The sequence below is a fragment of the Gadus macrocephalus genome, chromosome 17 (assembly GCF_031168955.1).
Source record: "Gadus macrocephalus chromosome 17, ASM3116895v1".
NCBI lineage: Eukaryota > Metazoa > Chordata > Actinopteri > Gadiformes > Gadidae > Gadus > Gadus macrocephalus.
In genome coordinates, this window is record NC_082398.1 from 13,881,002 (window position 1) to 14,025,180 (window position 144,179).

At 45.4% G+C, this 144,179-nt stretch overlaps 5 protein-coding genes across 9 annotated transcripts; 1 reads left to right on the plus strand and 4 right to left on the minus strand.

Moving 5' to 3' along the window:
- Positions 1–11,154: 11,154 nt before the first annotated feature.
- On the plus strand, positions 11,155–49,622 carry LOC132445609 (transmembrane protein 50B-like). Its single transcript, XM_060035700.1, has 7 exons — positions 11,155–11,310; positions 11,989–12,203; positions 32,966–33,078; positions 36,195–36,262; positions 36,380–36,472; positions 47,316–47,373; positions 47,775–49,622. Exons 2-7 carry the CDS (start codon positions 12,111–12,113, stop codon positions 47,818–47,820), a joined length of 471 nt encoding a protein of 156 aa, XP_059891683.1. The 5' UTR covers positions 11,155–11,310; positions 11,989–12,110; the 3' UTR covers positions 47,821–49,622.
- Position 49,623: 1 nt separating this feature from the next.
- Positions 49,624–58,764, minus strand: LOC132445608 (uncharacterized). Its single transcript, XM_060035699.1, has 7 exons — positions 58,533–58,764; positions 57,523–57,640; positions 56,958–57,121; positions 53,861–54,006; positions 52,172–52,313; positions 51,916–52,061; positions 49,624–50,083 (listed from the first exon to the last, which is right to left on the minus strand). Exons 1-7 carry the CDS (start codon positions 58,618–58,620, stop codon positions 49,988–49,990), a joined length of 900 nt encoding a protein of 299 aa, XP_059891682.1. The 5' UTR covers positions 58,621–58,764; the 3' UTR covers positions 49,624–49,987.
- A 1,852-nt stretch (positions 58,765–60,616) lies between these two features.
- LOC132445626 (interferon alpha/beta receptor 1a-like) lies at positions 60,617–71,700 on the minus strand. Of its 5 annotated transcripts, none has more exons than XM_060035717.1 (10): positions 71,556–71,700; positions 69,277–69,382; positions 68,964–69,127; positions 68,481–68,659; positions 68,245–68,386; positions 62,838–62,968; positions 61,467–61,716; positions 61,357–61,395; positions 61,172–61,296; positions 60,617–61,111 (listed from the first exon to the last, which is right to left on the minus strand). In XM_060035717.1, exons 2-7 carry the CDS (start codon positions 69,354–69,356, stop codon positions 61,561–61,563), a joined length of 852 nt encoding a protein of 283 aa, XP_059891700.1. In that variant the 5' UTR covers positions 69,357–69,382; positions 71,556–71,700; the 3' UTR covers positions 60,617–61,111; positions 61,172–61,296; positions 61,357–61,395; positions 61,467–61,560. The 5 variants fall into 5 exon arrangements, with proteins under 5 accessions (XP_059891700.1, XP_059891699.1, XP_059891697.1 ...); XM_060035716.1 differs by lacking the exon at positions 71,556–71,700 and adding an exon at positions 71,369–71,529; XM_060035714.1 differs by lacking the exon at positions 71,556–71,700 and adding an exon at positions 71,369–71,528 and having other exon boundaries at positions 60,617–61,072; positions 69,277–69,385.
- A 3,849-nt stretch (positions 71,701–75,549) lies between these two features.
- LOC132445624 (interferon alpha/beta receptor 1b-like) lies at positions 75,550–98,512 on the minus strand. The gene is made up of 8 exons (XM_060035711.1): positions 98,275–98,512; positions 92,774–92,900; positions 85,736–85,920; positions 84,743–84,900; positions 79,762–79,915; positions 78,667–78,824; positions 77,949–78,124; positions 75,550–76,980 (listed from the first exon to the last, which is right to left on the minus strand). Exons 1-8 carry the CDS (start codon positions 98,327–98,329, stop codon positions 76,728–76,730), a joined length of 1,266 nt encoding a protein of 421 aa, XP_059891694.1. The 5' UTR covers positions 98,330–98,512; the 3' UTR covers positions 75,550–76,727.
- A 233-nt stretch (positions 98,513–98,745) lies between these two features.
- LOC132445625 (interleukin-10 receptor subunit beta-like) lies at positions 98,746–106,715 on the minus strand. Its single transcript, XM_060035712.1, has 7 exons — positions 106,555–106,715; positions 105,877–105,994; positions 102,484–102,662; positions 101,877–102,031; positions 101,136–101,283; positions 100,290–100,432; positions 98,746–99,489 (listed from the first exon to the last, which is right to left on the minus strand). The coding sequence occupies exons 1-7, from the start codon at positions 106,598–106,600 to the stop codon at positions 99,301–99,303; spliced, it is 978 nt and encodes a 325-aa protein (XP_059891695.1). The 5' UTR covers positions 106,601–106,715; the 3' UTR covers positions 98,746–99,300.
- Positions 106,716–144,179: the final 37,464 nt, after the last annotated feature.

The following is a 144,179-nucleotide window of genomic DNA, read 5'->3' on the forward strand; positions in this document are numbered from 1 at the left end:
AGCGGATCGGCGCATGTGGGAGGTGTCTCGAGGTCCACGACGTTTACGCAGAGTGCAAGACCACCTTCCTGTGCACCCTTACACAATGAGGGGTGTAAGGGTGCTCCAGGCCTGGGCCATCACTTCTACCTCTGTCCCAAAGCTGGAAGCCAAGGCGATGGGCCACGGTGGCCAAAGCCCAGTCCAGCACAAGGTGGAGGGAAAAAGGGCACAGAGGCCCAAGAAGAGTTCCTGAAGAGCCTGGCCCCCGACCTTGCTCAGCGATGTCGGAACGCGTTCTGCAACTCTGTCGCCAAGACGTCCAGTTCTGCAGTGCCAGGGAGGAGTCTGCTGGCAGAAAATGGCCTTGAGGAGTTCCCTGTCATCATGATGATCCTGGAAGTCACCGCAAACGCTGGCCAAAGGATTGGGACGTTAATAGACTTGGCGTCCGACACAAATTACATAACTCATGAAGCTGCTGGTGAGCTGAATTTGAGGAGTGAGGTTGTGACGCTCATAGTCCATGGAGTCGGTGGGATGCAGGTGACAGTGGAGACCAAGCGTTACCTCCTGAAGATCCGGGTCTCAACTTCAAAAGGAACCCTCAGATCCCACCAGCTCGTGTGCTACGGGCTGGACAGCATCGCAAAGGTCAGTCGTCATGTGCCACCCAAGACTCTGCAGAAACTATTCCCCGACGTCCCTCTCCATGAACTGGTCCGTCCCACCAAGATCGGGCTGCTCATCAGCCACAAAGAAGGGCAACTCGTCCCGCAAAAGGTGCGCTCCATCGGTGACCTTGTCCTGTGGGATGGCCCCCTCGGGAAAACAGTGGGCGGCTCTCATCCAGACCTCTTGGAGGAAGTCAAGATCACTGCCCACGGGTCCAGAACCCACTTTGCTCGCTCCATGCGCACAGCAGCTGTAGGGTACAGAGAGATCACCCATGGCCCAGTGCAGCCACCTCAACTTGCCCAGGCCACTACATCTTCTGCCAGTCGAGACTTCATGAACTGGTGGAAGTGGGACAGCATCGGGGCCGCGTGCGAGCCCAGGTGCGGCGGCTGCAGGTGTGGAAATTGCCAGCCTGGAGGGAAGGAGATGTCAATCTCAGAGGAGCGAGAACTGGAGCAAATAAAAAGTGGACTGACATACACCACCGGAGATCGCCACAGCGAGAAACCACACTGGCATGCCAAATACCCCTGGGTGGAAGACCCAGCAACACTGCCGAACAACAGGAGAGCTGTCGAAGCAACATTCCTGAGGACAGAAAAACAGTTGGCAAAGGAGCCAAAATGGAAGGCGGCCTACAAAGCTCAAGTCCATGAGATGGTCGACCGGAGAGCTGCAGTCAAACTGTCCAAAGAAGATTCGGCAAGCTGGACTGGGCCTGTGTGGTACATCAGCCACTTGATTGCTCCAAATCCGCACTCTGTGACTACACCAGTCCGTCTCGTCTGGAATAGCAGTCAGAAATTCAAGGGCCAGAGCCTGAATGACCTACTCCTCAAAGGTCCAGACGTCCTTAATGACATTCGTGCTGTCCTCATCCGATTCCGGCAAGGCGTCTTCGCCGCACTTGGTGACATAAAAAAAATGTACAATTCTGTATGGCTTGAGGACCAAGAAGGGCACCTCCACCGCTTCCTGTGGAGAGACTCTGAGGAGGATGACATTCAGGAATATGCCATCACGAGAGTCAACATTGGCGACAAACCAGCAGGCTGTATCGCACAAGTTGCCATGCGGGAAACTGCAAATTTGCCCATGTTCCACCATCTCGCAGAAGAGCGTCGAGTGCTGGAGCAAGACGCGTATGTCGATGACATCTTGGTCTCGAATGACAACCTGAACAAGCTCAAGCAAATCACGGCAAACGTTGAGCACATCCTGGAAGCTGGTGGATTCTATATGAAGCCATGGGTCTACTCAGGCCAAAGTGGGAGGTCAGAACCAGGTGACCCCCAGAAGAAAGAACCCTCAGTGATGGTCCAAAGTGGGAGGTCAGAACCAGGTGACCCCCAGAAGAAAGAACCCTCAGTGATGGTCCTCCCAAACCAACTCTCAGAGGAGAACAACAAAGCCCTGGGTCTTGGGTACGATCCAGAGCACGACAAGCTGCACCTAATGGTGGCTGTGAACTTCTCCAAAAAGAAGAAGAAAATGCGGCTGGGAGTAAACCTGTCAAAAGAGGAAGTCAGGGCCCAGGCACCAAATCCACTTACCCGGCGAGAGCTCCTCAGTCAAGTCTCTGGGCTGTACGATCCCCTCGGCCTTGCAACACCGGTCAAGCAGAAGGGAGCCATCCTGGTAAGAAGAGCATTCCAGGAGGCAAGAGTTAAGTACAGTCCAGCTGAGGATACATGGGACGCACCTTTGTCCGAGGGCCTTCGGGAAGACGCCATCTGCCTCCTTGAAGACTACGCTGAGCTCAGACGGCTGAAGTTCACCAGAACCTTGACACCACCTGACTCTTGTGCCAAACCCTGCGGTATCACCTTCTCCGATGGCAGCGAGCGTTCCTATGGTGCTGTACTGTACCTACGGTGGGAAATGCAACACACTGTTACCCTACGACTGGTCGAAGCCAAAGCCAGGTTGACTCCTCTAGACCACAAGGGCGACGCTGTCAAGGCTGAAGTCTGCGGTGCCGTCTACGCTGGCCGTCTAAAGAAGTACTTCCAGAAGCACTGTAGTATCCGTGTGGAAAAGTGGTACCACCTGATCGACAGCCGGACAGTCCTGGGGGCCATCCAACGTGAGAGCTACGGCTACCAAACGTTTTTTGCCAATAGAATTGGAGAAATCCAAGGCAGCACAAACGTCCAAGACTGGTGGTGGATTCCTGGGCCTCTCAACATCGCAGACATTATCTCAAGAGGGGCATGCCCGGAGGAGCTGGACGAAGACACTGAATGGCAGCTTGGTCCCAAGTTTCTGAGCCTCCCCGAGCGTGAGTGGCCCGTGAAATCTGCAAAAGATGTTGCTGTGGAAGCCAGAGAGAACATCATGCGCATCCAGAAGAAGGCATTCGTTGCTGCACTGACCCGATCTGGAGCAAAGAAGGAACCCAAGACGGAACCAAGCTCAAACCCCACTAATCTGCACAGGCCTCCTGCTGGATCCGCTGTCACAAATCTGGTGAAAATCCAGCGGTTCAGCAGCCTAACCAGACTGGTAAAGTCTCTTGCACTGGTCTGGAGGGCCGCAAAGAAATTTCTCGGTCTCAAAGCCCGGGGGTAACCAAAGTGGGAGGCAGTCCAAATGACCGGTACAGTCACTGTGGCCGAGAGAGAAGACTCCTTCCGAGACATCTGCCTCGCGGCACAAGAAGGAGCTACCTTCCCTGACGCCACAACAAACCGGCTGGTCGCGTACAGGGACGAAGCCAGCGGGCTGTTGCTGTGCGGTGGCAGGGTCCAGCACTTTAAAGAAGATGGCCGTGCTGTTCCACTGATCCCCTTCAACACCTGGTTGGGGACTCTGCTGGCACGCCAAAGTCACCAAGAAGGCCATGAAGGAGTTGCTGGCACTCTACTCAGAATGCGGCAAAAGGCTTGGGTTGTGCAAGGCAGGAGACTGGCTCAACAAGTCATCAATAAGTGCATCCACTGCAAAAAGGCCAGAGCTCAAGTCTGCCAACAAGTGATGGGTGACCTACCCGTAGAAAGGGCAAGACCTGCTGCGCCGTTCCAATTCATGTCAGTCGACCTGTTCGGACCTTACCTGGTCAGAGATGACATCAAAAGAAGAGTCTCCATGAAAGTCTGGGGAGTCGTCTTCTGCTGCATGGCAAGCCGGGCTCTGCATATCGACCTTGTCAACAGCCTTTCAACGGAAAGCTTCCTCATGGCCTACCAAAGGTTCACCGCCATCAGAGGGCACCCCACCAAGGTCTGGTCAGACCCTGGAACCAACAAAGTCTCTGCTGGAAGACCTTTACAGTTTCCTGGGTAGCCAAGACATGCCAAACCTGGAAGAGTATGCTGTGAAGAATGGGACAAGCTGGACATGGAAAGTGCTCCCTGCCGATTCACCGCATCGAAATGGAGCTGCAGAAGCTGCCGTAAAGATCACAAAGAGAGCCCTTCAAAGTCTGTGCACCCAGGCAAACCTCACCTTCAGCGAGTTCCTCACAGCCCTCCAGATGGCAGCAAACCTGGCAAATGAGAGGCCTATTGATGCAAGAGTGCAGAGTCGGGAGGACCGCGTTCAATACGTGACGCCAAACTCTCTCCTCCTTGGTCGAGCATCGCAGACTGGTGACCTCAAGTCCTTTGACTTCCAGAACTACCCCTACAAGCGGCTCCGAGAGATCCAAACCCAGGTCAACGAGTTCTGGAAAGCTTGGTCCCAGCTCGCAGGCCCCAATCTGTTCGTCCGGTCCAAGTGGCACACCGCAGAAAGAAATGTTTCTGTTGGTGACATTGTTTGGCTCTGCGATCAGAATGCCTTGTGGGGGCAATTTAGACTTGGTCGAGTCGTCACCGTATCCTCTGACCCAAAGGGCATCGTTAGAGATGCTGAAGTTCTTGTCACCACAGGGAGCTGTGTCTCAGTTCACCCTCAGCAACCAGCAGTCCACACCTCTGGTGACCGGAAGGAGAAACGCAACTGTGTGGTACTGCGCAGAGATGTTAGGCGGCTCATAGTTTTATTGCCTGTTGAGGAGCAGTGCCCCTAATGGTGATGTAGTTTGTTTTTTGTGTGCGACCTTCCTGTCTAGGCACAGGAAGCTTGAGTGGGAGGTGTCGCGTCAGACTAGGTCTGCAGCGGTTTGTTTGGATTCACAGGGAAAATGCAGGTGTGTGCGTCTGTAGGTGCAGGTGTGTGTATGTGTGTGTGTGTGGGTGTCGCGTCAGACTAGGTCTGCAGCGGTTTGATTAAATTCACAGGAAAAATGCACGGGAGGAAAATTAAAAACAGAAATTAAAAAAAATAGAAAAAGTAGGTGGTGTGTTAGCCGCGGTAAATGGGAAGAGAAGCGCGAGTCAACTAATGAGCGTCAGCTGTCCGCTGTTCGACTGATTTGGTTGTGCTGCATTCAGCTCACAGGTGCTTATTTATCTGGTTGGCGTTTGGTTGCCCAGACACACTGGTGAGAGTAACACGGAAATTAATCTGTGCTGGCTCTCAGTTTGAGAAAGTGCTGTGCGGAAACGTAACGCTGAAAATTGGAGAGGCTGCCGGTTTTTTACCTAAGGACTAAGGGCTAACCATTGCAACCCTATGGACTTGTGCTCTATATTCTAAATAAAAAGAAAAAAAGAGGAAAGACCAAAAACGGGAATAACTGTTGTCTGTCCAGTCCTTGTGTGAAACCCAGTGCCTTCAGAACTCCTTCAGTGTCACATCCTTTTCGAGTTGGGGAAAAACACAGTGCTTAAAACCAACCAAACAAAACTGAAAACTCACCAAAAACCAAAAGAAAACCGTACAACTTGACACGCATTGATGATATATTTGCGTCCCTGGCAGGTGGAGAGCGTTTCTCAAAGATAGACCTTGCTCAGGCATACTTACAGATGGAAATGGAGGAGTCTTCACGAAAGTATCTGACGATAAATACCACAAAAGGCCTTTACCAATACAACAGATTGGTCTTTGGTATATCTAGTGCCCCAGCGATATGGCAACGCGCCATGGACCAAGTACTCCAAGGGATATCGGGAACCCAATGCTATCTGGATGACATTATTGTCACTGGAGTTGATGATGAGACACACTTGACAAACCTACAAAGAGTTCTGTCGAGATTGGAGGAGTATGGATTGAGGGCCAACAAGGACAAATGTGAGTTCTTCAAAGACTCAATTGAGTATTGTGGTCACATCATTGACAGACATGGACTCCACAAATCTCAGGACAAAATCGATGCTGTTCTGAGAGCACCAAAGCCGGAGAATGTGAGCCAGATGCGCTCATTCTTGGGCCTCATCAATTACTACCACAAATTTCTGCCAAACCTCTCCACTGTGTTGCACCCTCTACACGGTTTGCTACAATTGGGCAAGAAATGGAAGTGGTCCAAAGACTGTGAACGAGCGTTTAAGACTGCTAAACTGCTCATCACATCGGAGGAGGTCTTGACACACTTTGACCCCAGTCTCCCTCTGCGCCTTGCCTGCGATGCTTCCCCGTATGGTATCGGCGCTGTGCTCTCACACAGAATGCCTGATGGGACGGAGCGGCCCATCGCTTTTGCGTCAAGATCTCTAAACGCTGCAGAATGCAACTATGCCCAAATTGACAGAGAAGGCTTGAGTTTAGTATGGGGGGTGAAGAAGTTTAACCAATATCTATACGGAAAGCATTTCACATTGATCACGGACCATCAACCCCTTGTGTCGATATTTAACCCTCGAAAGTGTGTTACAGCAATGGCAGCGGCACGCTTGCAACGATGGGCTCTGTTTCTAGGTGCTCACACCTACACCATTGAATTTAAAGGGACAAGACAGCACGGAAACGCGGATGGACTCTCACGCCTCCCACACGAGCCACACCCGGTGGGGAACATGACTGATCCAGCTGACGCGTTTCACTTGACCCAACTGGAGTCACTTCCGGTCACAAGAGCTCAGATACAAAAGGAAACCAACAGAGATCCCTCAGTATCCAAGGTATATGAGTTGACGTTGAATGGATGGCCAACTCATGGCTACCCCCTGCTACCTGAGTACTCCACCCGTCGTGACCAGCTATCAGTGTGTCAAGGCTGTGTCATGTGGGGCTCACGTGTCATTGTACCACCCAAGCTGCGTTCAAGAGTGCTGGAGTCACTGCACGAAGGGCATCTCGGTGTAGTAAAGATGAAAAGCCTTGCTAGAAGCTACGTCTGGTGGCCTGGCATAGACAGCCAAATTGAAAACCTCGCTAAGACCTGCAGTGGGTGCCAGCAGATACAGCGCCAGCCCCATACAGCACCCCTCCACTCATGGGAGTGGCCCACTACTCCATGGCAACGTATTCACATTGACTATGCAGGACCCTTTATGGATCGGATGTTCCTCATTGTGGTGGATGCCCACTCAAAGTGGCCCGAAGTATTCACAGTGAAACAGGCCACATCTGTTCAAACTGTGGACATGCTGCGAACACTCTTCTCACGCACAGGTTTGCCTCAACAACTGGTGAGTGACAATGCAAGCATATTCACTGGGGAGGAGTTCCAGAAGTTCATCAGGAAGAATGGTGTCAAGCACATTACCTCAGCTCCTCACCATCCTGCAACAAATGGATTAGCGGAGCGTTTTGTACAGTCTTTCAAACAGTCGATGAAAGCAAGTGGGAAGGAGGGAACGTTGTTACCACAAAAAGTGGCAAACTTCCTGCTGGCTTATCGAAACACAGCACACGCTACAACGGGACAGACACCAGCGATGCTGTTCATGGGCAGGAACCTGAGATCGCGTTTGGATTTGCTAAAGCCAGACATTCGCAAACATGTACTGGAAAAGCAGTGTACAAGTGGACAAACACGAAAATAACTGAGAACCTTCAGTGTGGGACACCAAGTGCTTGCCAGAGACTATAGAGGTAAAAACCAGAAATGGCAGCTGGGGGAGATTCTGTCACAGACCGGACCACTGACGTACACCGTGCGTGTAGGGCCTGACATGGTCTGGCGCAGGCATGTTGACCAGCTACTGGAGGCAACGGCTCGCAGTACCACGGCTAAGGATTCAATAACACGTGAAGACTCGGAGGAGGCTGCTCCAACAGCACCAGAGGACTTTGATGATGACGTTGAATCCACAGGAGCTGCTGAACGCCAACCAAGTTCGACTGGTTCTCCACCCAGGCGTTACCCTGAGAGAAATCGCAGAGCACCTCAGAGACTTGATTTGTAGTCATGACTGACTACCACCCCTTTGTTGTTGTTGTAATCAAGTGATGTTTGTTTGAAGATTGATTAAGTGTTTTATTTCTGTTATAACTATAGTTATCTAAGACAGTACTTACCTTCTGATGTTACAGGTTACGTCAAAGCTGGAAGGGAGGAATTGTTATGTATGTGGTATACCCACATAATGAAGGAACTACTTTTGTTGTATGCGTTGCCTGTTCTATGTGTGCGCATTGATCTTTGTTCCCAGTTATGTAGATCCAGTAAAGACTACGTTGACTACAACTCCTGGTCTAGACATCCTTATTACGTTATAATTATGAAGTAATATATAACAAAGAGCAATATATTTCACTCAACAGGAACAGATAGTCATAATGAACTCCTATGAGGAGCTCAATAATCATATAACAGCTTGGGGAAACACAGTTGCACATAATAAGGCCTAGGGAGGCGTGCTGGCAAAAAATAGCCAATCGTATAAATTTGTGAGTGAAAAGATTCAGCATATTGTCTAAAAAATAACTTTGCAAACGCAGAATTGTTCGCCATCAATCCCAATAGAGTGATGATGATTTCAAAATGCAAAAGCAATGTCCAACCTGCTTTATTCTATAATTTAAGGAATTCACTTTCAATACACCCGGTAAGAAATCCACAGCCTATGTTGTCAACTGCTGAGATGTAGCGGAGTTGGCGTAGGGGATTAGTATAAGACCTGAATGCCAGCAACCGGGGTTCAAATCTCGCCTGCCTTCATCATGACTTTGACCCCCATCTAGATGTGGTGCCAGCACGGCCTTGAGACCATGGGTTGGAGTTCGAAATAAGCGCAAAAATATATTTCCAAAATCTTTAGTGGAAAAGTGTTCCATATGACATAAGAATTGTGACTTTTTAAGATACACATAAATGCACATCACTTGGGAGACGAACCCCGCACGCAGAAATTCAAAACTGTCGCGCTACCTCCACTCTACCACTCTCTAATGGAGGCAGATGTTTTATTTTACCTTAAAGTCTATAAACTCATCCTTTGACAGTTTGAGTGGGCAAAAATCTAGGAAACACCACAAACACATTTAACAATATATTGAGCTTAGCTACAACCTTGCGAATGGCACGGCACACCGTATTTTTGCTAAGACTTTCTGCAACACCAACTGCATGCAAATATGTTGCAAAGAATCACAGTGAACAGACACACAGTGCAACAGTACGTTCACGGCTTCTTTGTGTAGTATTACCTACATAATGTCCAACAAGGATGATCAAAGGAGGATAGGATCTGTCCCGAAAGACCCTCTGTCTGAGAGACCCCTGTACGATACGGGCTCCGAGGTCCACGGTCAGGAACCCCCACAAATGGTGATGCCAGGGTCAAAGGAGGGGCTAGGAAGCTGCACTGAGCTTTAAGTAGCCAATCTAACCCGAAAGTCTTAGCTGATAACCTCCTCCCGACCAGGTTGGGTTACCATGGTGATACACCAACGCTAAAAGAGAGAGATTCGTGTCACAGCTAACGCAAGCTTTGAGCGCAACATACCTCGCTTACCCACTAATCAACGTTTGTTGTATACCCACAGGGTGCTTCAGATTATAGACCGCTGAAGAATAAGTCCCGCATCCGAGGCTCATGATTCCATCGGTCAAATGTCTATGGGAAATAACATGAGTTTTTTGGGTTAGGTAATGATCGTACATAACAAACTTTGTAGATGGCGAAGAAGTAAAAGCTGCTCACGTTTTGAACTGCACACTTTTTCCATCTAGATTCTACCTGGGTTTTGGATTGTCGGTGCCGTTAAAGTAGTAGGCCTAAACTATTATTAACCGGGAGCTAGTTCTGATCTGCGCAGACTTCATACGTCAGGGAGGGGTATGGAAGCATATATGTAGTAAAATTCAAATGGCAATGCAATTTGCAATTTGCAATTCAATAAGTAATTACGTTATGCAATTGACAATGCATTATGCAATTTCATAATGTAATTTGTAAATACGTTATTCAAAGTGTATTTTAATATGCAAAGTGACAATGCAATCCTCAATTACATTTGCAAAAGTTATAACAATAAAAATACAATAACATTTTGTCAAATTCTTTTGAGTTCCTTTATTCAAATTGAAAAGCTATAGCTTCCCCGTGATTGCAATCCACTTCGCCACGCTCCGTGTGTTGCGATATTCTTTTTATATTATACACAAAGCTTATTTTCTCAAAACACCTACCCTTTGATTTTATAAATATTTTTTTAACGTTAATTTTTTTTTATAAAATCAAAACGTGGGTTTTTGGAAAAAATAAGCTTTGTGTTATGTGTGGGGCAGTTAGTTGATTACACCAGATGTGTTTTGATATCGGTAGGTCAAAAGGTCAAGCCGCGTAATAGATTTATAGCCTTTTTTAACATTAACATAATAGTATAAAATCAAAGGGTAGGTGTTTTGAGAAAATAAGCTTTGTGTTATGTGTGGGGCAGTTAGTTGATTACACCAGATGTGTTTTGATATGGGTAGGTCAAAAGGTCAAGCCGCAAAATAGATGTATAGCCTTTTTTAACATTACATTTTTTTTTATAAAATCAAATGGTGCTTTGTTTTACATAGGTAGGCCTTGTATTAACACATCTAAGTTGGTTTGACACAAATTCGTCCATCGAAGCCAGTGCTAAATAGATTTTTCGAATGTGTCGAATATCCAACGTCCAATATAAAACTAACCTTACCACGCTTCAAGAGCGGAGGGCAACACAACATTAGGTTTGGATTAACTGGATGTAAAGGCGTCTTATTTTTTAGAAACGCGACCAATGCATGGTCATAACTACATGGAAAGTAGGGTCACAAGTTGATCTGGCTGCCTTTCGTGTTTTCAAGAAGTATTTTCGAATTCTAGTATACTACGGCGGTTATTTCCCCAGTGGGTCAACGGCACAATGGAATGGAATTGCGGATTGTTATATTTTTTTCCCCCAATGGTATGAATTCGAATCCCGTAATGTATCATATTTTAAACATTCATTTTCCATTTATTTCGGCTTAGAACGGTTCTACGTGACAAGTTTCTTCCAATTACACTCCAAAAACGAATGAGATTGTAATGTTTTTGACATTTTATTGAATAACAAATCAAAGAGGCATTCGCAAGGACAGCTACGTGTCTGGTCCCGATTTCGAACATCTGGCGACAACATCCACGACAACAAGCGAAGCATTCGGCTGAGGGTCACCAGTTAAACCGGTCACGACTTGAACTGAAACACCGGCCCCTATCCAACACCCAAGGACCTGTCACCCAGTGTGAACCACCCTCATAGGAGGTTGTGGTTGTGTTGGGATTGGTCCTCACAGAGATCGGGGTGTTGTGATTGGTCCTCACGCCCCATCGTCATCACAACAAGTCAAAGCGAAACTCACACCGAGCTCCGAATGGATCCTAAAAGCTGTCCTTGATTACCTGCTTACAACTCAAGGTGTGTGCTGTGTTTTGACCTAATAACCGAATATGATACACCTATAATATTACACGTGATGTACGCTGACTGAACAATTCCAGCGGGGATAACGTGAGGGCGAGGCGCATACCTCAAGCCAAGGTTGTAAACACACGAGCTGACAGCTAGCTGCTAGCTGACATACTTCAGGCTGTTCAGACTGTACAACGCATGGCTGACATCTACACTGTTTGCTTTGTTTAAATAAGGAAAATAAGAATAATTTAGGACTAACACACGGGGCAACATCACTATAAAGGGTAAATACTGATCAAGGACGCAATAATTTTTTTCTGACAAATTTGTAATACAAATTAAATGGTTTTAGAATAGATAATACAGAGCAGTACCTTTTACATAGAGAGCATTATGACGGCATTATTAATTCAGATATACACTTGAAATCCACATAAAAACACGTTATTAGCCAACCCACACTATCTCTGCTAATCTCAAATCCAGTGTTTAGTCCTGTAGTGTCAAGGTCAAGGTGTGTTAGGTATGAGGATATAACCTTAGGTATTATTGGAGCAAGGACGCTTTAGAAGAGTCAGAGTGGCAATCGAGGGAGATATGACCTCTGTCAGGCCTTAACCTTTTTGGATTCTGCCATCAACCAATGGTTTTAGAGCACTTTACTTGTTTTGTGTTTTATAGGAACACAAGGAGAGAAGCATTCTCCGTGTGATAAGCCAGGCTACGAACCAGCCCGGAACTAGACCTGGGACAGCACGTCGGAGGAGAGAGAAGAGGAGAGGAGAGAGGAGTGAACAAGGAGGATGGCGGGGTTCCTCGACAACTTGCGCTGGCCGGAGTGCATCGACTGGGGGGAGAGGCGCAACACCGTGGCCTCCGTGGTCGCAGGAGTTCTGGTAAGTGAGTGTGTGTGTGTGTGTTTATGTGGTTAAACTTTCTACCGGAGGGGTATACTATGAAGCGCGCTGAACATAACCAGGCTTTCTTGGGAAAACCTGGATCGACAAATATGCAACTCGTGATCAGAGTTAAATGGTACCACGAAGCCATGGACATATTAAAGGATGGACCACAGACTGGAAAATGGCCGCCCATTCATTCCTATACAAACTGCTCAGTGGCGCAGGGTAACATACAGGAGCGATTTGCTTCCGTGTTATGTGGCCAAGACACGTGACCTAGTCCGTGACGTACCGGATGCAGAGATCTTCTTCTTCTTCTAGTTTAGTGGAGGATCATAGTTTTTCCCCATATACCGCCACCTACTGGACTACTACACAGGAGTTTGTGACAAGGACGTTGGCAAATGATACTTTAAATCATAATCATAATAAATTCAAAGAAAAAACCAAACTAACGAAACAAAATAAACAAAATAAAACAAACTAATAAAATAAATGAATAAATACAAATAAAAAATATATATACTTAAGGTTAAATTCTTCTAATTAGGTTAGTATCTTTTAGCTAATTTATCAGCAATTTCATTGCCATATATTCCATGGTGGGCTGGAATCCAACAGAACTGAATAACTAAACCAAGGCTTATAATATTTAAAAGAAGATGCTTTACCTCTATCACCAAATCTTCACGTATTGAATTATCTGTTATAAAACTTAGTATCTACAACCCATCTAAGAGCGGTTATTATTGTGGCCATCTCGATTGAGTATACTGATAAAGTCACCCACTCTATATCCATATCCTTTTTCAAATTCTGGAATATATATGCCAACACCACATTGTCACCAACTTAGTATCTACAACCCATCTAAGAGCGGTTATTATTGTGGCCATCTCGATTGAGTATACTGATAAAGTCACCCACTCTATATCCATATCCTTTTTCAAATTCTGGAATATATATGCCAATACCACATTGACACCATTCTATTATAACTGATAACCAAGGTACACACTGTAATACTATAATCAAGAGGACATACAGGCAGTTCAAATAAAAAGAGATAGAACTTTATTGATCTGGAAACTTCATAAATATGTAAGATTGCTCCATATAATACCATAGTAACATAGTAAACGTATGTAGGCCTAAAAAATTCAGTTAAATGTTATTGCTTAAGAAACAGATTCCTTCCAACTAACTATTTACGAAAAATGCAATCAATAATTTATATAAAAGTAAATGTTTACCAGTGATGTTGCTAGGTACGCGTCCTGCGTCCCTGACGCATTAAAATCTGAAAGGACGCACTAAACTCACTATCCATGCGTCCCGGGGACGCATCTCATTTTCCCCATGAAAAACGATACATTGTGAACATTAAACAACTCGTGTTTAATCACAGTAACTGGCCAAAGAAACCTTCTTGTGAGCAGACCGGACAAGCGCTGTTTCAACCCTCTGCGCATCTACTCGGCGCAGACGTGATCCCCTGTACAAAGTATCGCGACATGCTAATTTAGCCGCTACCAAAACAACTAGCTCGTCACCGCTGATTTCATTTCAACAATTAAAAAAAAAAGTAATTTATTTTGGTGCTATTTATGATGCTACAAAAATCCTGTTTGATTTTAATGTAATATGTCATGCCACTGTGACAGTTCTGCAATCAACTTTTCAGATTTTGAATTTTATTTGTTTAATTTCAGATACATTTTGAACATACATTAATATATCCGTTTATTATAACCATATCATACCACCATCAAGGAGTTTAACAATATTAATTTAATTTAAGAAATAGAATAATAATAAAAAATAAACACATTTTTTAAACTGGGGAGTCGGGACCCATTGAATTTCTCAGGGACCCACCCAACTCGCCACCTGTGGGTCCCGGGGACTCACTACATTGAAAACCTATCAACATCACTGGTTTACATATCGACCAGCAACGAAGTTGGAGTAGCCTACCCAAATAATGAATTGTAATACACCAACATTGTCAACTGTCATACATAGCTAACCATAACCCTGTCATAGCTAAACAAGCAAATGAAAATGAAATACCTACCAACGCAACTGAAATGTTAATATTAGACAATTAACAATATTATGAAAATTACGTAGGTCTCCCATAATCATTCAGGTAATCAATACGTCCGTGCCTGTTACAGCTATTTCAATGATATGTGTGTTATATATCCGTGTTCAACGCCATTCATGTTAAGTAAAAGGACAAATCTCAGACTTTGGAAGTTAATGGAGTTAATGGAAGTTAATTCTGAATTTAATTTAATTCGGAAGTTAATGGAGCCGTCCTCATCCTCATCGTCCTCATCGTCATCCGCTTATCCGGGGTCGGGTCGCGGGGGGAGCAGCTCAAGCAGGGGGCCCCAGACTTCCCTTTCCCGGGCCACATTGACCAGCTCTGACGGGGGGATCCCGAGGCGTTCCCAGGCCAGTGTTGAGATATAATCTCTCCACCTTGTCCTGGGTCTTCCCCGAGGTCTCCTCCCCACTGGACGTGCCTGAAACACCTCCCAAGGAAGGCGCCCAGTGGGCATCCTTACCAGATGCCCGAACCACCTCAGCTGACTCCTTTCTAAGTAAAGGAGCAGCGGCTCTAATCCGAGTTCCTCACGGATGGCTGAGCTTCTCACCCTATCCCTAAGGGAGACGCCAGCCACCCTTCTGAGAAAACTCATCTCGGCCGCTTGTACCCGCAATCTCGTCCTTTCGGTCATCACCCAGCCCTCATGACCATAGGTGAGGATAGTAACGAAGATCGACCGGTAGATCGAGAGCTTTGCCTTGCGGCTCAGCTCTCTTTTCGTTACAACGGTGCGGTAAAGCGAACGCAATACCGCCCCCGCTGCTCCGATTCTCCGGCCAATTTCACGCTCCATAGTACCCTCACTCGCGAACAAGACCCCGAGGTACTTGAACTCCTTCACTTGGGCTAAGGACTCATTTCCTACCCGGAGTAAGCAATCCACCGGTTTCCTGCTAAGAGTCATGGCCTCAGATTTAGCGGTGCTGATCCTCATCCCAGCCGATTCACACTCGGCCGCCAGCCGATCCAGTGAGTGCTGAAGGTCACAGGCCGATGATCCAATGAGGACCACATCATCTGCAAAAAGCAGTGACGAGATCCTCAGACCACCGAACTGCAACCCCTCCCCACCACGACTACGCCTCGATATCCTGTCCATGTATATCACAAACAGGATTGGTGACAAGGCGCAGCCCTGGCGGAGACCAGCACCCACTGCGAACGAAACTGACTGGCTGCCGAGAACACGAACACAGCTCTCGCTTTGGGAGTACAAAGATTGGATGGCCCTGAGGATAGACCCCCTTACCCCATACTCCCGCAGCACCTCCCACAGTTTCTCCCGGGGGACCCGGTCATACGCCTTCTCCAGATCCACAAAACACATGTAGACCGGATGGGCATACTCCCAGGCCCCCTCCAGGATCCTTGCGAGAGTGAAGAGCTGGTCCGTAGTTCCACGTCCGGGGCGAAAACCGCATTGTTCCTCTTCAATCTGAGGTTCGACGATCGGCCGAACCCTCCTTTCCAACACCTTGGAGTAGACTTTACCAGGGAGGCTGAGAAGTGTGATACCCCGGTAATTGGCACACACTCTCTGGTCCCCCTTTTTGAACAGGGGAACCACCACCCCGGTTTGCCACTCCTTTGGCACTGTACCCGACTCCCACACGATGTTGAATAGGCGTGTCAACCATGACAGCCCCTCAACACCCAGAGCCTTTAGCATTTCTGGCTGGATCTCATCAATCCCTGGGGCTTTGCCACTGCGGAGATGTTTGACTACCTCAGTGACCTCCACCAGGGAAATTGACGACGAAACACCATCAACCTCGAGCTCTCCCTCCAACATAGAGGGCGTGTTATTCGGATTCAGGAGTTCCTCAAAGTGTTCCTTCCAACGTCCGACGACCTCCTCAGTTGAGGTCAACAGAGTCCCATCCTTACTGTACACAGCTTGGATGGTTCCCCGTTTCCCCCTCCTGAGGTGCCGGATAGTCTTCCAGAAACACTTTGGTGCCGACCGAAAGTCCTTCTCCATGGCCTCTCCGAACTTCTCCCACACCCGCTGCTTAGCCTCCGACACGGCAGCCGCTGCAGCCCTTCGAGCCTGTCGGTACCCTGCAACCGAGTCAGGAGTCCTCCAGGATATCATATCCCGGAAGGCCTCCTTCTTCAGTCGGACGGCTTCCCTGACCACCGTAGTCCACCACGGTGTCCGAGGGTTACCGCCCCTTGAGGAGCCTAAGACCCTGAGGCCACAGCTAGCCACCGCAGCTTCAGCAATGGAGGCTTTGAACACCGCCCACTCCGGCTCAATGCCCCCAACCTCCACAGGAATGCCAGAAAAGCTCCGCCGGAGGTGTGAGTTGAAGATACCTAGGACGGGGGCCTCCTCCAGACGTTCCCAGTTCACCCGCACTACTCGTTTGGGCTTACCAGGTCTGTCCGGAAATTTCCTCCAACTCACAACCAGATGGTGGTCGGTTGACAGTTCCGCCCCTCTCTTTACCCGAGTGTCCAAAACATGCGGCCTCAGATCAGATGACACGATCACGAAATCGATCATCGATCTTCGGCCTAGGGTACTCTGGTACCAGGTACACTTATGAGCACCCTTATGTTCGAACATGGTGTTTGTTATGGATAATCCATGACTAGCACAGAAGTCCAATAACAAACGACCGCTCGGGTTTAGATCAGGGAGGCCGTTCCTCCCCACCACGCCTCTCCAGGTGTCTCCATCGTTGCCCACGTGGGCGTTGAAGTCTCCCAGCAGAACTACGGAGTCCCCTACTGGAGCCCCATACAGGACTCCATTCAGGGTCTCCAAGAAGGCCGAGTACTCTGAGCTGCTGTTTGGTGCATACGCACAAACAACAGTCAGAGTTTTCCCCCCTACAACCCTTAGGCGCAGGGAGGCGACCCTCTCGTCTACCGGGGTAAACTCCAACACCGCGGCGCTCAGCCGGGGATTTATGAGTATCCCCACACCCGCCCGGCGCCTCACGCCCTTGGCAACTCCGGAGAAGAATAGAGTCCAACCCTTATCCAGGAGTACGGTACCAGAGCTGAGACTGTGCGTGGAGGTAAGCCCCACCAGATCTAACTGATAGCGCTCCACCTCCCTCACAAGCTCCGGTTCCTTTCCCCACAGCGAGGTGACGTTCCACGTCCCCGGAGCCAGCTTCTGCCGCCCGGGTCTGGTCCGTCGAGACCCCTGACCTTCGCTGCCACCCATGTGGCTGCGCACCCGACCCCAACGGGTCTTCCCACAGGTGGTGGGCCCATGGGATGAAGAGAGGGGGGGTGCCACGTAGTTTGTTCGGGCTGTGCCCGACCGGGCTCCGTGGCAAACCCGGCCACCAGGCGCTCGCCATCGAGCCCTCCGTCTGGGCCTGGCTCCAGACGGGGGCCCCGGGCTTCCTCCGGGCCGGGTCACATCTCCTCTTTTTTCGTTATTCATTGGAGTTTTATGAACCATTCTTAGTCTGGCCCCTCACCTGAGACCACTCTGCCATGAGAGACCCTACCAGGAGCACAAGGCTCCAGACAACACAGCTCTCAGGTTCACAGGGACACGCAAACCTCTCCACCACGCTAAGGTGACGGTTCCAGGAGAGGATGGAGCCGTGCACTTCAAAATAGGACCATAGCAAGGAGCCGTTTGTTTCAGTACGGCTCCTTTCAGCTGCCCACCCAACATAAACTGCTAATAAAACGCTTGAGGAGGCGTTTTGAAAAGAAAAAACTTAATTTTTTTTAGAACAGGGTAGAAATATAATTATGAGCCTTTGATTGATATCCAGACATTTTTTTCGGAGACACAATCCTGTTCCCCACTTGTATTGGAGTGGACGGCGATATCTACTTCTGGGCCACATGAAACGACGGACCCCCGTCCACTCCCAGCTTAAACAGCTGCAATACCAGGCTTGGCCTCTGAGCACTGGTGGATTGCGGAAGTATGCGCCTATCCTGGGGGCCTGCACGAAGCTCACTTACGAGTCAATTTGTCAAGCCAGGATTTCCGCTTTAGTTTCAATAGACGTTCCCATAAAAGGGGGGTTTATCGCGTCATTTTGGTCACCTTTACAAAAGATTAAGGCCTGTCCACACGGGCAAAAATGATATTTTCCCCTCCGTTTTCCTTTGATGCGTTTCAGGAATATCTTACTACTAGCCTGCAGCTCCCACACACACACAGCACGCGTGAACGCACACATGCACGCACGCACACACACACCGCATACAGACACACACGCACGCGCGCTGATGCGCACACACACACACACACATGCGCGTTGAAAGACAACGGCAGGATCGCTGAACGTTTCAAGACAAAGTCAGCACACCACACACATGCACACACGCACGCACGTACACACGCACACACACACACACACACATGCGCGTTGAAAGACAACGGCAGGATCGATCCCGCATCCCGCAATGTCTTGTGATATTGATGTCCCCCCCTCCCCTCTTCTGTCTGTTTTAACGGCGTCGCCGTCGACAAACTCTCCCGGATAAGACATTCTGTCTGTAGACTGTAGAAATTGCGATACAATAAGTGAAGAGACAATTTCTCACCTCGAAAAGCAACGGCAGGTCGTTCATTTTGTCATATAAAAACGTTAAATTCAAACATCGCGCCTACAGGCATATCAACCAAAAGTGATGATGATCTTAAAGAGACAGCGTCCCTATAACACAGAACGAAAACATGTCAATAACACACTAAGGTGAATTATGTCTATAGAGTTCACCACAAGACTACACTTTGTTGCTTAAATGTAATATTACACTTCTCCTTGAGCCTCCCGAAATGTCTTTACTTTGTTGCTCAAACTTAATATTACGCTTCTCCTTTGAGCCTCCCGAAATGTCTTTACTTTGTTGCTCAAACGTAATATTACCCTCCACCTTGAGCCTCCCGAAATGTCTTTACTTTGTTGCTCAAACTTAATATTACGCCTCTCCTTGAGCCTCCCGAAATGTCTTTACTTTGTTGCTCAAACTTAATATTACCCTCCTCCTTGAGCCTCCCGAAATGTCTTTACTTTGTTGCTCAAACTTAATATTACCCTCCTCCTTGAGCCTCCCGAAATGTTTTGCGATATTGATATCCCCCCTCTCCCCTGCCGACTGTTTTAGTTGTTCTTTATTTTTCTTATGTTTTATGTGTATGCTTTGTGTGACTGTAGGCTGCTGCTGCCTGTCTTGTATAAAGGCATTAATGTAGCAAAAGCCTTTAGCATGGGTAAATAAGTCACAAATGTGTAACAGTCAATTTGAAGTAATCAATATTTATTTTGCATGTGTACACTAAAGTCACAAATTGTGCTGCTATCTCTCTCTCTCTCTCTCTCTCTCTCTCTCTCTCTCTCTCTCTCTCTCTCTCTCTCTCTCTCTCTCTCTCTCTCTCTCTCTCTCTCTCTCTCTATTAATACTGTACTTGACTTGGGAAGCCCTGCACAAGAATTCCTATGTGTTTGGACTGTCTGGTTTATGCACAAATGGCGAATAAAAACCTTTGAACCTTATGAACCTTTTTTAAAGTCACAAATGTGTAACAGCAAATTTGAAGTCGTAAATATTTTTTCTACCATTGTATACACAACATAAGGGGATGCGAGTTCACAAGTCCTTTGTTACAGCTGCACAGATCCTATCCTGTGTGTCATGCCCTTGACACTTTTGCTACAATCATTCCAGGCAGTTGGTGCAAAACACATTCACACACCCGTGTTTCATAATCTGAAAACATGCACAAAAATGTTGCATTCGTAAACCCAAATGTGAACTAATGCATCAAAATTTGCACATCTGTGAAATATTTCCTCACAAATTAAATGATATAGATCGCTATGTTCAATGAGCGTTTTAATGAGCAAGCACAAGTCCATCGATACAATTGCTTGAATCTGCTGCTATGAGTCTCAGCTGTTGTTTTTCTTGCGGATACTTTTGCAACACGTCTATGCGGTACGTGATGTGTTGCAAAAGTGATTTGTATCCGTATGAAGCAGAGCGTCCGTGGGCGGGACAAAATTGCAGCATTAACCATTGAAAGTCGCCGGCAGGGGGTGCATTTTTCAAACTACACTTGGACCATCCAAGCAGACCATTAAAATACATTGAAGGACATGTTAATGCAATAAATTGGGGGGAATTCAGTTGAACTAAGTAATTTAATTTTACATAATTTAAGATACCCAACTCCGTCGTGTAGGATGCCCTCTTGTCTACTTTCAAGACTCCAGAAAGTGATATGTTTGCCCATATATGCACATCACTTGGAAGACGAACCCTGTAGAACCCCCCAGAATTCAAGACTGACGCTACCTCCACTCTACCACTCTCTCACCGAGACACACTGCGCAACAGTAAGGATTGTCTACATAAGGTCCAACCCTCTTAACATTAACTCTTGTCCCTCTTATTTTTATGGACAAAACTGAGTGGTAGGAGCGCCACCATGGAAAACAAGCCACAGAATATTGAATAAATATTAATATTTTGATTATTACAGCCATCTAGATTCTCCCACAGGATGTCAGAGGACAAAGGGCTCCCATAGAAGGGACCCCTTCTCATGTCCTGGGAGAGTCCTTGATTGTAATTTGATTCAACATGTTTGAAACGACATAGGTAGCTTGGATGAATTGTTTGGATTCAAACCATTCATCGGTGCTATTTAAACGTGTCTTAAACGAGGTGCACACGTCTGCTCCTGGTTTCCCCTCCTTTGTATGGCATGCCCCTCGTAGGGTGCATCATGTCTGAGGTTCAATTTCAGCATATTTCTAAGCTGTTTGTATAGACTCTGCGTTGTGTATTTTCGTCATAGTATTAATTCTTGAAGTGGAAATCAATGCAGCTTGACAGGTTGGATCAGAGGGTCAAGTAGTTGGTTTATTCCAGGATGTAATACAGCGAGATGCAGACTTAGATTGGATAGTCTTTATTGTTGGGTGGTGAGGAGCAGTCTCCAGACGTGCTCCTTGGCTGTCCATCCCTCTTCTCACCAAACCAAAGTTTCAGGGCGAGGTTTATACTGAAGAAAGCGTAAATAACAAAGGAACAAATGCAGTGTTTCCCTTGATAAGGTATATGGGCCTGGCCATGACCAAGACGGCCTTGGACTGGCCTTTTGGTTGATCCTTGTAGGGACAAAAACGAATGGAGGCTTGTTGGAAATAACACCTGGTACCAGTTGGAGAGGCACTGGCCTGTCCCCACACTAATAAGTGTGAACACAGTGAGACATCAGAAAACACCTTTATTCTTCACTGATTTGTTTTGGATGAGAATACTTTATTGATATCTGAGTGGAAATTGAAGAGTGACACAGAGAAGAAGAAGAGCAAGGAGGGATTTAAGGGAAAAAACACATTTACAAATTGTGGGTGAACATACACAGAGAAACGGTCCCCTGACGTAGCAGCAGACGGAACAATTCTCTCTGATTCCACCAAAGGTTCAGCAATTAGCTCATTTTATCATTTCCTGATCAACACTCGAACACAATCACCGTAATAGGCAGAACCACCGACAGAAAGATATATATTTGACCAACGTTAATATATTTGACCCACATATCCTGTGCCTTTGTGTATACATACAAATGGTCAAATATATATCTTTCTGTCGGTGGTTCTGCCTATTACGGTGATTGTGTTCGAGTGTTGATCAGGAAATGATAAAAGGAGCTAATTGCTGAACCTTTGGTGTAATCAGAGAGAATTGTTCCGTCTGCTGCTACGTCAGGGGACCGTTTCTCTTTATTGTAGAATGGTACTTAGGCCATTTAAATGATATGGTTGAATGTCTTTGTCAACGTCTCAGTCTCAGTCTTAAAACATTATTTATTTTTGGATTAAATATACATAATCAGATGTTTTATGAAAGACTAGTCTAAAAATAAAAGTCCTAGAAATCTACAAACGGAGCCCATTTCAATCCAACATGTGTCCAACATTTATATACTCACATCTGTATTATCTTTTAAGTAAAATCCTCTAGATATATCTGTAGATATATCTGTAAATATATCTAGATATATGCTGATTGCTAAATCAGCGTTTTTAAAGCCTCTCTTTGAGGCCCCGTCCACACAGAAACGATTTTTGTGTAAAAATGCAGAAGTCTTGTACGTTTGGGCCGACCGTCCGGCGTTTTCGGTGCCTGCAAACAGGCTTTTCTGATACCAGGTCCCAGGGTGAAACAGAGAAATACTGCCCCCTGCATTTTCGTGTTAGGATTCGCCCCCCCACCAGGTGGCAACGTTAGATTACCTTCTAATTTGTTTTGTTTGATTTGATTTGTATTATTTTTGAACAGCCCCTTGGTCAATTAAATTACTAACTGTACAATCTACAAGGTTTAACAACTGCTTTCTTCTCCTTGACTTTATGTTTGTATACAGCGCGCAGGCTTGATGCGCATGCTACGCCTCGTCTTCTTTTTTTTTTTGGTGGAAAACCAGCGCCAAATATAGGCCTTGAATATGTACTACAGCGTTTCTACAGCTAGATGTGTTTTTGCAATGTGTCCATCTTTACGGAGAGATTCCTGAAACCACGGCAAGAAAATCGGAGGGGAAAAGATTGTTTTTGCTCGTGTGGCCGGGGCCTGCCTTCCCTAGGTGGTGTGCTTGCCCAGCGTAGAGGAGTGTAAAATGACACACTAGTCTGGCCTACCTTTACTCGTGGTGCTCTTGTTTTGGCAGAGCTTACCCAGTGCAATCAGCTGCTAAAATATCATTAGCATGTATAAGAAGGCAAACAACAAAAAGAGGGGTCAAACCAGGGTTAATGTTGGTGAATTTAAAGGTGGGGCAAAGTCAAGAACGATTTGCCTGTCTCTAGGGTGTTTGCATTGGCTGCTGTTTGTGATTGAGTGAGAGCTTGCCACTGCAGCAAGTGGGAGCGCCCACGTTAACATTTAAAGCAGTTGCAATGTTGTTGTATTTCAAATTCGGCCAAGTAAATGATAGCAACAGATGGAGGCACAAGTATTACATGTTGTCACTTAAATATTATAAGGTAATTCCAAAATCTATTTTGAGAGGTACATTACTGCAGTCGGCTAGCCATAGCAAACGTTATCCAAATCGCAGCAACCTAATTGTTAGGTGGGTTAGTTATCATTTTTCTAGCTTTGAATCTAAATAATCATTAGAAAAAAATGGTCTTTAGAGATGTGATGCCACTGAATGCCATTCTTTAGAGTTATTTTATCGATCCCCATACTGGTTTCTATTTGCCATTGAGCCGCGGTTCACTCAATCCTGGCTACAAAGACACGGGTACATCGTGGGCAAGTCGAATAAAAACAAGATACTCAAATGAAGTCCAACCACTTCCAACTGCTGGTAGGCGGCCCCGCACCTGACCTCAGATACTGTGGACAAGTGTGAACTGAAGCACATTACATATAATGGCCTAGTTATATAACTAGAAGGATTAGTTTGTTCAGCAAATGGGCTGATTCTCCTGGTATAAAGTTTGCTGGTCTCTATGAAGGCCAATCCGAAGAGCCTATGGTATGACGTCGTACGTTGCCTGTCCTCTCATCTCTTCCTTGTAATACTTTATCAATAAAAAATGCTATAGGTTTGAAAGACGGCACCCCTGAACGGTCTTTGGAAACGGCGGATGCTGCTTCAAGTGATCCTGACCGGAGCACGCTTAGATCAATTATTCGATTTTGGGGGAAAGGACAAGTTGTTTAACTACGTATATAACTATATATATAATATAAGTAAATTATATTATCAGCAATCTCAGACGGAAAATAAAATGTTAAAGTGAATCAGTATCGATTCGTCGACTTTACTAATCGCAAGCAGCATCCCTAGTGTCTGTGTGTGTGCGTATGTGTGTGTGTATGTGTGTGTGGCTTGATCGATTAGTTGCTTAAAGAGGAACTGAACTGAAATTTGAAGTTTAGTTGATATAACAGATGTATTGTCTGCCTTCTCATTGGTAGAATAACTAAAAAGGGCTAAACTTACTAAAAGGGTTTAAATTGTAAGGGGAAAGGGGTGAAAGTGTTACAGGGCGCCGCCATGTTGGATTTCAACAATCAGCTACGTCACTGGCATGGTAACCTACTCCTACTCTGTGGCTCTAGCAGCCATAGCAGGTAATGAGTCAGGCTCTGAGGCTTGCTGAAATGGCTACGGAAAAGCAAACAACCAGGTCTACAGGAGGATCATCTTATTGCATTCCCCCTGGCTGCATTAATGAATTATATGGGGCCAAGGCAGCTGGGGTAATCATACATTTCCACAGGCTACCTTTGAATAGGAAACCAGCCCTTAATACATGCCTGGCAGCCTTAAAACTGACTAACCCTCCGATGTCAATCAGCCCCTTTCATGTCAATCTCCACAAGCTTGCACTCCGACCATAAAGTATATAAACTATTACTCCGACGATATCACAGATCTATGTTTCCAAGCTGCTAATTAAACCACGGCGGGTCTGTAAACAGAAGTTCCACAAATGTCCCTTTCTACTCATCCTGTTGTTTGCCGACTAGCCGATTGCTGATGCAGAGGGAGTTAAACTCGAAGAAGTAGTTTCATAGTAGGATGTATCTGTGCAATATCCATCTGTGCAATATCCACCAACATCCACCAGAAAGTAAACCTCTATCATCTACCTAAAGTAAACGTGACACTTGTGAATCCGCCTCTCATACGCGGGTGTATCTCCCAAAGTGCATCTAACCCGTCTTTCAGGTCCAGTCCACCCGGAGCCGATTTTTTTGTGAAACCATGTCTTTAATAGCCATGTTATTAGGCAGATCATAATAAACTGTGTTCTTTAATAGGTCCAAGGTCCCAGAGTGGTTTCAAATAAAACCGGGCCCATGCGGTTTCGTGTTAGGTTTCGTGTGGACGCCTGAAGCAACGTCCAGTAGTGTTGAAAGTTACAGGTTTTTTTTTGTATTATTTTTGTAGCTTTAAAAACAGCCCCTTGGTCAATTTAATTACTAACTACATTAAAAAGTATTTCTACTCAATCGAAAAGGTTTAACAACTACTATCTCCTCCTCGACTTGAATGTTTTTATAAAGTGCACAGGTTGGATGCGCGCATTATGTGGAGAACCAGCGCCTTGAATATGTAGGTACAGCGTTTGTACAGCTCGTTGCGTCTCCGTCTTTACGGAGATATTCCTGAAACGCATCAAAGGATATCGGAGGGGGAATGATCGTTTTCGCCTTGTTACTTGGTTGCTATTTATGGGGCGCTCCAGTGTCTCCGCTCGGACATCCCTTAGAGATAGCCTGGCCACTTCCAAAACCTCTCTCTCGCCGCACAGCATCCGAATTGCCCTATGCATGGTTATGCAACCTAATCCCACCGTTAGATGGTCAAGGTTGACCGGGACCTCTCGGCAGCAGACCGATTCAATGGCAGGGTCCATGCTCCGGCAGCACCCACACGCACACCAGTCACCCCCACACGATCCGAAGGTGGAGCTGGAGCCTGAAAATGATCCCTCTCTACCGTGTGGCAGTCGGACACTACAGGCATGTCCCTCACAGGCTCAAACGAGGGTGTAGAAGACGTTCGCGTGTCTGCAGCAACGACCTAGTCCTACCATGCCAGTGACGTCATCGGTGCTCTAATAAAATAAATAAAAGACGCATTTTCTTTTGTTGCTAAAAAAAGCTATGTATTGATTTTTTCAATATTTTTTTTATAACTAACACGTTATCGATGTTGATCATTTCAGTTCAGTTCATCTTTAATATTGACAAAACTGGGCCAGTGTGACATAGATACTAAAAAGGAGTCGAAACTGATTTACTACCTCTGTGCTAAAATATCAACTAGTTCTCAACTGCAGAACGAGCGTCAAACTGTTGCCACTTCCATTTCCCATTCAAGGCAGAGGTGACGATGGCAGCAGCAGTATCATCTCAGCTGCCATCAAGTTTCCAATCTATTTTCTATTGTCCATTTCCCAAACTTGCAACATCACAACCCTCAGCCCTCTGCCGACCATTGGCTATCGATCCTCGTTGGCTGCTCCCGCTGAGTCCCGCTGTCTTCACAATCACCGCCGCTAAAGCCAAGCTCTAAGGTAGTGGCTGAAAGGCAGGTTTTTAGCAGAGATCGCCTCACAGACAGTCCAATGCCATTTAACAGTCGATTTGGAAGTGCAGTGCCTGAATGTCTGTATGTGATCATCCAGAAAGAAATCCCTCTTTACAGCTAACTAGAGAATGGACATGGAGACTAAGAGAATGCATTCTCTCCTGCTGCCTTCAAGCGAGCCCAGTTAAAGACGCTGATGTTGTGTGTGTCCAGTTGAAACCAGTTCATCTCTCATGGAACTGGATAGGGGAGGGTTTTCTATAGGCTGTCAGGTGGAGGGATTGTCAGTAGATCCCAGGCCTTTATCATAAGACTTTTTGATATGAAGAAGAAATGGGTTTTTCAGCTGCTACCAGGCTTAATTTATTCTCACAAAGAACTACCTGGATGTTCTCAACCACTGATTTTGTAAATAGTTGTATTTAATTTCCAATTATATTTTTATCTCCTAGAAGAATGAGCTCGGTCCAGACCTCGGTAACCTCATAGATGGCTACGGGCATGCTTGTCTTGCTAATTGCCATTGTATCTGCGCCATGAAGAGGGATTTGCATTCCAGTGCTTAAACATGAAGTTCCTAATGAGTGCCCGATGTAAAGCCCATATGGTCATTTACATTAGAGGTTTGAGTCAAATAACCTCGTTAAGAAATAAACGTTGGCAGCACTTCATGAGTGAATTTAAAACAAGGCAGAACGTTTTCCTGAATGTGCTCTCGTCCATGGAACGATGATCCAGAGCCTCTGCGTCTAAATTAATTGCTTTTATAAATGTTAGATGCCTTGTTCTCTAAACCTGTCAAAAGTTGAGGGTTCTCCAAAAGCTTGAATCTGCATTATCTCCAATTCCTCACTTTGAACATTGTATTTTCTAAACAATTTAGTCACGGATTCACGCCAGCATTGGCCGGCAATTGTCAGCATTTGGGTTGTAGGTAGAGATTCATATTAAGATGCTTATTCTACAGAGATGCTTATTTGTGCTATTGGGTTAGGGTTAGGGTTGAAACATATAACCGCATTTTGCCACTCCTGGAGCTTATCAAAAATGCGGCCTTATTTTCGATAACCGTTCATCTTGATAAAGTTGATTGCAATATTGTAAATGCACAACGCAAACGTAAAAGACTGTAAATGTAACATTCATGATAAACTTGCACGTATAAAATGTTAGACCTCTTCTGTATTCTCGGTGGCTTAAAGAATATAAAGTTCAAGTTAAACAAAGTATATAAATGGTGTTGCATAAATATGCTTAGGCTAGTATGGAGGTAGATTTGTGTCTTTATTATGCAATCAAAAATAATAGGTTTGAGAGCAAAACTTTCCACAATGCAATCAAAAAATAGGTTTCAAAAATCCATAAGTTTTGTTTGCGAATCCAAAAGTTTTGTTTGCGAATCAAAAAGCTTTGTTTGCGAATCCTAAAGTTTTGCTTGCGAATCCAAAAGCTTTGCTTGCTGTTGAGCTGAATCTCGTGGGCGGGACCTACGCCGAAAGATGTAAGACACGTCTCTATTGGCCAGTCTCGATCGGAGTGACAGCTTGGCAACATCCACAGTTAGTAACGAGAGAGGGAGTTCTATTTCATGTAGGCTACGCCGTCTAGGCTTCGCCTTATGGGCTTGTCCCGTGCGCGCGCTTGTGCGCCCTGAAAATTCCGTAGGCCTCCCTGTCAGCCGACAAGGAGACCATGGCAGAGGAGAGCAGGGCGATGTTGTTGACCGCCGCCGCGGATTGAGAGGCACAAACGAACACCCTGTCCGTCAGGCCGACAATCTGCTTCTGGAGGCGGTCGGGGGGCAGCGGCTTTTCGGATGTTGCCAAGCTGTCACTCCGATCGAGACTGGCCAATAGAGACGTGTCTTACATCTTTCGGCGTAGGTCCCGCCCACGAGATTCAGCTCAACAGCATGCAAAGCTTTTGGATTCGCAAGCAAAACTTTAGGATTCGCAAACAAAGCTTTTTGATTCGCAAACAAAACTTTTGGATTCGCAAACAAAACTTTTGGATTTGGAAACAAAACTTTTGGGTTTGCAAACAAAACCATTAATATTTTTTTTATCACATTAATTTATCTTGCAATAAAACATTTTTTGATTGCAGTGTCGATAGTTTTGCTCTCAAATCAATTTTTTGATTGCAGTGTGGAAAGTTTTGCTCTCAAACCTATTTTTTGATTGCAGTGTGGAAAGTTATGTGTGATTTTTTAATAATCTATTGATTATTCAATTGATTTGTATATAATATCTGAATGAGATTATACATCATGAAGAAGGTTGATTATTCAATTATTGAATGTACTGCATTAAAGACATGTTCCCTCCCTCTTTTGTACCTGCCGATATCCCTCCAATGGTGGGGTTACCGGGATATTTTGATGGCTTATAGCGTCATAATCCTTTGGTTTGATTTGGAATATGAAGAGATGCCTTGCAGATACAGTCTTCTCATTATAATGAGCATTATATATCAGACATGCAAACGGCGTGCTTTTTGGCGCGAGTCGCTTTTTTATCATACATTTTGGGGACCTGTGTGGTTCGTGCAGATCCGAAGAGTTTTTCTTTTGGGGGGGGTCGATCGGTGCGTCGATCGGTGCTCGCGTACAGGTGTCAATATTCCGTAATCTGATTGACTGAGACCCCCCGTGCCTTCGAGGTAAAGAAAAGTGATTCCGGAAATGATTTTGTTAGGGGTCCAATCACAGCGTTTGCCGTCGCGTCAAAATATTGGATGCGCATGCGCACGGTAGAGCTTGGATCGGGCTCAGAAAATCAAGCCCGACCCCGAGCCCGTGCACGTTCTGTCCGAGCCCGGCCCGACCCGACAATTATTTTAACACATATGTAACTTTGTAAACATTTGTTACTAGGCTTACTCAGCTAAATATATATGTAAGGGATAATGTATAGAACGCCGGTCATTATTGGGAAAATAAGACCCGACAGGGCGAACAGTACACCGGCGCGCAGCGAAGGCGTCTTGCTTACGCCCCGTGCCCACTACCTCCGTCAGTTGACCGTTGCCCATTGACTTTGAATGGGGACGGACGCGCAATGCATTGTGGATCCGTCCGTTCAGTTGGAGCGTTCGCCACCGTCAGAAAGTTGAAATTTTTTTAACTTTTTCGGCAGCGACGGTTCCGTCATCCAATCAGATCGCGTATGCAAATTTAAGCACTGTGACGCGACTCGGGCTCTGACGATACTGGAAAGCGGGAAAGCGGGTCATCTTGCCTCGCAACAAGCAGGAAGAAGCGGGAAGAACCCGGCGAAGCGATTTGATTGGCTGACGGATGCCTCTGCAAAGACTACTCCCCCATCCGTCAGCCACGCCTTCCCACGTCCGTTGACTGACGGTGCAGTGGGCACGAGGCGTTACTGTCCGTCCACACCAGAAGCGAATTGAGCGACCAAATCGCCGGAAGTCATTCACTTTCTATGGGCAAGAGCGACCAAAGCGACCAAAGCGACCAACGCTACCAGTGGCCAAAGTTGAGCGACCAGAGCGTCAAAAAGAAGTTGAAAACTTTTTAACTTTATGCAAATGACTATTATTCGCTTCAGCGGCCAAACACTGACAGCCAATCGGAATGTAGACGCTCTTCGCTTGCGTGGATCCCAGGGAACATCGGCAGGCACTTTGGTTCCTACCTACCTTTATTCACTCACTGAACAAAATGTCGGCTGAAGTATTAATCGCGGCTGTAACTGGGCACCCGGTGTTGTACGAACCCACCCTTTTTCAGTTCAGAGATCGAAACGCCATAGTGGTTTGGATATCAAGTGATGATAAGCGGGAGTATTTATAGGCTACATCTAGAACGTTCGTATTTAAGCGGGACTCATTTTAATTTGCTCTACATGCCACCAATCTAACCAACCAATCGCGTGTAGCATGCTTTAAACAAAACCAAAAAAGTTTTTGAAATCGTCACATAAACAAACTAATCGACAAGACGAGGAATAAATGACAAGGGATATATCTCTTGTCTTTTATCCCTTGTTACGGTGAAACACTTCACCATCACATAATTAAAGGGACAACAACAGAATTGAGTTTTAAAGCAAAATGCAATTTATTTAGCAAAGCAAACAAACAAACAAGGAGTAACGTGTCTAGGGTATATGTTTAAGTGCGAGATATGGTTGTGGATGAGTGGATGCAGTGAATGCGTCTGTATGTTTAGAAATGAGACTATAACTAATAAGAGTGAGGATGAGGGGAAAGAGTTAAAGACAAAGAACAAAGCAACGTGCCCAAGTGAAAGTATACCTAGTACCTGCAACAACCGAAAAGAGTGCCTAATGAGAGAGAGACCCAACCTGCTTAAATACCCCGCCCATTAACCCAGGTGTGATCAATACTGTGACTATGATCACCTTCCCCAAGTAGGAGCCTTAAGGGGTGCAGGGGGTCGTCACACCCTCTATTCCCCACTATTCACAGAGCCTGAGGTGAATAATTGTTAATTAAATAGTCTAGATAGATAGCCTAGTCAAGTCTTTATTAATACCAAACGACACAAATCGTCGGGAATCCATTTAGGTGGTTCGGCCCACACAGGACAGTAGCCTACAAGACCACACAGAACAAGTCTGACTGGACATACACACAATACATCACATTAAAACTAGACACGCGTTGATAGATAGATAGACAGAAAGACCTAGATAGATAGATATGTTCCATTATTTGCCTTTCGGAGCCAACCAGTCCTGTGCACGTATGCAAATTAGCCATGTGCGCTAATGTCTATTTGTTTTGAATGCGACGAATGAGTGCAGATCATGATTTGCAGATCCAGATCAGTGAAACATATTTCAACTACTACAGCACGCAGGGTTTTTTGTTCTCGGTTGTAATTAGCCTACATTTTAGGATTTTTTTTTATATTGGGGGGAATCACTGTCCTACTTGCTGTCGAAGCACTTTATCGAACAAGCAAAACCGTCTCGGCAATATGGCCGAGGTGTATGGGAGAGTTCACTATTTGATATGGCTGTCTGTAGGGCCTACTAAACGCATACGGCTCCTTTTAAATGCGTCTGCATAATTGAATTGTACGTCATGAGCGACTTGAGCGACCAAAGCGAACAGAAAAATTCGCAGCGAAACTTTGTGAGCGACCAAAGCGTCTTTGACGCTTTGGTCGCTCCTGGTGTGGACGTACAGTTAGTCCTGAAGGGGCTTATTTTCGAAAATGACCGGCGACGTTCTATACATGATCCCGCTTATAACACGGCTACTTGCCAAAACTAAAAAATAACTTCACATGATGCGCCTTTTTACAATTTATTCGTTACCAGCATTCATTCATAATTTTTTCACAATGTCTTGTTTTTAAAAGATTTATGATGACTTTATTCTCTGTAAGGTGACCTTGGGTGCCTTGAAAGGCGCCTCTAAATTAAATGTATTATTATTATTATTCGTAGTGTTGATCAGCAGAGCAATAATAAATTGTCCGCAAAGACGGTGACGTCACTTAGCAACGGAAGACACTGGGGTTAACAAGTCACCGGACTAGCTTCCAAAGTGAACGGAGCGTTCCACGGCATTGAGAAGACCTGTGTAATAAAGGCCTATAATATTTCTGATTATGGCATATAGGCAAAAATTAGAAGGCACGATTACAACTTTCCACTGTCTGACTTTTTCAATTTTTTTTAGAAAAAAGGATGTGCTAAATGCACACTCTGCATTAAAGAAATTAATTATGCCAGCAGGGGTGTAGATGCCCTGTATGCACACTGTAAGGCAGACATTCATCGGAGGAAAGTGACAACAACAATAAGTACACAAAGTGTTGCACAGCTTCTCCGAAACCCTCTTCCAGAAACCCCCTAAGCAGCAGATAAGATCAGGGACAGTGCCAGGCCTACACTGCCAGTACCTGTACCTGTGATCACATATCCAATGCAGAGGTGTGTGTTTGTGAAAATAAATTAACTTAGTTTAAAAAGTCACTTTAACTGAGTAACTAATATATTTTTTATCTTTCTAGGCATATAGCATATAGCATAGGCCTTCTCATGATAATAGGATATCATGCCGTCATATTTTTTCAGACTTCGGGTAGCTCTCTCTTTTTTTGTCATCCATGTGTTTGCATCCCTGATATATTTAATTTTCAACGTTGGTCAAGCCATTATCTTATGGATTACTTACACTATTTATAGGAGTGTAAATATAAACCCTGTCTGTGTCCATGTCTCTCTTTCTCTGCAAAAGCTGCCTCAACTGACATCGTCAGTTGGAAGTCCCTATCCCGTCAATATGAACCCTGTCTGTCTGTCTCTATATCCCTCTCTCTCCTGCTCTCTATACAACTATCTCGCTCTTTCTCAGCGAAAGGTGTCCCCCTCTTAAAAGGAGCATGTGATCGTCAATTGGAAGTCACTATTTCAAGTTTCAATATAAACCCTGTCTGTCCGTCTGTCTCCACGTCCATACCTCTCTTTCTCAGCGCAACCTGTCTCACTCTTAGGAGCAACATGATCGTCAGTTGGTCACCATCCCGAGTGTCGATATAAACCCTGTTTCTGTCTGTTTCTGTCTCTCTGTTCCCAGTTCTTTACCGGTTGGTGGGTGATGATTGACGCGGCGACCATCTACACAACACAGGAGCAGATGAACCACGCCTTCCACACGTGTGGCGTCTTCTCCACCATCGCTTTCTTCATGTGAGCCCGCTAGACTTCCCGTCATCCATCCAAGCTTGGCTTCAGTCTTCATAATGTAACAAAAGCTTTCTGATTCAACGTCTTCGTCGCATCCAAAATGTCCCTCTTGTTGTCCAAGGGTGCTTTCTTTCAAACATTTGCACATTTGCAATGTTAGCAAGGCAGTAAATGGAGTGTGTTCCCCCATGCAGTTTTCCTTGTCTTCATCCTCCCGTCACTAATCCTGTCTTTGTTGCTGTCTTTCTCTCTCTGACGTCCATGTTCTTGTTGGTTGGAAGACAAGCTGTGCAAATTTGGCAGCAATTAGCGCTGGACTATATTCAGTTCTGTAATAGCCTGCACATTACATTTGGATCATAAAGAAAGGTTATTCACATATAGGTACAAAATTAAAACCTTTAAAATGAAGTCTACTAAATTACATTATTTACATTACATTTTACACTATTCCCAGAAGACTCCATTTCTCCATCATTGGTTCACTTGAGGTGCAGTGTGTAGATCTAGCAGGGAGGTGCAGAGTTCAACCAACTGAATCACCCTCCCCCCACCCCTGCCTTTCCATTGACTTCAGAGAAGCTACGGTGGCCTCTACTGGCCTGGCAAGGTAACAGCTCCAAAGAAAGAAATGACCCTAAAGAAATAGCTCTCTAATCACTCTAAACAGACGGCTTCTCCGGCTGAACCCGGTCTCTAGGGTTCATTATGGGTGCCTACCTGGTTAGCACAGAAGGTGTCTAAGCCACAGAGAGTATGGAAATAGATGCACACTGGTATCACTACAGTATGCTGATAATCATAAGGCATCTTTACACTGCCAACCCGGTACGGTCACGGCTTGGCGCAACCTGCCTTTCACTCACGGAGCCGGCTTACTTGGTTTGTTGGAGTAGACTGAAGACTCACCTGTTCAGAGTTCACCTGGATTCTGAACAAGAGACCCAAGACTCACTTGTTCAGAGTTCACCTGTACTCCGCATAGCCTCCCCCCAACTCCCCCACACCCCTCTGATGCACTAATTGCATATGTGTATGTCCTGGCACTTAATGTATGCACTTATTACTGTATCCTCACTCTAGACTCTGGAGAAAATGCCATATTGATCTTATTAGACCTCTGTGCCGACTTTGACACTGTCGACCACAACACCCTAGGTATTCTCTCCCACTACGTCAAACCCCACACCAGAAACCTGGGTGTCATCTTTGACTCGAATTTCTGCTTTGACAAGCAAATTGCTGCTGGAGTCAAGAGCAGTTTTTACCAGCTCAGAGTCATTGCTAAGATGAAACCCCATCTATCATTTCACAAAAATGGAAAAAGTAATACACGCCTTCTTCACATCACAGCTGGATTACTGCAACTCCCTTTACCTAGGACTCCTTCAATCACTACTCTCTCGCCTTCAGTTGGTCCAGAACTCCGCAGCAAGGCTGCTGGCTGGATCCAGAAGGCGGGATCATCTAACCCCCATCCTAGCATCCCTCCACTGGTTGCCCATCCAGCACAGAATTCATTTTAAAACCCTACTTATTAGGGATGGGCACGAGTAGTATATTCCAAACTCGAGTGATCGAAGGAATTCCTCGAGGATCAATCGAGTACTCGTTAAATCGAATAAATTTGTAGAATGCAACGCATCTGCAGCAGGAATAGGCCTGATGATGAACGGCAATATTACCAACCAAACATGTAATGCTTATTCTCCATCAAAACAGTCAGAGTTATCTGAGTATTCATTATTTATTTTTGCAAACGTTCAAACACATTTTCCTTACAAAAATAAATATGCGTCTCACAATTTAAATCACGTCGAACCAAGGCCTGTAACAGTTTAAAAAAAACAAAAACGAAACAAGTAGCCTAACCATTGCAAATAATTTAAAGCTGCAAATAAAATGGCAGCAAATGGACTATGGAAATACTCAGCGTTGTGATCTTCTCTACACGCCCGGGATTACAGCTGCGTCTTGCGGCGGTGAAAATAGCCGACAGTGACACACTTGGTTGCTGCGGGTCTGCTTTCCCGAACTCACCGTTGTGTTTCAGGAGCATATGTTGCTGCATAGTACTTTCTGGTAGCTCGATTTCGCTTGGCATATTTTACATTTCACCTTATGATCTCCTATTTCTTTAAAGTATTTCAATTCTTCGCTGCGCTTTGCTTTAACCGCCATCTCTTAACTTTTTGAATTCTGGCGTGCCTGCACACGGCACGCGCCATGGAAATGGATGCATTTAATTTTCTTTGTGCCCACGTCATGCGTTAGTGGCGCCGACAGAAAATTGATACATTTGCTTCAGAAAACTTTGTTTGTGTGTGTATATGCAAACTCGAGTTTGCCTGTCCACCAACCGAGTTCATTTGTAACGAGGAGTACTCGAGTAATCGATTCCTCACGCCCATCCCTACTACTTATGGTATAGGGCCTGGCCCCGCCCTATATCACAGAGCTCATCCACCGCCACTCAGCTCCCAGGTCCCCATCATGTAGCATGGGTCTCCTGCACGTTCCGAGCACTAGATAGAAACAGAGGGGCGACAGGGCTCTTGCTGTGGCTGCCCCCCCGCCTTTGGAACACACTGCCGCCTTCAATTAGAGACGCTCCTTCTGTTACCATTTTTAAATCTAGGCTCAAAACACACCTCTTTTCCCTGGCCTTTCCTCCCCTTTTGTGATGTTCTTTATTTTAATATTTTTCATGTACTGTCTATGCATGTGGCATGTGTTATTTTATATGCCTTTTTGCACCATGTACGGCACTTAGGCCAGTGAAAACGGTTTGTAAATGTTCCTATGATTTTTACTTACTTATTGTATATGTGTACGTCCTGGACCTTAATGTACGCACTGATTGTATGTTGTACGTCCTGGCACTTAAAAAAAGTACTTAGCATTGCGTGGCGTCTTATCCTAGATATCTTTGTTGTGTACAGAGAATGGGTTAACCTTGCGATTGTAAGTGCTTGGCAACAGTTTTTATGAATATCTTTGCTGAACTTTCTCTTTCTTCTGACAAATGTAGTAATTGTAAGTGGCTTTGGATGAAAGCTAAATGCCCTGAATGGAAATGTGAATGTAAGTCAACCTAAGTGGCATGTGTGAATCCACAGGATCAATGCTGTGTCTAATGGCCAGGTGAGGGGCGACACCTACGGAGAGGGCTGCTTCGGGAGGACGGGTATGTCAATGTCTCCATGCGTCGGGGAGCGTGTGCGTTCAGGGATGATTGATCTGGGAGGCGTGTGAAGAGAGGCGTGCTGATGGCGGGGTAATGAGCCTGCTCCTGTCCCCGCAGGCGTCCGTCTCTGGCTCTTCATGGGCTTCATGGTGATGTTCGGCTCCCTCATCGGCGCCATTTGGATCCTGTTCGGCGCGTACGTGACACAGGGTGAGTCTCTCTCTTCTTTCTTTCTTTCTTTCTTTCTTTCTTTCTTTCTTTCTTTCTTTCTTTCTTTCTTTCTTTCTTTTTTTCTTTGTTTTTCTTTCTGTCTTTTTTTCTTTCTTTCTTTCTTTCTTTCTTTCTTTCTTTCTTTCTTTCTTTCTTTCTTTCTTTCTTTCTTTCTTTCTTTCTTTCTTTCTTTCTTTCCCCCCCCCCCTCCCCAACCTGTCTGCTCTCTGAAGACATCCCATTTACTGAGTCCACTGGTTCGTGGATGAACTCTTGTTCAAAACAAGTTGTACTTATTTCTGTGCTACTCAGTGCCAGGCCAAGGCTTGTGTATGCAGTCATGGGGCCCTATCTTGCACCCAGCCCAATTTACTTTCTACACTGACGCATGCCGGTGGTTGCACCCGGCGTAAAGCTGGTTTTCCCCCGCAGCAAACTCGCACCACTACACTTGCGCCCTGAGAGCCGTGTTGGCGAAAAGCAGAGGCGTGTCCCGGCGCAAATGATACATAGTGCTATCTTACAGAACGATAAAGCAATCGCGCCACTGACCGGCACAGACCTTGCCTAAGTGCCCTAGCGGATAGCGCAGTTGGTGTTGCTATTTTGACGTTCCTAGGAAGGTTGGAACTGTAACATAAGCTTACACACACGTAGGCTATACACAGCACAAACATGCAAACAATTAGCCTAATTGAAATATTATGATGTCAAAGATTGTTCATATGTGTGAAACTGCATAGAAATAGCATGTGGATTGTGGATTTTTCTTTTTTCCATAGGGGCTGCATATCACACACACACACACACGCGTTTGTGAAAGCATTGCAAACCCACTGTATGTATGGAAATATGTCCATGATTGGTTAATTAACATCCACTGTTCATCTCCTTGGAGGGTAGAGAGGAGAGGTTTTTCTTTACATTTGAATGTTGGGTGGAGAGGATTATGGACACTATTAAAAACCAATTTGCTATTTTGAGGTCTGTGGTGCAGTTATGTAATTTAACTCTTATTAGGATATTTATATCCATCTCTGCGTGCATTTTTATATATAGTTAATATCCCTCTCTGCATGCATATTTAATATCCCACATGCTTTTATCAAGAGCAGTGAATTTGAAGATGCAAGTCTTCAGGGAGCTGGTTTGTGTAGTTGTCTTACAGAGCTGGTTAGTGTATGGTTAGTGTAGTTGTCTTACAGAGCTGGTTAGTGTAGATTAATTTGTTTAGGGAGCTGGTTAGTGTAGATGTCTTTGGGGAGCTGGTTACAGAGCTGTCTTACAGAGCTGGTTAGTTTAGATGGTAAGTGTAGTTGTCTTACAGAGCTGGTTAGTGTAGTTGTCTTACAGAGCTGGTTAGTGTAGATTCATTTGTTTAGGGAGCTGGTTAGTGTAGATGTCTTTGGGGAGCTGGTTACTGTATTTCTTTAGATAGCTGGTTAGTGTAAATTTATTTCTTTAGGGAGCTAGTTAGTGTAGATGTCTTTAGATAGCTGGTTACTGTAGATGTATTTCTTTAGATAGCTGGTTAGTGTAGATTTATTTGTTTAGGGAGCTGGTTAGTGTAGATGTCTTTAGATGGCTGGTTAGTGTAGATCAGGGGTCGGCAACCCTAGGCACGCGTGCACTGCCACCACTGGCATGGGGCAGCATAATCATGGGTACACTTAAAAAATATATATATATTTTTTTTATTTACATTTTATTATTATTCGTAAAAAAAAATAACACACAATGCGGCAGCATAATCATTGCTACCGATTTCTTTTGCACTTTATTCAGTTTTGGGCATTTCCTCCCAGTGCAAATATGTTTCAATTAGTTACAGAATGTAGTGTTCTGAAACGGGATCAATTAATAGTTTGATGTTGATGTTGTGAGTAATAGAGAAGAAAGTATTTAAAATATTGTTGCAAGTGGCCTGTATGCATCGCCTTCACATGGTTTTGAAAAGCTGTACATGTCTTAAAGATATTGATTTGGATGGTTCCAGCTAGGGTTGACGTGGTATACGGTATTACCGGTGTTACCGGTGTTGAGGCCAACACCGTTTACTCTGTGTTGCACACCGGCAACACCAAGTTTATTTTTTTTTTTTTTCAGTAATAAAAAACAAATTCAGTAAAAATGAATAATATAATTATAATTAGGAAAATTAAAATGTGTAGAATAGGCCACATTTCTGCTTTGTGCGGGAGAATTGTCGCGCCGAGAATTGACGTGCTTCCTTACAAGACCGGTAACCATAGCAACGCCGGTAAACAAACCCCGCAAAGCCCAATCCCTACGTGAGCTCCCCACGCTACGGCCATCCGGAGGCTCACAGAGCTTTTGGCCGTGATATTATGATATATGTAAGTAGGGCTGCAACAACGAATCGATAATATCGATAAAAATCGATTACTAAATGCGTTGGCAACGAATTTGGTCGTCGATTCGTTGTGTCGCGCGATTAATAAGTTACTCATAGGCGCAGCACTGTTTACAGCCAGCCGCCGACAGGTTGGTTCATGGTTCATGCACGCCCACAGCGAGCTTTAGTGTGAGCGACCACAGATTGTATTTTGGTCATATCTTAAAACTGGACTGTAGGCCTACATAAAAGTGTTGTACCTTCACTGTCTTTGGGTTAAAAAAACTCCTTCAACTCAGTATCCGTCTAGTCCAACCGAAAACTCTGTCAGCTGCTGCTGCTGCAGACGTTGTGCAGACGGGCTCGGAGTCGGCACCGCGTGCATCAACAGTCATTCAAAGCAGCGGTAGTAATCACACAACCGGACGGTGTAGAAAGTCCCGTCAGTTAAAAATAGTAATCCAGTTTTTAAATCCATGTTAAAATCGGCAGGATATAGAGCTAGTTAGCTTTAAAAAAAAAAAAAAAATAACCAATGGTCACAAACTGTGTAAAATGTGATGTGTTCAGGTCGGCTCAGTAATATGATTGATGCGTTCAAATGCAACAGAAAAAAAAAAAACGGTTAACCATCGACTTCCCTTGTATACATAAAAAAGTATATCATACATTGTATGTTTTTTTTTGTGTTATCCCAGTTATGTTTTTTTATTTTTTTATTATTTAATATTACTTTTAATAGTTCCGGGACGTTGGAGCAATAACCTGGTGTTTTTACACTTCAGTCTGCACTGTGAATTTGAAGTAATGTTCAGTTTTTGAATAAAGATGCGGCAATTCCAAATGTTTCTTTTTTTTATCCGATTCATCGATTAATCGAAAAAATAATCGACAGATTAATCGATTATCAAAATAATCGTTAGTTACAGCCCTATATGTAAGGGATAATGCCCGACGAGGTGTCCATTATCAGGAATTAATGGACGACGTGGAGGCGTGAACGGTTTCCTCCGCGAAGTCCATTAATTCCTGATAATGGACACCTCGAAGGGCATTATCCCGCTTATACCACGGTCACTTACCAACGGTGATCAAATTAAGACCATTAATTTATAATAATAATAATAAAAAATGAAATTCATATAGCGCTTAATATGGTACTCTAAGATGCTTATATGTTCATGCGTTTTCAATCCGAATATAAAGTTTTCCACAAAACATAAATTTGTTTCCCTGGTTACGCCTGAGGGTCCGACTAATACCCGGAACCACCATTACACGCCCGTTGGTAGGGATGGGAATTGATAAGAATTTCACGATTCCGATTCCGATTCTGCTTATCGATCCGATTCCTTATCGATTCTCTTATCGATTCTCATTGGGTGAGAAAATAAGTATAAATGTGTTTGTTTGTATTAAATCTCTTTAATATCTGATCAGAAGTGCTTCTAGTATCAGGAAATTGTACATTTTCAAATCAATTGGTCTAGACGAAAAAATATATGTTTGGCTTTTTAAAGGCACCCAGTGCAACTTTATGTAAACATTCAATTTCTAGTCTTTTTTACACGTAGTAAGTTTCAATAACTCCATACCATTACATATCGACATTCAAGGAGCAAAGATGAGACGTCGTTGTGTGGTGAGAACTGATAGAAAATCGTAAACAACAACAATCGCCGGTGGGGAGAAGCCATTTTTCCATTGACTGGAAGCCTGCTTTATTTATTGTAGGTTACAAAAAATAAAGAAAATGGCGGCATTGTTGTTGTTATCGATTTTGTATCAGTTCTCACCACACAACGACGTCTCATCTTTGCTGCTTAAATGTCGGTATGTAATGGTATGGAGTTATTGAAACTTACTACGTGTAAAAAAGACTAGAAATTGAATGTTTATTTTTAAGCCTCGAAAGTTGCACTGGGTGCCTTTAAGCCCAAATGCCATCATTATGTGCCATACAACTAAAAACACAGACTGAAAACAGGCAAGTAAGAGCTTGTGCTTTTGGAATGCTAACAGTGCTCATTTGCATTCAACTTGTAACAAAATTCAACTGACATAAACAAAATGAAGCATTGATTAGACAGAGATTTATTAGATGGGCCTACCTAATAAACCGTTGGAACACACACGACCGGAAACCATAGCAACGCCGGTAAACAAACCCCGTGAAGCCCAATCCCTATGAGAGCTCCCCACGCTACGGCCATCCGGAGGCGACAGAGCTGTGGGCCGTGATATTATATATACAATTATAATATATTATATACTATTATATATAGAGCTCCGGGAGTCGCAAACTGCAACAATCACTTTCTCCTTTGTTTGACGGCTGATTGGCTGTTACGTTACACATATCACTCAGTTATCACGCTGTTGAACGCTGATTGGCTGTCATCACGACAAAAACTTGTCGCCGGTTTTCTCCCGTGAAAAATTCGCCCTTATACGCGTCTCTACGTTCACTTTGTATGGGATCTTGTCGCTCCGTCGCGTTTGGTGTGAACGCACAATGCGATTCTTCCTCGGCGGCGCCATGTTTGCTGCGTTCTGAACCAAATCAAAGCAGCGTGTGTGTGACGTCGCAACGCATTTGCCGCGACCGGAACCGATAAGCGGAATCGTTAAGCAGGCTTGCTAATGATTCCAAGGAATCGGTTGACTCGGAACCGGTTCTGAACAAGAACCGGTTCTCGATTCCCATCCCTACCCGTTGGTTTCTCATGCAACGGAAACGTTGTTCACTCCTCCAGTAATTAGGACGGACCATAGCTACGACTTTAGAACGGGAGGTAGCGGGAGGTATTTTAGTCCGCTCAGCTTTGTTTTGTTTCCCGTTGCTATGGTTACTAATTTTAGAGACGATACGCCAGCTAGCGCATTAATTGAGAACGGTAAACAGACAATTTGACGGAACTACTTGTCCAGGTGTCCGTATATCAGGAGTTAATGCACACCAATCAGAATCGAGTATTCCCGCAGACCGTGGTATAAAAAAATATATTATATATAGAACGTTTTAAGACGCCGAGAATTGGCGCGCTGCCAGCCGCTGTCACCGAGTGTGAGAGGAGAGTTGACGGAGAAGATGGCGGTTGACCTAGTTTCAAAGTTAATACCGTTTATACCGGTGTTGACAGGAGCGTATTACTCGGTGTGAAAATGTCCACACCGCGGCAACCCTAGTTCCAGCATTCTCATATATTCTCGTTTTTTACATTTCTCACAGTGCAAATATGTTTTTGAATGAGTTTCTGAAAATGGTGTTTTAAGATGGGACATATGTAATTATAATTTGTAATCCCTTGTTGCAAATATAACAACCAAACAAATACTTAAAATGTTGATGCATGATTGTGGACTATATGGAAAACAGTACAATTCCAGGTCATCTGTAAATGTTTTTGGTCGCTGTGTAGGGGTGTAACGGTACACAACAGTCACGGTTCGGTACGTACCTCGGTTTTGAAGTCACGGTACGGTACAGGACGGTTCGGTTCATAGTTATGGTGAACAAACGGATTGCTTGACAGAACGAACATAAGTTTAATTAGTAACGAATTAAACACAACAGTTTTAGCTGTCAGTATGAAACATACAAATAAAATGATGCAATTCTCCAATAACCTTAACATAAAATTAATGAAAAATCCAGTTTTAAAGGCACCCAGTGCAACTTTATGTAAACATTCAATGAAAAATAAACATTAAATTTCTAGTCTTTTTTACACGTAGTAAGTTTCAATAACTCCATACCATTACATATCGACATTCAAGGAGCAAAGATGAGACGTCGTTGTGTGGTGAGAACTGATAGAAAATCGTAAACAACAACAATCGCCGGTGGGGAGAAGCCATTTTTCCATTGACTGGAAGCCTGCTTTATTTATTGTAGGTTACAAAAAATAAAGAAAATGGCGGCATTGTTGTTGTTATCGATTTTGTATCAGTTCTCACCACACAACGACGTCTCATCTTTGCTGCTTAAATGTCGGTATGTAATGGTATGGAGTTATTGAAACTTACTACGTGTAAAAAAGACTAGAAATTGAATGTTTATTTTTAAGCCTCGAAAGTTGCACTGGGTGCCTTTAATGCTCAGTCTAGGCTCTTTAAGCTGGTATGTAAACAAAGAGTTTGTAACATATTCCTGCAGCTCTCTAAAGCTCTGAAGTTCTCATAAATATAATCAATCATTAAATAAAAGTGCAACTGCAGCCTTAACTTAAATTACAGCTTATGTATTTTATAATCTATTGGTGTTTTCATTGCCTCTCGTAGGTCAGAGGCAATGAAAACACCAATAGACCTGGTGATGGCATTTGCCCGTTCTGAATTCCCAGACAGGTGTAGAGGTTGATTAAATAGTGTAGGGAGCTGGGTTTGAACGATTTGAACAACTTTTTTTCATTTTGCAGCGGTGACAGTAACACCTGGATGGTGCCGTCACGTTAAAATTGTACCGGGGGTGAAAATTTGTGCAAGTTCGATGTGTTTCCATTTGCATAGACGATCGCTGTTGAACAATGTCTGCACACAGCTTTCGACTTGTCCACTCCTCTTTCCCCATTGTGATAATTAACCTGGAATCCAAAGTTCTCCCACACTTGGGATTTAAATGACAGGGGGGCATCTTCAAGCTCCGGTTTTCTGTTGTCGCTCGCCATGCAGTTCGCTCTCAGTTCGCTAGTAGACATCAATCCACACACAGTCGCGATCGCGCTCTGCTACTGCTACTACGAGTTCGCGCACGTGCGAGCCGAGCCTAATAAGGCTAAACGGTCCGGGGGGAACTCCGACTTCAAGTTTTAAGTTCCGCACCGCAAAACAAGCCTTTACATTCGCCATATTAACGCTATGTACGCCACATTTACGGACCGCGGTACACCTCTGTAACCGCACCGAAGTGCCTGTACCGTGACGGTTCGGTTCAAATACGTGTACCGTTACACCCCTATCGCTGTGTCATAATTCTGCTTAATTTTTTATATATTGTTGCTTAAGGCAAACTAATTAACGAGAAAATGTCAAACTGGCACTGCACGTTGAAAAGGTGGCTGAACCCTGGTGTAGATGCATGTCATTATGGAGCTCTGGGTTTTGGCCCGTTGGCCTTGCGGTCTCTTTGTCTCTCGTTCTCTGGACCTCAGTGTCTCTCGGTCTCTGTCCCTCTGTCTCAGCTTCTCAGTCTCTTTGTCTCTCGTTCTCTGGACCTCTGTGTCTCTCGGCCTGTTTGTCCCTCTGTCTCAGCTTCTCTGTCTCTTTGTCCCTCGTTCTCTGGACCTCGGTGTCTCTTGGTCTCAGTACCTCTGGGCCTCTCGGTATCTCTGATCTCTTGTCTCTCTTGCCTCTCGGTCTTTCTGATCACTTGGCTCTCTTGCCTCTCGGTCTCTCTGATCTCTTGTTTCTCTTGCCTCTTGGACTCTCTTATCTCTCTTGCCTCTAGGTCTCTCTGATCTCCTGTCTCCTCTTGCCTTTCGGCCTCTCTTATCTCTTGGCTCTCTTGCCTCTCGGTCTCTCTGATCTCTTGTCTCTCTTGCCTCTTGGTCTCTATGATCTCTTGTATCTCTTGCCTCTCGCTCTCTCTGATCTCTTGTCTCTCTTGCCTCTCGGTCTCTGATATCTTGTCTCTCTTTCCTCTCGCTCCCTCTGATCTCCACTTCCTCTCAGTCCCTCTGATTTATTGTCGCTCTTGCCTCTCGGTCTCTCTGATCTCTTGTCTCTCTTGCCTCTCTGTCTTTTTGATCTCTTGCCTCTCGGTCTCTTGTCTCTCTTGCCTCTCTATCTCTCTGATCTCTTGTCTTTCTTAACTCTCACTCTCTCTGATCCCTTGTTTCGCTGGCCTCTCGGTCTCTGATCTCTTGCCTCTCGGTCTCTCTGATCTCTGTCTCTTGTCTCTCAGTCTCTCTTATCACTTGTCTCTCTTGCCTCTCAGTCTCTCTGATCTCTTGTATCTCTTGCCTCTCGGTCTCTCTGATCTCATATGTCTTGCTTCTTGGTCTCTCTGATCTCTTGCCTCTCAGTCTCTTTGATCGTTTGTCTCTCTTTACTCTCGCTCTCTCTGATCTCTTCTCTCTTGCCTCTCGGTCTCTCTTATCTCTAGCCTCTCGGCCTCTCTGATCTCTTGTCTCTCAGTCTTTTTGATCTCTGTCTCTCTTGTCTCTAAGTCTCTCTTATCGCCTGTCTCTCTTTCCCCTCAGTTTCTCTGATCTCTTGTATCTCTTGCCTCTCGGATCTCTTGTCTCTCTTGCCTCTCGGTCTCTCTGATCTCTTGTCTCTCTTGCCTCTCGGTCTCTCTGATCTCTTGTCTTTCTTTCTCTCTGATCTTTTGTCTCTTTACTCTCGCTCTCTCTGATCTCTTGTCTCTCTTGCCTCTCGGTCTCTTATCTCTGGCCTCTCGCTCTCTCTAATCTCTGTCTCTCAGTCTCTCTTATCACTTGTCTCTCTTGCCTCTCAGTCTCTCTGATCTCTTGCCTCTTGGTCTCTCTGATCTCTTATATCTCTTGCCTCTCTGTCTCTCTGATCTCTTGTCTCTCTTGCCTCAGTCTCTCTGATCTCTTGTATCTCTTTACTCTCGCTCTCTCTGATCTCTTGCCTCTCAGTCTCTCTTATCTCTGGCCTCTCTATCTCTCTACTCTCTGTCTCTCTTGTCCCTCAGTCTCTCTTATCACTTGTCTCTATTGCCTCAGTCTCTCTGATCTCTTGCCTCTCAGTCTCTCTGATCTCTTATATCTCTTGCCTCTCTGTCTCTCTGATCTCTTGTCTCTTGTCTCTCTGATCTCTTGTCTCTCTTGCCTCTCAGCCCATTAGCCTCTGCCTCTCGGTCCCTCTCTGTTATTGAGTATATCATACTCAATAACAGAGAGGTATTCATATCAAATGAATACCTTCCTTGCTTTGTTGCTAGTTAATGAAATAAGCTTTGTATACATGAATGAATTGTATTCTCCTTGAGGTCGCTCCGTTCCTCCCTCAATGTGAAAGGTGTAATGTGAGTTTCCCTTTGCTTTCTTAAATAATACTGAAAAATTAAGAATATGAGAATGACTTTTGGTCTTTATTTCTTTGCATCGTTGGATGATTGTGCTCCTACAATTAAACTATAAAAGCTATGAACAGTGGTTGTTCCTTGAAGATGCTTGGTAAAGGCTGCCAGTGTGTCCTAAATGCTCAATGAAATAATTTGCCTTCAAGAATTGCCTGAAAGGAAAAATGGCATCACTATATCCCATTAAAACATTGGATTTCAAGTCCTAAAGATTCTTGTTCAAACAACCTCAATAGAGTTGTTTTCCTTAGTGATTTTTGTGATCAACTACCGTATTGGTCCGAATATAAGACGACCCTGATTATAAGACGACCCCCCGTTTTTCAACACAAACATTTAGAAAAAAAGATTTGCAGACCAGATTTGCAGAACAAAGAACAGTGATTTAAACACTTGTTATATTAATGACAATAATAATAATGCCAGTAAAGGCCACGGCACTTTCAAGGCAAAATATGTACAGTATGATTCAAAATTAATATCAAGCAATAATCAAGCAACATTGGGAACATTTTTAAATATCATAGAAAAATACAGGCCACATATTTAACTTAACTAAAATTCGCCAAACTTCTCCTCCGATCTCTCTCTATCGCTCACACACGTCCTCTGCCCCGCTGAGTTTGCTCTCGCTGTCATCGCTCCCCAGCTGCTCCGCTTCCACCGGCTCCGCCCAAAGCGCGTTTTCTCTGACGTATTCAAAAACTCTCCGGTCAACCTCACTGAAACGGCCACTTTGAGGACCACGGTAGGATTTGCGCTGACTGTTGACGTCTTTGAGACGTTATTTTGGTGCTCGCCATCTTCTTACGTTACTCTCCGTGACCCCAAACTTCTTGGCAGCTTAGCAGTTGTTACTTGACTCTGCCTTATTGACGACCATTATTTTAAAATTGGCATCATAGCTCCTCCGATGTTGTTGATTGACCTGACCCACTTTTGAGCCACTTGTCTCTAATGGTCAGCCTGTCTTTAAACACCGGTAACGGTCTGGTTGTTAAGGACGCTGGACTACTTCTTCCCGGAACCAATTTCTGGCGCAACCTGCGGCCGCGAATGTGTATTGACATTTAAAGGGAGAGGCGAAGAAGAGAAACTGCGCTCTGAATACTAGACCCCGAATATAAGACGACCCAACTTTTTCAGACCTATTTCGAGGGAAAAAAAGGCTGTCTTATATTCGGACCAATACGGTACTTGATAGCATCCCCTTCTTTAAACGATTGCTGTGATTGTTTTTGATTCATCCTTCAACCAAATGAACCAGGTTGTAAATTGTTTTAGCATTATATATTTTAACATTTTATTTTTATTTTGGAAAAATGCTGTATTTGCTCTCTTTGTTTGCTTAATCTTGTCATGTTATAAAGTTCTGTCTTGGTTCTTCATCAATGCAAGGATAGAAGTGATATTTATCTTGTGCTTTTATTTTATAGGGAAGGAAGTTGCTCCGGGCCTGGCTGTGTTCTTCCAGAATACTTTCATCTTCTTCAGGTCAGGAATCAGAGCGCTCTGATCGACAGCCTCCTGGCTTTCATTTAGTTAATATCAGAGAACTATATGTAACATCTCATCTATCATGTAATATTATATTATACAATGATGTAATGTACTGTCATATATTAAAGGATAAGTTCACCAATTTTGGTCCAAGGGCCAGACCCAGGGGTTTTTAAAGTGCGAGGGAGTGAGCCCCCCCTCAGAGAACCAATAAACGGCTGTGACCCTGGTCACAGCCCTGGTCTAAACCACCTGTGGATATAATGGTGTCCTCCCTCTGGGACCAATAGGTAGTAGAGGACTGTGGTGAAGCCACTATGTGTGTACGACTAACTGTGAGTGTCTTTCATCATCTCTCTGTTGACTCTCACTCCTGTATCTCTCTCCCTCTGCAGCACTCTCATCTTCAAGTTTGGCCGGACTGAAGATCTGTGGGGTTAGGGTCCTTGCCCCCCATCCCCCCCCCAATCTTCATCTACTTTTTTTTTTTTGCTTTAATTTCAAATGTTTCTTCACGTTTCTAATCACGCTGTACGGGCCAGTTTTGAACCCTGAGCTGGACAGTGTTTATTACAGATGCCACATCCTGATGTGCCTTCAGGGTCCAGCAACATCAAGGCTACAATAAGGAACATGATTCAGCTTAGTAAATGCATTTATCTGAACAATTAACTCATTTTCGCTATGACATGGACACTAAAGGCTTAGTTATGGTTCCACGTCTACTTTTTTTTCCGCGCAAGGGGGTTTACGGACCCATTACGTCCTTGCGGACCCTCCTTGCGTCCGATGTGTGCATCCCAAAATGTTTAACCTTGCGTCGAGGCGACGCAGCAGCGAGGGCTGCGATTGGTCCGCTCACTAAAACACGATGCAGAACCAAAACAGGTTCAGGACCGCGTCGAATCATCTGTGTGGTCATTGCGTTGCGTCGACGTGGAACCATTACTAAGCCTTTAGGCTAACGTCGCTATATGTTATATACTGAGCTGTATGCTGCTTACATAGAGGAGCGGTGTGGTCCATCTGGGTTTGGGTCTTTTTGTAATTTCCTAAATCTGTATTCAGTCCACAAGCTTATCACATTTAGGTGTTATTTATTCAGGGGATCAATATGTATTTATCTACTTTCTGTCAAACGCACAGCTAGGATCATCGAAACTGTTGTTTTAATCTTGGACCAAGCGTGTTGATTCTTTGGTGCAAGAGGTTCCTTAAATGGCCTGGGGTTGTTAATGGTGAACTTGTCTATTCAGAATGCTGTAATTAGATGTAGTGTTCAGTAGATTGTTAAATGCTAAAGCCATCAGGGACGGTGCCATCATTGTAGACACAATGCGTATCACAAATGCTCCTCTGATTGGCCAGAGGATGACAGTTGCCATATAGACGTGGAGTAGACGTCCTGTCTGAGGCTGATCTCAGTGGTCAGTGCAGGACGAGTGTCGATCCCAACCTACGCTTCAGAGCGTCTCCCCTCGCTACTCGCTCAGCCGTTCGAACACTTTTTTTGTTCCAGCATCTGCTGCAAACTTTATGTCGTCTTTCACTGTCCCGCAATTCACTTCCAATCACGCTTGTTTTCATGACGACTGCATCACCTGTCCAACCCCTCCTCTCTGGGGAAATCAGGCCTCTGTCCTCAACACTGGGCCGGTGGTCATGGAGGCGTCTGTCGGGGAGCTGGAGATGAACACGGACTGACCTGGAGCTCCCGGCCCTGACTGTTCGCTCCCTGGGGTCCATCCCACTGCTTGGGATGGGAATTACTAATATCTATTATAAGTGCTGAAGAATATGTATGGATAAAAGGGAAAATAAGCAACAGAGGTTCATGTATTAGTCCCCACCAGACTAGGAACCAGGTGGTGGTGGCGGAGAGGGCCAGGACTTAACAATCCATCCATGTGACCTTCTAACCCTGGACCTCTGTATCAAGGCTGTGGTGTGGAACAATTAGCAATCAAAGTTTCTTCCATTTATTTGCAATCCTGATACATTCACCATGACCACAGACATGTCAACATTAAGGGATGGCCACGGGCCAGTTTGACCAGTTGACCTAGGCAGTGTTTTGATTGGCTGCTTCACATTTGATACCGGCGAGATAACAGCTGCTGTTCGGAGTGCTGAGGGTGTGATGCCGATCCGAAGGGAAGACCCTGAACTCATTTTGTATCCAAACCAAATTACTTCTGAATACTTTTAAACCATTGTGAATAAAAGTACATATGCTCTAGTCAGTTATTTTACTATCAAGTTTTATTTAATAAATTATGTAAATGGATGTCATACCGGTGCCCCAGTTTAATCAAATCGAAATCAAGTTTGGTTGTGTGCATAATCTAGTGGTCAATAATAGGTTACATGAAGTCAAGTAAATGAACACTGCTGGTGCTGGTACAGCCGTCACTAGTGGCCGCCACACAATTATGTCATGAATTAAATGATGACTGTTCTGAAGTTTTTGTAGAACATTAAAAAAAGTAAATAAAAAAACATCATAGTTGGTAATGGTTCATCCTAAAAAAATGACTGCAAGAGCTCCGTTCTCATTAGTGTTGACGGACTCTGGGAGTCCGCTGTGAAGGGATGGCTTGGGGAAGGCTCAGGCGGAGGGGTGGATGAGGGAGATGCGGTCGCACTGCTCTTTGATGGGTTGGTAGGTGAGAGCCGGATCCACGGGACAAAGCTCTCTGATGCACTAATGAAAGAGTTAAACACATCAACACACCGTGGAAGCACGGTGACCCCCAAACCACCCGAGACCCCTCCTCTGACCAAAGAGCCCCCTGATTCAGATGGAATTCGAACCGAGTTTGAGGAAAGAGGTTGTTATCTCTGGTTACGACCCACGCTAACTCTATGAAACGTTTTTAGTAATGTTGTATATGAAATCCGCCACACACACCGTAATGTTACACAAGAATCGTCCGAAATGCCAAACCATCTCTCGGACGCCACAGTCGTCTGCTGCCCGGAGAGAGCTCCTCACACACACACACACACACACACACACGCACACACACACACACCCCCCCCCCAGACAGAGCTCCACGCGTCCAGTCCCCCCCAGACAGCTCCACGCGTCCACAGCCCCCCCAGACAGCTCCACGCGTCCACACACCCCCCAGACAGAGCTTCACACGTCCACACTCCCCCCCCCCCCCCAGACAGAGCTCTACACACACACCGCCCGGACAGAGCTCTACACACACACCGCCCGGACAGAGCTCTACACACACACACCGCCCGGACAGAGCTCACACCGTTCCGCCGGTGCCTCTTGGTCGTGACGTCAGACGACTGGTAGAAGGCTGTCTGACGTCACGTGAAGAGGCCCGCGCTCAGCAGCGTGGAACGGCTACGGGGTGTTTAGGGAGAAGGACAAAAACCAAATTGGAGACCTTACAGTATTTCAGTAACTGATAAAATGGCAGTTCCTTTTGCTATGTTGAATATATAACACAAATGACAACGATTAAAGCAAAACAAAAGTTAACTGGATCGATAAAGACAATATGCAACATAGTTTTGAGTGAAATGTGCGCTAGAACACATTCTGCCCTGTAGACGTTGACTTTCACGTTGGCTACAGGAATAAGGCTCATTTTTCCCACTGCATCAGTGGGCAGGGTTTGAAGAGATATATATATATTTTTTTATCTTGAAATAGGGAATCTTGCATGTTTTAAATAGTTTCTCATTATGCTATAATTATAACGGTAATACCTGGACACCATGTGAGTGTCACAACAGTAAAGTCACAGGGCAAAACGGAAATAGCAGAATAGGCTAAACTTGAATGATGTGATTTGTGTCTGTGTGATGGTTTGGTTTGTGTATGATGGTTTGGTTTGTGTGTGATGGTTTGGTTTGTGTCTGTGATGGTTTGGTTTGTGTCTGTGTGATGGTTTGGTTTGTGTGTGATAGTTTGGTTTGTGTGTGTGTGATGGTTTGGTTTGCGTCTGTGTGATAGTTTGGTTTGTGTGTGATAGTTTGGTTTGTGTGTGATAGTTTGGTTTGTGTCTGTGTGATAGTTGGGTTTGTGTCTGTGTGATAGTTTGGTTTGTGTCTGTGTGATGGTTTGGTTTGTGTCTGTGATGGTTTGGTTTGTCTGTGATAGTTTGGTTTGTGTCTTTGTGATGGTTTGGTTTGTGTCTTTGTGATGGTTTGGATTGTGTCTGTGTGATGGTTTGGTTTTTGTCTGCGTGTGATGGTTTGGTTTTTGTCTGCGTGTGATGGTTTGGTTTGTGTCTGTGTGATGGTTTGGTTTGTGTCTGTGTGATGGTTTGGTTTGTTTCTGTGTGTGATAGTTTGGTTTGTATCTGTGTGATGGTTTGGTTTGTGTCTGTGTGATGGTTTGGTTTGTGTCTGTGTGTGATGGTTTGGTTTGTGGCCGTGTGTGATGGTTTGGTTTGTGGCCGCGTGTGATGGTTTGGTTTGTGGCCGCGTGTGATGGTTTGGTTTGTGTGTGATGGTTTGGTTTGTGGCTGCGTGTGATAGTGTGTATCTGTGGATAACTACTGCTCTCACATTTGGTTCCACATAGGGCGGTCGCATCCACTCCTTGATCCTCCGGCTCTGGAAGAGAAGGAAGTAGATCACTGACAGAACCACCAGCACTGCCGTGACGGAGATCACCAGAACCAGGGTGACCAACAGCTGCCTGGCCCGCTCACCTGGGACACACACACACACACACACACAATAAGGTTTACTGTATTCACGCAATCAGCATTTACATTAATCGCTCATCATTTTGGCACAAAGCTCCAGGAGCAAAGCCTACCCGATTGGGGAATGTCTTGACACTTGACACAGCTGGGGAGCCCTATGCGGACCCCGTGGAAGACGAGGCCCACTCTGACACAGTACCGCCCCCCCTCCTCCAGCTCCTTGATCACCAGCGACGACGGAGATTGGCCGTACTCCTGGAGGGGAAGGTATGCAAAGGACACACTTGACAAGAACTCAAACCTCAACCTGCCAAAGGAGGGGGAAGTTCAACATTGATCACAATGCAAAGATACTGCAACACTCTGCTAGTGACAACACCCCCACCTCCCACGTCTTTTGTGTCTATTCAAATGGATATTAAGTAGCCTATGACAAACTGGCCAACCGTTGTATGGCCTGGTAGGATGTGTCAGCCTAAAAGGACCTGATAGAAGAGCCTGTTGCTCCTAGCTTCTAGAGCAGGAGTCAGCCACCTTTTCAACATGCAGTGCCAGTTTGACATCTTCTCGTTAATGAGTGTGCCGCAACAATATATTAATATTAAGCTGAATTATGACACAGCAACCTAAAACAATTCCAGAAGACCTGGGATTGTATTATTTCCATATAGTCCACAATCATGCATCGAGATTTTAAATGTTTTTTTGGTTGTTATATTTGCAACATGGGCTTACAAATTATAATTACATACGTCCCATCTTAAAACACCTTTTTCAGAAACTCATTCAAAAACATATTTGCACTGTGAGAAATGTAAAAAACGAGAATGTTGGAAACATCCACAGCTTTGCAAAACCATGTGAAGGCGATGCATACAGGCCACTTGCAACAATATTTTTTTAATATTTTCTTCTCTGTTACTCACAACAGGTTTAAAAAGTGCAAAATTTTTGCAAAGTGCAAAAAAGTCTGTAGTAGTCATTATGCTGCCGCATTGTGCGGTGACATTTTTTAATAATAATAACGAAAAATATATATATATATATTTTTTTTTAAGTGTGCCAATGATTATGCTGCCCCGTGCCAGTGGTGGCACGCGTGCCTAGCATTGCCGACCCCTGTTCTAGAGACAAAAGACGGCAGGTAAATGGTTCACCCTTTGGAAGATCCCATCTGGAACTATCTTCTGTTTGTGTTGGGGAGTGAACCTCCATGGCAGGTTGAACACATCCAGCCTGGCTTCTGCCATCACCGCATCCGTTAAAGCACCACCAACACGTGACCCCTGGCTGGGTGACGGCACCAGCGGAGTGTCGGGTGTTGAGCTACAAACACTCACCACAGCAGGCGCTCTACCCCTGACCCCTCCCTGTCCCCCCCTCTCTGATGGTGACCCCTGACCCCTCCAGGTCCCCCCCTCTCTGATGGTGACCCCTGACCCCTCCCTGTCCCCCAATCTCTGATGGTGACCCCTGACCCCTCCCTGTCCCCCCCTCTCTGATGGTGGCCCCTGACCCCTCCTCACCTCCAGGTCCCCCCCTCTCTGATGGTGACCCCAGACCCCTCCCTGTCCCCCCCTCTCTGATGGTGACCCCTGACCCCTCCAGGTCCCCCCCCCTCCCTAATGGTGCCCCCCCCCTCTCTTATGGTGACCCCTGACCCCTCCAGGTCCCCCCCTCCCTGACGGTGACCCCTGACCCCTCCTCACCTTCAGGGGCTCCCCCTCCCTGACGGTGACCCCTGACCCCTCCTCACCTCTCTGTCACCCCCTCCCTGACGGTGACCCCTGACCCCTCCTCACCTCCAGGGGCTCCCCCTCCCGGCCCAGGTAGACGAGGTATTTCATGAAGGCTCCGTACTCCAGGATGCGCGGGTGGTCCACGCGGAGGAGCACCGTCAGGCTGCCGGGCTGGGCGCTCAGCTGGACCTCGGGGCTGCAGGAGGAACCTGAAGGGGGGAGGCAGACACGATGTGATGTCATGGACCTCCAGTCGGTGCCTGTATCTGTTCCTCTGAATCTAATGTGGGACCAATGACCATATACGGTTACTCAGTCATTTAGACATCCTTTTAGGCCTTTTCAAACAATAATCTGTCTTGTAAGCGACGTTTCCCATGTAGAGGAGTATGGCCATGATTCTTCATCATTCGTTCCTTCCTAAAACTATAAGCCTAATTAAAACATAATAAAAGGTTTAATAGAAGCGTACCGTGGTGGTGATAGTTTAATAATATTCTCTTGCAAAACAAAGTTGCTTCTTAAAACAGGACTGATTATTTCAGAATAGTCTTGGTATAAAAACTGGACATTGGACAATATTTATTTATATTCGGTATACTATTTGATCACTGAAATTGATATGCGTTTTTGCCCTAATAGTACATCTTGTGGCACTCTGCGTGTTCATGCGTGTTCTATGTGGAAACACTAGCCGCGTTTACATGGACACATCTGATCCGCATAGATTTCTATGCGGAATAGGAAATGATCATATATACGCCTCATTCGGAATACAATTATCTGTTCGGCATAGAATTCTATGCTGAATAGAAGAGGTGGTGTAGTCCGTTTTAATCGACATGTGTACACTTATTCCAAATAGATTGGGGTTTAATTTAGAGCTGCTGCAGTAGTTCGCAATTGGTCAACTGAGCTCCGTCGGTACTTTTATGCACACCGAACTTGACCGTTGTCAAGGAAAGTCGATTTATTGCCTGATTCACGTCTTTGTTACCACTCCGTAAGTAGTCTGGTAAGCGTGTCCGGTTGCTAAGCGACAGGACATGTGTGTTTATTAATGACGTGTTTGTGTATCGTAGTTTCCGCGCGCGTCCGAGATAACTGTAAATGAGTAGGCAACTACTAGTACTTTTGCAGACTGAACGTTAAAATACTTCTTAACTTAGAGTGATGGCAGCTGCAGTAGTTCGCAATTGGACCGTCGGGAAGACAAATGTCCGACTCATTCTAAGATTTTCTCGCCATTCCTGGTCAATAAATTCCCGTAAGACCACTCTCTCCCACCAGTCTTGGCTGCGGACTTGCATCAAAATTCCTCTTGTTTATGGCGGAGGTGGGGGTAAATATAAAGATCGGACGAGAAATGTACGTAGCTGTGCTGTGCTGTCCTCCTCCTTCTTAATTGAAGGAGCAGGCAGAGAAAAGCTCTCTCCTGCTGTGCTATCATTAAAATCAAATTCACAATGCCAAATAATGATAAGATGTCCATTATGTCGCCGCCGGTCCAGAGATGTGTCAGGTGAGCGCGAGAGACATAACGGACACTTTTGTCACTTTTTGCCATGCATACAATACATTCGGATCACATTTTAGGAACAGATCTATTCCGCATAGAAATCTATGCGGGTCAGATGTGCCATGTAAGCGCGGCTACTGTCCAATGTGTAAACAGGACTTATATTAAATAAATCTCCTGTCAATGAGCAATTGAGACTTAACGTCTGGAAAACGAATCCATCCGGTTTTATGGCGGGCTACAATATAAAAGAAGATAGGCAATAAAAGTGTGAATGTTGTTGTGTCATCACTCAAAACAAGCGCGTCATTACTTGAAATCACCTTCAAACGGGAAGCCCAGAAGTATCAATATAAACTAGAAAATACATTTCCTGCAGAAAATGCGGTGAGTGCTGTAGTACAAAGTGAGGTCGAAAATATTTTTTAATAAAGCCACATAGATTAAGACATAAAGAAATGTTAAATGGATTCAAGTGAAGGGATTTGAACAAAAGTCCAAACGTCTCAATGGAGTAAACAATGTAAACATGCACACCATTTAAGAAATGTAAATGGTTGGAAACAAATAAAGTGACAGCTGAATGAAAAGCGCAAGGCATTGATAAAAATGCAGAAATGTAAAAGGAATTGAACTGAAGAATCTGAAAGGTCAAATGTATTGCCCTACACTGCTGGTGTGTGTGTGTGTGTGTGTGTGTGTGTGTGTGTGTGTGTGTGTGTGTGTGTGTGTGTGTGTGTGTGTGTGTGTGTGTGTGTCTTTAAGAGAATAGCGAGCTGGTTCGTGATTCACAGGTGACCAGCAGTACAGTGGGAAAAGAGAAGAGCGAAAAAACAGTATATATACAATACATTTACTAATTGAAAATAAAATTATAGTACAAAACTATTTTAATAAGATAAAGTTAAGATAAAACAAACATACTATATACATGTAACTCCGTTTGTAGGTGACCTGTGTGTTAAGTAAATAAATAAGTACGATGAAATATGAGGTATAATATAAATATAAGTATAAATATAAATGTGCCAAATGTGCAGGGACCCTGAAGTAATCAAAAAATGTAGTAAATAAATAACAAATAACAAGGTTAACAATAGGTGCAGTCCTTAGGTGTGCGGTTTAGTCCTTAAACAGGTCTGGATAAAGGAGCTGTTGGGACAGCTATATTATTGAAGATAATGTGTAGATTTGTTAAATGGTTGTAGATTTGTGTGTAGATTTGTTAAATGGTTTGAACTAAGGTTGAACTAACTAAATGATTGAGTTACGATGTCTTAAGAAGTAGGAGTGTCAGAATGGGCAGACGTCTTCTATGAAAACAGCTGAAAACGAAGCCGGTATGAAACTAAAACTGTGATTCTGAATATCTTATAAAGTATAAAATATAAAAGAAATTAAAGAAAAAAGAAGCGCGCGATTCCAAGCTATTCTGAACATTTTAGAATTTGAATGGAGTCTCTAGGTGAGTCTTGAGGAAGGAGATGGGTCCAGCGGTATAGTACAGCGGAAAACCGCCAACAAAAACCCCAGGACACACCTTCTGTTTACTTTAATGGCATGAGACTGAAACCTAACCAAGATGTTTCATATGAAACAAGATAGTCCTACGCCAGTCCTATCATCTCTCTCTCTCACTACCTTGTTGGCTGCAGGCTTCCTCAGGGTCAGAAGTCAAGCTGTGTCCATGTGCAAGAACACGAAGACGGACACAGCTAGCCTCCGCGTCCTGCATGGTTACATTACAGGAGGTCTTCTGGGTCTTGACACAAGGCAGGAAGTCGCTCCACCGCTCAGCTTCAAAGCTGTGCACACACACACACACACACACACACACACACACACACACACACACACACACACACACACACACACACACACACACACACACACACACACACACACACACACTTAATTTAGCTGATATATAAATATAGGAATTACATCACAAGACTTGATAATAAGAGCATAGACCAATCACCCATTAGCATTGACATCCTGGTGAACATCAGACCAACTATGACTGTTCATAGGCATATTCAAAATGCAATACATCTATAGATGAGCAGAACTTATAACAACTTCACTTATTTTCTCAAAAACTAAATAAATAGGATTTCTCATATTGTAGAATATTTTCCCCGTAGCCTATGGGCAGTGGGCTGTTGATGTATGGAAGGTCATGGTTTCACCACAGAGCGCTCACCCTCTAAGCTGAACGGTGTAGGACAGACCGGTGTGGTTGGGCGGGGCGGACCACCGGAGGGGGTCAGCGTGGACCTGACTCGGCGGGGGGAGACGCTCTGCCCCCTGGAAGGACCACACTGACAGAAGACAGACCATCACTAGTGTGGCCGCATAGGGCTAGCCTTCATTGAATATGAACCTTTTGTGTTACAGGTATAATATGTCATTTGGGAGGGGGGAGGGGGGGTAGGCTTTACAGTCTGTAAAATAGACAGTACATAATAAACTTAGCACAAAAAGTAAGGACATTTGTGTTTGATTGATTATTTCACTGTAGTAACAAAGCTTTTTTGCAATAAATCTAATACCGTTGGAGAGCCTGTATAGTTCCCTTTCAAATGGTGCCCCATTTGTAAGGAACATGCACTTGTGGGATGAGCAGCAGAGCTGAGTATGTGGGTAGTGCCCATGAAAAATTTACCTAATCTTCTCCGCCAAAGCAAACAAATTTCCTTACTTTTTGTGCTAAGTTTACATGTTAAACTGACTTAACAAAGACAGTATATAATACAGGTTTAACTGACTTAACATAAGCTGTTAATACAGATTAACTAATTTAACATAGACTTTACTTAATACAGGTTAAAACTGACTTAACAAAGACTACGAAGCCTGAACTGTCGTTCAGTCCGATGGATACAAAAACCTAAATAAAGACGGATCTGTCCCAGTAAAGTGTGTGAGGGCAACACCATCAGCTGGCGGCTGACGGGCCGCCTGTCGGAGTAGCACATAATAGTGAGATAGATCGATATTTAAATATCTGCTGGATAAATGAGGGCTAATGGATCATTGTTTTTCGCGTGTTTCCCAATACGTTTCTCTGGGTTGAACCTTGTTGGAAATATTTGGATGATGCAAGTACACGACTCAAAAAAATAAATAATTATATAACCTAGGTCTAGCCATTTTTAGATATGTGTATGTGGCAATGTCACAAGAATACCTCAAAAAACAAATCGAAAGTACCTGGACTGACAAGCAGCAGCAGAAAGGACCACATCAGGGTCCACACTGGGGGTTGCAGGACGGCCACGGAACCACAGCTGGCCACCATGTCACATCTCTCTATTTTCTCTATATTTAGTTGTCCATGTCGTCTGTGATCGTCGCAATGTAGTGTTTAAGGTTCTTTGTACAACTTCTATTACGCACCACCGATACAGCTGCTTCCTGTCTTCTTCTTCTTCTTCTTCTTCTTCTTCTTCTTCTTTCGTGTTATTGGCGGTTTGCAAACCGGTGCATTACCGCCACCCACTGTTTGGTTTGGAGCTTCGATGGAGGTTATACGTTAAAAACTATGCATAATAAGAACAAATGTAAACAAAATCATATAAATAGAAAACAACAGATAAGAAAACAAACCCTAAATAAATAAATGAAAATAAATTATAGTCTGTCAAATAAACCTGTTGCTTTTAGGTATGTCATTACATGTTTCCATGCTGGTGGTCTGAGTGTGGAAAAGGAGAGTAAACCCTCTAAGGTCAAGCTTGTTTGACCCAAAGCTAGGAAAACTGCCCCAGTCTTCATTTCAAACCTAGTTGGCCCACTGTGCTCCCATTGCATCTTTCATTCTGCTTCCCCACAAAGGATTATGGGCATTAACGTCGCCTACATAAATAACCGGTGCCCCTATCTGTTCCATAATCTCCTCCAAATCTATTATGCTGAATGGCAAGCAGGGATTGCAAAAGTTAACTATGTTTACCCCCATATTATTTTCCCACACCTTTACCATCACACACGCTAGAGAAGCAGAGAATCAGATCTTACAAAGGTTGCACACCCTCCTTCTGCCTTCCTACCTCGGTCAGCTGCTTCCTGACTTCCTGGAACGCCTTTCATAGGAGAAGGACCGTCATAGACTGGTCGGCCCTGCAGCCCCGCTGTTCAGCTACTCTATGCTCCCTGGTCAAATGTTCCAACCATTACTACTGGATCGATATCAGATCGTCCACACATGCTCCATCAAACGATGCTCCCACTACAGAATCACGTTATTGGACACCAATACTCAAGTACACTGTAAGAATATTGGGAGCATATTTTGATACTTTATTATAACGTGTTTACTGTTTATTGGACATTTCGGGGGTAGGCAATGTCTTTAAAAAGACAATGCATTCAAAGAAAAAGCACAATTATCAATTAAACTAAATAAATAACTTACAACAAGAAAAGTGTAGCACAGTATTGTTTAAGCTTGCTGTACGTATTTTTGAATGGGATTCTGTACTTATGTATTTGAATTATGCAATAGATAATAATTCTTCCAATAATAACGACCAAAGATCTTATTTTTGAATTTAATCAAAATCCGTTGAGATCATGTTTTGACCGATATCATTTACGGGCCATATAACTTAGTAAAATAGGTCAGCCATCAAACAATCAAACCAAGCCAGTCAAACCAATTTAATATGACTTTAGATGATTTGTGATCCCCGGTTGTGTTTGGGTCTACATTACATTAACCCAAGTCGGTCCATGGCCAACGCCCCCCAGCCCCCTTCAATAATAAGTTCCTGTGTTAGACAAGACTCTTTCATTATTCTTGTATAAATAAACTGCGGTAACCGTCTGTATTGTTACCAAATAAACCCATCTTGACTTGTAGCTCGTCTTCAGTGTTTGATCATATCCTCTAATGATGGGCCCAGGGTGGTCGTGTTGAAGAGGTACTTAACTCCTCCTGGAGATGGCAGTCTCCAGGAGGAGTTAAGTATGGAGTACAGTCCCATATTGGCCAGGGTTCATTGTCTATCAAACAGGTCCATAATCTACCGCCTGGACGTGCAGAGTACAATCTCCTTATCGAAGACGGCCTCATTTAAGGTAAAATTGCAACCAGTTTGTATTTTGCCAATTTAAAGTGATTTAGTCATGTTCACATCCTACAAGGTCACTTTGATCAATTAAATGCAATGCCATTGATCGCAATACATTACAGTGTACTGTAATTCATTGTATTTATTGCAACATTACTTTAATTTACAAAAAACCTTTTAACAATAACCATCAATGTCTCAAAAAAAACATTACCACTCTAGTTTATACAAAAATATATAGTTTATTGTAAAAATAGTGGGGGTGATGGAGTTTGATAGTGGTATAAAAGCATGCTTCGGGTGGAAGGTTGTTGTTATCCTCAGGAACTCAGCCATGTCCGGTCAGACCTTGGGCCCCGCTGGTGGAACCTGGTGGTTCAAATCCCATTGTCCTGGGTCCGCCTGGAGGCCTCCTGCAGCAGGTGGCTTAACCCCTCAGGCATTAGAAAACACTGGATCGCTACGGTCACTGTGAAGTCTAGAGTGGTGTAACAGTGGCTATGGTAGATGCTCAGTGCAGCATTAATGACAGTGAGTACAGTCGTATAAACGTATAAATAAAAGTTTCGGAAACACACCGTGGCCTGGACCTCTGGGGGTCCGGGGGGGCAGCAGCGTCCCCTACCTGACCCCTGTCTGACCCCTCTATGACCCCTCCCTTCTCTGACCCTCTTTGACCTATCTCTGACCTCTAGCCCCTCTCTGACTCTTTGACCGCTCTGACCCCTCTCTGACTATCTCTGACCCCTGTGACACCTCTCTGACTCTCTGTGACACCTCTCTGACTCTCTTTGACCGCTCTGACCCCTCTGACTCTCTTGACCCCTGTGACCCCTCTCTGACCTCTTACCCCTCTCTGACTCTCTTTTACCCCTCTCTGACTCCCTTGACCGCTCTGACCCCTCCCTGACTCTCTTTAACCCCTCTCTGACCCCTGTGACCCCTCTCTGACTCTCTTTGACCCCTCTCTGACTCTCTGACCCCTGTGACCCCTCTCTGACCTCTGTGACCCCTCTCTGACTCTCTTTGACCCCCCTCTGACTCTCTTTGACCCCTGTGACCCCTCTTTGACCCCTCTCTGACCTCTAAACCCTCTCTGACCCCTCTCTGGCCCCTCTGACCCCCTAGCTGAGGGTGTGGGAGGCAGAGCAGACACCGAACGTCGCTCAGCAGTGACAGCCGCCGGTCTCCGGTCCCGGGGTGGGGGCCAATGCGGGCCCGTCCGAGACAGCCTGCTCTGCTGTAGGCATGGCGACCACGGCGGTGACGGCGCAAGAGGTCTCCCTGGGAACCAGCAGGGGCTGATGGGACTTGGAGTCCATCTGTGTGCGCAGAGAGGTAGAGAGGAGGAAGCTGCAGTATGGTTGTCTTCATAGGGGCGTGGAAGTGATTGGAGAGGCTTCAACAACCAACTTTGAAGGGCTACTTTGACGACGGTGGCCTGTACTGACCTGTATTTTGTAAGGTGGCAGCAGGTAATTCCAAAATGATGTGTATCGTGTACGACAGCATCAAGGAGCAAACTGTCAAGTGATGGGGATATGCGTTTTACGAAAGTGACGGTCCGTTTTTGGTGGCTTTTGAAGGGTTTCTTTGTAGGACAGGGCTGAGGTAACAGCCTATTTACGCTTCTTAACACATTGTCCTCTAATTGTATCCATAATAGTAAAATACATTTATAGACCTATAATTATCATAATGTTGTATGTATTGATCATTCATCTCGATAGCAGTCAGTGCCACAACCCAATGTTTACCTGCACTGCGGTACCAAAATATGTACTGCACTGGTAGCCTTTGATAAAAATAAAGGTGTTCAGTTTTTTTGATAAAGTTTTGGATACCAAATTTCCCCAAATTAGTGAAAAGAAATTCTACTTGAGTTATCGACCAGGGAAAACGCCTCTAAAACAAGCCTATATTAAAGAATGCACACCCAAATACCCCAAACCCCCTCATACGCTGCCACTTACTATGCTATTTTACATTTTGAAAAAATAATCGATTCAACTCATGATGTTAATACAGGATCTTTGAGGAATGAGCTTGCTCGTCTTATGACTAAAGGAGGCTGGTCTCGATGAGGCTATATGAGGCCGAGAGAGGCTAAGCTGCCTGTCACCTTATAGCAGAACGCCACGATGTCTTTGATGTGTGGAGCTCTGTCTCGCCTGTGGTTGACGTTGACCTCAGAGAGAGGATGAAGCTTCTAAGTAGTACACACGGAGTACTCTGAATCAACTTTTAGTAATTTCAGTTATTTTAGTTCAAATGTATGGATTGATCAAATCATCATCATCATGTCAACAAGATGATACTTTTGTATCCTGCAGTTTTGTTAGATTTAACATTAGTCTTCCTCTTCCTCACGGGACCCCCTCTGTTTCTGATTCTAACCGGGAGCTGCAGAGACCCTGGTACAGCCCACCGTGGTGAACCTCACCATCATGCTGCTGGGCAGCGCGGAGGGCAGGAACTGCCTCCACCGCCTCCTGGTCCACAAGAAGCCCAGTCCCCCCAGAACCACCAAGAGCAGCAACAGGGGCAGCAGTACACGCCAGAGCAAAGAGGAGCCTGGAGAGACACAGGGGGTCACATAGAGCACTGGCACATAGAGACAGTAGGCTACTTAGCATCGTGTAGCATATTATCCTAGCTATCTTCGTTGTATACAAGGAATGGGTTAACCTAGCGGCTAGTGGAACGTTCCGGTGCGGTACGGTCCGGGCCTACAATAAATCTGAAGTCCAGTTTGAACTGCGACATGGAGGAGAAAGGCATTGATGCCGTTTGCGGAGCTCCAGACCAAATTCACTACTCATTGAAGTTGGAGCCCCGCGGCCGGAGCCCCGCGGCCCGCGGCCGGAGCCCCGAGGCCGGAGCCCCGAGGCCGGAGCCCCGAGGCCGGAGCCCCGAGGCCGGAGCCCCGAGGCCGGTGCCCCGAGGCCGGAGCCCCGCGGCCGGAGCCCCGCGATGTTTTGGTGGTGGTGCTTGTTGTAAAGTTAATACCTAGACAACATTGAAACGCATTATGATAATGCGATGGTCATTCATCATCATTTATTTACTGATTAAGATAGAAAAATCATACATTTGTGTTTTTCGATTCTGTTGCATCTTACGCCCGCCATCTTCAATAGTATCTGTCTGCGTCCTGCAAAACGGAGGCGTAACTTGTAGCAGGAGGCGTAACTTGTAGTCGGAGGAGGCGTAACTTGTAGTAGGAGGCGTAACTTGTAGTCGGAGGCGTAACTTGTAGTCTGAGGCGTGTCTAGTACTTTTCTAAGTCGCGGAAGTGATCTGTATGTAGCAGTGGTGCGCGGGTACATAAATTACCGCAACTCGGACCTCAAATATTAGGCCTTATATGAAAATAATGCACCCGAACCGCTCATTTAAAAATATGCTCTTGATTAGCTTAATCTTGATATGCTCTTGATTAGCTTAATCATAGCCTTACTTGAAACTGACATCCCTGAGTCATATGCATTTAAGAAAAGAAGCCTATTACAATTTTACAATGACATGGTGTAAATTATGTTCGAACATAATTTACACCATGTTCGAACATAAGGGTGCTCATAAGTGTACCTGGTACCAGAGTACCCTAGGCCGAAGATCAATGATCGATTTTGTGATCGTGTCTGATCTGAGGCCGCATGTTTTGGACACTCGGGTAAAGAGAGGGGCGGAACTGTCAACCGACCACCATCTGGTTGTGAGTTGGATCAGGGAATGGGGGAAATTTCCGGATAGACCTGGTAAGCCCAAACGAGTAGTGCGGGTGAACTGGGAACGTCTGGAGGAGGCCCCCGTCCTAGGTATCTTCAACTCACACCTCCGGCGGAGTTTTTCTGGCATTCCTGTGGAGGTTGGGGGCATTGAGCCGGAGTGGGCGGTGTTCAAAGCCTCCATTGCTGAAGCTGCGGTGGCTAGCTGTGGCCTCAGGGTCTTAGGCTCCTCAAGGGGCGGTAACCCTCGGACACCGTGGTGGACACCGGTGGTCAGGGAAGCCGTCCGATTGAAGAAGGAGGCCTTCCGGGATATGATATCCTGGAGGACTCCTGACTCGGTTGCAGGGTACCGACAGGCCCGAAGGGCTGCAGCTGCTGCCGTGTCGGAGGCTAAGCAGCGGGTGTGGGAGAAGTTCGGAGAGAGGCCATGGAGAAGGACTTTCGGTCGGCACCAAAGTGTTTCTGGAAGACTATCCGGCACTTCAGGAGGGGGAAACGGGGAACCATCCAAGCTGTGTACAGTAAGGATGGGACTCTGTTGACCTCAACTGAGGAGGTCGTCGGACGTTGGAAGGAACACTTTGAGGAACTCCTGAATCCGAATAACACGCCCTCTATGTTGGAGGCAGAGCTCGAGGTTGATGGTGTTTCGTCGTCAATTTCCCTGGTGGAGGTCACTGAGGTAGTCAAACATCTCCGCAGTGGCAAAGCCCCAGGGATTGATGAGATCCAGCCAGAAATGCTAAAGGCTCTGGGTGTTGAGGGGCTGTCATGGTTGACACGCCTATTCAACATCGCTTGGGAGTCGGGTACAGTGCCAAAGGAGTGGCAAACCGGGGTGGTGCCACTCGTTCAAAAAGGGGGACCAGAGAGTGTGTGCCAATTACCGGGGTATCACACTTCTCAGCCTCCCTGGTAAAGTCTACTCCAAGGTGCTGGAAAGGAGGGTTCAGCCGATCGTCGAACCTCAGATTGAAGAGGAACAATGCGGTTTTCGCCCCGGACGTGGAACTACGGACCAGCTCTTCACTCTCGCAAGGATCCTGAAGGGGGCCTGGGAGTATGCCCATCCGGTCTACATGTGTTTTGTGGATCTGGAGAAGGCGTATGACCGGGTCCCCCGGGAGAAACTGTGGGAGGTGCTGCGGGAGTATGGGGTAAGGGGGTCTATCCTCAGGGCCATCCAATCTCTGTACTCCCAAAGCGAGAGCTGTGTTCGCGTCCTCGGCAGCCAGTCAGTTTCGTTCTCAGTGGTTGCTGGTCTCCGCCAGGGCTGCGCCTTCTCACCAATCCTGTTTGTGATATACATGGACAGGATATCGAGGCGTAGTCGTGGTGGGGAGGGGTTGCAGTTCGGTGGTCTGAGGATCTCGTCACTGCTTTTTGCAGATGATGTGGTCCTCATTGGATCATCGGCCTGTGACCTTCAGCACTCACTGGATCGGCTGGCGGCCGAGTGTGAAGCGGCTGGGATGAGGATCAGCACCGCTAAATCTGAGGCCATGACTCTTAGCAGGAAACCGATGGATTGCTTACTCCGGGTAGGAAATGAGTCCTTAGCCCAAGTGAAGGAGTTCAAGTACCTCGGGGTCTTGTTTGCGAGTGAGGGTACTATGGAGCGTGAGATTGGCCGGAGAATCGGAGCAGCGGGGGCGGTATTGCGTTCGCTTTGCCGCACCGTTGTAACGAAAAGAGAGCTGAGCCGCAAGGCAAAGCTCTCGATCTACCGGTCGATCTTCGTTCCTATCCTCACCTATGGTCATGAGGGTTGGGTGATGACCGAAAGGACGAGATCGCGGGTACAAGCGGCCGAGATGAGTTTTCTCAGAAGGGTGGCTGGCGTCTCCCTTAGGGATGGGGTGAGAAGCTCAGCCATCCGTGAGGAACTCGGATTAGAGCCGCTGCTCCTTTACTTAGAAAGGAGTCAGCTGAGGTGGTTCGGGCATCTGGTAAGGATGCCCACTGGGCGCCTTCCTTGGGAGGTGTTTCAGGCACGTCCAGTGGGGAGGAGACCTCGGGGAAGACCCAGGACTAGGTGGAGAGATTATATCTCAACACTGGCCTGGGAACGCCTCGGGATCCCCCCGTCAGAGCTGGTCAATGTGGCCCGGGAAAGGGAAGTCTGGGGCCCCCTGCTTGAGCTGCTCCCCCCGCGACCCGACCCCGGATAAGCGGTCGAAAATGAGATGAGATGAGAGATGTAATGCATATAGCAGTTTAACGTGGGGAACCTGCTTAAATTTAGCCTACTTAATCCCTTTATACCTTTAGCAAAAAGACTGCAGATTAATAATTCAAAGAATTAAAGACAGCAGATTAATAATTCAAATAATTTTATTGAATAGGCCTACATATTGTTATTGATCGCATGCTGCATGTTTTCAAGGTCCTGCATGAGATAGAAAACAATGAATTAAAATAAATATTACTGATATAAACAAGACAAGAACAATGTCACTAACAGGAGGATAGTTATGAGAAAGCCTTCATATTATAGCGTTCACATTACAAGTAGGGCTGGGATAAACGATTATTTTTTAAACGATTAATCTAGCGATTATTTTTTCGATGCATCGATTCATCTAACGATTAATTTGTTCAGTCCGATTCGATTTCGATTCGATTCGATTCTCGATTATCTCCCCATTAATTGACTAATAGCAATTTATACATGTTGATTTACATATCTGAATGAAAAAAATATGAATTCCTTAACATTTCAATGCATGTTTATTGCCTTTAAATTCCAAAATAAAAGTGCCAAGTAATGCATTCTTAGAATTCTACGGTGCTCGGTCATCTGCAGCTGCTACCGGGTGGCGCCTCTTCAGGTGCTCGTGAATTGCCGTGGTGCTAGAATGGAAAGTCATCTCCATTTTGCAAAGACGACATATCACGGAATCGTTTCCTTTCACATTAAAGAATTCCCATACTTTAGAGGAACGAGTGCGTGGCGCCTTGCACTTATGAAAGTCTGAGGAGCCACTCGCGTTGCAACTACGCTCCGGCGTCGCCCATCTTATTTTTTTTTTTTTTTATCGACGCACATTTTTCGCGTCGACGTAATTTATGCGTCGACGTCATCGATTACGTTGACGCGTCGTCCCAGCCCTAATTACAAGCCCTCATTTTATATATATTTGCCGGTCTTCAATACATGGATTTCTCAGGTACGTCATCACTGTTGCACTGTGCAAACTCGGGGCAGAAAGAAGCAAGCAACATCCACTAGCCTGTACAGTATAGAGTATTTTGTGACCGTTCAGTATGCATATCAAACGTCTGCATCGAACTAACTTCACAGAGGTGGCGAAAGCTGGGGTTTCTTCCAACGTTAAAACAGTAGGCCTAAGCGTTCGAACATTTCGTAAAGAATGTTAAACAGTATCACAACCACAAGTAGTCTGCCCTAGATCTAGAGTTCATTAAGCTTGTGAAAACAAAAAAAATCATTCTTGTTAATCCACTTCTTTTTACTTACCGACATGAATATCTGAAGATCAGACTTCAAGGAAGATCTTGTGTGAACCGTGATTTACAAGGCTTTTTTTTAACCGCGAAAAGAGAAGATCTCGCGTGGACCGCGATTTAGAAAAGTACAAGTTATGCCTCCTAGTACAAGTTACGCCTCCTACTACAAGTTACGCCCACTACAAGTTACGCCTCCGTCTTTCAGGACGCAGACAGACCCTACTCGCCATCTTGCCTCGGATTATTCTTAATTTTCCCAAGAATCCTCAAAACCCGCGTTTTCTAGTGTGCCCATCGAAAATCATAACTTTTAGGGGTTGTTAACCCTGCACCTTACCCCCTCGATAAAATGATTATCGGGACAAGACTACCCTGCGCGTGAACGTGCAACAGCGAGGCGTAGGGGTGAGAGTTTGGGTTCACGGCAGTATCAGGATTCAACTGTACCCACAGTGATATACTGATATAATACTCCTTCTTCTGAAAAATGTGCTTAATGCGTCGCTTTGGATAAAAATGTCTGCTAACGCCCTCAATGTAAATGTAGAACCGAACCCAATAGAAACATATTGGGTTGGACACACACACACACACACACACACACACACACACACACACACACAGATGCAGGGTACACACTCTCACCCAGGGTGGTGGTGCACTGCTCGGGGGTGTAGCCGCTGGTTTTCCCGAAGGCTTCGCTGAAGGCCTGGACCTTCAGGCAGTAGCGTGTGTGTGCGGGCAGAGACAGCGTGTGGAGTGTGGTGTTTAGCGTCTTCTCCTGCCACTGCAGACGGGAAACACACGTTTAACACACACACAGTGCGCACACACACAGCGGACCACCGCTCTACACACGCGCGTGTGTGTGTGTGTGTCACCTGACTGGGAGCGTCCTCCGCCCGGAAGCTGAGTCTGAAGGCCATGGCCGCCTCCGGGCTGTTCCGGCTGAGCACCGAGCTCATGGGCTCACCGCTCTCCGCCATCGGCTCCTTGAAGCTCACGGTGACCATGGAGTCGCCCGCCTCCACGACCAACTCGGACGGGGTCCCGAGGGCCGCTGTAACCGGGGGTAACAAACATTGTAGTTATCATGGGATGTCTGATACGATCAAGTACGTCCTTCCAATACGTTTCTAATAAATCGATTTTTTCAACACCATGGTCATCAGGTGCTGAATAGCAAACTGGCAACCTTAAGGTTGCTAGTTGAATCCCCGGCTCCTCCTAGCTGAGTGTCCAGGTGTCCCTGAGCAAAACACCTCACCCTGACTGCTCCTGACGAGCTGGAGGTCGGTCGGTCAGTCGGTCGGTCCTTCGGTCGGTCGGTCGGTCGGTCGGTCGGTCTGTCCGTCTGTCCTCACCATCAACGTCCGGACAGAACTCCCTAATGGCCCAGTCCGACATCTGACCCTCGGCCTCTGCCCTGACCCTCAGGACGAACAACCCGCTGTAGTCCAGGTGGGCCGAGTAATCGCAGTGCGCCTCCACACCGAAACAGACTCCTCTGTAGGAGAGGGAGTGAGAGCTGAGAGAGACAGAGAGAGAGAGAGAGAGAGAGAGAGAGAGAGACAGAGAGAGACAGAGAGAGAGAGAGGTGGAGAAAAACAGTTAAAAAATAAAAACAAAATACTAAGATAAGGATAAATAGCAATAATGTGAAAACATAGTACTTACAAAGCCCACTGGGCTGTGAAGTTGGCCGTGGTGCTGTAGTTCCACCTGAGGACGTAGCGAGTGTTGACCGCATCCATCATCAGCTCTGGCTTTGGCAGATCAGCCGCTGCTGGCAGTAAGAAACATCACTTCATCATTCAAGCAGGTCTTTACTTCTGTCTGTGGCTCCATCTGCCTGTCTGTCTGTCTGCCTGACGACCCGCCCGACTGCATGTCTGTCTGTCTCGCAGTTTGCCTTCCTGCCTGCCGGTCCGTCTCTCAGTTCGCCTGCCTGCCTGCCTGCCTGTCTGTCTGCCTGTTGATTCTATCATCTGTGGCTCGATGCGCGCCCAGTGAATCGTCACGTGCTGAACCACACGAGCAGTATCGGCACTAACAGAGCAGGAAGTCACAGCAACAAAAAAAACGAAAGGTTCGTCAATAGGACAAACAGTTAAACAGCGTTCACTCTGCCACCTCTCAGAACGTGAAGGTTGTATTATGCCCTATAGTTCAAGTTCTACTAGCCGTGAAATGCTTGCTTTGCCTGCTGCTTGGAATAGACAATAAACGATCTATACACAATTACTATAAGTATAAGAATGCACAGGTGAAATAAAGGGATGGATAGAATAATCAAAGTATAGAGCATGTTAAAATTGTTTAGTATAACCATATATACAGATGAATAGTATTGAAAGCAGTGCAGTTTGCAGCAACACATGATTAAAGGGATTGTTGACAGTACCCCACTGAGAGTTCTGACAGAGTGTTGTCGATAAGATAAGATAAGATAGACTTTATTGTCATTGTACAGTCACCTATACAACGAAATTGGGAGTGCCAACTGAAGGTGCATTACACATACAATATAAATAAATAAATAAATAAACAAACAAATAAATAAATAAACAAGCAATTTAAGTTAAAAATTGTATAAAAAAAAATATAAATAAGAAAAACATTTGGAACAAGACAAGGACAGGTGATGTAGAATAAATAAATATAAAGGCCGTAAGCATATTGCACTATATAGAAAGTGAGGAATCTGAGTTTCAAGTTTTATGAGTGTTAAGTGTCCTGATTGCCCAAGGAAAGAAGCTTTTGTTCAGTCTGTTGGTTCTGCCCTTCAGGCTCCTGTACCTCTTCCAGAGGGCAGTAGGCTGAGCAGGTGGTGGCCGCGATGGAGGTGGTCACGGATGATCTTTCTTGATCTTGAGATGCATCTATGCTGGGCATCTCAGCACGCTGGCAGCCCTCGTGCCATGTCCCTCCTTTCAGGAGCCACATGGCACTGCGGCACAAGCGGCCTGGGTCTCTCTGTAGTTACCCTGGCAATGTGGTATGGTATCCCTACCCTGACCTCAGCCAAGGGTGGACCCAACCTAGTGTGGATGGCTGGAATATGAACGTGACCCTGCAGCACGCTGCGTCCTTGGTCTGGTCTGGAGAGTAGTAGTATTGGCCAATAGAAGTCACCTAGGTTGAGTGCTCAGAGACTCGCGGTCGAAACCCCTGGGCGTGCGCGCCCCCGTGTATGCGTGCTTCCTGTGGGTCCGCTCCCCTTCAAGTCGCTCATAGTTGTTCAGTTCAACCGCCAGAGAGAAGGCGTCTCCGCTCGCTCTGTGGGGGGCTCACCGTTGAGTCCCCTCCGCGCCTTGTCTGGTGCCTGTTTGAAGTTTTAGACCCCACTTGGTCCAGTGTCTTCTCGTTGCCCTGTTCTCATCTCAGCCGTTATGTAACGTTAGTGGTCCAGTTCAGTGGAGAACCAGGAGTCCTGGGCAGCGTCTGTTTAGCTCATCAGATGGTTTGGTCCACCCGTTGTTTTTGTTTAAATTTTGTATGCATATCCCAATATCCGTAGTGGACCATAACCCCCATATCCCGCAGATATGTTGATGAGGGCGGCCTATACCGTATGAGTGTTATGAGGCTTTTTGTTATGTTGTTAGCCCTACCTCTGGTCCAAGAATTAAGGACAAACAACATTTTCCCGAAATAAATGATAAGATTATTAATACTTAATAATACTCCGACATGCAGTAGCTCGCATATCACAACCAAACGCTTCACTCTCAAGTTTGTCGAGCACATAAATACTTTAGGCTCTTACCTGATAACCTGATCAATCCCAGCATTACCAAGAGCTTCATGGGCATATCGCCTCCCCGACTACTAATCCCCGACCACTAATCCCCGTCTATCCGCGGAACCAAGAGGAACCGCTGCCTCCGTTGTGTGTGTGTGCGTGTGCGTGTGCGTGTGTGTGTGTGTGTGTGTGCGTCTGTGTGACGTCTCACATCGTTACAGCCAGGCCAGCCTCCACTTCAAAGACCACCTCTTCCCTAATGCTCCCCCGTTGTTCTGCATGTATGGTTTATGGAAGGCTTTTTCTGAGCAACGTAAAATAACGTAATGTCACACGACCGAACTCTGCGTGTTGACGTACAGAGTTTAATATAAAAAGCCCTTCCGCTATACCAGGCATTACGGTAAGAGTGCGTAACACTTTCCGGTTGACGTAATTGTGTAAATCCTTTCATTTTCATTCAATAAATCAGTCAATAAAGTAAATAAAAACTATTAAAAGATACATAAATAATATGAAATAATTACCGATGCCGACCTTATTTCAGAGAAAAATTATACTTTGAAAAAGACTAACTAGTCCAACTACATAAAAATGAGTGTCATTGAGAAACGTCCCGTTTCCACAAACCAATTTCCCTTAAGAGTGATAGAGAACATCAGCGTGTCCCTATCAGGGCCTTCTGATGTTGAGATACTCAATGAAAGACCTAAAAAAGGTCAGATATTAACCTTCAGAACGATGGCAGACCCTCAGAGTGTCACTCAGTGACCCTCAGAGTGTCACTCAGTGGGTTAGGGTTAACAGGAGGACTCCTTTCTATTTATAATCTCAATTTAGACTTTAGAGGGAAGATAAATCAGAAATTACAATTTAGTGAGATAGCTCTGAGTAGTGAGCTGTGTCTCTCTGAAAAGTGAGCTGTGTCTCTGAATAGTGAGCTGTGCCTCTGAATAGTGAGCTGTGTCTCTCTGAATAGTGAGCTATGTGTCTCTCTATAGTGAGCTGTGTCTCTCTGAATAGTGAGCTGTGTCTCTGAATAGTGAGCTGTGTCTCTCTGCATAGTGAGCTGTGTCTGCATATTTAGCTATGTTACTCTCTGAATAGTGAGTTGTCTCTCTCTGAATAGTGAGCTATGTGTCTCTAATAGTGAGCTTTGTGTCTCTATAGTGAGCTGTGTCTCTCTGAATAGTGAGCTATGTGTCTCTAATAGTGAGCTATGCGTCTCTCTATAGTGAGCTGTATCTCTCTGAATAGTGAGCTGTGTCTCTCTATAGTGAGCTTTGTCTCTCTGAATAGTGAGCTATGTGTCTCTAATAGTGAGCTATGTGTCTCTAATAGTGAGCTATGTGTCTCTATAGTGAGCTGTGTTTCTCTGAATAGTGAGCTGTGTCTCTCTATAGTGAGCTGTGTCTCTCTGAATAGTGAGCTATGTGTCTCTAATAGTGAGCTATGTGTCTCTAATAGTGAGCTATGTGTCTCTATAGTGAGCTGTGTTTCTCTGAATAGTGAGCTGTGTCTCTCTATAGTGAGCTGTGTCTCTCTGAATAGTGAGCTGTGTCTCTCTGAATAGTGAGCTATGTGTCTCTCTGAATCGTGAGCTGTGCCTCTGAATAGTGAGCTACGTCTCTCTGAATAGTGAGCTGTGTGTCTCTCTGAATAGTGAGCTGTGTGTCTCTCTGAATAGTGAGCTGTGTCTCTGAATAGTGAGCTATGTGTCTCTCTGAATTATGAGCTGTGTCTCTGAATAGCTCTGCTGATATTGTGAAGTTAAGAAGTTATCCGGAAGTTAAACTGTTCTGTGGAAAGAGGAAGTTTCTCAATGCCTAGAAATGCAAAGCCATTTTTTTCCTGAAACGAAGCTAGCAGGCGATACTTATTTAATCAATGTGTATAAATCAATTCATACACGCTCTCACCGTAATGCCTCTTATAAACACGTAGGCCTAATGCAGAACAAGGTTTGGGCTGTTTTGACCTCTCAGAATGGAGCCTCCATTAGAGGAGTTGAGCCACAACTTTCTGCTCTTGTGATTGTTTTGATGTCTTGTGACATCTCCCATCAGACCATCCAAGAATAACGTCTAAACTAACTATAACAGATACATAACCATATCTTACCTGATACCCTAACTTAACTATCTATTGATGACTACCATCTATAACTAAAACATAACCATAACCAACCCAATTCCTACACTTCACATTCTCTAACCTTATACCTAAACTAACCATCTCTAGGCCAATACCTAAACTAACCATCTCTAACCCAATACCTAAACTAACCATCTCTAACCCAATACCTGAACCAACCATCTCTAACCCAATACCTAAACTAACCATCTCTAACCTAATACCTAAACTAACCATCTCTAACCTAATACCTAAACTAACCATCTGTAACCCAATACCTAAACTAACCATCTCTAACCCAATACCTAAACTAACCATCTCTAACCCAATACCTAAACTAACCATCTCTAACCCAATACCTAAACTAACCATCTGTAACCCAATACCTAAACTAACCATCTGTAACCCAATACCTAAACTAACCATCTCTAACCCAATACCTAAACTAACCATCTCTAACACCATACCTAAACTAACCATCTCTAACCCAATACCTAAACTAACCATCTCTAACCCAATACCTAAACTAACCATCTCTAACCCAATACCTAAACTAACCATCTCTAACCCAATACCTAAACTAACCATCTCTAACCCAATACCTAAACTAACCATCTCTAACCCAATACCTAAACTAACCATCTCTAACCCAATACCTAAACTAACCATCTCTAACCCAATACCTAAACTAACCATCTCTAACCCAATACCTGAACCAACCATCTCTAACCCAATACCTAAACTAACCATCTCTAACCTAATACCTAAACTAACCATCTCTAACCCAATACCTAAACTAACCATCTCAAACCCAATACCTAAACTAACCATCTCTAACCCAATACCTGAACCAACCATCTCTAACCCAATACCTAAACTAACCATCTCTAACCTAATACCTAAACTAACCATCTCTAACCCAATACCTAAACTAACCATCTCTTACCCAATACCTAAACTAACCATCTCTAACCCAATACCTAAACTAACCATCTGTAACCCAATACCTAAACTAACCATCTCTAACCCACTACCTAAACTAACCATCTCTAACACCATACCTAAACTAACCATCTCTAACCCAATACCTAAACTAACCATCTCTAACCCAATACCTAAACTAACCATCTCTAACCCAATACCTAAACTAACCATCTCTAACCCAATACCTAAACTAACCATCTCTAACCCAATACCTAAACTAACCATCTCTAACCCAATACCTAAACTAACCATCTCTAACCCAATACCTAAACTAACCCTCTCTAACCCAATACCTAAACTAACCATCTCTAACCCAATACCTAAACTAACCATCTCTAACCCAATACCTAAACTAACCATCTCTAACCAAGGTGGGGCTACCTACTTAACCATCACTAATCGTATACCAATCCAGGTATTACTAAACCTACAGCTAAACCAAACCAAGGGTGGGGCTGCGTCAAGGTTTCTCCTCTTCCCGACGGAGTCCAAGGCTGTCCAAGCAAAGACCAGAAAGGGCCGTCAGCACGTCTAACGTTCTTTAATATGTTCCTCACCGCAGAGTCCCCTGGCAGCAGCCCACAGCACTACCACCAAACACAATTCACATTTTACCAACAGGCTTCTCTGTACAGACTTTACAACATCTGCTTAATAAACATGTTTAATGACCAGCCACAGGCTGGGTACACAAGGAGAGCTCTTCACAGTCTGCAAGTGTTTGGACCACCACCACCTTGGGGACCCCCTGCCAGATAATGCCCTTGAGTTATTTAAGATGAACTGGATCAAGACATTTGGATATATTGTGGCTACAACTTATTATTGAGGCTTCATTTCTTCATGTTCCTCCTTCAATTGTTTGACTAAAGTCTCAAAGCCATAATTTGTGCCGTTGCATACCGTTTATGAACATTTGAGGATTTACCTCTAGAAAATAAAGTTGACAAAAGTTGAGTAGCATACCCCAAATATGATAATTCATTGTAAATTAAACAGGTTAAGAGAATGGTATTGTAATAAATACAAATGATAGGATGACAAAAACAATGGATGGCTTCTAGGTTTCAGAACAAAAGCTATCTTCATAACTGAATGTTCTTTCATTTTGATGAGTAAAGCCAAGACAAAATCAAGAAAAATCGACATTGAAAAAAAAGGTCAGGATGGGAAACGATAAACATACGTTTATGTATACGATTTAAGATTCTATAAGAATCGCCAATGAGTAGAAATGTATTCACAATCAGTTTTACGTTCTCCCTTCAAACACAGTTCTGGATAAACACACAATGTACATTCCACATCAACTAAAAGTTTGACAATTCAGATTCAGACCAAAACAATTGACACATTTTGTAATGGAAGCAAGATAGTTCCCCCAAAGTAGAGTCTTCTGCCTCAGCCTCTCCCCCAGATGTTTGGGCTGCGACCAGCTGTAGTTCTCTTTAATCAATTCATTTACATAATTAATGTTAGTATAAATAATGGTCAAGTGAACAGCAATCATCAATCTCCATATGTTTCCTACTGAGCTAATGTAATGATGCGCACGTACACAATAGTTTTTTGGGCAGAAGGGGGTAGGGGGTGTGCATGTGGCGTAGGAGTTTCAGATTTCAATGACGACAGTTGTCAAGGTTTTAGAAAAGGGCCAGATGTGATTCCATGAGAGCGAGTGTGTAACAGTCAATAGGAAACGACCACTCTAGAAATGCTCTTAGCCGAGAGTAACACACTTATTATATTTTAAAGAGAATTTCCACAGTTTGACAACTTTCTCCATTTTTTTCCCTTGTGGAAAAATAAGGAACTTTCCCACAGAAATAAGGAACTTTGTTCCCCTGAATTAAGTGCTTTTGGGGTTTACCTATGAGCTCAACAGAGAAGGCAGTATTAGCATCAACACATCTATGTGCTGCTTATGATGGTGCCTTATTCTTTCAACGATCACTTCGGCTCATTGCAGTTTGATTTTCTCTGCTATGGATGCTGTGGTAGTAATCGCGCCATTCACAGAAAGTACTTTGCCAAAGATCATGAAAAAGGGAGATGGTTCAAAATGATTAAACCACCTAAAAAAAAACAACAAACATGGTCTTCTGTCTGATCAGCAGGTGGACAAAGGGATCCATTTCCACAGGAGTCCCCTAGCTTAGTCTTTAACTCCCATACAGTGTTTTCTAAGTTGGAGGGAGATCTTCTCTGCATCACTGACCATTAGCAAGGCCCTGCTGTCTGCTCCATTTCCTCTCCTCTGTCCTTCTCAGACGCCCATGTCCATGATGCCCTCGTCCCTCACGCCCCAGGGGCCCGCCGCCTCAGCCTTCAGGCCCCTGTGGTCCAGGCTGACCTGCTCCAGGCTGACCTGCTCCAGGAGCGCGATGGACCCCCCGTCCCAGGGCTCCTCGGTGCCCAGCGAGGGGAGGTCGTGGCTGCAGTGGCGCGGGGGGCCCGAGCCCCCCTCCGTGGAGTAGACCCCAGAGTCTCCGCTCCCACCGCTGTCCTGCCGATTGTGCCTGTTTCCAGATGTGCAACATCATCACATTAAGGGGGGTGATATCATGCTTTTCCACTTTTTCCTTTGCTTTAGACTTTTATGACGTATGACAGTTTTACGTCTGCTAAATTAGAAACATCTGAGCCAGGGGGGGTATTGGAGCCCACCGAGAACGCCCCTCAATAAGTGCGTCAAACGGCTTGTTTGCGCTCAAACGTTCCTTCCGTAACAGCGTGACGTCAGACTGCAGTGTGCGGTGCTGAAGTGCAGAAGTCCCGCCTCCCGGCTACCCACAATGTTAACTTCTCAGGGGTTGAATTTGCCGGCGTACGCGCAAAACGTTCGACCAATCGCAACAGAGGGGGCGTGCTGACCAATCACATCAGTCTGATGTGATTGGTAAGCACTTGGGAGGGGGGCCTTACAGCGACAAGATACAAAACAGAATGTTTTGGAAGATGCTGAAATGGTTTTTGGCTATACAGGCTTTGGCTATACAGGCTTTTCTAGTAACCCTATTGCCAAATGCGATTATTACCCCTAAGGTAAGGTAACACATCTCTAAGGTAACACATCTCCACCGATGGAGCTCTGAGACTGGGAGTTCATGATGCCTGGAGCTCTGGTCTCTCTTCTGTTAGAGAGAGACACAAGAGACCGGGAGTGGACCCTAGAACTATGGGCGGGCAAATCGGTAGGCTAATCTTTGATCTGACGGATTGGTCTGGAGGTCAGCCTAGATTAAATGCAGTTTTTTATAGACATGGACTGATCTACGCTGGGTGGACACCCAGAGGAGCTGGAACCCCTGGGGCTGCAGACATGGGGTTTCCAACGTCGCCGGCCCTCCTCTGTACTACTCACCAGTAGGAGGTCTTTGTATCAATGCCGTTGAAGATATTCAACGGTTCATTATTCGCCCATGAATATAATTCACTGACGACACACAGATCGACACACAGAACACATCAATATAAATACACTGACCTTGCATCTGCCTCCAGGCCTGAAGGGGGCGCTGTGGAAGCAGACAGCGGGGGCAGGTGGACCTCCAGAGGAACCACCTGGGGACAGATGCTCAGCCTATCACAGGTCAGCTCAGACTCAGAGTCCGGGGTGAGCAGTCGCGGGGCGTCCGAGCCAGGGGACAAGTCCATGAGGTACTGAGAGAGAGAGAGAGAGAGAGAGAGAGAGAGAGAGAGAGAGAGAGAGAGAGAGAGAGAGAGAGAGAGAGAGAGAGAGAGAGAGAGAGAGAGAGAGAGAGAGAGAGAGAGAGAGAGAGAGAGAGAGAGAGAGAGAGAGAGAGAGAGAGAGAGAGAGAGAGAGAGAGAGAGAGAGAGAGAGAGAGAGAGAGAGTAATTTTTCCTCAATATTTAAAAAATAAAATAAAAAGCACACACTGAATTAACCCCCCCACCCTCTGTCCTCGACGCATGGAGCTTCTCAACTCATGAGAACATCTTCGATTCAGCATCACATCCCCAATCGCCGTGGTTGATTCAGACACGGTTGATTCCTGAAACCTGATGAGACGTGAATGAACTGATCATGCTGGGTAGAACAGGCGTGTAGAGATAACGGATTTGTAGCCGTTCTTTGTGAAGTGCAGAGTTGTGTATTGCGACGGTACTTGGTCCACAGAAAATGACGTTTGACACAAGAACAGAGCACAGGCAGGAAGGCAGATTGAGTGGGTGGTTCTTACGGCCTGGAAGTGAGGCGGCAGCGTCACTGCGGGGAACAGCGTGTCCTTGGCGGTGCGGTAGCAGTACAGGCCGGAGTATAGAAGCACCAGGAGACCCACGAAGCCCACCAGCCCAGAGAGGGAGAAGATCAGCAGGATCTGCCACCAGGGCACCGCGCCTGTTACACACACACACCATTTTGCATGTTATTAATATAAGTGAATAGAAATACACACAGCCTAATATTGGAAATCTGGATAGGACAACAGGACCGTACTAAACTCTGACTCTATTGACTCAAACCCTAGCCCCTGACTCTATTGACCTGCCTTACTGTCCGCACTGAACCCTGACTCTTGACTAAACCCTGACTCTATTGACTAACCCATGACTCTATTGACCGTTCAAAACCCTGACTATTGATTGACTAAACCCTGACTCTATTGACTAAACCCTGACTCTATTGACTAAACCCTGACTCTATTGACCTGACTCTGACCTGCTAAACCCTGACTCAATTGACTAAACCCTGACTCTATTGACTAAACCCTGACTCTATTGACCTGACTCTACTGACCTGCTAAACCCTGACTCTATTGACTAAACCCTGACTCTATTGACCTGACTCTACTGACCTGCTAAACCCTGACTCTATTGACTAAACCCTGACTCTACTGACCTGCTAAACCCTGACTCTATTGACCTGACTAAACGCTGACTCTTGACTAAACCCTGACTCTATTTACCAGTCTAGTAAACCCTGACTATTGAGTGTAAAGCAGTGGTACAGCCGCAGTCCTGTTAGTATGTACATCAGCGCTTAGTCCTCCGAAATGAAAAAATGGGAGGTGTACGATTAACGCCTCAGAGATTATTATCTATTTTTTAAAGGAATGAATTTAAATCTCTATATTTACCCCAAATTGCATCCATCCCATCACCACATCATAGCACATCTGGTCTCAAACGTTTAACCCACTAGCCCTCCTCCCAGGTGACCCCACCCAGGTGACCCCACCCAGGTGACCTCCTCCAGGTGACCTCCTCCAGGTGAACTCCTCCAGGTGAACTCCTCCCCGCTATCTCCTCCCAGGTCACCCCACCTAGCTCCTCACCTTCCGTCTGCATGCAGTGTGGGGTTGTGAAGGCGGAGGTCTTGCTGTAGAAGTCGTATCGCGACTGGACGCAGACGCAGTACCAGGTCCAGGCCCGCAGGTCGGGGAGGATCACCGTGTTCACGTGAGTGTCCACCACCACAGTGTCTGGGCTCTGAGGGAACACAGGAGAGACCAGTGTGAGTGTCTGTCAGGGTGAGGTGCCTTGCTCAGGACACCTTGACCCTCAGATAGGAGGAGCCGGGGATTGAACCAGCAACCTGCTGGTTAACAGTCAACCTGCTCTACCTCCTGAGCTACTTGCCGCCCGGTGTGTGATGCTCATCACTCTACACATGGTAGAGATGAGCCTCCTCAACCTTTGGTTTTCCTCACCAAAGGCCACTTGTGTCACAACAACATGTTGGCTCCTTTTATTCAACCGAGGAAAGATGGTGAAATTATAAAATGGTGAGATAAAGGAAAAAAAATGAAAAAGCTTAAGATCCCCATATTCACGGTTGGACTTGTCATTGACCGAACGCATAGGAATAGTAATCGTAGGAAATTAAACTTAAACATACTCTTCATCCCAGGCCAGCCTTTTACATCCAGGCCAACGCCTTATACAAATAAGTGACACAGAAGGCTACTCTCTGTCTGTATTCAAAACAATAGTCTCCAGGTTTGTTCTAAGGATCTGGCGCTTTGTGAGGACCCAGGTATATCGGTGACGTCGTCTTTGTTGAGATGCAGGACACCCATTGTTCTGCCCCCACAATTTGTTTTTGTTCTAGACGGCTAGTGGTTGATAATGGCATTGCATGAGTTGTGTTTTGGCTCTCCTGTGTTACCATAGTTAGTTACCGTGTTACCCAGTTTAAAGGTCCCATGGCATGCTACTTTATAGATGCTTTAATATAGATATTAGTAGGCCCCACAGTTTTTGCACACAGTTTTTGAAGACGCTCCCGAAATTCAGCCGTGGTGCAGATTTACAGCGGGATTGTTGACCGCGTCTGCCTCCCGCCGGAGCCCCGCTGCCGAGAGACCACCGCCTTGGCAGCGGTCAGCGCTTAGGCACCACCGCCTCCTGAAGCGCCGAGGGGGTGGTCCCTCGGCAGAGGCAAAGCGGGGCTCAAGCGGGAGATATTCAAGGCCAACAATCCCTTTCTCCTCCATGTCGTGGTTCATGTACTTCAGGGAGTCAAAGCCAAAGTTCCTTTCCCCCAATTCATTCTGAACCATGGCTGAGATAACCCCCACTACGAGTCTCGTTGTGGAAATACCAGAGACGAGAGTCCGACATGTTATGCGCCATAACACCAACAGCGTGTACAACACTTGCATTACAGTCCTGGAGCTCTGTATCTAAATAATATCATATGATACATAAATATCTATATCATATCAAACATATTATCACGGCCAACCTGTGTGCGCCTCCAGACGATATTATGAATCACAAACGACTTTGTCGGGTTCTCCGACGTCTCTGGTTCTTCCACATCAATCTGAAGTAGACTGAACCGCGCGCTGCCTGCTGCCGGGCGGTGGTGCTTCACCGCGGTGGTGCTTCATGGCGGTGGTGCTTCGCGGCAACCGGCGGCATGCAGCATGTCACAGTTCATACTTCAGGGAGTCAAAGCCAAAGTTCCTTTCCCCCAATTCCTTCTCAACCATGGCTGAGGTAACCCCAACTACAGTCTCGTTGTGGAAATACAAGAGACGTCGAAGAACCGACGTGTTATGCGCCATAACATCAACAGCAAACACTGTGTGTAATCACACACTGTGACAACCCGCTCCCCACCCTGGGGAACCGCGGGGTAGTGGTCGGCGGGGTGTACCGCCTTCACCCACCAGTCGGCAGCAGAGCATGCGTCGGCATCCGGCGCAATCACCGGGATGCAACGCACCTGGCCGGACCGGGGGAGAGCCGGCATAAAAGACGGTCACGGACGCACACCGGGAGGACTAGAAGGAACAGCAAAGGACGAGTCGACAGGAGAGTCTCACGGAGGCCACCCTTGATAGTGTTTGCTTTACCCTGTACCCTTTCATGGAATAAACGCCGACTTAGGCTTACCCTGGAACCTGAGTGTGTGGTGCATTCCGTGTGAGACAGAAACATTCGCGAACCGGGCTGCCACAACACACACACACACACACACACACACACACACACACACACACACACACACACACACACACACACACACACACACACACACACACACACACACACACACGGTCGTGTCTCATTGGCGGGCCAAATTCTCTGGGCGGGCCAGGCAGAGAAAGGGGAGGAGCTTATATCCTTTATGACGACATATGGGACCACATTCCAAATCAGCGCGCTTGAGCCTCCATTTTTTTCCCAAAGGCGAACAGAACACTGAGTGCTCGTTTTACACCGAACGCAAGTTTTAGCCACTGGGGAACTCATATTTATGTTAGAAAACCTCATAAAGGGAGATTTTCATGCCATGGGACCTATAATGCAACATTCCAGAGAGCACAGCATGTCAGTTCCTTTTCTTTTTGGTTGTCCAGAGAAAGTCTTAGTCTGTGAGCATAAATGTTTAAAGCATTCGAATCATTTCTGTGGCTTAACAATTATGGTTGTTAAATTTGTAAAATTCTGAATGTTTAGGTTTACTTATAAATTGCCAAGGCTAATCGCAGTAGCATTTCCCATTGAATCACAGTGTAAAATTAGCATTGAAGCTAGCGGGATTACAAAGTCTAATGTTAATGGATACTCTTTTGTTTAATGCTATTGCTGAGCTTATCGTAGCTTTGAATATTGTACATTCATTTACATGAGCAGATTGTAAATTCATGTTTTCTATGCTTTTACAGTTTGGAAGTAAACAAGGAACCTTATCAAAGGCCCTAAACCGTTTCACGTTTCCTGGGCTTTTATTCCAAGGGACCAACTTCATGTTAGCTATCTGCTTAGTTTACCTAATCGAGAGCAAGAGCAGAATGAGCTGAACTCTACTTCGCTCAGTGTGGAAGAATTCAAGCTCCCAGAGCTGATCGTGTTCCAATTTGTCATTTCAACCCCATCTACACGTTATCTGATCGACATATTTCTCTGCACTCACAGTTACAACCCTACCGGAACAAAGCCCCCCCTGTTCCCTCAGAGTCAGCCCCCCTGCGCCGCAGTCCCCGAGGGGGTGCAGCGGTGCGTGAACACAGAATCCAGACCGGGGCGTTGGTTTGTTTTTGGGCACTATGGGAGAAGAGCCAGGGCAGTTGGGATGTGCTTCAGTGTGTGGGGACAAACAAAGATAGAGCCGCTAAATGCTCATTTGAAGTATAATGGATGTATACGGCTCACCAACTGTCTGGTGTTGGCCTCTGCACCGTGAGGGGGGGGGGGGGAGAACAGACAGTGATAAGGTAGGGCCCTATGAATTCCATTTTATTTTTTTCCATATTCCGTTTTTTCCGTTTTAATTTTCATGAATTCCGTTTTTACACTTTAAGCAATTTAAATCATCAAAACAAGTGTCAAATAAGTGCGAACGAATACAATTCTTACAATTTAATCAGATAGAAGACTAAATTTATTAAAACATCCCAACATTGCACTGTTTTTAGTGCTTCAAATAAAAACAACATGACATAAATAATAAAGTGCTTATAAACTCTTTTTTTATAAACTCAAATTGTGGTTTGAAGGGGCGTGTCCTGGCTATGGCGTTCATTGTTTTTTATATGGATTTTGGACTTCAAGTGGTCATCGCACGTATCTTTGCGTTTCCAATCGATAGTATGTTGACATATTCTACAAAACAGCTGATCACCTGAGTGATAGAAGTGTTTTGGATATTGTTCGGCTCTGAATTTGGGGGTTAGAACCGAATTACGGGCGCTTCAACTTCTTCTTCGGCTACTTGTTAGGAGCGGGAGCGGGACCTATTGTTTGCATTCCCGCCACCTAGGCTGGAGTGGTGGACCGGGGATTTTTTTTTACATTTTTGTGGGAGTGACTGCTAAACATTCAGTGACATTAATGTCACCAGTGTTGTTTCCCTTCTCCCTCGAAACTGAATTTCACCAAAATAATGGCAAATTCCGCTGCATTCCGCTGCATTCCGCTGCATATTGTAAATGTGACGCGTGATGTGCCTTGTCCCTGTTACAGGTTATATGTGCTGCAGAACAGGAACCTGTTGGAAATCAGTTATTTTACTGAGACAGGCCCGTTTTAAATTGTAACTTTGTTACTTTTAATACTTTCCTGTATAATAAAAAAATATTAATAATAATAAAAAAATAAAAAATTATCAGTAGATTCCGTTTTTATTGTCAGATTCCGGGATTCCGTCCTCGTTTTCGTTATCGCGGAAATCATAGGGCCCTAATAAGCCATGGCTCGTTACATTAACCTGGGGTCTGAGCTATCCACTCGCATTCTTTAACGTGCTACAAAACCCCATCGATGAATCCACTGAATTGATTCAATAGAATCGACTGCCTGCTGGTGGTTGATCAGAGCCATAATCGCCACGTTGACACACTTCTTTCTGTATGGGTTTCAACACATGGGTGTTGATGTGGGCTGTGAAGCACTTATGTATGCTTTTTAACGATTTGCAATCGAGGACATTAGGCCATTGCTTCAAGTGAAATTATTATTATTATTATCTTTTTACAATTACCATTCGTAGTGTTGATCAGCAGAGAAATAGTCAAAAGACGTTGACGTCGCTTAGCAACCGAATACGCTGGGGTTGATAAGTTACCAGACAACTTGTGGAGTAATACCAAAGACGTGAATCAGGGACAAAAAATCCACATTCCTCGACAGCGGTCATTATATGCTTCGCAACGGTGAATTATCAAAAAATAATTAAGACGCCAGAAGTTGTGAAGGCCCATGCAAGTGAATGAGGCGTTCCACGGCATTGAAAAGCCATGTAATAAACACATACATAGACTGGCACCACTGACAAGGGGAACATAAGGGTGTATGGTGCTGTACCCGAGTGTCGGAGTGCTCCCAGTACACCACCCGGTAGTACATCCTGGGGTACAGCTCCTTCATGGAGCCATTGGTGCTGCTCCGGGGGTCCCAGATCGTCACGTTGAGCAGGGCTCCCGCGGGGGCCAGGTCAACCCTGGACGGAGGGCCCAGGGCCGCTGTGGGCAGAGGGGTCGTAGGGAGAGACGTATTGATCACCGGAGGAAGTTCAAGAGACTACAGCAGCTGTGGTCAACACGGGTCTGACTTGAAGAGAGCGCAGTGGGGTCGAGGCATTGTATTTGTACTCCACAGCAACAGCCTCTGAGGAATTCACAGGCCCTGCTGGAGACCCTCCCGGACGCCAGGGCCTCCACAGGGCCCAAAGGCAGGAGACATTTTAGTGCCCTAGGTTGCGGATGGCAGACATAATGCTAGCATAACGTAACAGGGTCTCACCAGTCTCCTAGTAGGCATCTGTGGGAATTCCAAGAGCCCAAACAACCCCTTCAACTACAAGTTTTAATTTTTTGTTCGAGGGGGGAATTTTCTTCTGACAATTGTACTCATTGCAAGTTTGCTTTGGATAAAAGTGTCGGCTTAATGCCCTAAATGTAAATGTTGTTGCGAACATTGACAGCACCAAACAAGAGAAGCCAAGGAGCCCTAACGCAGGTCATAAATCTTTATTGCTGCTAATCAATGATATCATAAATGAACGACCACAGGCATAAAAGTAGTCCCTGGTACTTTATGTCTGCGGCCCAGTGGTAGAACAGACAGGATGGTAGCGCTGGCTTCCTGAGGAAATGCCTGTTGAATGTTATTCAGCTGTTCCTGTGTCCCCCAACTTAAATCCATAAATCCTCATAAATCCCTGACCAGATAACTACAACCAAAGAGCTGGGAGAAAAAAATGGGAGACGTTGTCAGATGAACAGGCTGTTTGAGGAGGTTGTGCAGCTCACTCTCCACAAGAGCTCCAGAACAACCCAACAGGCCCGCCCTGCTTACCCTCCTTGTCAGCGCAGAACTCCTTGAGGACCCAGCCGGAGCGCAGCGGTCCGCGGTGGGTGCGGACACGCAGCGTGTAGATGGCCTGGAAGTACAGCTTCCTGGGTGTCAGGTCGCACCAGGTGTGGGGCGTGTTCTCACACGCCGTCAACCACTGGGTGCCCGGCATCGACAGCTTGAACGACCTGGAGGTCACGACAACAGGAGAGCAATCATGAACACATCGCCAACCACTTATCTCACCCCAGCCATGAGAGTTGTTCTCACAAATCAGGTAGCCTTCATGGGTTTGGAGCCTTCAAGACCAGGTGATGGCTGATGGCTGGTCTCCACTAGGGTTGCCGCGATGTGGACATTTTCACAGAGTAATACGCTCGTGTCAATACCGGTATTACCGGTATAAACAGTATTAACTTTGAAACTAGGTCAACCGCCATCTTCTCCGTCAACTCTCCTCTCACACTCGGTGATAGCGGCTGGCAGCGAGTCAAATCTCGGCGTCTTATAACGTTCTATTGTACAATATAATTTTAAATATCATAATATCACGGCCAAAAGCTCTGTGCGCCTCCGGATGGCCGTAGCGCGGGGAGCTCACGTGGGGATTGGGCTTCGCAGGGTTTGTTTACTGCCGTTGCTATGGTTACCGGTCTTGTGTGTTCCAAAGGTTTATTAGGTATCCTATCTATTAGGACAAATAATAAAACAGTAAAACAGTGCAAAGACAAACTGCAGAACTCTTTTTTTTTATCAAATAGGCCTAAAGATGATGGCGACTTGCATGCCCGTCTTGTGCCGCAGGCCTCAAGCCCAATTGCCACAACTATTTACATATTCTATTTTTAATACACAGGGTAAAACAAGGTACAATAATCAAACACAATGTAAAAAAAATAATAAGAAACGAATTGGCTACAATTAAATAAGCAAACACAAGGCCTATGGAACAAAAAGAAGAAACACAATTCTGCTTAATGCCAAACTCGAAACTTTTATAAAAAATGAAATATGTAAAATGAATGAACAAGCCGACAGATGACGGGCCGGCTTATCCTGTCCGTGCTGCCGCCCGCAATATAAAATATTATAACAGTTCTAAATAGGGCTAGGCCTGGCTAAAATAAACTATTTACAAGTGTGACTAGTCTAGGCTACATGTTCTTTGCCAGGAAAACCAACATGTTCACCTTCTCTGGTTTGAGAAGCGATCTTGTGGGGGTGACAATGTTCCCTGCCGTGCTAAACACCCGCTCGGATGCGCAGCTTGTAGCACACACACAGGAAATTTCTGGCGACCTTTGCCAGAAGGGGAAGCCTTGTTTGGTTCAATTTCCACCGACCAAGAGGAACCTCCTCAGCATCGATGCAAGCCTCTTGACAGTAGCTGGCAATCTGTGCGGCTGCTTTTTCGGGGAGCGTTAGTAGGGCTGAGGTAGGTGCGCCTGTTTTCCTCTTTAGCAAACTTGCCAAAGTTATTTTCTTGGGCTGGGGCTCGGCCGCGGCTCCCTCCTCGTCTTCATTTTCCGCTCTCACTGGCTGCGCTGCTCGCCCGAGGATGACTGCTTCTTCCTGAATCATTCTTTTTAACTCGTTAACATTCGAGTCATATTCACCCCGGTACCGCGGGTCAAGGAATGTTGCCTTGCGCATGAGCTCCAGGCTTGCCTGCGGCAGGGCTTTATATTTTTCTTCCAGAACATGGAGGATGCCAGCTTTCAGGACAGCAGTTAATTTGGTGTCTTCAACAAAAGTGGCTAACGTTCCCTGTTTGACCAAATGCAGCACAGGGAGTAGAGACGATGCGGTCACAGGGGTTGACATTAAGGTTTCAAAAGCACTTGCCCATCGGGCAAGTACAGGTCAGGTTCAACTTGCCCGAATGTGATGTTCACTTGCCCAAATTATAATCAGAATCTTGAACAGGCCTCTTTTTGCCAGGCACACGGCATGGTTTTGGGGAGGCTCAGAAAAATCATCCTCGCTCAGACTGAAGCTGAATGTTAGCTTCCACACATGTTGCGTTTAAAAAATAACAAACTTCCCTTTGTTTACTTATTTATCGAGCGGTCACATCGTGCCATGAAGTGATTTCAGTCCACCATTGCAATCTATTAAAGCTATCGCCAAGTTATATGTAGACCTGCATGATTTCATGCAAATGTACTTAACTAAATGTCAGAGGTAGTAGCAAAGATATGTCTTTTTTAACTTTCACGTTTCTTGTAGCACTAACTGAAAAATCACAATCGCGTTTCTAGTAGTGTTGTCAGTCACGATACTGGATTTTCTAACTTTGACACTATACCTGGAAATATATCGATATTCTATACCATTTTCGATATCAGGGGAAAAGTTTTTTTCAGGAAAGAACATACCCAAAGTAAATAGAGTATATCTCCACAACTGCAAGTGAAATATTCAATGGGGATGATACTTGGTTAAAGTGAATAAAGCCATGGAACATGGCATAAGTGGAAGATAACATTTCCACCTGAAATAATTATCAGTTGGTCGTTGGAGCGATGTCTTACTATGAGACACAAATAAAGGTAGATATCTTACAATTTTGACACTTGACACCTCTATTTAAATTTCAGGGCCAATATATTCGAATGCACCAAGCCAAACACTCGCAAATAAAGATATGGCCACTAGATTGCGCTGAAGAATATGTTTTTCTGATTGAAGGCAATTTACCTATTTCCTAAGAAACCTTCTCTTATTCATTGATTGAAAATACCATGTTTAGTTGCAAAATTTGGCCCAGACACTGGGTTATCTGTTTATGGTGGTTTTATTCGACCAGAATCAACTTTGTGGACAAAAATCACAAAGGTAATACTTCATTTTTGGTTGTTAAAAGAAAAGGGGACGTTTCTTCTTAAGTTGTTATTTGCGAGTTTTAGTCACAGAATGATATGGTTTGGACTGTTGGAATGAGTGGAGGCTCAGCTTTCATGTAATATATAGTTTGTGAGGGTCCAATTTCGTGAAAAAGATCGCTATTGCTGTGCATGTGCACAGTTATGAAACCCAAAACCGTGTTCTTGCATATTACTTTCCTTGGTAATTTGCCTCAATCCAAAGTACTTCCAAACTGCACTCCTCCATCACTACTCCATTTTCCTTCTACCTAAACCGTTCGCGGAGGCGCTGCACTTGCGATGCTAGCTTTGTTGGGTAACCTTTAGCCAACACCTTCGAATCACGGCCAGAGAACGCACTGCGAGTGACAGAAGGCGGGGCTATATTCGCACTGAAGCGATGCGTGTCTGTTAACTCGCTTTCCGAGAGAAGAGAAGACGGCGCGCTGATCAATTGCAAATACTTATATTTTGTGTTATTTTGCGGCAAAAAAGGTTGTTCTGCAGTTTCTAAAAACATTTGAATAAATAGCCTTTATATCAACATCCACCCAAAATCCACTTGCCCGTTCGGGCAACCAGAAATCAATCTCAACTTGCCCAAATATGACTTTTGGTTGCCCCGGGCAAGCGGGCAACCGTTAATGTCGAGGCCTGGGTCACATAATTCTCCCCGGAGAGAATGTCGGTGAAGTCGCTCACTGGCTTCAGCGCTTCATCCATTGCCAGCAGCACATCTTCATCTTGCCATGTGATGTTCACATTGGTTTTCCGATCCTCTGCAAGCACTCTGTTGATAGCCTGCTTCTGCTCTAACATTCTATCGATCATTTTTTGCTTGGACCCCCAGCGTGTTGCACAATCCTAGGCGAATGCTTAATATAGGCACATTGTATTTTATTTATATTTTAAAAATTTTCCCAAAAAGAATATGAGGCTTAGTTAACATACCGTCACCAGCAAGTGCTGTGGGAGGCCAAGCTCGACCTGGGCTTTCTGCAGCCCCCGTCTTCTCCTCCAGTTGTGAGAAAAGGTTGATGGTGCGACAGACTGCAAGGGCACGGTCTGTTCGCACTTTCTGTTTTTTCCAAAGTATTTGACACAGCAAGGTTTAGGTTGTGCCCGAAGCAGCCCAACCAGGTTCCGAACAGCTGCTTTGATGTTGGCTCCAGTGTTGGTGGTGAGACTGGAGACTTTATCCGCGCTCAATTCCCACTCCCGCATAGTGTCCTGCAGGGCATCAGCCAAATTAACAGCGGTGTGGTCCTCTGGCAAAAAGCTTGTCTGGAGGCATTTTGACACCAGCTTCCAATCCTGGTCAATAAAATGTCAGTGACATATATGGTGCCATCGTTGCGCTCGACCACAAGTCCGTTGTGAGGGAAAACTCTTCGACCGATAAGAGGGTACGTTGCAGCTCTCTCCTGACACTGTTGTAAGTGCGCGGGATGGCTGTGGATGAAAAATATGTCCGCCCTGGAACATCGTACTGCCGGTAAAGTGTCGCCAAAAGCTCCTTGAAGGACTTTTTTTCCACCGTGTTGAAGGACACCATCTCCTTGCACATATATTTGGTGACTGCATCGGTACATGCAGTCCACCTCACACTGTCCTTCTTGTACTTTGTACATTTGGCAAACGCTCCACAAATTGATGGCTGTGTCGGCCGCTGTGTGCCCGAACTCTCTGGTGGAGGCCCCACTGCTGCAAGCTCCATTTTCACAGCATCGCTCCTGTGGTGCAGTTTTAGGTGTGTGTGTAAATTTGAAGTGTTGCCTCCAGCTGCTGCCACCTTCATGTTGCAGAGTTTGCATATTGCCTCGTTTGGGTTCTCCGGTTCCCGATTTTCGTTTGGTTTAAATTAGGGCTGGGCGATTTTTTCGGTTTAATCGATTAATTTGCATTTTTTCTTTCCTACGGTTTGTGAAATGGCTGAACCGAAAAATCGCGATTTAAAAACAGTTCTAGACTCTTCCGATTTGTTTTGCTGAATAGACTCCGTAGTAGCCTCCTCTCTCACTTTCCAGAACGCGCGCAAAACTCAGCCTACTGCAATCACATTCACCTCGCCCCCGACAGACTTGGGGGAGAGCCGGGTCGATTGAAACACTTTTCAGTTAAACGTCTTTTGCAAAGATGACGTTATGTATACAAATAATTTGTGATCAACAACTCACATGTGTGTTCTCTTAGTTACAAGCAGTGGTGTAGTCTACGTGATACGCAGGTATACGCCGTATACCCACTAGGAACGCACCAGGATTTGCGTATACCCACTTAAAAATGTGCACGGATACGTATCAATCGTCTTGTGACAGATCTTTCACTTCTGTGTTTATTTTTCGGAAATATCGGTTGGGTATAACTGCAATAAAATACTTTAAGCAGGGGAAGTTATCTCCTACATTCACCATTCATAAAATTCCCGCTGTGCGCTCGCGCTCTGCCCTGTCTCTGTTACGAAGCGCGAAGCTGCCCCTGCATCTCTGCACGTTAGTTGGCGGGCCGAGCCCCTCCTTCTCGCGTGCGTGCGTGCGTGTGTGTGTGTGTGTGTCCAGTCCTCCCATATTAATGTGTAAACCACATAATAAGTAGTCAACAGAAGACAATGTTTTAATCCCACTTTATATCTCCTCGTTACTTTTAGATGAGAACCCCTGGCCAGCCTTTCAGACTGGGTGTCAGGCTAGGGAATTTAAAAACAGGCATCCTTGGTTAGAGTGGAGGGAAAAAAAGTTATAGGTAAATGTCAGCCAACATACAGTTGGTATACACAATTGAAATTCATAATGTTAATCACTATGCAAATGAGAGTATAGCTAATTCATGGTCATTTTTAAGGTGCAGTAATTTCACACTTTTACACAATTAAATTACTGTATGGTATGTTAGATAACAGTAAGAGCTCAAATTAGAGCAATTGAAAGAGTGAAACCTTAGTCTCCTGTCATCTCCTTCTCATGCACTGGTTAGCCATGGATGTAAACAGTTCATTCAATTATTCTGAGTAGATTTTGTCCTTGTTTAGCATGTGCTATTGCTACTATAGATATACAAAGGACAACTTGTAATTTTTGAGTTCTATTTGTTCATACTGTTATTAAAACTGATAAACCTACTCAGCTTTCCATGATTGCTGATAATCGTTATACTCTTAAATCAGCGGGTTGTAGACCCCTGCGTTGGTGAGTGTGGTGCGACACCCCATAAGCGCCACACACGTACATGGGTTTCAATGGAATTTGTTTAGAGAAATACAGAAAAAAAAAATCGAGGTTTAAATCGAAAATCGTCCTTTAGTTAGAAAAAATCGAGATTTTATTTTTAGGCCAAATCGCCCAGCCCTAGTTTAAATCCAAAATGTTTCCAAATAGGCGCCTTTGCCTTAAACTTAGAAACAAGGTCAACCGCCATTATCTTCTCCGTCAACTCACACTCGGTGACAGCGTCCGGAAGCGTGCAAATTCTCGGCGCGCCGATCCTCTTCCACACAGAGCAGAAATGTGGCCAATTTTAAAAAAAAATAATAATTATAATTATATTATAAATTTTTACTGAAAAAATAAGTTATTACTAAAAAATAATAATGCAATGTCGATGCCATCAATGTTGTTTACATTTCCCCTGAGGAATCAAAAAAGGTGTTGAATTTCGATATTTTTCGCAGTATTTGAAGTTAGAAAATCCAAATATTACATTAAAACACTTTTACAAGTATATTACAACGCAACCGAATGGACTGAAGTGACGGCATGTCCCAGGTCTAGCAGATCCTTCAGGTTCAGTTCATTTGTCCCGAAAGATACATTTCGTGAACAGTTGTAAAGACACAAATACAACATATAAAGACATGAGACAAAACAACCTGACAAATACACCCAATAAAATAAAATACCACTGTTTGTTAATAAAGTCTAATCCATTTGAATTCTTTAAGAAAGAAAGCGCTGTTTTAAAGTTTGAACAGTTTAAGTGCATTTATTGCACTAGGAATATAGGAACATGTGAACCTATTGTTCATAACCCAGGGCAGCCTGTCCCTCCGACCCGATGGAAGGAGAACCAATCCCCCCCAGAGGGGGTGGTCAGAGCAGGCTGGAGTGCACCGGACCTTCCCCACCGTCGGCCTTACCCCAGGACGTAGGGGGGGACGGGGGGACGGGGGGGGACTTACGGCACGTACTGCACCGAGAAGCTGACGTTGGCCCCACGGTGGCGGGCGCCCTGGCTCCAGCTCAGGTTGAAGTGGGTGTTCATGGTGATTAGGGTCAGGTTCACCGGGGGGGCGAGCTCCGCTCCGCCTGGAACCAACAACAACAACCACAACCGGACCAAACCATGAGACCTGGCGTCAGAGGGGAATCATCAACGGTCAAAAAGGAAAAGTCCTCCCCTTCTAACTGAACCTTTGGATTTCATCATTAGCACTGACAGTAAAGAATATCTTCCCACATTGTGGGAAGTTATCAATAGTGTCAATAGTAGGCTAAAGTTATCAAATCTCACCCCCTTCATTGATTCCTTCACTCCCTGTCCTTGTGTTTCTCGTGTTTCTGATTGTGCTCACTCACCTTGATTGTTTTCACCTGTCCCTCATCAACATTCGCCTCCTAGTGGATTTAGTAAGCGTGTTTTCCTTACTCTGTTCCTCGTTTTTCTTTGTATCATGCGTCCCAGCATTTCCTGAGTGATATTTCGGCTTCCTGATTTTTCTGATTCCTGCCCGTTTACTCCCGACGACACCTTCGTCTTCACCCTGCTGGATCGCTTGCCTCAATGGTCAACAGATTTATTGTGTACCGACCTATCCGCTAGTAAAAAACATTCTTTCTACCCAGCCTTTTGTCTCCTAAGTCGTGCCATTGAGTCCCATTTCTCCTGTTGCTCACCCAGACCGTAGTAATTTCCTGTTCCTGTAACTTTAAGTTTGGTTTCATTTGGCCTGCCGTAGCAGCAGTATGGTCAATGTGGTTCCTGTGTTCTTCCTACTGTGATAAGAGCCCATTGAGCTCATCTAAATGTTGGATCACTTCGAACCTTAACGCAAATATCGACTGCAGACATCCCTCATGGCTGCATAGATTTATTTTCAACTATATTATTGACGGGATAAGCTTAACTATTTTTATTAGCAGCAAATAAGTAGCACTAACTGCATCAGCGGTTTAAAGAGCAGCAGTAAGTCTGTGAGCAGCTAGAAAATGGTTGAAGCCATGTAAAGAGCAGCCTTAGCAATATTAGCAGATACTGCTTGCAGCACTTTCATCTAGCCCATGAAGTAAATCAAGTTCACCTTTTTAGTTTCTTACACCGGAGAATCCTAAACACGCCAGTTGAAAGGTTCTTGGTTTCCCAAGACCCATGTCAGCCTATTGAATGCCAGTCACTTCCTTGCCATATTTTTCTCAAGGTTAATGTTTAAAGGGGGCATCGTCGATTGCTAAATTAATGAAAAAATACTAAACCGTGTGGCATTTCCCAAAACGATCACATATAAAATATACAAAAGAAGAAGTGAAGGTAGGTGGTTCATGTTCATTTGGCAAAGGTAAAAAAGGCTGAAAAACCACAAGAACACGGAACCAATGACTAGAATAACATGGTAAACCGCTGTGGCCTGAGAACCAAACCCCACTGTGGAGGGGAACCATGTCACCTTGATAGTGGAGCAGGGGAGACCTAATGTGGAGATCAGACTCAAGCCATCTGCCAATGGACGTCTTTAGAAGAGCTGAAACCTCCACAGTGGGAACAAGTAGAAGAAGTTTCCAGATTCCAAGTTCATTGTCTGAGGCAATGGCTGCACCACATAAACAGGAAGCTCTGTGTGTGTGTGTGTGTGTGTGTGTGTGTGTGTGTGTGTGTGTGTGTGTGTGTGTGTGTGTGTGTGTGTGTGTGTGTGTGTGTGTGTGTGTGTGTGTGTGTGTGTGTGTGTGTGTGTGTGTGTGTGATGAGTAAGTAGGCGGGAATGGGAGGCATATTAGTAAGACAAGCATTTCTGAGAGTTTGAGTCTATGTGCCTGTGTGTACAACTACATGTGCACTAGTAAAGATAATGATATCTGCAGATATTTATATTTATCGTGCCATGTCCCCTAGAGAGATTAGGGCTCTGTGTTGGACATTTGAAGTAACCCGTGCGTCCTTCATAGCAATTTTTACCACACTGTCCAACAGGAGAGACTTTTACTTTGAAATGTCACAAAATGAAATAAACACAAAATGTAAATGTTATACACGTAACTACATTGATAATATAAGGTGGTGGATAGACATCCGGGAAATTAATCCCTTATTATCTGAATTAATAGCTGGCATGCTCAAAGGGGGGTTATTTTGAAACCAGGAGAGGGTGTGATTAGTCATTACAAGCTTTTAAAATCTGCCCTACCCTGTTCCTTAGTGACATCACAAGGGGGTGTGTCCACCCACATGTATGCTGGATTGCGTCCAACAGCCAACCCAGTCGTAGTGCAATGACTAATCACCCTCACACCTGGTGGCGAAATATTACCCCTATAAGAGTAGGGTAGGTCAGTGCTACAAAACACCTGCACTACAAAGACTACACGAAAGCTCTGGGACAAAGGTATTTGCCTGCTTTGTCCGATAAAGAAATATCATCAGGAAGACATTTGAATTAACTTCAGTGTTGCAGGGACATTCTGACTATACCAGTTTGTAATTCCATTGTGATTACATCTTGGATTATGAGAGAATGTTTGTAATGTGATCCTGCTGCATGCCATTTGGACCATTTCCCTGAAGATGAACACTCGATGAACAGAAGAGCCCTCTGCTCAGAGGGTAGCAGTCAGAGGGCAAGTAGAGCAGCTTCCACTCCAGAGAACCTCTTTGTTTTCTCAAAGTTCAAACAGGATAAAGGGGAGTTGAACCTAGGAGGTCAAGGTCATGTCACGTCACATGCTACACACATGTAACAACAAGAATATCTGGCCAAATAAATGCATATTCTTATGAAGTGCATTGCAAATCCTTATAACAAAGTAGAATGCCCTCTGTGAGTAGGGTCTAGTGGCAGGTAGGCTGTCAACGACCATCAGCTGCCGACTGCTGAGAGTCCCATTCCTCCCTCCCCGTCTGCAGAGTCATTGGGTTCAACACCCGGGTCGCTCTTGGTCAGGCTCTGCCCTCATCCCCACGGCGGCACTGCTGCCATGCTCCTCTGGGCTGGGCTACCTACACCTCGCTCCCTGTAACTAACCACATCAAGTCAAATAGAAATCCTTGATGTTGAAGTTCAGGGTGTTGTCTCTCATTACACACCTCACCTGGCTCTGACTGCACTGTGGAGAGCTGCATCTGAGCTCTATTAATAAAGTTGATACCGATCCATCTGTCTACATCTATTTGATACTACGATCCTCTGGGCATAGGAACTCATCCACTGATGGAGGAGATGTTTCAGCTCATGGAATTTAGAATTAAGATGGCACTTGTAGAGTAGCTGCATTTCTGAGATGAAACTATGCCAGTCTAGACTACTAGGCAATAGTACTGCACCACTAATAATAATAACAACAACAATAAGATACGTTATTATTACACATCAGGTTACTGTCCCCTGTCCCAGTGACCAAGTGTTTTACTTGGTCACTTGAATGTTACTCCATTGTGATGGTTCTCAGCCTCCCTGGCTCTGGATAAAGGCTCCGCTGAACACCTCAAGGTATAAATGCATGGGTAAACCAGCCGCCTCCAGAAGAGGCTTCTCTGGTAAACCATCCTCTCCAGAAGAAGAGGCTGATCTGGCAGTGGTACAGCTCACCTGTGTTAAGGAATTATCAACAGGGCGTTCCTAAATATAAAGCTCTACTGGGGCACCATCAATAAAATACTTCCTATAGTCCCGTGACGTCGTGTTGTCATTCCTCAATACTGATTATTTTGTCGAAAACACGGCGAAACACGGATTGCTGCATGGCTACGACATGCAAAATGCCGTTGCCGGACAGTGTGCGCACCGCAGTGTACGGACCCGGAACGCAAGGTGCCCGCCACAGCTGGTATTTTGGGTTAAACTGCGTGGTTTTGACATTGTGGATAGAAAAATTAACCATTATTTTACCGTTATTATCAATCTAAATGAATCCACTGCCAACTATGGAGCTTGTTAAAACTCGAACGTGAGATTTTACTGGGGCACAGCAGATCAATACAGGGGCACGTGAACGAGTAAAAGGAGTATAGCAACGCCCCTACCCCAATATTACTGCTAGTGTGTTAAAGTTGGTTTTATATTGAATAGTCGACACGTTCGAAAAATCTATTTAGCACTGGCTACTAGGGATGAATTTGTCAAACGAACTTTGATGTGTTAAAACAAGGCCTGCCTATATAACATTAAGCTTATTTTGTATTAAAAAAAAACATCTTTTGATTTTATACAATTTTTAATCTTGATAAATGCTTTAAATCTATTATGCGACTTCACCTTTTGACTTACCCATGTCAAAACACATCGGGTGAACTCAGCTAACTGCCCTTCATATAACACAAAGCTTATTTTCTCCAATAAACACCCTTTGATTTTACAAAACATTGTAATGTTAAATGCTGTAATTCTATTATGCGGCTTGACCTTTTGACCTACCCATGTCAAAACACATTTGGTGAACTCAACTAACTGTACTACACATAACACAAAGCTTATTTTCTCAAAAAAAAACACTATTTGATTTTATATATATTTTGTATGTAAAAAGAAAATGCTTTAAATCTATTATGCAGCTTGACCTTTTCACCTACTCATGTAAAAACTCATCTGATGAACCCAGCTAACTGCCCAGACATACACATAGCATTTAACGTTTAAAAAATGTATACGTTTTTTTTTTTAGAAAAGAAACTGTGTTAAGTGTAGGGCAGTTAGCTGAGTTCACCCTATGTATTCTGACATGGGTAAGTCAAAAAGCGAAGCCGCATAATATATTTAAAGCATTTATCAACATTATTATTTATTTTTTTTACAAAAGAAGCTTTGTGTTATATAGGCAGGCACATCAAAGTTGGTTTGACACAAATTCGTCTATCGAAGCCAGTGCTAATTTTTTTTTTCGAATGCGTCAAATATCCAACGTCCAATATAAAACAAACTTTACCACGCTATTAAATAATAATAATAGATTTAATTTATAGAGCACTGCTGGGGGTCATCAGACTCAGTGGAGGGGCTGCTGGAGATGTGCACATCCTATCCAGATGTTTTTACCCCTACTTTTTGGTAAACAATGTGAACCATTTTGATGGGGTGGTTAATCACCTTATTTTTTGTCTTACGTCTTATTTGATCATCAACATAGTAGGCCTATGCCATTTTTTCCACGGTTACTAAACTCAGACAATCATTAAGAGAAACAGGGGTATATGCGATGTTTTAGTGAAGTGAGGTAGTTGGTGAACGTTCCACTCTGCGTTCTCCTCTATTCCTGGACGGAGGGACATTATCAATTCAATGTTTGATTTCGACCAGCAGGCACAGACAACAAACACAGGTTGCTAGGCCAGACTCAAAGAGCCAAGACGGAACCGAAGATTAGTATGGCGGGTATCATATCCCGTTCATATAGACTGATGACAGATGTCAGTCATATATATATATAAAAGATCAATATAAAGCCCAGGCTAGTGTTAGCCTGTAGCCGCACCACTCACCCCCGCTTGAAGACAGCCAAACCAGGGACATGATTCCGTAGACAAAGGAGTGCATGGTCGAGGTGGTACTTAAACACCGCTCTCGCCTCTTATAGCATTAATGTTGAAACGTCCATTATTTTAGGCTCCAGCCACCAGGTCTGCTGCCTCTCTATCCGTCCGTGCGATGCCTCTTTCCGTATCGAGTCTCGGTCTGGTATCGTGACGCAAGTGTGGTGTCTACCACGATGCGCATGCGCAGTTCAGAGTGTAAGTAATTCCTACACATTCATATAATTATTAGTGAATATAATTTTGGTATTTCTATAAGTGTTTTATTGCATGCATGCATGCCCATTAATAACGTTTTAAAAAATACAGACTAAACTGTATCAATACATAATACAGTTTAAAGTTGGCTGACTGACTCTGATCAATGTTTGTACAGACAGCCAATCTCACAGTAGTCTGTTACATGATAGTTATATCTAATTCCAATTATATTTTTTAATGGCCGTACAGTACAACTATAAATCATTCATCCAGGTACATTCCAAATCGTAAGATTCATGTTTTGTGTTCTTGTATTGAGCAAAAGATATCCCAAGATTGGTTGCAGGCAGGGTCTTACTCTTATAACACTATCTTTTTACCTTCTACAGTGGAAAATAGGATCCAAAATAACCCTCTGTTCATTCGATTGTCTCTAATGGCTCCGTCCAGCTCCGGGGGGACCCTTTGACCTGCGGTACAACAGGCTACAGGTCCGACTGAGAAGTCACTCTGGTCCAGGTGAAACCCTCAGCGTGGATTCATTCCCCTCTCAGAGCCACGTTGAGCCTGGGATCCCAGCCAGTTTACACCTGGACTTTGAATGGATTCAGCTGTTGCAATTCAATATAATCCATTGCTCTCTGAAACAAAATCACTTTTTCCAGAGTAATCCATACAGGCTTTCTGAAACCTCGACCGCGCACCACATCCGTGCAGCTCAGCTTTCGTCTCTCGGGTCACATCATGTTGTGCTTCTATCAGGCACTCTTTCCATTATTCAGGCCTCGGGTACTCTGCGGTTGGAAATCGAGCACTGCACTGGTCCTCTTCCGCCGCTAGAGGGCGCAGCTCGTCCGTGTTGTGCTCCGTGGTCATGACGTTGACCTGGTCGTAAGTTTCCACAGGGGGGCGATAGTTCTCCATGGCCACGGAGATGGGTGAACTGGAGGTCTCAAATACGTTCTGCAAGTACATGGAAAAGAAAACAGCTGTAATAGAATAGGAAGATGCCCCATAACTAATCCCCATGGGGGACTCTATTTATACCGTATGAAAACGCTAGGACTGCTGGAAACCAACTCCAGTGTGGTTGGTTGGGCAGGGCAGAGGTGTAAGAAACTGCTTACATAATTAATACATTTATTAATTAATCAAGTATTCTGAATCCACCTTTCACAACCAAATATCAAAGCGTGATAGACAGATTTCACAGCTTTAGATGGGAAATTATTAGTTTTTTCCTTTCTTTGCCTATATCATATAAAATGTCTTCTTATTTAGTGGAATCTAGTGTTAGAAGTGTTTTCTTTAACCTCACACATGCAGATTTTTCTTTTTATCCCTGTTTCCATTTGAAGATGAGAATGAGGAACCTAAATTCAAGTAAAGACGTGAATAGTTTCCATTTATGTATCGTATTATGTAATATCTTTTATTACATGTATTATGTAATATCTTTAAATCAACAATAACCAACTAGCCTACATACATTCTGAGGCAGTCAGGAGTGTGATTGATTTGTTGCAATTTAGACCAGAGGAGTCGAACACCAAACCAGCCACCCTGACATAGGGATCTGGCCGACTGCATCGAACCAGCAACCCTACACACACTGACATGTGGATCTGATCCACAGCTAAAGGTCATTTAGTAAAAGGGACATTTAAAGGGTTGTTTTGAGTGACATTACAGAATATGGATTCTCTCTCTCACACACACACACACACACACACACACACACACACACACACACACACACACACCTCTTTGAAGTGCTGCGGCAGCGAGACGCTGGGACAGAGGAAGCTGGAGAGCCTCTTGCGATAGAGAACTGCCCCCACCACGGTCACCACCATCACCATGACAACAAAGATCAGCACTGCCTCCAGCCACGGAGTCCTTTCTCCTGTCAACAGGAGAACCAAAGAAGAAGAATGCCTGGTGAATGCTGAGCGGATGCTGCTTGGGGGGGGGGATCTATGCCATTTTTTCACTGTTACTAAAATAAGACCATCATTTAGATAAACAGGGGTACGATGCTAAGTTTTGGCCGTCTTTGAACCAGTTAGTGAACGTTCCAGTCTGCTCTGAACGCCGGTGAGGTTGAGATGCCCTTTAGTATACTCTTCTGTGTCTTGGCGAGGGGACACTGGCGGCCAGGTGAGTGTGGATGGGTCGATCTAACACCAGTGTGTCTTGCCTTTCATACACATTCAACGCCCCCCACAACGAGGGCACTACTAAAGTTATACACCGTCGGTGGTAACATGGGGATAACACGACCCCCTCCTTCCTACAACTTTCATCCAAAATCCACTTTTTATCTCACCGCGTTGGACTTCGAGCTAAAACAGTTGGTTAACCTACAACTTTAACTCCATCCCTTTAGCTTACCTAAATGTTACATCTCTCTTCTTGGGTTTCGTTAGTATGTTTCCCTTTGGCAACACCAAAAACAATTAAAATAAATAATATAATCTATAATAATAATAGTATATCAAACTAAACCAAGTGATGAAGCATGAATGGCACCCCCTATAGCATCACGTTAGTACATAAAGAACAGCAAAGCGTGGGGGCACCCTCAAAGAGGTCTCAGGAGAACTCACGGTCAGCCGTCTTCTCACAGGTGACCCTGCTCTCGTCGCCGGCTCTGTGGTTGTTCTGCGTGCTGATGTGCACCTTCACACAGTAGCGGCTCAAGGGCTCCAGGTCACTCAGGACCACTGGGTTCTGCTGCACAATTAGACTCTGGGCCTGAGGGACAGAGGACAGACGGCTCTGTTATAAACCTGGACAGACAGACGGCTCTCATATGGCTGTTATAAACCTGGGGGACAGAGGACAGACGGCTTCGTTATAAACCTGGGGAACAGAGGACATTCGGCTCTGTTATAAACCTGGGGGACAGAGGGGACAGACGGCTCTGTTATAAACCTGGGGGACAGACAGACGGACGGCTCTGTTATAAACCTGGGGGACAGACAGACAGCTCTGTTATAAACCTGGGGGACAGAGGGGACAGACAGACGGCTCTGTTATAAACCTGGGGGACAGACAGACAGACGGCTCTTTTATAAACCTGGGGGACAGACAGACAGACGGCTCTGTTATAAACCTGGGGGTCAGAGGGGACAGACGGCTTCTGGAGTAATCAGTGTGCACAGGTTAGAGCAGCCGTCTCCACACACAGTGGGGACATCTCCTGGATGGCGGTGGAGCCCCATGACCATTAACCAACCTTTGCATCAAACCAGTTCTCCCACCACCACCACCCTGTGTCTTTGGTCTGGAGGAGCCCAAGAGAAGCCACCTCGGTGTCGTGTGGCATGGACCTTTGATGCACCTACCTTGCCCTCCTTGCCCTCTTTCCAGTAGGTGATGTTGTAGCTGGCTTGGTTGTAGACCTCCCTCATCTTTGAGATACGGAAGACAGGGTCTCTGATGTTTATGGTCATGTGGACCCCGTGGGAGACCAGGGTGACGTTGGGGGGACCTATGGTGGCTGGGACCAGGGGAGGGCGAGACGGACGGCAATAAAAAAACCTTGGAGCAGATGACAATCACAAAGTTGTTATATGAAAACTTTAGAAATGGTGTTGATTTATTAACGTAATCACCTCTTTATAAATCTTCTACTGTCAGTCTGAACCTCAAAATATTTAACTGAGCACATCAGCATAAACGCTCCCTCACACCAACAGATTGACATCATGTTCCGTGTGGAGGTCTGTAGCTATCACCTTACAGGTCATTGGTATCGGTCGGGCTCTAGATATGTTAAAATACAATGTCCCCAATGAGTGTAGTCCGTTACGCTAGATGATGCCGCTGAATTGTAATCACAGTACAGCAAGGTTATTTTAGGGTAGCAGCCATTTATGTCAACAAATGATATTGACATATTCTGACAGCAGGCACATGAGTGAATGAACCAACAGCACCGTCTCCACCTACTGTTCTTATCCAGGGTCAAGGGCCCGCTCTCCACCCAGACGGAACTCTCCTGGCCCCGCTGGGCCCTCACTCGGCCTATGTACGTCCCGTACACGGTCAGGGAACTGGCCTCAGCGGTGAAGTCACAGTAGAGGGCACTGGTGTTCACACAACCAGGCCTGAACTTGAACACCATCGAGCTGGAAATTAAACCAGCCGGATTAGCAAAAGATCAGTTGTTGTTGTGGGTGAAAAGTGTGTGTGTGCGTGTGTAGAACAAAACCTTGTCAGATCTACGTGACAGAAACCGGAACAAAATCTGAACCAACATGACTGTATCCACTGTCCCCACAGCCAGGAACACCCCTCCTCGAGGACCACCAAACAGGGGGCCCTGGGAAGGATCTAAGTCGAACCCTTGTAGCCTCACTACTTTGGTCCCTCAGGGATCTGTCCTGGGTTCCACCCTCACTGCACACATGTCACTCAGATCCGTCATGGCACTCCCTACCACAACTATGCAGATGACAAACAATTCAATATGTTCCACAGTTTGAATCCCAGGTAGAAGCAAGCTCCTTAGAGTCACAGTAGCCTAGGTGGCCTTCAGGTGGTGGGTTGTCAGCCACGCGGTTCTCCGCGTGTCAGGCCAATGTGTGTAGGCTACTGCGACTCCCTTCTGGCCGGTGCCATGGACCTCTGCAGCTCATCCAGAAGACACAGGACCAGCATCCGGCTGCCCTCAAACCTCCCCAAACTCTCATTTACTACCCCACTCCTCCACATCCTGGTAGCTGCTCCTCATCCCAGTCAGGTCACCATTTCTTGCCTTCTATGCTGCAAAGGGCTACGGCCCACCCTATAGCCTCACCATAGTTCCCCCCCCCCGTCCACCCCGTCCACCCCGTCCACCACGCTCCATGACTTAGTACTCAGTCAATCTGCCGCTCAATTGATAGTCTTGATAGTCTGCGCTCCTGACTCCGCAATGGCGGAACGACCGCCCCACCAAAACCAGGACTGAAACCCAAGCGATAAGCCGCCCCCAGACTGAAGACTAATCTGTTCCGGCTGCAGCCTGGCCCATGAAGAAACAACAAAGATTCTTTATCCCCCGGCCACTATATCGTAGCAATATTGTAGCTCGGCTATATCATAGCACATCTATGTCGTAGAAATTCTTTGTTGTGGCATTTCTATATTGTAGCACTTCTTTATCTTAGCACATCTAAGTCATAGCACATCTATGTCTTAGCAATTCTTTGTTTTTGGCTATTAGTAGTAAAGCAGGCATAATCATATTCTCCTTATAAGCCGTTTCACAAGTCCCCTGCATTTTCGCCACATTTGTCAAGAGATTCGACCCCGAGGGTGCTTCCCACTTGAGGTTGATTCATGCTTTATATGCCGACAACAATGCCGTTTAGACATCATTAGAACCAACCAAGAATTTGTTTAGGGGTGTTGGCTTGAAAGGGGCGGGATATGACGTAAGAGGCGGTTCACAGGGAGTGGCCGGACGGGACCCTAGAATGTTCAACTGTTGTCAGTAATAATAATAAAAATGTCTATATAGGCATGCAGCTGTGAACTCATGCAATATAATGTATTGTACGATGTGTACTTTTAGGGTAATTATAAGAGCTATCCTAGCGTTCACCACGAATGTCTCTGAAAAGCAATGCCACCATTTAAATATATTTTGGCAACAGGCTGATTATCATTTTTGGTGCATCTCAAGGACATGCAAATGCAGATCGAAACGTCATCAACATTCCCACTCAAGTTGTGTTAGAAATACAGACTTTCTACTCCTTATTCACATATAAGGTAATTTACATTTCCTACAGAGAAATACTACCTCATGTATAGTATTATTCAGGAGATTTTCCGGGTCAAATGTCAGGATATTTTGTTTACACATACCGCCCATCAGGAGAATATCAGGACTTACTTATGTGTGAAAACAGCTAGTGCGTGAGGTTTTGATTTGATTATGAAATGAGTAAATTTATGGGTTACAGGTGTAATTGTTCAATAGAAAGTGTAGTATGCTATGCATGCAAATCAACTATTCAATAGCATTTACTGTTATTCATAGGTCAAAGTGCATAGATTTTTTTTTAATGCATGGCAACTACTATTGGTTAGTTGAAAATAATAATAACAAACCGCTTCTTCTGAAACTGAAAATTTTGTTCAATCACAGAAGCACCTTAGAGAAATTGGACGCATTCACACCTGCCTTGTTTGGTTCGAACTCAACCAAAAAAACACTGGTGCAGACCTTTTGGGCTGGTGTGAATACAAACCATGGACCTCTGGGGCGGACCAAACAGCCGGTCCGAGACCCAGCAGGAGAGGTGGTCCTGGTTCGCTTCCAAACAAACCCTGTTGCGGTTTCCTTGAGATGTGAAAGCGACCGCACCTCGTTAAGATCCATTTCTAACAATCATACGCCTCTTTGGACGTATCAGGCTCCCGTAGCCGCGATCATTATTGGAAATATTGTTTGATCAGCAGTAACTTGGACGCACATTGTCGGACAGTCATTGAAAATGAGTCGTTGCTCCACATGGAGTATAGAGGAGACGGAAGGTCTCTTGGACATTTGGACAGACGGCCACATAAAAAGTATGCTGGAAAACACACAGAAAAATGCTGAAGCATAGAACACATTCAGCACCAGGATGAGGGAGAAGGAGTTCGACTGGTCCACAGTAATATCCATGATTGTTTACTTTTTGATTGTTTTCACTGTCCCCCCCCCCCCCTTCTTTTTTCTTTATAGCTTAACCCCGTCCCAGACCTTTTTCCTCCAATGATTAATAGATCTTCGCACCATGTGGGTATGTTGACATTTCCTGGGACTGTTGCGAAAATTGCAACATTCCTAGACTATTTAGTTGCTTTATGTGCATGTGTATGCGTTGTGTGTGTGCTTCTGTGCGTGCGTGTGTGTATGCTTTGTGTATCTGCGAGCTGTAGGCTGATTGGCACATGCACACTTCACCAAGTGTGGAAGAGCAACTTGTCCGACAGGCCTGCTATTATAAGTGCAAGATACCAGTATTGGATGAGGTATAAACCAATACGTTAACTTATAATTCAGTAAACTCTTATTTGCTATGAATCTATACTTGAATGCGAGTTAGAATCTAGCCTATACTTTATTTGATTTAAGATTTATGAATGACATTTTTGGCTGATGGTGTTCATCTTTCCTCCAATAGGGGTCTCGAAATAGCACATGTGCTGCTCACCATTGTTACCAGTGTAACATGACACCACAAGTCTAACTTTCAATTTGACAGAAAACGGGAAGATGCTGGTAGTTTGATAACACACACACACACGCACACGCACACACACACACACACACACACACACACACACACACACACACTCACTCACTTGAACTCTGCTGTATAGTGGACCGCTGGGTCTCCAGGCGGATCCCACCGCAGAACAAGGTCCATGTTCCAGGAGGTCAAGCGGGCGTTCCTTGGTTCATCCAGAGCACATAGAACCACTGCAGAGGGAGTGTGGTGGTTATTAACACCAAAACCACTGCAGAGGGAGTGGGTTGGTAATTATCCTGTTGCTATGCAGAATATAAATCAGATTAGGCTAAACCAATTGCATTGTTGATTACATGAGTTAAGTTTCGTTTCTGCTCCACCACTCACCATGACCCGTGTTGCTTATGTAAAGCTTCAACATCAAATAAATGGTAAATGGACTATTTATACAGCGCTTTTTTAACCAGTTGTCACTCAAAGCGCTTTACAATATTGTCTAACATTCACCCATTCATGGACACATTCACACACCGACGGTGGAATCAGCCTGACAGGGCGACAGCCAGCTCGTCGGGTGTAGTTAGGGTGATGTTTCTTGCTCAGGGACAGGATTCGGGGATCGAACCAGTAGCCTTCCGGATACAGGTAAAGCTACAGGTGAAGCTGCTCACCTTTACTTCCGCTACACAACCACAGGATACGGACCCTCCTCTATACTACTGTCATTGATTACTCTATCGAGGAACAATACATAGAGTTGAAGTTCAGATGATCAAAGATAAATCGATACCTTTTGTCGCACAACAAAGTGTTATCACAGTCAGGAATATCCTCATTTTGTCCCGGGTCAGAGGACACCTGTCGTGTTGATATTTCCTTGTCTCCAGCGTGTGAGTGTGGGTGTGTGCTGGTTTGTGAGTTACACATCCAACGGACCAAGAGCACCAACCAATCAGTGATCCTTACATAAAGTGAGCGGTAACTGGCACTCGGCTATCTACCAATTGGATGACTTTCTAGCGGACAGAGGTCCCGCCCAGTCGACTTACGGTCCTTTGGACGCTTGCAATCAACTGCCGCGGAACAAGAGGCGGGGACTCGCGGAAAACGAAACTGTGAATGAGTCGCTTCGAGGAACCGAGGCGAGCTGCAGCCACGTGTTTCATATTACATATCTTACACATATTCATGACTCGAAGGAACTTAAAACCCCTCATACTCAAGTCATTATATATCTGAAACTAAACATTGTGGCTTTAGGATAAGTTCAATGGAAACCTTGATTTACCTAGATTAGAAGATGTGTTTTATTGATTATTGATTTATAGTGGCTAAAAGCTTAATAGTAAATGGAACAGTTAAACAAATGTTGAAAGAGTTAATTAACGTAAAAAGATTGTCGCAAATATAAATGTTTTGTCGCAAATAGAAATGTTGTTATTTCAACTCCCTGGATGGCAATAGGGGTTGGGGGCTTCCTGCTCCGTCGGCAGTCCACCACCAGCTCCTTGGTCTTGCTGATGTTGAGCTGGAGGTGGTAGCCTACTCCTTGGACAATCTGACGAAGCCCTCCACCACGTCCTCCCTGCCCTCACTGATGCAGCAAACGATAAAGGAGTTATCTGAGAACTTCTGAAGGTGGCACGTTCCAGAGTTGAAGCTGGAGTCGGAGATGTAGATGGGGAAGAGAAAAGGGGAAAGTACTGTTCTTTGGGGTGCGCCGGAGTTGCTCAGACATCACCACATCTCACAGGCCGGACGTACAGCGGCCTGCTGGAGAGGTAGTCACAATTCCAGGCCACCATGTCGTGGTCTACCCGCAACGCTGAAAGCTTCTTCACAAGCAGGAGAGAATGGATGGTGTTGAACGCACTGGAGAAGTCAAAGAACATGACCCTCATTGTGTTCACCATTCTACTTGAACCCTGGTTCTTCAGCCACGCATCACCAGATCGTTGTTTCACGCCGAACAGCTAATACCTCGTCCCTGGCTCTTCCTAGTGGTTTCATTTCTCTGTTTTCCTTTTATTCCTAGTCTGTTTTACATAGTTTTGAATGATGACTATATGCTCTGTAAGGTGACCTTGGGTGTCTTGAAATGCGCCTCTAAATTAAATGTATTATTATTATTATTATTATTATTGCTTAGCCCTTGTGTTCTGTATCTCGCCCTAACGATCACCTCCCTGTCAACAGTGTTGCTGAGCCCTCGCCTGTCCGCCTACCCTCCTACCGCCGAAACCCTCGCCTGTACGCCTACCCTCCTACCGCTGACACCCTCGCCTGTCTACCTCCTGCTGATTCCCTTCTGCTCTCGTCCTCTCTAAATTAAACCTCTGGTGTTTCAACATCCGCTGTCTGAGCTTAGTCTCCTCCCGTTCAATCATAACAAAGCTGAGTTGGGCCTGGTACACAATCTGCAGTGGGTTCATGGAGTCACCCACCTGGGGCTTAAGGTGCTGCAGAACCAGTCTCTCGAAGGTCTTCATAGTGTGCGAGCTCAGCACAACTGGCCTGTAGTTATTGAGAGGGCTGGGACGTGCTATTTTAGGCACCGGCTTTCATGAGACACATCGTTTGTGTAGATAGCATGACGGATGCCAAAATATAATTTAAGAACTGTTGTTAGCAATTCGCTTCTACCTGGATTAAACTGCATTGATACCACGGTCTGGGGGAATGCTCGGTTCTGATTGGCAGAAGGATGTGCATTAGCTCCTGATATGGACACCTGCTAAGTAGTTCCAGTCAAATTGTCTGTTCAGCCTTCAAAACGAGAGCTGGTCAATTGTGATAAATGCATTAAACTGTAATCAGAAAAGGTGTTTATATGCTATAAACCCTATAGTATCTGTGGTAAAGGCTGGGACGAATTTCCAATTATGAATATGTACACTTTATGTTGAAAGTATAGTCGCGATTCCCATTGAAACGAATGGCGCGGAGATTCGGTCTTCAAAATTAGAGCTGGTAGATGAAATTAATTAAACTGTAAACAGACAACGCGGTTATATGCTATAGACCAGGAGTCAGCAACCTTTTCAACATGCAGTGCCAGTTTGACATTTTCTCGTTAATGAGTGTGCCGCAACAATATATTAATATTAAGCTGAATTATGACACAGCAACCAAAAACATTTCCAGAAGACCTGGGATTGTATTATTTCCATATAGTCCACAATCATGCATCAGCATTTTAAATGTTTTTTGGTTGTTATATTTGCAACATGGGCTTACAAATTATAATCACATACGTCCCATCTTAAACCACCTTTTTCAGAAACTCATTCAAAAACATATTTGCACTGTGAGAAATGTAAAAAACGTGAATATATGAGAATGCTTTTTTTTTTTTTTAAGTGTGCCAATGATTATGATGCCCCGTGCCAGTGGTGTCACGCGTGCCTAGCATTGCTGACCCCTGCTATAGACCTAGAGTATCTGTGGTATAAAGGCTGGGACGAATTTTTAATTATAAATATGTACAATGAATAACGATAGCTCTCTGACGCATAGCTGAGTAGACTAGAATACCTCCCGTTGCCAAGTCGTAGCTAAGGTCTGTCCTTACCTACTGGAGTAGTGAACAACGATCCGTTGCATACGAACCTTACGGGATGGTAATGGTTGTTCCAGGAATTAGTCAAACCCTCAGGCGTTACAAGGGAAACAAATTTATGGCTTGTGAAAAACTGTATTCAGATTGTAAAACGCATGAAAATATAAATGGTCTTAATTTATTTTCTTTGGCAAGTGACCGTGGTATAAGCGAGCTTTCCATTATCCGGAATTAATGGACGACGCAAAGTATATGTTTGATCCTGCTCCCCTTGGCTATGTGCAGATATTGCAGCTTATGTGCTTATTTGCGTCACACTCCCGGTGTTGTGTCGAGATCGGTTTCCCCGTCGAGATGTGTTTCCCCTAGTCCGCGCCCCCGTCCGAAATTACCTGAAGATACCGTTCCCCCTGGGGGAACGGTATCTGACAGTAATATTCCAAGCTGTCAGGATGCGTTCCCCCTGTTCTAAATGGTCAAATTTAGATATCAGCCTGAAAATCACAGCACTTATCTGTTGTGGGGAAATAAGTCAGCAGTATGAATTTCAAAGATGTGTGAGCCTCCTTTCCTATGGAACAGAGGGGGAACAGTATCTGACAGTATTATGAATGAGCACACTTCCTTCCAAAAGTCCATAACATTCAAAATGAAAAGTCTCTCACAAAAATAATATTTTTTATTGATAGAAATCTACAATACAACATCTTCAGATAAAACTCGCTAAAGAAAGTCAGTTTTGAACCTTAGCTCTCTCCAAAGTGCCTCTGTGGTACGAGCACAGCAGCTCGTGGGCGAGCTTTTTGTGTACGCGCGCTTCCTTCGCTCTTCGGGTAATTTCGGACGGGGGCGGGGACTAGGGGAAACACATCTCGACGGGGAAACCGATCTCGACACAACACCTGTTCGCTGACTAACGCCCCGTGCCCACTACCTCCGTCAGTTGTCCGTTGCCCATTGACTTTGAATGGGGACGGTCGCGCAATGCATTGTGGATCCGTCCGTTGACTTGGAGCGTTCGCCACCGTCAAAAAGTTGAAAAATGTTCAACTTTTTCGGCCGCGACGGATCCGTCATCCAATCAGATCGCGTATGCAAATTTAAGCACTGTGACGCGACTCGGGCTCTGACGATACTGGAAAGCGGGAAAGCGGGTCATCTTGCCTCGCAACAAGCAGGAAGAAGCGGGAAGAACCCGGCGAAGCGATTTGATTGGCTGACGGTTGCCTCTGCAAAGACTACTCCCCCATCCGTCAGCCACGCCTTCCCACGTCCGTTGACTGACGGTGCAGTGGGCACGAGGCGTAACGCCCCGTGCCCACTACCTCCGTCAGTTGTCCGTTGCCCATTGACTATGAATGGGGACGGACGCGCAATGCATTGTGGATCCGTCCGTTCGTTTGGAGCGTTCGCCACCGTCAGAGAGTTGAAAAATGTTCAACTTCTTCGGCAGCGACGGTTCCGTCATCCAATCAGATCGCGTATGCAAATTTAAGCACTGTGACGCGACTCGGGCTCTGACGATACTGGAAAGCGGGAAAGCGGGTAATCTTGCATCGCAACAAGCAGGAAGAAGCGGGAAGAACCCGGCGAAGCGATTTGATTGGCTGACGGATGCCTCTGCAAAGACTACTCCCCCATCCGTCAGCCACGCCTTCCCACGTCCGTTGACTGACGGTGCAGTGGGCACGAGGCGTAACGCCCCGTGCCCACTACCTCCGTCAGTTGTCCGTTGCCCATTGACTTTGAATGGGGACGGACGCGCAATGCATTGTGGATCCGTCCGTTCGTTTGGAGCGTTCGCCACCGTCAGAAAGTTGAAAAATGTTCAACTTTTTCGGCAGCGACGGTTCCGTCATCCAATCAGATCGCGTATGCAAATTTAAGCACTGTGACGCGACTCGGGCTCTGACGATACTGGAAAGCGGGAAAGCGGGTAATCTTGCATTGCAACAAGCAGGAAGAAGCGGGAAGAACCCGGCGAAGCGATTTGATTGGCTGACGGATGCCTCTGCAAAGACTACTCCCCCATCCGTCAGCCACGCCTTCCCACGTCCGTTGACTGACGGTGCAGTGGGCACGAGGCATAAGTTGTTGATGCTTCCTTTTATGGGTAGGTAGTCTAGGGACCCTAATAATGCTACTGCAGAGGTTTGGTGTTATTTCGAGCAATATCAGTGGTTAAAAAGTCCAGATATAGAAGCGTTTGCGGTGCCCCTAACAAATAACATGGCAGCCAAACATTGCGCCGTGCAAACTCTATTCGCTTTATTCACCTGGGGCCATTTTAGCCCGTGAGGGGTACACAAACCCGGAAGTCGGACTCCGACGCATATGATCGATGGAAGATTCAGCAGCACAAGTGATGGAACCTCCAGTGTGGACCACCAATCTCTCCTGTCTGCCTGAATTAAGCATAACAAATGTGGAGCAACGGGCCAGTACTGACTGCAACATCCCTCGGGCTGTGTTACTCAAGGGATACAGTAACTGGATAGAAGGTTTTATCCACGACATTGAAGGTATGAATGGACGCTACCGCCTTTTCTCATAGCTTGTTATGCTAGAAGTAGTTAGCTGTGATATGGAGTTGTTGACTGTCTGTACTATGTTCGATTTTATTTAACACTGAACATGTATTTAATCCACAAGTGAATAGGAGACCACCACAGATATTTGTGAGGGCTAGGTCTTTTCCTTCTGTGCGGAAAAACGAGGTACCTTACATCTTACATGTTTAAATGTGGTCGATAGTGTTTAATTGTGGTCGATAGTGTTTAATTGTGGTCGATAGGGTTTACATGTTTAAATGTGGTCGATAGTGTTTATATGTGGTCGATAGTGTTTATATATGGTCGATAGGGTTTACATGTGGTCGATGGGGTTTACATGTGGTCCATAGTGTTTAAATGTGGTCCATAGTGTTTAAATGTGGGCGATAGTGTTTACGTGTGGTCCATAGTGTTTAAATGTGGTCGATAGTGTGGTCGATAGTGTTTAATTGTGGTCGATAGGGTTTACATGTTTAAATGTGGTCGATAGTGTTTATATATGGTCGATAGGGTTTACATGTGGTCGATGGGGTTTAAATGTGGTCCATAGTGTTTAAATGTGGGCGATAGTGTTTACGTGTGGTCCATAGTGTTTAAATGTGGTCGATAGGGTTTACATGTTTAAATGTGGTCGATAGTGTTTAATTGTGGTCGATAGTGTTTAATTGTGGTCGATAGTGTTTAATTGTGGTCGATAGGGTTTACATGTTTAAATGTGGTCGATAGTGTTTATATATGGTCGATAGGGTTTACATGTGGTCGATGGGGTTTACATGTGGTCCATAGTGTTTAAATGTGGTCCATAGTGTTTAAATGTGGGCGATAGTGTTTAAATGTGGGCGATAGTGTTTAAATGTGGGCGATAGTGTTTAAATGTGGGCGATAGTGTTTAAATGTGGTCGATAGGGTTTACGTGTGGTCCATAGTGTTTAAATGTGGGCGATAGGGTTTAAATGTGGTCGATAGGGTTTACATGTGGTCCATAGGGTTTACATGTGGTCGATAGGGTTTACATGAGGTCCATAGTGTTTAAATATGGTCGATAGTGTTTAAATGTGGTCGATAGTGTTTACATGTGGTCGATAGTGTTTACATGTGGTCGATATTGTTTAAATGTGATCGACAGTGTTTAAATATGGTCGATAGTGTTTAAATATGTTCTTTTCCCTCACTCTCCACCTCATCCCTAACTCTCCACCTCAAGCTGGTGTGTAGTGAGCGTTCTGGCGCCGATTGGCTGCCGTGCATCACCCAAGTGGGTGCTACATATTGGTGGTGGTTAGTGAGGTCCCCCCTTCACTTTAGGCGTCTTTGAGTGTTATTAATTATTATTATTCTTCATGTTTAACCTCTGTTTTCCTTTTTTTTCCTAGTCTGTTTTACATAGTTTTGAATGATGACTATATGCTCTGTAAGGTGACCTTGGGTGTCTTGAAAGGCGCCTCTAAATTAAATGTATTATTATTATTATTATTATCATACAGGTATCAGGTGCTAAGTGGAAAAACTGCTCAGTTCACAGAGCAGTGCCACAGTTAAACCAGCTTGCTAAAAGTTCATTATGAGTTCATATCAACAATGTACCTTTCCCTGTCTGACCGAAAATAACATGTTGATTTTATCTCATTAACATGTTATCTGTAGCTGATGTAATATCACATAAGCCTCATTGATATATCAACCCGGTATCACGCAATTGCGTGCTCCTGCGCACGAACGTTAATCTATTTAAGCGTGTTCCCGAGCACGATAGTCCGACTTTTTGCGTGTTACACAAAACGAAATGTAAACCAATGCATTCTGAATGGGAGTGTTCTAAGACAATTAACGTGCTCCACAAAACGGTACGAGAGAGAGAGAAAGAGAGAGCGGGAGGGACAGAGAGAGAGAGCAGAGAGAGGCTTCAGAAAGGGTGTGCGCAGATAGTACAGTGCACCCTAGTTATGTTTATGCCAAAACCTATATATATAATTAGGCTGTGGAAATTGCAATAAGTTAAGAACACAACTTCGCACGTTGAGCACACAGCCGTGTGACTCGTTTATTTTGTAAAAAAGAAAACCGGAAAACAAAGCGTGCTGAAGGTAAACAAATCCAGCATGGTCTGTGACGTCATGACACGCACGTAATCCTTAGGGACCGCGATCCCTGAACCACCAAGAACGTAAATGACATGCAGTAAACAACAAAACAATTGAAAGAACAACACATAACGAAATACTGTAGGTGAATTATGTTACGGTCACTACAAGGCTATAATTATATTATTTAGCGTGTAATGAGACAATCTATAGCCAAATTGTCGAAGATGCCCGAAAATCTTCGGGGATATCAGCATGGGAAATCGGCGAATCAGACCCATGAAGGGGGGGGGGGGGGGGGGGGAGGACACGTTTGTTGAGGGGGGGGGAGACACGTTTGTAGGGGGGGGGGGCACGCTCGACAACGAGAGTTGGTTTTTATTGAACGCTCGACAACGAGAGTTGTTTTTTATTGAACGAGACTTCAACACGGAACAGCTGCACGAAACGATGGTCACGTCACTCTCGGTGACGGTGTCGACAATAATGAACACACGAACAATGTTAATAGAACAACACACAACCACATAACATCCCGAACCCATTAACCCCACTTAATCCTAACAACAAAACAAGTTAACAAAAGCCCCATTTGTCAACTGAGAACCCCAATTCCCAGAATCCCCCGCGGCTCCGGAACACGGCGTAGCTTATATTAATCTTTATTATCTGAATGGGAAATGCAATATTTTAGGACAGATACACCATTAAACGCGTTTCTAATGACATTTCTAGCGAGAAATGTACATTTTCCTTACATAATCTTCAGTCAGTGAATGTGTCTGATCTTTATTAATCTTTATTATCTGAATGGGAAATGCAATATTTTAGGACAGATACACCATTAAACGCGTTTCTAATGACTTTTCTAGCGAGAAATGTACATTTTCCTTACATAATCTTCAGTCAGTGAATGTGTATGAACTTTATTAATCTTTATTATCTGAATGGGAAATGCAATATTTTAGGACCGATTCACCGTTAAACGTGTTTCTAATAAAATTTCTAGCGAGAAATATACTTTTTACTTGCATAATCTTCAGTCAGTGATTGTGTCTGATCTTTAGTTTTATAGTTATTAGGATTTGATCGGCTCGCTCGCATGTTTCAACGACGTCAGGTTGCTTTCGCTAAACTAGCAGCTCACGTGCTTCCTGCGTTTGTGTTATTAAACTGTTACTTTATGTAACTTTTAATGATATCATCTTGTTAGAAACACGTATATCTGAGAGCCAACCCAGTCGCCAAAAGCATACGTTGACAGTGTACTTTTCGTGAACACTGGATTACGTCGCATTTCAACATAAAATAGCGTGTTATACACACACGCGCACGCACACGCACAGACACACACACACAAGCACACACAAGCACACACACGCACGCACAGACACACAGACACAGACACAGACACACACACACACACACACACACACACACACGCACACGCACACACGCACACGGTGCATTTTGCTGCTAAAACAACAACAAAAAAATATTCCCTCAAATATTATTACTTTCAAAACGTTGGGCAAAATGGCCAATAATATCATTTTTTATTTGGGATGCTTCTAGGACATTTTGGGTGGATTTTGAACGGTATGTGGGGGGCACGTTTTTTTGCAGGACCTGGCAACCCTGCGCTTTTGCCCGAGATCTGGATCCACCCCGGCGTGGTGCTGTCTCCTTTTGACCTTTTGACCCCAGACTTCTGGGGGAATAGCTGAATCAATTCATTAGTCAATCAGAAGCATGTAAATATCGTCCCGGTGGCGTAAGAGGACGAACAAGGTGTCCTTCAACATCTACGCTTCCAGGAGATTGCAACGGTGGCACACATGAGCATATTCGAACATGTTTAATGGTAGTAATTAGCTGTCGAAATTGGAGGCCTTAATCAATACTGAGCAGCTATTGATTTGCTTCCCGATAAAGATTTGTCACAAATGACATGTTATTTAGCATCTACACGTTGAGCTGAGTCCAATGACACCAAGAACGACACTCTAGCTAATGGTAACATGGATTTTACATGGTACACCTAGGTCTAGGACATGATCTCGGTGTAGCAAGAGGCCGAGCTTGATCTCATTGGACTCAGCTTAACGTGTAGATGCTAATTAACATGCAATTTGTCAAAAATCTCCATTGGGAAGCAAATCTATAGCTGGTCATTATTGATAAAGGCCTCCAAAATCGACAGCTAATTACTACCCCGAAACATATTCAAATATGATCATGTGTGGCACTGTTGCAATCGTCTCGAAACGTAGATGTCAAAGGACACCTTGTTTGCTCTGTTGCACTACCGGGAAGATATTTTCATACTTCTAATGGATTGATTCATATTTTAAGGTTCTCGGAGTGAGACTTTAAGTGGCTGCAGCAGAAGTGTTGAGACGAAAGATGATATCAAGAGATTTATAGAATATTCCCATTCACATTATGATTCTTCGTCGTAACATCCGACCAAACATCCTTTACATTCACAGAGCGAAGATTATGAAAGTCCAGGCTCAGCAAGTGCTCCATCTCGTTGCACCTGCACCCAGCGGCTCGCTTGCAAGATTTTGGCCTGAAGTTCTTCCCGGACCTACACCCTAGCCATCCAACATGCATATCTGAGAATCAGGCCTCTCTTTAATAATGACAAAAAGTTATGAGAGAAACACACATTAACTTTTTGTTATCTCATAAGCGGCGTGGTGCCGGCTCCTTTTGACCTTTTGACCCCCGACTTCAAAAACGTGGCCACAGGCCAGCTGTGTCTACACACCTTTAGCCACAAATGTACACCTCCATCCCACAAAAAATGGGGACTAGAAACTAACCTCTGTCTTATGTACATTTACTGTACTGTTGGAGGTCACGCCCCTTTGCCGACCTTTTCGAGATAGCTAGGGATGCTAAAATGTTTACACACATTTCCCGGGGCCCCGTGTACGACATATCCGAGATTTGGAGTTCTAGCCCTTAGAGAAAAAAAGTTTTCCCAAATGGAGTGTCATTTGGACAAAGCCCCTCAGAAGTGTAGCCTGCAAGGCCTAATGGTTTAGAATGTGGTGGAAAAACAGTTTTTGAGATAGGAAGGTCCTACCGCCCTGAAATTTTAATACCTTATTCTAGGGCCTAACTGGGACCTCCGCACCGAAACTTGGCCCGGTCGGACCCCGAGGGCAGGAAGGGGGGGCCCTTCCTGCCCGAGACTTGGCCCGGTCAGACCCCGAGGGCAGGCCCGTGTACGACATATCCAAATCTCGGATATGTCGTACACGGGGCCCCGGGAAATGTGTGTAAACATTTTAGCATCCCTAGCTATCTCGAAAAGGTCGGCAAAGGGGCGTGACCTCCAACAGTACAGTAAATGTACATAAGACAGAGGTTAGTTTCTAGTCCCCATTTTTTGTGGGATGGAGGTGTACATTTGTGGCTAAAGGTGTGTAGACACAGCTGGCCTGTGGCCACGTTTTTGAAGTCGGGGGTCAAAAGGTCAAAAGGAGCCGGCACCACGCCGCTTATGAGATAACAAAAAGTTAATGTGTGTTTCTCTCATAACTTTTTGTCATTATTAAAGAGAGGCCTGATTCTCAGATATGCATGTTGGATGGCTAGGGTGTTGGTCCGGGAAGAACTTCAGGCCAAAATCTTGCAAGCGGGCCGCTGGGTACAGGTGCAACGAGATGGAGCACTTGCTGAGCCTGGACTTTCATAATCTTCGCTCTGTGAATGTAAAGGATGTTTGGTCGGATGTTACGACGAAGAATCATAATGTGAATGGGAATATTCTATAAATCTCTTGATATAATCTTTCGTCTCAACACTTCTGCTGCAGCCACTTAAAGTCTCACTCCGAGAACCTTAAAATATGAATCAATCCATTAGAAGTATGAAAATATCTTCCCGGTGGTGCAACAGAGCAAACAAGGTGTCCTTTGACATCTACGTTTCGAGACGATTGCAACAGTGCCACACATGATCATATTTGAATATGTTTCGGGGTAGTAATTAGCTGTCGATTTTGGAGGCCTTTATCAATAATGACCAGCTATAGATTTGCTTCCCGATGGAGATTTTTGACAAATTACATGTTAATTAGCATCTACACGTTAAGCTGAGTCCAATGAGATCAAGCTCGGCCTCTTGCTACACCGAGATCATGTCCTAGACCTAGGTGTACCATGTAAAACACATGTTACCATTAGCTAGAGTGTCGTTCTTGGTGTCATTGGACTCAGCTCAACGTGTAGATGCTAAATAACATGTCATTTGTGACAAATCTTTATCGGGAAGCAAATCAATAGCTGCTCAGTATTGATTAAGGCCTCCAATTTCGACAGCTAATTACTACCATTAAACATGTTCGAATATGCTCATGTGTGGCACCTTTGCAATCTCCTGGAAGCGTAGATGTTGAAGGACACCTTGTTCGTCCTCTTCCGCCACCGGGACGATATTTACATGCTTCTGATTGACTAATGAATTGATTCAGCTATTCCCCCAGAAGTCTGGGGTCAAAAGGTCAAAAGGAGACGGCACCACGCCGGGGTGGATCCAGATCTCGGGCAACAGCGCAGGGTTGCCAGGTCCTGCAAAAAACGTGCCCCCCACATACCGTTCAAAATCCACCCAAAATGTCCTAGAAGCATCCCAAATAAAAAATGATACTATTGGCCATTTTGCCCAACGTTTTGAAAGTAATAATATTCGAGGGAATATTTTTTTGTTGTTGTTTTAGCAGCGAAATGCACCGTGTGCGTGTGTGCGTGTGTGTGTGTGTGTGTCTGTGTCTGTGCGTGCGTGTGTGTGCTTGTGTGTGCTTGTGTCTGTGCGTGTGCGTGCGTGTGTGTGTGTGTATAACACGCTATTTTATGTTGAAATGCGACGTAATCCAGTGTTCACGAAAAGTACACTGTCAACGTATGCTTTTGGCGACTGGGTTGGCTCTCAGATATACGTGTTTCTAACAAGATGATATCATTAAAAGTTACATAAAGTAACAGTTTAATAACACAAACGCAGGAAGCACGTGAGCTGCTAGTTTAGCGAAAGCAACCTGACGTCGTTGAAACATGCGAGCGAGCCGATCAAATCCTAATAACTATCAAACTAAAGATCAGACACAATCACTGACTGAAGATTATGCAAGTAAAAAGTATATTTCTCGCTAGAAATGTTATTAGAAACACGTTTAACGGTGAATCGGTCCTAAAATATTGCATTTCCCATTCAGATAATAAAGATTAATAAAGATCATACACATTCACTGACTGAAGATTATGTAAGGAAAATGTACATTTCTCGCTAGAAAAGTCATTAGAAACGCGTTTAATGGTGTATCTGTCCTAAAATATTGCATTTCCCATTCAGATAATAAAGATTAATAAAGATCATACACATTCACTAACTGAAGATTATGTAAGGAAAATGTACATTTCTCGCTTGAAATGTCATTAGAAACGCGTTTAATGGTGTATCTGTCCTAAAATATTGCATTTCCCATTCAGATAATAAAGATTAATATAAGCTACGCCGTGTTCCGGAGCCGCGGGGGATTCTGGGAATTGGGGTTCTCAGTTGACAAATGGGGCTTTTGTTAACTTGTTTTGTTGTTAGGATTAAGTGGGGTTAATGGGTTCGGGATGTTATGTGGTTGTGTGTTGTTCTATTAACATTGTTCGTGTGTTCATTATTGTCGACACCGTCACCGAGAGTGACGTGACCATCGTTTCGTGCAGCTGTTCCGTGTTGAAGTCTCGTTCAATAAAAACCAACTCTCGTTGTCGAGCGTTCAATAAAAACCAACTCTCGTTGTCGAGCGTGCCCCCCCCCCCTACAAACGTGTCCCCCCCCCCCCCCTCAACAAACGTGTACCCCCCCCCCCCCTTCAACTAACGTGTCCCCCCCCCCCCCCCTTCATGGGTCTGATTCGCCGATTTCCCATGCTGATATCCCCGAACATTCTCGGGCATCTTCGACAATTTGGCTATAGATTGTCTCATTACACGCTAAATAATATAATTATAGCCTTGTAGTGACCGTAACATAATTCACCTACAGTATTTCGTTATGTGTTGTTCTTTCAATTGTGTTGTTGTTTACTGCATGTCATTTACGTTCTTGGTGGTTCAGGGATCGCGGTCCCTAAGGATTACGTGCGTCTCATGACGTCACAGACCATGCTGGATTTGTTTACCTTCAGCACGCTTTGTTTTCCGGTTTTCTTTTTTACAAAATAAACGAGTCACACGGCTGTGTGCTCAACGTGCGAAGTTGTGTTCTTAACTTATTGCAATTTCCACAGCCTAATTATATATATAGGTTTTGGCATAAACATAACTAGGGTGCACTGTACTATCTGCGCACACCCTTTCTGAAGCCTCTCTCTCGCTCTCTCTCTCTCTCTCTCTCTCTCTCTCTCTCTCTCTCTCTCTCTCGCTCTCTCTCTCTCTCTCTCTGTCCCTCCCGCTCTCTCTTTCTCTCTCTCTCGTACCGTTTTGTGGAGCACGTTAATTGTCTTAGAACACTCCCATTCAGAATGCATTGGTTTACATTTCGTTTTGTCTAACACGCAAAAAGTCGGACTATCGTGCTCGGGAACACGCTTCAATAGATTAACGTTCGTGCGCAGGAGCACGCAATTGCGTGATACCGGGTTGGATATATACTCTGATATGATACTTGTTTCAAATTAGCAAAGCAAGACAGGGCTAGGTGCATGTTGCTACTGTTGTTGACAATGATAGGATAATGACAGTATAACTATCAGGTAAGTGAGGGTAAGGTAAGCATTAACATTCATGTTAAGATAAGAGTTGCTCAGTTCTTGGAGCAGTGTATCCAGGGTTGAGGAAGGTTCTTCAAAATGTAATTAGCTTACAAATCACTTGTCTTTTTTAAATTGACATAAGATGGAATGTCATAACTTAAAATAACACATATCTACCTCTAAAATCCATACTGTTCAATCTTAATATGAGCTTTTCCACAACCCTGACTTTTTTGTACAATGAGTGTCCAAGGGTATCTTTCTAGTTGTGTTCGCACGTATCACAGCTGTAAACAACCTACCACTACCAGCATGTCGCTGTGATATTTTCATGGCAGAACATTGAAATGCCAGATGTACCTAATTCACTGCACACCAGTGTTGTTTTTGGCAGGCATTTTAGATTTAGTTTTAGTCTTAGTCTTTTTGACGAAATGCTTCTTAGTTTTAGTCCCATTTTAGTCATTTCTATCTTTGAAAGTTTTAGTCTAGTTTTAGTCTGACGAAAACTCAAAAGGTTTTAGTCTAGTTTTAGTCCGACGAAAACTCGTCGGACTGTCGCACTCGTCGCACACGGCACACTCGTGTGTGCCGTGTGCGTGCAGGCGCAGCTGCGCGCGAGCGAGGCTTTTAGTGTGTGATGGGGGCGTGACTGTTAGGACAAGCAGCTGGCTCCATTTCTCCATTTCTTTTCCGCATATTATAGTTGGCGGGAAAAAAGCATGTTTTGAAACTTTGTTCGTCCACTCACTAACAATTTAGTCTCGTCTAGTTCTCGTCTGACGAAAATGTCTACATTTTTCGTCACATTTTAGTCTTTATATGGCTTTGGTGACGTTCGTCTTAGTCTCATTTTCGTCATGGAAAAAAGGGGTCTGACGACGTCATTTTCGTTTTCGTCTTGCCTGACGAAAACAACACTGCTGCACACTCAGTGTATGTTTGTGTGTGTATATATATATAAATAAATAAATAAATAATATGTTATTTGTTAATAGCAACTCTGAAGTGTCAAGTGTCTAAAGTTTGATTATCTTTTCAGGTGGAGCTGTCACTTGAGCAGCCATTCATAAGGGATTGGTTCCTTTTCCATGCTTACAGTATACAAGCAGGCCATTTTACTCTATTCCGCCGTACCAACTTCCATGTACAAAGTTACCTTTACAAACCTAGACCAGTGTGCTTATCAATGTTTTTGGAATGTTTTCTGATGTTCCGACCTGTTCTGGTTCCTGTATAATAAGTTATAAAGGACATCATCCATGTGTAATACATTAATTTTTTTCATTTTATCGAGTCTCCTCGGGAGTAACTCGGGAGTAACTCGGGAGTAACGGTGGGTCACCATCGTCATTCCTTTCGATAGCTTATACAGACAGGGGACGCCACACCTCTCTGTCCGGAGCAGTCAGGGTGGGGCGTCTCGCTCAGGGACGCCTCGACACTCAGCTAGGAGGAGCCGGGGATCGAACTAGCAACCTTCCGGTCACCAGCCAACCCGCTCTACCTCCTGAGCTACTGCCGCCTACTTGCCGCCTTGTATGTGTAATACAATTGTACTTTATTCTTTAGATAGACATCCAGTAGCTTATACATACACGTAAAAAAACAACTCACAGGTATATAAAAGTAAAGAGCATGTGAAATTATTACAAAGTCTGACAGGGATCCTATGATACATTGACCATGATAAGGTGCTATGGTAACAATACAAGTTCACATTGTATTGATTCGTAAAGATTAACAATAATGATGGTTAAGGATTTGTATAGATTCATAAAGATGAACAATAATGATGGTTAAGGATTTGTATAGATTCATAAAGATGAACAATAATGATGGTTAAGGATTTGTATAGATTCATAAAGATGAACAATAATGATGGTTAAGGATTTGAATAGTTTCATAAAGAACAATGATGGCTAAGGTTTTGAACAGATTCTTAAAGATGAACAATAATGATGGTTAAGGATTTGAATAGATTCATAAAGAACAATGATGGCTAAGGGTTTGAACAGATTCTTAAAGATGAACAATAATGATGGTCAAGGATTTGAATGAATTTGTAAAGAAGAACAATAATGATGCCTAAGGTTTTGTACAGATTCGTAAAGAACAATAATCATGGCTAATGTTTTGTACAGATTCATAAAGACGAACACTTTCTAATCAAGGTTTGAATACATTTGTGGATATTAAGATTACAGTTGTAGAGATTTACATAACAATTTTAAAAGAGAGGACCTTGGAAATTTGTTAAAAGGGCACAGACAGCCCACAGTTGGTTAACGGAGCCCACCAGTGTCATGGGTAAGACTTTATCAAAAATATGGTACTCTTTAAACCGCCTAATAGCACGTTCTACATGAATTCGCAGTCTTGCTATCGCTTGAGTCTTTCGAACTTCCTCTGCAGTGAAGTGTCCACTTGGGCCTAAAAAAGGAGGGATTACAAGGGACACCTGTCTTTCAGAGAGAAGGTCCTTGATGAGAAAGCCTTTATCGGCCATTACCATATCTCCTTCTTCAAGCAAAGAAAGGATACCTGATTTTTTGGTAATTTCTTTGTCAGATATTGAACCTGTATACAAGTCACTGACAAAAGTCACTTCACCTGAGGGGGCAATGCCTATTAGTCCTTTAAATGTGGTGTTCGATTTGTAGTGCGAGTAAATTGCCGAGTTAAGGACCTTGGAGCTAGGATTCTGTCCATGAATTTCTGTGCAATCCAATATAACTCTAGTAGCCGGGAACGTGCATTTAAAACAAGCTGGTATAAGTTCATCCACAGTTTTCCTTGAAGGCCACATTTGAACTGATCCCAACATAAAATACAGAAAGTTGACCCAGGTCACACAGATCCTGCTTACTGTTGACTGTGATATACGGAATCGGGTTGCAAGGTCCTGCTCAGGAAATCCCTGCCTCAACCTACAAAGGAAAAGAAAAAACTGGTCCATAGTGGACAATTTAGAGGCACTAAAGCCTCGACGAATTACCTCCCCACTGGTATGTTTCAATCGCTGAGCCTGACTCCATCCCACCATATTTTCTGCAGTAGGTTGCAGGGCCATAAACACAGCTTTAAATGTAGCATAATCCGGGAACCCTGTATAGAATGAGATCTGTTTATCATCACTTTGAAAATTTGAAACCCCAAACAGTTGTTGTTGAAGCTCTGCAATTAAAGTTTCGTGATCAGCGATGGTCTTTCGGGCTTCCTCAAGTTGATCTTGAAGGGAGGGAGGTAGTGCAGCATATTCGTGGTCTGGGTGCGGAGGGGGTGTCTCTTCACTGGAAGTATAAGAGTAACATATTGATGGACACATAAGGTCTTTTATGCCTCTCCTGGAACCGTCACCTTATCGTGGTGGAGAGGTTTGCGTGTCCCTGTGAACCTGAGGGCTGTGTTGTCTGGAGCCTTGTGCTCCTGGTAGGGTCTCTCATGGCAGAGTGGTCTCAGGTGAGGGGCCAGACTAAGAATGGTTCAAAAATCCTCAATGAATAACGTAAGAAGAGGAGATGTGACCCGGCCCGGAGGAAGCCCGGGGCCCCCGTCTGGAGCCAGGCCCAGACGGAGGGCTCGATGGCGAGCGCCTGGTGGCCGGGTTTGCCACGGAGCCCGGTCGGGCACAGCCCGAACAAACTACGTGGCACCCCCCCTCTCTTCATCCCATGGGCCCACCACCTGTGGGAAGACCCGTTGGGGTTGGGTGCGCAGCCACATGGGTGGCAGTGAAGGTCAGGGGTCTCGACGGACCAGACCCGGGCGGCAGAAGCTGGCTCTGGGGACGTGGAACGTCACCTCGCTGTGGGGAAAGGAACCGGAGCTTGTGAGGGAGGTGGAGCGCTATCAGTTAGATCTGGTGGGGCTTACCTCCACGCACAGTCTCAGCTCTGGTACCGTACTCCTGGATAAGGGTTGGACTCTATTCTTCTCCGGAGTTGCCAAGAGCGTGAGGCGCCGGGCGGGTGTGGGGATACTCATAAATCCCCGGCTGAGCGCCGCGGTGTTGGAGTTTACCCCGGTAGACGAGAGGGTCGCCTCCCTGCGCCTAAGGGTTGTAGGGGGGAAAACTCTGACTGTTGTTTGTGCGTATGCACCAAACAGCAGCTCAGAGTACTCGGCCTTCTTGGAGACCCTGAATGGAGTCCTGTATGGGGCTCCAGTAGGAGACTCCGTAGTTCTGCTGGGTGACTTCAACGCCCACGTGGGCAACGATGGAGACACCTGGAGAGGCGTGGTGGGGAGGAACGGCCTCCCTGATCTAAACCCGAGCGGTCGTTTGTTATTGGACTTCTGTGCTAGTCATGGATTATCCATAACAAACACCATGTTCGAACATAAGGGTGCTCATAAGTGTACCTGGTACCAGAGTACCCTAGGCCGAAGATCAATGATCGATTTTGTGATCGTGTCATCTGATCTGAGGCCGCATGTTTTGGACACTCGGGTAAAGAGAGGGGCGGAACTGTCAACCGACGACTATCTGGTTGTGAGTTGGATCAGGGAATGGGGGAAATTTCCGGATAGACCTGGTAAGCCCAAATGAGTAGTGCGGGTGAACTGGGAACGTCTGGAGGAGGCCCCCGTCCTAGGTATCTTCAACTCACACCTCCGGCGGAGTTTTTCTGGCATTCCTTTGGAGGTTGGGGGCATTGAGCCGGAGTGGGCGGTGTTCAAAGCCTCCATTGCTGAAGCTGCGGTAGCTAGCTGTGGCCTCAGGGTCTTAGGCTCCTCAAGGGGCGGTAACCCTCGGACACCGTGGTGGACACCGTTGGTCAGGGAAGCCGTCCGATTGAAGAAGGAGCCCTTCCGGGATATGATATCCTGGAGGACTCCTGACTCGGTTGCAGGGTACCGACAGGCTCGAAGGGCTGCAGCTGCTGCCGTGTCGGAGGCTAAGCAGTGGGTGTGGGAGAAGTTCGGAGAGGCCATGGAGAAGGACTTTCGGTCGGCACCAAAGTGTTTCTGGAAGACTATCCGGCACCTCAGGAGGGGGAAACGGGGAACCATCCAAGCTGTGTACAGTAAGGATGGGACTCTGTTGACCTCAACTGAGGAGGTCGTCGGACGTTGGAAGGAACACTTTGAGGAACTCCTGAATCAGAATAACACGCCCTCTATGTTGGAGGCAGAGCTCGAGGTTGATGGTGTTTCGTCGTCAATTTCCCTGGTGGAGGTCACTGAGGTAGTCAAACATCTCCGCAGTGGCAAAGCCCCAGGGATTGATGAGATCCAGCCAGAAATGCTAAAGGCTCTGGGTGTTGAGGGGCTGTCATGGTTGACACGCCTATTCAACATCGCGTGGGAGTCGGGTACAGTGCCAAAGGAGTGGCAAACCGGGGTGGTGGTTCCCCTGTTCAAAAAGGGGGACCAGAGAGTGTGTGCCAATTACCGGGGTATCACACTTCTCAGCCTCCCTGGTAAAGTCTACTCCAAGGTGCTGGAAAGGAGGGTTCGGCCGATCGTCTAACCTCAGATTGAAGAGGAACAATGCGGTTTTCGCCCCGGACGTGGAACTACGGACCAGCTCTTCACTCTCGCAAGGATCCTGGAGGGGGCCTGGGAGTATCCGGTCTACATGTGTTTTGTGGATCTGGAGAAGGTGTATGACCGGGTCCCCCGGGAGAAACTGTGGAAACCGATGGATTGCTTACTCCGGGTAGGAAATGAGTCCTTAGCCCAAGTGAAGGAGTTCAAGTACCTCGGGGTCTTGTGCGCGAGTGAGGGTACTATGGAGCGTGAGATTGGCCGGAGAATCGGAGCAGCGGGGGCGGTATTGCGTTCGCTTTACCTCACCGAAAAGAGAGCTGAGCCGCAAGGCAAAGCTCTCGATCTACCGGTCGATCTTCGTTCCTATCCTCACCTATGGTCATGAGGGCTGGGTGATGACCGAAAGGACGAGATTGCGGGTACAAGCGGCCGAGATGAGTTTTCTCAGAAGGGTGGCTGGCGTCTCCCTTAGGGATAGGGTGAGAAGCTCAGCCATCCGTGAGGAACTCGGATTAGAGCCGCTGCTCCTTTTCTTAGAAAGGAGTCAGCTGAGGTGGTTCGGGCATCTGGTAAGGATGCCCACTGGGCGCCTTCCTTGGGAGGTGTTTCAGGCACGTCCAGTGGGGAGGAGACCTCGGGGAAGACCCAGGACTAGGTGGAGAGATTATATCTCAACACTGGCCTGGGAACGCCTCGGGATCCCCCCGTCAGAGTTGGTCAATGTGGCCCGGGAAAGGGAAGTCTGGGGCCCCCTGCTTGAGCTGCTCCCCCCGCGACCCGACCCCGGATAAGCGGACGAAAATGAGATGAGATGAGATTAGGTCTTTTACAAGGAAAAAATTATCTGGAGGGCTTATTTGATGGGTATACATGCCAAAACAAATTAAATTTTCGCCGGAATAACACTTTAATACAGAGTTAGCTCAGCTTCTGAAGGTTTTTTTTTATTGTTCTCTACACAGTCTAACGTCACTGACGTTATGCCCTTGTGGCCAGTGACACACACCACACTTGAGTGGTAGACGGTGATGGACAGATGGTTCATCCACATGCAAGGTATTTTGTGAAAGTGCCTCCCCTTTTCTTAAAAGTTTACAACGAAGACTTCCCAAGACTTCCGGCACAAATACAAAATCAAATACAAAAATGCACCTATAACAGTGTCACGGTTGTTGTTGGAGATATGCAGTTGTACAATTTAATTATAAAACATTTATTTAGTTTGTTTGCTTAATATTGTAACGACCTGTGTTCTCAACATGTGTTCGTTCCCTTCCGGGTTCGCGCGGGGGATTCTGGGGACGCATGTTGTTGTTGTTATTGTTGTTGTTCTGGGTCCGTTGCTCGTTGTTGGCGTTTGTGGATGATCAGTGGGGTTAATGGGTTGGGATTGTTCATTGTTGTGTGTTGTTCTGTTGTGTGTCGTTGTTGCCACCGTCACCGAGAATGACTTGTGTGTTAGTTAGGTGTGCTGTTCTATGTACGTGTTGGTGGGTTAATAAAAAGGTGGTTTCTGTAGTCAAGCGGTGTATGAGGCGCAGAACCACTATTGACCAAAAGCCTGACTCCCTGACACCCTGTTCCTCCGGGTCGCGCCACAATATAAAATAATATGATTATTTTATGTTTATTTTCTCGTTTGTATTATAATTTAAAGTTAATTTGAGTTGTTTATGCTTTTGTTAAGAGATTATAGGGCAGCTTTGGCGCACCAGGTGTCTAACCTATATGTATTTCATTTTATTTAACCTTTATTTAACCAGGAGAAAAACCTATTGAGATTACAAATCTCTTCTTAAAGGTTACCTGGCCAAGACAGCAGCAGCACAATGAACCGCAGTTACAGACAAACAGTTACAGACAAACAGTCACAGACAAACACACAGGGACAAAAATGTAAGCATCAATCTTAAAGGCACCCAGTGCAACTTTCGAGGCTTAAAAATAAACATTCAATTTCTAGTCTTTTTTACACGTAGTAAGTTTCAATAACTCCATACCATTACATACCGACATTTAAGCAGCAAAGATGAGACGTCGTTGTGTGGTGAGAACTGATACAAAATCGATAACAACAACAATGCCGCCATTTTCTTTATTTTTTGTAACCTACAATAAATAAAGCAGGCTTCCAGTCAATGGAAAAATGGCTTCTCCCCACCGGCGATTGTTGTTGTTTACGATTTTCTATCAGTTCTCACCACACAACGACGTCTCATCTTTGCTCCTTGAATGTCGATATGTAATGGTATGGAGTTATTGAAACTTACTACGTGTAAAAAAGACTAGAAATTGAATGTTTATTTTTCATTGAATGTTTACATTCAATGAAAAATAAACATTCAATTTCTAACATTCAACCCAGTGGATGCTTTTGCACTGGGTGCCTTTAAAAAAATAAAAAAAAACTATTCAAAACACTGACATTTTAGAGAGTCTAGCTCAATTTCCTTCATTTTCAACTTAAAAGCATTTAACAAAATTAATTCAACAATTCCTATGTCTTTCTGCAACGTATTCCACACAGTGGGGGCAGAGTATACAAAAGCCCTTTTACCCTGTTCTGTCTGCATATTGGGGACAGAAAGCAACACCAAGTCCTGTGAACGTAAAAAGTGTGGACCAGCACTTTTCCGCATGATAAGGAAGCATAAATAGCTAGGTAGCACACCAAGTATTGCCTTGTAAATAAATATGCAGTAGTGACTGAGCCTACCTATATATAGGTAGGCGGGAATAGGTAGGCCTATAGACAGGCACTGGGAAGGGTCATGGTTGTTTACCAGCTGTACTAAAGAGACAGGAGAATGAGGCGGCAAGTTCCCAATGTTGCACATTTGTTTTGTTAGCTTGAAAATAAACCTTCAGAAACCCCAAATCCCGACTGGATAGTGGACTCTTTGCCTACACTGCGTAAATTCGTCCCCCTGGTGCCTCAGTGGCTATTTTGCTTACGTTGCATAGTTTGATTTCTTTATTTTCAAGTTATGGTTTTTTTTTTATGGTTCACTACATAAAGTAAAAAAAAAATCTCAAGTAACCCCCCCCCAGGAAGAAACCCCCCTCAAAGTGGACATTGGACAGTGAAATTGGATCGCTAACCTTTTGAAGTGGAAGAGATACCTCGCAACCTCTAATACAACTAATCGGTACGTGAAAAGATGAATTCTCAAGGCTGTATTTGAAAACACACTTCCAGCACACTTCATCTGCTGGAAGTCTACTCAACGTATGGTTCCAAAACATCCAACGGAATTAACTCGTATTTTGAAAGGAACCAAGCTCAAATAACAAGCCAACTGAATCCACATGAAGATTATTTTGTCCCAAATGCAAATAAAAGTGAGATTCTGGGTGAACCACAATCTCAAAGGCTGGTTGTCAGGTCTAAACAAACGCCTGTGACACAAATTGACTTCAGATATTCAACCACAAGGCACGCAAATGGTTCACGATGCTCAACAGTGTGGACGTGAATCCTATCTCAATCTAGGAGGCAACCATAACACCCAAACTGATATTGTGAACATGTAAAAATTATCTTCTGCACTGCCAATGAGAAATATTCATGTATGTGATTGGGATCCGCTGCGGTTTCAATCCTTCATCAGAGCTTGTGAAGGGGGCGCAGCATGAAAAACAAACAGATGGAGTGACCGCCTGCACTTTTTGGAACAGTCCAACAGGGGTTTTGTTTTCATACATGCAGAGCCTGTAAAGATCAACAACACCACGCTTTATGAAGACATTTTGTCTGTTGTCTTCTGTTTCCAGGTATGCTCCAAAGTGTAATATATAAATAGTAATCTTGTATTGCTAAGGGCAACAACTCCGTTGGTTCAACCAACTTGGAAGTCCCTAACCTTAACTATCTTAGATAAAACAAATCTATTGGGAAGGGAAATCAAAGCCAGTAAATCCAAAACCAAAGGTCGAAATTAGTGGGTTTACCATCAGTCGCCTTGAAACCACTCTGTTACCGAGGTTTAACACAAGTCATGTACTAAACTGAAATAAATGGATACACATCAGGGTGATTACCCTGTGTGTGTGAGGGGGCGGATGATTGGGCGAATCCAAAAGTAACCTTCTATCAGAGTTACAAATATATTATCTAACATTTTATCAAATGCTAACATTTTATCAAAGCGTTACAGCAGTAGCAGTGGCATTTGAAAGGTAAAGTCACAACTACTAAATGTAAATTGAGAACCTAGCATGTAGGATATCCCTGTTGTAGGCTAATGTTATGCAAGCCGTCAGCTCCCCCTAGTGGGCTTGTGTGTGTATGGACTCGGGCAGTCGACACGTGCCAGTCTTGTTATGTGACAACGCGTTCAATACATGCGACTAATGCCGCTTTTCCACTGCATGGTACCAGCTCGACACGACTCGACACGACTCGACTCAGCTCGCATTTTTTGCGTTTCCACCGCGGTACCATGGTATCTGGTACCTGAAGTGGCTGCTTTTTCTAGTACCTACTCGCTCTAGGTTCCAAGCGAGCTGAGCCGATGCTAAAAGGTGACGTCGGCAGACGGCCGGCGACTGATTGGCCAGAGAGTGTGACGAAGTCACGAGAGCGACATGGCAACCATGCTGGTAACATCCATAGCAGCGCGCAGCCAACATGTTCCACTTCTCCAACTTCTTCAACATGCCAGCTAATAATAGTAATGCGATCGATGTCCTCCATTGTTGTTATGTGGGTTCTGTCCATGTGTGGGTTGCGTATGTGTTGTTTGCGTCCCGTACACAAATACGTCACGGCCCTTTCGCGCAGCCGACCCCGCCCACGTCCAGGAGGTACTATTTGCGGTGGAAAAGCACCCGTGCTGCTACCGTGTCGAGTCGTGTCGTGTCGAGTCGTGTCGAGTCGAGCTACATGTGCGGTGGAAAAGCGGCATAAGAGACTCAGCCTGACTCCGTGTATTCTTCCATGCACATACACTTGCAACATGGTGTCAGAAGTGGTTTTGGAACCCAGAGAACATCCTAAGTTGCCTGTTAATGTTACAGCGTGCGTTAATTGGTTTTGCTAGACGTAGTTAGAAGTTTCAGTTAGCCTGTTAGCGTTAGCGCCGCGTGGGGAAGATGGCTTCAAACATTCCGCCACCGGAGCCCATGAAGATGACTGGGGATCTTCACTGCCACTGGGCTAACTTTCGTTCAGAGTTTGAGGATTATCTGCTTGCGACCGGGATCGACAAGGCAGAGAAGCCGGTGCAGGCAGCAACGCTCAGGAGGCTAATGGGGAAGGATTGCCACCATGTTTACAAGCACAATCTGGGACTCACGGAGGAAGAGCAGAAAGACGCAGGTGCGATACTCGACAAACTGGGGCAATACTTCACACCCAGCAAAAATGTGATCTTTGAGAGGTATGTTTTTGGAAACCTTAAACAAGAGGATGGGGAGTCAGTGGATGCTTTTGTCACAAGACTGAGAGAGAAAGCTGCCACATGTGAATATGGAGCTTTAAGAGATGAGCTCATACGGGACAGGCTTGTTCTGGGAATAACTGATGAGGGCGCCAGACGACGCATGTCCGTGCAGTGGAGGCGTTGGACAATAAGTTAAAATCCATGTCACTTAGCAGCTCTGTGCCTGGGGAGAGCATCGATGTAGCATATGGACAGCGACCAGGACGGAGACCTACAGGCAGGCCATCCGAGTCCGCCAGCACATCAGCACAGCCACAGAGAGGCACAGGTGGATGCAAGTACTGTGGCACACCACACAGACGGGGGCGAGACCTGTGCCCCGCATTTGGAAAGACATGTCGCTTGTGCGGCACTGCTAATCACTTTGCCAAAGTATGCATGAAAGGAGGCCAGCAAGCACGTCAGTTGAACGCTGTGGATGACCCGCCGCTGGGGGACCCGGAGGACTACGACCGCGATGAGAGAGATGTGTACACGGCGGAGAGCTTGGGGGCTGTGAACACTCAAAGGAAAAAGTGGTTTGTAAACCTGCCACTCCACAGAGGGGTCCAGAGGTGCCAGCTTGACTCTGGAGCCACCTGCAACGTGATGAGCATGAAAGACAAGACACCTAGAGCTCCTCTTCAGAAAAGTCTTGCCAGACTGAGGCTTTACAACAGTGAGTGGATGAGCTCAATGGGTGTGTACAGCACACAGTGTGTCATGAGGGGCAAGACACACAGACTGGATTTTGAGGTTGTGTGTACCAGCCAGAAGCCTTTGCTTTCAGGGGAGACATGCAAGAGACTTGGCCTGATGCGTTTCACCATTCCCGAAGAGCTGAACAAAGTGGAGCACTGCAAGGCAGGTGAGCTGACCAGAGACTTACAATGACGTGTTCACCAGCCCAGTCGAGTCACTGCCGGGTGATATTCACTTCGTGTTGGACAGCACTGTTGTGCCCGTACAGTGCGCACCAAGGAATGTCCCGGTGGCCCTCAAGGCGGCTGTTAAGGCGCAGCTGGACCAGTACGAAAAGGATGGACACTTAACCACAGTCACTCAGCCCACAGACTGGATAAGCAATCTAGTCATAGTGAAGAAGCCAGACAAATTGAGGCTTTGCATCGACCCTAAGCCCCTTAACCGAGCCCTGAAGAGGTCCCATTACCTCATGCCCACTTTAGATGACGTGCTATACAAGCTGCCAAAGGCACGCGTCTTCACCCTGGTGGATGCGCGCGACGCATTCCTGCAGTGTCGCCTGGATGAGGAGAGCAGCCTGATGACAACGTTCTGGACGCCGTGGGGTAGAAAGCGATGGCTGAAGCTCCCTTTCGGTGTGTCAGTCGCACCGGAGCTATATCAGAGGAAACAACATGAGCTGCTGGCCGGTTTGAAAGGGATTGAGCCTATAGCGGATGACATCCTTGTGGTCAAGAGATCTCCTGACCATCCTTGTGGTCAGGAGATCAAGACGCTGGTCACGGCGGTGCCAGTACTACGTTATTATGATGTCAGCAAGCCAGTCACCATACAGAGTGACTCCAGTCAGACCGGGTTGGGCTGCTGCCTGCTTCAAGGGGGGCAGCCGGTCGCGTTCGCCTCCCGAGCGCTAAACCAGACGGAGCAAAACTATGCACAGATTGAGAAGGAGTGCTTGAGCATCGTATTCGCTTGTCAACGCTTCCACTACTACCTATATGGGAGGGGCGATGTGACTGCAGAGACCGACCACAGCCCGCTAGTGTCAATCTTCTCTAAGCCCCTTCTCAGTGCACCAAAACGCCTGCAGAGCATGCTCCTCACACTTCAGAACTACTGCCTCACAGTGGTGTACAAGCCAGGCCCTGAAATGTACATAAGTGACACGCTCAGCAGGGCTCCCACCCCACCACAGAGAATGGACATTCAGTACAGACGTGAAATGGTCTGCAGCATGCAGCAGGAGCAGTGTGACACAGCAGCCATTCAGCAAGCAGACTACCTCAACGGCACTTGCCAACGCCTTGCACAGATACGGAAACACACAGAGGAGGATGTGTGCCTTCAAACACTGAAGTCGGTCGTGCTGGGCGGATGGCCAGAACACAAAGAGGAGAGCCCCATGGCCATCAGAGATTACTGGGCCATCAGAGATGAGATAAGCGCACAGGACGGTGTGCTTTTTAGGAGCCAGCGAGTCATCTTTCCGAAATCTATGCGCCCAGAGATGCTGAGACGGATCCACTACAACCACGTGGGGGGTGAGGCTTGTTTCAGACAGGCCCGCGATACTCTCTACTGGCCAAACATGCAGGGAGAAATCAAAGACTATGTACAACAGGGGTTAGTGTGTAACGAGTATGCACACGAGCAACAGAAGGAGACTATGATGTCACACCCGCTCCCCACACGTCCCTGGCAGCTGGTGAGCATGGACCTTTTCAGCTACGCAAGGCAGGATTTCCTGCTCATGGTCGATCACTATTCTGACTTCTGGGAGATCGATCTACTTCCAGACCTGTCTGCTGGTACGGCCATCAGAAGGTGCAAAGCGCAGTTTGCAAGGTACGGCATCCCTGACCGGGTCATTTCAGACTGTGGAGGTCAGTTTGACTGTGGAGAGTTTCGGGCGTTTGCGAGGGAGTGGGGCTTCGAACATGTCATGTCCTCCCTGAGACACCCAAAGGCTAATGGCAAGGCAGAGTCTGCAGTGAAGATTGCGAAGAGCCTATGCAGAAAAGCAGACCGTGCCGACGAGGACCCCTGGAAGGCCTTTCTGCACTGGAGGAACACGCCCACTGAGGGCATGCACAGCAGCCCAGCACAGCGACTGATGTCACGGAGGCTGAGAACTCTTCTCCCTGTGGCCGACCAGCTGCTAGAGCCTCAGGTCACCACTGGGGTCACAGACAAGCTGAGAGTGAAGCATCAAGCAACGAAGCTGACTTACGACAGATCTGCGAGGGATCTGCCGGAGCTGAACGTCGGCCAGCCCATCAGGATGAAACCACTCCCGGGTGACAGGACGGGCCGATGGAGGAGAGGTGTATGCTTACAGCAGGTGGGACCGCGGTCCTATCTTGTCAACGTGGAGGGAACCGCGTATCGTCGCAACAGGGTCGATCTCCGACCAGCAGAGGTTGCCCCTCCACAGCCAGCAGCTCACGAAGAACGGCCACCTGAGCAGCCTGTGGACGCGGGTGCAGCTGACGGGGGCAATGCAGAGGAAGTCGTCAGCAGCCCTGCGACGTCTCCAAGGTTATCCGCCCTGAGGTCACCGCCATCTCCCTCACGGGCTGTGTCCACACCATGCCGTGCGTTACAGGGCCGGGCCTTCTCCCGGAGCGGGAGGCATATTAAGCCTCCGGACAGACTTGACCTTTAGGTCATACACTGAGCTGAGACTGACACACACACACACACACACACACACACATGCGGGACAGTGGTTTATTGTTTTAAAAAAAATAATATAAAAAAAAAGAGAAAAGATGGTTACTTTGAATGTTCTTATTCGGTTGTTTTGTGCATGCTTTGATACTGCTATTTTGTGGTTATAGTTCTGCAAAGGTCCTGGTTCATATTGACTTACTGTTTCGTCTTTATACACTATTTCTATTGCACTATTTTGATATGTGGATATGAGCACTAATGTTCTAATGACTGATACTATCCATGCTATGGTTTTGTATTTTGTTATACTAAAGGAAGGGAGATGTTGTAGGCTAATGTTATGCAAGCCGTCAGCTCCCCCTAGTGAGACTCAGCCTGACTCTGTGTATCCTTCCATGCACATACACTTGCAACAATCCCTTCCCAGCAGATCTAGCGCTAATCCCCCTGTTGTCCTTGACCAAAGAAGTAAAAAATGTATTGAAAAATCACAATATAAAAATTTGCCTTTTCAATATTAGGCGACGGACTCACTTATGAGTTAACCGTTACTCATAATCCCAATTCCCTTCATTATTCTACCCAATTGTCTGACATACCTATTTCAATTGGATGACCTAATCTTCTTTAACTCTACCTATCGCTCGTATTTGATGTTGTCCACACTTAGATTCACTTTTATGCATAACACATCCCTCCGTGTTGGTGCATACTTATGCCGCGTTTCCACTGCAGGGTGCGGAACGGATCGGATCGCAAAGGGGCGGTAGGGAGGGGGCAGTATAGCCCAGCTCAGTTCCGAGGTCGCGTTTCCACTGCCGACAGTACCCTTGGTGGTAGGCCGGATGTCAATCGCCGCGGCAGCTACGTAAACATCGTAAACAACGTCTTCCTCCGCAAGAATGCAGACGAACGTCTCCACCTCCTTGTTCGCCCAAGCAAGCTTTTTACGCGACATGTTAATTGTAAAGAATAATACCTCGAGGCTACTGTTTGTTTGTTTTTATCCCCGCGTCACCCGGAAGTGACGATTCTGTCGACCAATCAACGGAGGGGGGGGTGTAGCTAGAATTCCAGGGTACCCTTTCAGGCGTCTGGTCTCGTTTTGGGTACCGCAACGGAGGAGTCCCTAGAATGGGGTCGGAACGGGTACGGCAAAGTCCGGGTCACGCCCACTTTTGGCGGTGGAAACGCGATCCGACCCGCACCTTTGCGATCCGATCCGTTCCGCACCCTGCAGTGGAAATGCTAGGCCGGATCCTAACCGACCCTGCGGCTCCATAAGCTTTATCCACGCACCTGTCAACACCATTACAAAAACAGCGTCATTATATTTATCTAGTTTTTCATTGGTCAACATCAAATCTATACATGATTTCCATTTTCTAATAATGACGGTGAATTCTCACCGTAAGAACCCGTGATCGCCCACTCTCCCGGAGTTCCCTGCACGAGCCCCACTGTCAGTCGCCGTGTGGCTCGGAGTTCCTCGAGAAGAGCCGCAATCCGATTTCTGACATCAAGTGTGTGGGGGGAATTCTGAGCCACGCCAATCAAAACTGTCTAAACTGGGTAGAATAAAGAGTCATCCGAACTTATAATAATTATGCTCATACATTTGGGTAATAACGGTACAGTGACATACAATAAACAAAACAAGCACTGAACCTAAAGAAAAACAAATTAGCCATAATGTTAATATCTGAACATCTATCATAAGTTAGCAATTGGTTGACACAAATCTAATTGTAATCAATTATAATAAAGTATGTTTTCAGTACCACCTCGTGTATTCCCCCACTCTGAGTAGGGGAGTAACCTCCCTTATCTCGGCGGCCCTGGCGTACACAGGACAGGCTCACACACACGTGGTTCTTTCCTCTTCCATTTTCTCTCAACCCCTGCTTTTTCACTGTGGCTAACATGAATTAGAAATTTGGATGAGATTTGATCTTATTTAGTCAAACTTTAATATAATGTCTATTATCTCTAAATGTTATGATCACTATAAATATAATGTCTGTTATTACCATAATCCCTCAGGAAATATTTTATTTGTGTTGTCATTTTGGTACTTAAACCTTGTCAGGTGTGTTCGACTGTGCATTAACTACCACGCTCCTGCAGAGTGAGGTGGACTCTTGAAAAGAGTCCCCAGTGCTGGTTGACCCCTGGACCTGGACCAACTTTAAACTTTAAAGAGGAGTCTAGATAATAATCCGGAAATGCTGTGATCCCCATGGAACGTCCTGACCTTGGTGTCCCTTTATCAGAATAGGGTAAAGTCCTGAAAGACCATTTGGTACGGTGCTTTTCTCTCCTGTGATCTTCTAATTTCTTCTTGTAACTCTAATACAGGGGCAGTGTTGGGGTAGCTACTCAAAAAAAGTAATTAGTTACTTCTTGCTAGTTACTTCTGTAAATTGTAATGAGATTACTTTACTACTTTAGTTCCTGCATTTGAAAAGTAACTTCACTACTTATTACTTTACTTTCCCGTTTCTTAATTTACTGTAGATACATGGACAAACATCATAGCCCTATTATCACTTAGTGTTTAATGTATAAATCTATATAAAATAGCATATAAACCATATGAAAGGCAAGGCAAGGCAACTTTATTTATAACGCACTTTTCATACACAAGGCAGACTCAAAGTGCTTCACACATAAACATTGTCATACAATAAAATTAATTAAAAATTAATTAATAGAAAAGATGAAAGATGAAAGGACGATATCCCTGTCTGCAAAGAAGAAATGCCTCACTGTAAAATCCACAAACAACAGGATAAAGTAGGCTATGGTGAGGTCAATCAGTAACAACACACAAGTTTCAAAACACAGGTTTGGGAAACATGAGAACAAAAATTAAGTGGTCAATGAAAAATATAAAAAGGTCACTTTATCCCATACAATTAAACCAGAAATGTAGGCTACTTAAGCGGCGGCGACACGTGCTGTTACTTTATGTGGTCCAAAGGCTGACCTGATCTATTTCGCAAGCTATGACATCGTTTGTGTATCTTCCTCTAACCCTCTTGCAGGCAAGAGCAGCCTTCTCAAGTTTTAAAGTAATGCTGTCTATCCAGTGCAACGTCATTCCTAAGTAACTTTTGTTGTTGGCGGACCAAATGTCCGCGGTGGTGGACACATGATCCAGGGAGGACTCGAAAAATTATTTTGAGCTTCGATTCCATGTCGGTATAACACTTGTTCAGGTAATGGGAAAATGTCTTCCTGTCGGATGTTGGCTTGCGAGTCGCGGGTATTTTATCTAGTATTTTTCTAAATCTGGGCGATTCAATGGTCAACAGGGGAAGCATGTCTCCCGATGAACCCTGCAACCAGCCGGTCTTTCTGTGTCACCTGCTTCTGCGCTCCAACACTTGAACACTCCTTCGCACAAGCAGCTAAATCACTCCAATCGATCGCTATGGCAACGTGCCGAGGCAAGCATGTATGGCAAGCCATCCCCGCCAGAAAACGGCATCAGTTAGACGCGTATCAATTCAATTCAATTCAATTCAATTCAATTTCTTTATTTCGCCATGTACACAGGTACTAGGAATTTTGAATGGTATTCTCCATGCAGGCTGGAGCATTACAAATAGAACATAGAACAGAACAAAGGGACAAGACAGAACAACAATACAAGAAAGTACCAGTATGACCATGGAGGTAGTGCAATAATAGAATTGTTAAATAAGTTAAATAAATAAAGTAAATAAAGTAAAGTGCTGAGAGGAGCCATAAAGCTCATGTGTCATAAAAGTGGAGAAAGTTAATGTAATTGCTTTCTCCAATTAGCCGGCTGGCGACGGCTAGTATCACCTTCATTACGCCGTAAAAAACGCCGTAAAATGTAGAAAAACGCCGTAAAATACGCCGTCATGCGCAAGAAAGCGCCGCTTTTTACGCCGCAATTGAGCCTTTCAAGAGCGTGCGTAAAAAGCGCCGTTTTGAACATCAAACCGCGCGTAAAATACGGCGCTTTTGTGCACATCACAACGCCGTAAAATACGGCGTTTCTCTAGTATGCTAATAATCTCCGCCCTTCTTTTCTCTCAGCCAATGCATTTGAAGTGTTTGCGCCCAATCGCTGAACAAGACAAGCAGACCAAATCAGTTCAACACAGATCTCCTCTCATTTGGCGTTAGGTGTAGCGTCATATTCATATAGATATATGTATTAGTAAATGCAGTTTCAATGTTGTGATTACCGTGGTCCAATCGATAGAGACGCTTGCTATGGAAGGAAGAGGTTGTCGGATCGAATCCATTTATTGTCAGATTTGTGCTTTTGTCAGATGGTCACTGTAGACTGTGTTGACGGTCTCCATGGTTACTGCTGCTGCGTGCTGACGTCACGGGGACGCACAGCACGCTGGGGCGCGTTGGTCGTTGTTGGTGGTTGGAACTGGGCTAATAAAGCTAGTGGGTGTAACACCGTTCGCTGTCTACACTATCATCATTCATGCACGTCTACATGGTGTCAGAAGTGAGCCGAATCTAATTTAAGATGGCACAAGGACTCCGCCGGATCGACCCGCTCGTCTTTAATGAGGATATCGCTCACAACTGGGAGAAGTTCAAGCGGGAATGGCATGTCTATAGCAACGCCGGGCTGGCGACGGCTAGTACGAAAGTGCAAGCTTACACGTTTCTCAACCTCGCCGGTCCGGAGGCATTGGATAAACTCGACACATTTGATTTTGCGGCCGACGAGGATCGCGAGGACCCTGCCGTGCTGGTAAAGAAATTTGAGGAATTATGCCTGCCGGTAAAGAACGTGATTATGGACAGACATGCATTCAACACAACTGACCAGAAACGGCATGAGTCAATCCAGTCATATGTTTCCGCGTTGAAGGTCATGGCCAAGAAATGTGACTTCGGGACACTGCATGATGAACTGATTAGAGATCGTTTGGTCTGTGGTATTTACAATGAATCTGTCCGTGCACAGCTTTTAAAGGAGAAGAAACTGACGCTTAATTCGGCCGTTGAGATCTGCATGCTACACGAACGATCTGAGAAGGGCAACAGAGAACTAAAAAAGGAAGCAGAGGTGTGCACAGTGCAGTTTGACCCATGCACAAACTGCGGTGGCCAACACGCACCAGACCGGAACAAATGTCCAGCGCTCAACAAGCGCTGCAACACGTGTGGAAGAATGAACCATTTTTCTAGATGCTGCAGATCAGGCAAACCGTTTGCCCCCAACAGGCCAGGGCAGGCTCCGCCCCCCCGCTGCACGCAGAGGCAGATACACACACGTGAGTGAACTTGACACGCAGCTGTCACACTAAATTTGTACCGGGGGCGAAATTTGTACCGGCCGCGTCATCCAGACGTAATCCACTCCAAATCTGCCTGGCAACAGATGATCGCTTCGTCCGTTGCCTGGCAACGGACGATCGCGTCGAATGACGTGAACATTCGCAAACCTTCTATCTAGCGATCCGTTATCTGTATTGTGCTATTTCGTCCTTGACCTGCTTTAAACACTCAGTTTACTTGCTAAATTTGATTAAACAATTAAATACAATACAAATATAAAGTAAAAACAAGTGTTATCTGTAATGATATCAACATCAGTTATTAGACCGTCACACGGAGCATGCGCAGTTGGATTGGCGCGCTGCATGTTGATGTCTGTTCCAAGATACATCGTGTGTTTATTAAGGAACCCAACAAAACATTACATTATCTAGCGATCCGTTAACTGTATTATGTTATTTCGTCTTTGGCAACATGAGCGCGAATGTTTCTTGAAACCTTCCCGGCAACGGACGACGCGATCATCTGTTGCAGGGCAGGTTTGTAATGGATTACGTAATGATGACGCGCCCGGTACAAATTTCGCCCCCGGTACAAATTTAGTGTGACACAGCCACTGCAAGGGCCAACTGATGTGTTTCACTGTGAGACTGTGGAAATGTTTTACTGTGACAGCATAGACAAGCCAGAGGATGTGCGTGGACAAGATGAAAGGTTTGCTGAGCTGTCTGCATGCAACACTGGCAGACAACTGACTGTGAAAATTGACACTGGGGCCAAATGCAACGTCATATCCAGGGCTCTTCTACAGTACATTGATCCTACTGCTCACGTCAATCTCAACAAAAGAGCAAATCTTGTAGCGTACGGAGGTCATATAATCCAGACTCTTGGTGCGGCAGACATGGTTTTTAGTTGTGGTTTGCTACGTTTCCAAGTTGTGGACAGAAACGTCAAACCACTGCTGGGTCTCAGAGACAGTGTCAGGCTCGGCTATGTGATTTTTGGACCAGAGGTGCATGCCGTCGTCCAGCAGGAGGCGCCAGGGCTGACGGAGTACAAGGACCTGTTCGACACCAGCGCCATTGGCAAGCTGCCGGTGGTGTATCACATGCGCCTGGATAACACCGTGCACCCCACTGTATGCGCTCCAAGACGGGTGCCACTGGCCATGAAGGACAAGATTGTGGCGGAACTGCATAGAATGACCCGACATAGAATGACTCATCACACCGGTTCAGGAGCCCACTGAATGGGTTTCAGCCATGGTGGCTGCGAGCAAACGAGATGGGAGCATTAGACTGTGCATCGACCCCGTCAACCTCAACAAAGCCCTCCTCAGACCCCACCACCCGCTGAAAACTGTGGAAGAGGTGATCGCTGACATGCCTGATGCCAAGCTGTTCAGCATTCTGGATGCTAAGTGTGGTTTCTGGCAGGTGCCGCTCAGCAAAGAATCCTCGAAACTCACCACCTTCATGACTCCTGTGGGCCGTTATGCCTTCCTGCGGATGCCCTATGGCATCACCACGGGGAGTGAAGTTTTCCAGCGGTGCATGGAGCAGCTTTTCGAAGGACTGCCGTGTGCAATTGTGATAGATGACATTTTAGTGTGGGCCGTTCGAGAGAGGAGCATGATCTCCGTCTCCGCCAAGTCATGGACAGGATACGGGCTGTCAACCTCAGACTGAACCCTGAGAAGTGCCGTTTCAGGGTCACTGAGGTTGCTTATGTCGGTCACCTGCTCACCGACCAGGGTGTGAAACCCGACCCTGCCAAGACCGCTGCCGTCCGCCTGATTCCCCCGGCTGAGGACAAGAACGGTCTCCTAAGGTTCCTAGGCATGACCAACTACTTGGCCAAATTTGTACCAGACTACAGCGAGGTCACGGCGCCCCTGCGCGAGCTGTTGCGCCAGGATGTAGACTGGTGCTGGCTGGAGCTCCACACAGCGGCGTTCACAAAGCTCAAGGAACTTATCGCAGGTCCCCCAGTTCTGCGGTACTTTGATGTGCACCAACCTGTTGTGCTGTCAGCTGACGCCTCACAGCACGGACTAGGTGCTGTCTGCCTCCAAAACGGCAGACCGGTGGCTTTCGCTTCCAGGGCCCTCACAGAGACTAAGTCACTCTATGCTCAGATTGAGAAAGAGCTCCTGGCCCTTGTCTATGCTTGCACAAAATTCCATCACTACATATATGGACGGGCTGTGACTGTTGAAACTGACCATCAGCCGCTCATTACCATACTGAAAAAGCCACTTCGCACCAGCCTAAGGAGCCCCTTCAACTGCATGACATCCCTGACCTACCCTGGTCCCTCACCGCAGCAGATGTTTTTGAGTGGGAGGGGAAGGAGCATCTTGTGCTTGTGGACTCCTACTCTGGCTGGTTCGAGATAGACCGGCTCTCGGGCACAACAAGCGCCCGATTGGTGGCCAAGTTTAAACGACACTTTGCTACTCACAGGGTACCACAGCAACTCATGACAGACAATGCTGCTTACTTCACAAGCAGGGAGTTCCGGGAATTTGCTCGCAAGTGGGACTTCTGTCATGTCACCAGCAGTCCACTGTACCCTCAGTCCAATGGGCTTGCTGAGAGGGCTGTGCACTCGGCAAAGCACCTGCTGGAGAAATGTGCACGAGATAGAACGGACATAGACGCCGCTCTCCTCAGCCTTCGCAACATGCCCAGGGACGGGTTGCCGTCGCCAGCTCAATGCCTACTCTCTCGGCGCACCAGGGCTTTCATTCCCATGACCAAAGCCATGTACTCACCCGAAGTGGAGACACAGGTCCAGATGGCTCTAACACAGGTGAGACAGAGTGGAAAGGCCTACTACGACAAATCAGCTAGGCCACTGGCTCCACTGCGAGCTGGGCAGACAGTGAGAATGCAGACAAAGAGAGGACACGACAGACTGGCAACAGTGCTAGGAACAGCACCACAACCAAATAGTTACAAGGTCCAGGCTGGAGATGCAACATATATCAGGAACAGACGCCACCTACTCCAGACACCTGAGACCTATGTTCCTGACTCCACGGCAGGGGACCCACCTGCTGTTGCTGTAATCGCACATCCACGAAGCCCACAACATGACAGTGTGGGACCGGAATTGTCACAGGGACAGCGGCCTGTGATTTTTACTCGCTCAGGGAGAGCGTCGAGACCCAGCTCTCTCTACGAGGACTTTGTCACAGACCAGCTCTGTGATGTGCTGGCACACTGACATTTGACCCCCAGCCTGTTCTGGCTGTGTGGACTGTTGGACACACTTTCTAAAAGAAAAAAAAGAAAAAAACAGATATGTTACATGTTCTGTATTAGATGCTTGGGTTTTCATTATATGCAAGTCTGTTATTTTCTATTATGTGCCATGTTCTATTGTCTGCTGTTTTCTATTGTCTGCTGTTTCATGTTATGTGCCTCGTTAGCATGTAACTTAAGAAGGGGGATGTAGACTGTGTTGACAGTCTCCATGGTTACTGCTGCTGCGTGCTGACGTCACAGGGACGCACAGCATGCTGGGGCGTGTTGGTCGTTGTTGGTGGTTGGAACTGGGCTAATAAAGCTAGTGGGTGTAACACTGTTCGCTGTCTACACTATCATCATTCATGCACATCTACAGTCACGCTTTTATGATCGCAATGCTTTTTAGTCCGCAAGCCAGACCTCCTGTGTTATAAGTTCCAAATTCAGTGCCTTTTTAGTCAGCCAGCCAGATCATCTAGGTGTCTTGTTACACGCTTTATAAGTAAATTATATTTAAATGATTACAGCCATGGAGCGTTTATCGTAACATCCTCTCTTGTTCAATCGATATTAATACACAGTGGAAAGGAGTGAGAGGGAGCCATAGAGAGAGACACTGA

Bases quoted from the DNA above. Each gene is read 5' to 3' on its own strand.
- LOC132445609 (XM_060035700.1), top strand. From the start codon at position 12,111: ATGGCGGGGTTCCTCGACAACTTGCGCTGGCCGGAGTGCATCGACTGG. The intron at 12,204-32,965 runs GTAAGTGAGTGT...CTCTGTTCCCAG, and splicing joins CCGTGGTCGCAGGAGTTCTG to TTCTTTACCGGTTGGTGGGT. The intron at 36,263-36,379 runs GTATGTCAATGT...CTGTCCCCGCAG, and splicing joins GGGCTGCTTCGGGAGGACGG to GCGTCCGTCTCTGGCTCTTC.
- LOC132445608 (XM_060035699.1), bottom strand. From the start codon at position 58,620: ATGGTGGCCAGCTGTGGTTCCGTGGCCGTCCTGCAACCCCCAGTGTGG. The intron at 54,007-56,957 runs GTAGTGAGAGAG...TCCCCCCTTCAG, and splicing joins GGAAGCCTGCAGCCAACAAG to GTTCCTCCTGCAGCCCCGAG. The intron at 52,062-52,171 runs GTAGGCTTTGCT...TGTGTGTCCCAG, and splicing joins TCAAGACATTCCCCAATCGG to GTGAGCGGGCCAGGCAGCTG.
- LOC132445626 (XM_060035714.1), bottom strand. From the start codon at position 71,414: ATGCCCATGAAGCTCTTGGTAATGCTGGGATTGATCAGGTTATCAG. The intron at 69,386-71,368 runs GTAAGAGCCTAA...TCTTACTGCCAG, and splicing joins GGGATTGATCAGGTTATCAG to CAGCGGCTGATCTGCCAAAG. The intron at 69,128-69,276 runs GTAAGTACTATG...TGTCTCTCTCAG, and splicing joins TTCACAGCCCAGTGGGCTTT to CTCTCACTCCCTCTCCTACA.
- LOC132445624 (XM_060035711.1), bottom strand. From the start codon at position 98,329: ATGCACTCCTTTGTCTACGGAATCATGTCCCTGGTTTGGCTGTCTTCA. The intron at 79,916-84,742 runs GTACAGCACCAT...GTGTTCCCTCAG, and splicing joins GGGAGCACTCCGACACTCGG to AGCCCAGACACTGTGGTGGT. The intron at 76,981-77,948 runs GTCAGTGTATTT...ATCTGGAAACAG, and splicing joins GGCCTGGAGGCAGATGCAAG to GCACAATCGGCAGGACAGCG.
- LOC132445625 (XM_060035712.1), bottom strand. From the start codon at position 106,600: ATGAGGATATTCCTGACTGTGATAACACTTTGTTGTGCGACAAAAG. The intron at 102,663-105,876 runs GTGAGTGAGTGT...TTTAATTTCCAG, and splicing joins CACTATACAGCAGAGTTCAA to CTCGATGGTGTTCAAGTTCA. The intron at 100,433-101,135 runs GTGAGTTCTCCT...TCCTGTTGACAG, and splicing joins CTGTGAGAAGACGGCTGACC to GAGAAAGGACTCCGTGGCTG.